At 32.9% G+C, this 144179-nt stretch overlaps 2 protein-coding genes and 6 long non-coding RNA genes across 26 annotated transcripts in view; 4 read left to right on the top strand and 4 right to left on the bottom strand.

The window, feature by feature from the left end:
• LOC105334868 (uncharacterized) overlaps positions 1-1277 on the bottom strand; it is an 82190-nt gene extending 80913 nt beyond the window's left edge. Inside the window, exons 1-2 of one of the 2 annotated variants that reach the window (XR_010708979.1) lie at positions 1104-1277; positions 1-3 (exon numbers count right to left, since the gene is read on the bottom strand). The exon at positions 1-3 is cut by the window's left edge and continues 76 nt beyond it. This is a non-coding gene — a long non-coding RNA (uncharacterized lncRNA). The remainder of the gene's footprint in view (positions 4-1103) is intronic. The other variant, XR_010708978.1, reaches the window with a different exon arrangement.
• Positions 1278-7469: 6192 nt separating this feature from the next.
• On the bottom strand, positions 7470-24382 carry LOC136269434 (uncharacterized). 4 transcript variants are annotated; one of them, XR_010708980.1, is made up of 7 exons: positions 23959-23973; positions 23721-23853; positions 23512-23590; positions 22169-22391; positions 21933-22049; positions 21558-21648; positions 20687-21458 (listed from the first exon to the last, which is right to left on the bottom strand). XR_010708980.1 is itself a non-coding variant. In XM_066070480.1 (6 exons), exons 2-6 carry the CDS (start codon positions 23566-23568, stop codon positions 7470-7472), a joined length of 648 nt encoding a protein of 215 aa, XP_065926552.1. In that variant the 5' UTR covers positions 23569-23590; positions 23959-24382. The 4 variants fall into 4 exon arrangements, 3 of the variants coding, with proteins under 3 accessions (XP_065926552.1, XP_034335307.2, XP_065926553.1); XM_066070480.1 differs by lacking the exons at positions 20687-21458; positions 23721-23853 and adding an exon at positions 7470-7629 and having other exon boundaries at positions 23959-24382; XM_034479416.2 differs by lacking the exons at positions 20687-21458; positions 23959-23973 and adding an exon at positions 7470-7629 and having other exon boundaries at positions 23721-23939.
• A 4436-nt stretch (positions 24383-28818) lies between these two features.
• Positions 28819-48340, bottom strand: LOC105337422 (uncharacterized). Of its 4 annotated transcripts, XM_066070476.1 has the most exons (17): positions 46401-46806; positions 46074-46241; positions 44564-44688; positions 44221-44372; positions 43704-43915; positions 43459-43551; positions 42635-42945; positions 42456-42465; positions 41105-41210; positions 40732-40867; positions 40342-40519; positions 39346-39432; positions 39085-39215; positions 38813-38933; positions 38509-38576; positions 38229-38315; positions 28819-31372 (listed from the first exon to the last, which is right to left on the bottom strand). In XM_066070476.1, coding segments are annotated over exons 9-14 (651 nt in total). In that variant the 5' UTR covers positions 41107-41210; positions 42456-42465; positions 42635-42945; positions 43459-43551; positions 43704-43915; positions 44221-44372; positions 44564-44688; positions 46074-46241; positions 46401-46806; the 3' UTR covers positions 28819-31372; positions 38229-38315; positions 38509-38576; positions 38813-38816. The 4 variants fall into 4 exon arrangements, with proteins under 4 accessions (XP_065926548.1, XP_065926549.1, XP_065926547.1 ...); XM_066070477.1 differs by lacking the exons at positions 44221-44372; positions 44564-44688 and adding an exon at positions 40143-40185 and having other exon boundaries at positions 46401-48339; XM_066070475.1 differs by lacking the exon at positions 38229-38315 and having other exon boundaries at positions 40732-41210; positions 46401-48340.
• A 6476-nt stretch (positions 48341-54816) lies between these two features.
• On the top strand, positions 54817-59002 carry LOC105318961 (uncharacterized). Of its 2 annotated transcripts, none has more exons than XR_898581.4 (4): positions 54817-55026; positions 55144-55196; positions 58411-58548; positions 58647-59002. It is a non-coding gene; the product is annotated as an uncharacterized lncRNA (long non-coding RNA). The 2 variants fall into 2 exon arrangements; XR_898580.4 differs by having other exon boundaries at positions 58650-59002.
• Positions 59003-67845: 8843 nt separating this feature from the next.
• On the top strand, positions 67846-69206 carry LOC136271187 (uncharacterized). The gene is made up of 3 exons (XR_010709047.1): positions 67846-67909; positions 68110-68250; positions 68878-69206. It is a non-coding gene; the product is annotated as an uncharacterized lncRNA (long non-coding RNA).
• Positions 69207-73375: 4169 nt separating this feature from the next.
• Positions 73376-77032, top strand: LOC105318960 (uncharacterized). The gene is made up of 4 exons (XR_010709263.1): positions 73376-75346; positions 75859-76019; positions 76216-76577; positions 76768-77032. It is a non-coding gene; the product is annotated as an uncharacterized lncRNA (long non-coding RNA).
• Positions 77033-81173: 4141 nt separating this feature from the next.
• Positions 81174-110045, bottom strand: LOC105318959 (uncharacterized). Of its 11 annotated transcripts, XR_010709265.1 has the most exons (9): positions 109956-109970; positions 108389-108458; positions 107819-107844; positions 98454-98582; positions 98080-98165; positions 83873-84113; positions 83630-83746; positions 83380-83464; positions 81174-82004 (listed from the first exon to the last, which is right to left on the bottom strand). It is a non-coding gene; the product is annotated as an uncharacterized lncRNA (long non-coding RNA). The 11 variants fall into 11 exon arrangements; XR_010709264.1 differs by lacking the exon at positions 108389-108458 and having other exon boundaries at positions 109956-110045; XR_010709267.1 differs by lacking the exons at positions 107819-107844; positions 108389-108458 and adding an exon at positions 105264-105330.
• A 14498-nt stretch (positions 110046-124543) lies between these two features.
• LOC105345587 (uncharacterized) lies at positions 124544-134658 on the top strand. The gene is made up of 3 exons (XR_004603050.2): positions 124544-124842; positions 125151-125339; positions 133202-134658. It is a non-coding gene; the product is annotated as an uncharacterized lncRNA (long non-coding RNA).
• The last annotated feature ends 9521 nt before the right edge of the window (positions 134659-144179 follow it).

Genomic DNA, 144179 nt, shown 5'->3' on the forward strand with positions numbered 1-144179 from the left:
AAACTACAAGGATAACAATTATATTAATTCAAATCTTTATGAATATATATACGTATATTCGTAAAGAACAGAACTTTTTTTTATTTAAAAAGTCTATATTTCCGATCAAGCTAAAATTAATATGCAAACAATTAGCTGCTTTCTGTTGTGCTTCATGCTGGTGTTTCAGGAACCATCACAGTACACTTTTTTCTGCGATGCTACCTACCTTTATCCCCCGAATGAAGCACCAAAGAATGCAATTTTTTATTTCTATTTACATGTAGAAATATAATTAAATTCTACGCCGAAAGCACAGGCATGCACCTTACGTTATTATATATTTATTTTTTTCTCAAAATAAATTAAAAATACATACGATCTATCTAATAATAATCAAAGGTGTATTATTAGGTAGACGGTATATATTTTTATAATGAGGGAAATGTAAATTCTATGTTGTAAAAATAAGTATAATTTACATTATTAACAAGATACAAAAACAGTCATTTTAGCAAATTTTTTTGTCATCGTAATTCCTAGTAACGTACTGAACCAAAAACTTCAATGAATTTTTCATTGTTAATTTCTGTCCTTTCCTTTCAATTTTTACATGCTCTCAGAAAAGTGGGAGAGAGGACTCCATCTTTATTCACTTTTATATGTGTAAATTTAAGAAAAAATATTTGCTGCGAGAAAAAGTGCCCCCGTCCCCCCCCCCCCCCCCCCCGAATCTACGTGGACTGTACACAGGCACGTAGCATCGGTTTTGAAAGTGGGGGAGGGGGCAGACTCATCCAAAAAAAAAAAAAAAGGGAATTTTTTGCATTTGCCAAAATCTTCATAAAAAAGGGGAGGGGGGGGGGGGGGGCTGGCGTACTATATCTATAACTTCAATTTCACTCTTAATTTCCTTATTTTCATACCAATTTTTTACATATACTCCAACTCCATGGTACTTCCAATTTTTATGTGTAAATTTAAGAAAATTAGTTGCTGCACGAAAAATGCCACGTGCCTAGTACACGCGAGCGTTAACATAATCATTGAATATCACGTTCATGTAACTTGTGTATTAATTTAACAATTTCACCAGTAATGAAACATTTAGACATACGACATACCGTAATTGAAGACCAGAGTCCTAAACAGCTGTTAGATAAATAACTTTCAAAACATAGAAGATAAGTCCAAACCCGAAAGAAGATTATGGCAATTTCCCGGCCTGGGGTTTTATTATCAAAATTCGTGTGGATATTGCAGGAGAATAGAGAACTTGTACAAGATATGTACATTTAATTGCTCAGAAAGAGTGATTAAAAAACCCCAAATAAAACCCCCAAAAAGCATTCAGGAAGTAATAACGAAGAACAATAACTCTGATATATCGAAACAGAAACGTGGACTAGTCAGCCGGGGATTACCGATTGAAACATATATGTCATGTACATGGTGTCCTTCTAATTTTGTAAATGACAAATTACATATGAATAGATATACTTATCATTCGTCATTTAACAAATTTAGATGGGCGTTTATGTGTACTCTAACTAATTAAATTATTATATTATATTTACATCTACCAAGTATTATTCCCTCTATTTCTTACGGAAACTTATAGTTAATTCATAGCTCTATAGAAACAGCCAGATTGAAATCTACACGCCCCGTTTATTGATTGGTCGAAATCTACAGCGGCTGAAACTAACAAGAAAGTGACAGGACAAACTTGACACGCCCAGTTTATCGATTGGTCGAGACCTACAAATACATGTACCTAGGAAAAATCACGGACTGCACGAAATAATCATGACGACGTCAGACTCAAAGTCTCACTGGAGACGATTTGGCTGTTTCTTTTAGTTAACGTACTTACGTACATTAACAGTAATTTAGTGAATTTTCCTTACTATTCATAATCAATTTATCGATTGCCTAAAAGAAAGATGTTAATATAAACAATAAAATGCTTTCTTTAATGATTAATTCGGGTAATGAAGGTAGCGATCATTGCAGAAAAAATTTACATAACCCGCTATATTTTTCTGCAATGTCGCTACCATCATATCCCGAATGAATCACCAAACAAAGCATTTTATTGTTTAAATAAATTACTTGTAAATCTGCGAAGTAATAATAATCAAATAATAAGAACATGAAATAAATGTATAAACAGGTTTATACATATTCATTATTTGATTAGTTTCTTAAAATGTTTAATTAAGATATTTTGAGTTGCCTATTTCGAAATTAAAACAAAATATATAAATATATAAATATATAAATAAATAAATAAATAAATAAATAAATAAATAAATAAATAAATAAATAAGTAAAATAACAAAATTAAAAAAAAAATACAAAAAACTCCCTCGATATTCTAATGTTTTGGTTTTTTTGTAATATAATGCACTTCGTACATGTATACGAGATGACCAGCCATGTGTACACGATGCTACGCTTTTAATTGCATGTTTATTGAAACATCAGCCATTTTCAATATTTAACAATGTTAAACAACATTGTCAAACTTTCAATAAGACTAAGTGTGTTTTACAAATCACTCGCATATACAGTGAAATAATTATAACTTAAAAATACAAGATTGGAAGTGTATAAATGGTATCGCACAGACATTTTTTTATTTGGGGTCATTAGTTTGTTTTCTTGAAGTTGCCAAAAATCCATTGAAAATTCTTTCGTCAGGGACCTTGATTAAATAAGTACATGTAGTTTACATTTTTAGCTCACCTGAACCGAAGGTTCAAGTAAGCTTTTCTGATCACCCGTTGCCCGTCCGTCCGTCCGTCCGTCTGTAAACTTTTCACATTTTCGACTTTTTCTTTAAAACCAATGGGCCAAATTTAAGTAAAATTAGTACAAAGCATCCTAATGGAAAGGGAATTATAAATTGTTTAAAGAAAGGGCACAGCCCTTTTAAAAAGGAAGATAGTTGCGAAACAGTGAGTATAGGGCTTGTGTCTTTAAAAATCTTCTTCTCAAGAACCACTGTACCAGAAAAGCCAATATTTTCATAAAAGCTTGTGTATATAGTGAAGATTCTTAATTGTAAAAATCGTGACCCTCGGACAAAAACTGGGGCTCTAGGCGGGGTTCAAAGTTTAACATAGAAATACCAAGAAAAAATGTTTTAAAATCTTCTCAAGAACCACTACACCAGAAACACCAATATTTACACAAAAGCTTGTATATATAGTTAAAATTCTAATTTGTAAAAATCGTGACCCTCGTACCAAAACTGGAGCCCCAGGTGGGGTTCAAAGTTTAACATAAAAATGCATAGGAAAAATATTGAATTTTTTTTTCTCAAGAACCACTGCACCAGAAATGCCAATATTTACACAACAGCTTGTATATATTGTAAAGATTCTAAATTGTAAAAGTTGTGACCCTCGAACAAAAAGGAGGGGTTTAAAGTTTAACATAGGAAAATGTTTAAAAAAAATCTTCTCCAGAACAATAATGCAACAGTTTGTGATATTACTATGCATACATCCTTAAATAATGTACAATCTAATTTGTAAAAACCGTGACTCCTGGACAAATACTGGGGCACCAAGAGGGGTTCAAAATTTAACATTTTAAAAAATATATAGGAAACGTTTAAAAAAGTTCTACTTGAGAATTACAATGTTACAGTTTGTGGAATTACTATGCATGCATCTCTAGCTTACCTAGATTCTTAATTGGTAAAATGTTGACCCCCGGACTTATACTGGGGCCCCAAGAGGTGTCAAAGTTTATTATAGAAATATATAGGTAACATGTTAAAAAATCTTCTTCTCGAGAAATACAATGCTACAATTTGTGAGATTACTATGCATACAACCTTGGATAATGTAGACTTGATAGTCTTAAAATAGTGACCCCTGGACTAATACTGAGGACCCGAGATGGGTTAAAAGTTTAATGTAGAAATATATGGAAAATGTTTAAACACCTTCTCGAGAACTACAATGCTTCAATTTGTAACTACATAAGCATCCTCAAATAATGTAGATTCGGAATTATAAAAGCCGTGACCCTCGATCTAATACTGGGGCCCCAAGAGGTGTTCAAAGATTAAAAAGAAATATAGAGGGAAAATGTTTAAAAACCTTTTTCTAGAGAACTACAATGTTTCAACTTGTGAAATTACTATGCAAGCATCCTTAAATGATGTAGATTCCAAATTAAGAAAGCTTTGGTACTGGACCTATACTGGGGCCCCAAGAGGGGTTCAAAGTTTAACATAGAAAGATATAATAAAAATGTTTTTAAAACGTTTTTCTCGAGAACTATATCATGCTACAGTTTGTGAGATTACTATGCAAGGCTCCTCAAATAGTGGATAGTAAAAGTAATGTAGTGGAACCAAGAGTTATCTTTCTTTATGTTGTTCTGTACAGTCTGAGAGTTATTCCTCTTTATGTGGAACTCTTCTTCGTTTTTTTTCACGCTGTGTACGTGTGGTCCCGCTGCAGTGCTACACATTTTCATTCCCATGTTACTATTTAATATGTTGTTAAAGCCAACAAAAACCTCGGACCAATAATGGAGCCCCAGAAAGGGGTTCAAAGTTTAAAAAAAAATAGCATTTTCTACGAAATAGAGTGTTACAAGGAACTGTTGTTCAGGTGAGCGATGTGGCCCATGGGCTTCTTATTTAGGTAATATATCGTTTATTTATTCTTGTATATTAACGAGATGTACACAATAGGAAAATACATCAATGACACTTCCCTCTTTTTCCACACCGGATGTTCTGTTCTTTCCTGAAAGTACTAACAAAGACTATCATATACCAAATACTAGCCATATTTTTTATTTCTTAACGCTAATTTCCTGGATCCTTAAATTGTTGAATAAACTGTTTAAGAATGAAAGATCCTCCCTGTTCAAACACAAATGGGGGAAAAACCTCTGGAAAGGTGTTTATTAATAAACATTTTTGTTACTTGATTCATTTACTTTTTTCCAAGTCCATGCTGGTATTCATTTTAACAATCCGTGTTTTCTTTTTTTCATCTTTTTAATAATTATTATATTTTGTACTGAAAAAAAAATACCGGATTTATTTATTTTTATATTCAGTACATTTAGATATAACTTCTTTCGCTATTTTTTAACCATTTAGTGGTTATACACTTTTCTTTCCAATCAAGTTTTGAACCGTCTACAATTATTAGTTAAAAACAATGGTTTCATCTTTGAAATCTATATAAAACATAAATGATGTATTCTAAAATGGTTTTCGGTTCCTTTAGTTATTTTGATAAATTATATTCTCCTATGAAAAATCAATAATCGATAGAGTAGTTATTAAACAAGTTGTTAAACTTTAAACTTGATAATAAAAACAAAGTATGTAATAGTATATTCTACATGTAAATAAGTAAGTGTTAAAAGTATATAATAGAAAAATCAGGATACAAATAAACCGAACAAATACACGAAATCCCAATTATTTTGACTTGGTTTCTAATAAAACTAAAAATGTATGAGAAGTGGGAAGTAATACATGAACGAGTTCATCATATTAGCACTACAGGGAAGTGATACTGTTTGAAAGACTCTCGCGTATTGTTTGCTTATCTATGTGGTGTTCAATAAGGCATTGGTCTTTAAATATTTTGCTAACGATTCCCATACTTAATATCGGATATATGTAAGATATTAATACATAACAGATACTCAAACTAACACACAGTCTGGCTCTTGTTATGGAAGAGATACTTGCGGTTTTTATTTTTATTCATACATGTATGTATGGATATTTGCAATCTCATGGTACCAAATTTTTACCATGCGACGAAAGAAGGTATATATATTTTTTTAATTTTAATTTTATTTATTTCATCCTTATACTTTTTCTTCGTATTTCTGTTTTAATGAATCATTTAGGATGTAATACTTGTACAAATTAAATTGTTAATGCATATTAGATTGAAATGCTGCTCGGGTTACGTGCTGGAGGAAAACAAGGGCAGATGTGTTAGTAAGTACAAATTAACGCTGTGCCGGATAATTATGCCAGTGCCAAGGTGGCATTTTTGCACCCGCTTAAGATGCAGTTTCGGAAAAATCCATGTATACCAAATGATAGACCATTGTCTAGAGAGTATATAACTACTTTTGTTTTTAGTGTGTTTCACCTGACAGGTGAGATATTTACCTTTAAAAATTAATATCCTATCGGAAAATGATAATTCCCATAGGAGAATTGACTCTCCTACAGGAAATATTGACAATCCTATAGGATTTTTTAAAAGTCCTGTAGGAATTATATTTCCTATAGGAGAATGGTAATTCCTGTAGGAATTTGATTCAGACATGTAGTTTTCCTATAGGATATCAAGTTTTCCTATCGGATTTTATCAAATCCTATCGGAATTGAAATTCCTATAGGAAGTTCTTGTATTCCGATAGGAAATTTCAAATTACCTATAGGAATATTGATTTTCCTATGGGAAAAATTATTTTCCTATAGGAATTTATTTTTGAAAGGTAAATATCTTACCTGACAGGTGAGATACAGTGATAACAAAGGTGGCTGTTAACTCTTTAAGCAGTGGTCTATCATATGGCATATTTGAATTTTTCGATATATGCAGCTTAAGCGGGTGCAAAAATGCCACCTTGGCACTGGCATAATTATCCGGCACAGTGTTAGTCAAGTACACACACTCGTATATAGTTCCCCTTATGCTTACTTTACAAATGATATTGATATCAAATTTGAATCACGATGTGTCCAGTGAGCATATATCAAGAGAAAATAATTGCTATTAGGGAGGGGGGGGGGGGGCTAAGTGTGATAGTTTGTTACCTCAATAACCAAATTTTGTTAGATATTCATGGTTATTTTATTTAAAGAGTGTCCCGTCGGATTTGTTGGTCCTCTGTGCCAGACACCGTGTCCGTTTCCATTCTATGGACAGTTCTGTCAGACACAATGTACTTGTGAGCGTAGTGAATGTAGCCACATAGAAGGATGCTATCTCGCAAACAGCACTGGTGAGATATGCTAATTATTTTAATTGAGATGATACATCTTGTACTAAATAATTTTTAATGTTTTTTGATTATTCTGTCCTGAGGAAGGGGCTGGTTGTCCAGAAAATTTTACAATTTTTAGTGTTCCCGTGCTTGACAATTTCTTAAATTGTGCTTTATCTTACCATTACTTTTTAGATGTACATGTATAGCTTCTATGCATGATGATTATCTTTCTAAATGAATTCAATCTTGCGCCCTTGACTTGTAACCGCCCATTTACCATCCTAAAGGTTATCCAATAAAGTCACCAAACGCAATGAATGTCATTAAGCATCATCAATATCTTTTATATTCTTTATTCCAGCAGCTTTCGTTACACAAATGTCTGCAGTTCCAAAAGAGGAAGCCATTGTTAATCTTAACCAAGACTTGGGTTCAAGATCTAGTAAACATGTTTCAATTGTGGAAGGCAGATCCATACAAAACTGTGATTACCCACCATCGCCGAGTACATACATCTCTACGCCAACTATTGATGACATGCCGACTATTGATGACAGCTGGGCGTCATCAATTCGAATATCGATAATTATATTGGTAGGGCTGTGTATTCTCCTGATGATATTATATGCCGCCTCCTTTGGTATCAAACTAAGAGAAACGGAACATGAACCACAATTAATTCAACTCGAAGCAAGAGATAATTATTATAGTATCTGAAGTGGTATTGAGGAAATTGTAAGTGCTAATGTTGATATACATGCATATTGTCAGACATATATATCGAATTTTTTACTTCCTTATTATATAAATTCCTTCCTTATTTGTTATAAATTCGAATCATATATGTTTGGAGTTATGTTCTGATATATGAAATGCCTAAAACTTTTCAACATTTTAGAATGAATCCTTTTTGAGTTACGTAGTATGCTTATTTCGGCTTTTTCCTACACATGGAATGATAAATCCTGAGGTTTCCGATGAGGTGGAATATGATATTTACTCCCCAGGATTCACGACGTTTTGTTCGCCCTTTCACGCGACTTTCTAAACCAATCAGATGACGCGGTATATAGAATAATCATGTTGAGGTATAATAATATCTTTTTTAATACTTTGCAGTAAATTTCTTTTGCAAAAAAAATAAATAAAATAAAATAATAAAACCCAGAAAATAAAGAAAGAATTAAAAAATGAAATAAAAGATACTTGAAATGCCTCACTTAAACACCGTACTTGCGACATTCGATATCATTATTACGTATCAACAATAAATGTGTATATGGCATAAAAGATATGTAAAGACAATGGTTACACTAAACGTTACCTAATAATCAAATTCAAATTTCAAATGTGCCCAGTTTACACGGATACCTTAATAAGTTTTCTAGGAACAGACTTGTTTAAAATTGTCAATCTTTCAATTATATTTACTTTCATAAAATGTGATGCAGTAAATAATTCACATTACACTATGTTAGATAATTTGCCTGATTACTGTGAAAGTTGGAATATTGATGTAAATTCCAAAAAGGAACACAATTATCTAAATGTTACAAATGGTCTTATAATGGGCAACTGGTCGAGCTATCTATTTAGGCATGACCTTGAGTAAAAAGGTAAATTTAATCTAACACAAAAATTACGGTCTCAAAAAGGTAGCAAATGCATGTTTGGTATACTTAGAACAACATAATAAATCACCAGGGTTAGACGGATTACCAGTTGAATTCTATCAATGTTTCTGGGATAAAATATCAATACTCTTTCATAATATGCTTAAAGAAATATTCAGTTTAGACGAAATGACATTTTCACAACGACTTGCTGTATTATCTTTAATTCACAAAAAAGGAGAACGGTCACAGCTTACAAACTATAGACCAATTAGTCTCACTAATACTGATTACAAAATAATTGCCTTTATATTTGCTCGCCGTCTGCAAAAGGTTATTGATAACTATATAGGAAATGAACAAACAGCATATATAAAAGGAAGATATATTGGAAGCAACGCAAGGTTTATTCTTGATATTTTCGAATATTGTGAAAATAATAATCAAAACGGTATATTACTATTCCTAGACTTTGAAAAAGCTTTCGACTCAGTTGAATGGAATTTTCTTTTTAAAACTTTGAAAAAATTTAATTTTGGACCAGATTTTATAAAATGGATAAAAATCCTTTATAAAAACCCCGTTTTCCGTTTAAAAAATAATGGATGGATTTCAAAAACATGCGCAATGAATAGAGGTATAAGACAAGGGTGTCCGATTTCTGCTATATTATATTTATTTGTTGCGGAAATTTTATCAAGTAAAATTAAAGAAAATAATTTAATACATGGATTTACCTCGAAAAATTTACAAGATGAAATAAAAAATGTACAGCACGCGGACGATATGACGGTTACTTTAGGAGATATAGAATCCATGAAACATGCTATTGGCACCATAGATAAATTTTGCAAATTAGCTGGATCAAAGATAAACCTATCAAAAACTGAATGCATATTGTTAGGAAATTTAAAAGACCAGTTCGAAAATCTAGAAGGTATTAAAGTAGCTAAACAAGCTGTAAAATGCTTAGGTATTTTTGTAGGACACGACAAAATCGAGTGTTATAATAAAAACTGGATGAAGATTTACCACGATATTGAAATTTTGTTTGAATCATGGAAAAAGAGAAAATTAACATTATTCGGTAAAGTTACTGTAGTTAATTCTCTTGCCTTACCTAAACTTATATATGTTTCTAGTATTTTAGAACTTCCCGGAAGAAATTATGTGAATGATATAAATAGAGTAATATACAATTTCATATGGAATAAAACAGACAGAATCAAACGAAATACGATGATAGGTGATATTATGGATGGCGGTATAGGCATTACCGACATAGACTCTAAATTAAAGGCTATAAAGGCAACGTGGATTGCCCGCCTAATTACAACTAATCATGTTGTAAAAAAATATATAGATAGTCTCTGTAAAGCGCTGAATATCAATATAAACTATTTAATGAGCACAACAGAAATATCGACTGAAAATTATGGTATACTAAAAAACTTTCCAGAATTTTATAAGCAAGTTTTTACCTGTTTTAATCTATGTAAAGATTTTAAGCAAAATAATGACAGATCAATAAATACCGAATCGTTTTTATTACAACCAATTTGGTCGAATACTTCATTTACTTTTAAAGGTAAAACGATATGTTTTGATGAATGGATTAAAAGCGGAATACTGTATGTTAAAGATATCTTTGAAGAAAATGGTAAATTAAAAAGTACAAGAGATATATTTGATAGGTTAAACAAAAAAAGAAATTGGATCTGCGAGTATAAAATAATACAAAAAGTGTTTAAGAAATTTGAATTCATGTATGATTTTTCTAAAATCCCCTATATTAAAATGCAACATAAAGACGAAGAATACAAAACTAAATGTTTTTATTCGAAGCTTGTAAAGCTCAAATTTCAAAGTCCAATTTCACAAGGAAAGCTTGGTAGGGATTTCCAGATCCAAGATAAGGAAATTTGGAAATCAATATATTTCAACAAAATTAAAAATGTCAAAGATAAAAGTATTGCGGAATTTAATTATAAACTTCTAAACAATTTACTAAGTAATAATCTGTTAATCAGTAAGTGGAATAAAGGGGTAAATAACAAATGCAAAATATGTAGAACCGAGATAGAAAATGCACAGCATCTAATTTTTGATTGTGTAAATGTAAAACATGTTTGGCATATGGCAAGCCAATGCTTAAATTTTACTATTGTTTGGAAAAATGTCATTGTTGGCTTTTTTGTTGATGATAACGAAACAACAAAGCTTTATAATATCTTCCTCTCATTTATTGCATTCAGAATTTACAAATATAAAATGTTCTGTAGAGTCGAAAACTTAGAAGAAACAAGCCAATCGTTAAGAATGTATATTAAAGAGAATACTTTATCTTATTGTTCTGTTCTATCTTTTTTACATCAAATGAAAGAAAAGAAACTTTTTCAAAATTTTGCATTTTTACTATGAATATTCATTTATGCTATGAATATGTACTTATGCTTATATCTATTATGTATGTATATATATATTTATATACGCCCACCCTCCGAGGGAGACAGTCCCTCTGTTGTATACAAGGGTTTCTAACATGGACACAGACTTTGACTGATGGTAGGGAAACCCTTTGTTATGTGTGGGCCAAAATATAAAAAAAAAATCACATGTAAATTATCAATGCAAGGATTTATCTCTCTCACTTTTTTTTGATTAACACATACATGTTTAAATGTACGTACGGTGTACATGTAACATTTTTTTCCCCATAAAACTTGATATATATCGTATACGTTTTTTCAACATATATTGATTTTTTTCCCCTTTTTTTCTGATTATCTCATATATATATACAGTGTACATTTTTAGTTTATAAAAACCTGATATATATTGTAACTCTGTTTTCACCATATGCTATTTTCTGATATGTACTTGTTTATAAGGAATCAATAAATGGTATTAAAAAAAAAAAAAAAAAAAAAAAAAAAAATACTTAGAACATGTAAGAATATTTTTTCTAACTATTGAGTCGAAACTAAAAGTATTTGATACATATGTCGCCAGTGTCCTTAATTACGGTGCCGAGGTGTGGGGTTTTCATATAGGAAAGGACGTTGAACGTGTCCATACTCGATTCTGTAAACTCATACTTAGAGTGTTCAGGTCCACACCCAATTTTATGATATAAACAGAACTTGGTCGTTTGCCTTTAATTATTTTCAGAAATTAAAAATCATTGAAAAATTGGATGCAAATTCTAAATACGCAAAATTGTATATTTAAAAACATATATGAGGAAATGTATTCCACCCAATGTGAAAACTCTTGGATTTTTATAGCTTTAAAGAAATGTTATGCTCCGTTAGTTTTTATTAGTAATGTTTGGTATGCACAAACTGTTCAAAAACAAAGTAAAACTTTTTTTAGAAAATTATCAAAGACTATTTGATGTTTTTGTCCAGGAAAGAGACACATTTTTTGAATGTTGCTCTAAATGTTACGTATACAAGCATGTATATCTGAAAAATAATGTTCACTTTCTGAAAAAATATATATTGTCTGCACATAGACTTGCAATTGAACAAGGTCGTTGTAACTAACCTGCATGCACGTTCACATCGCATTTGCGTTTTTTGTGCTCTTAAAAGGATTAAATATGAATTCCACTTCATCCTAGAATGCCCAAAATACAGTATTATTTACATTGTATCAATATTTATTTAAAAAGTATCACTGGTCGAAGCCTTCTTGTTTCAAGCTTGTCCAGTTGCTTAGTTTGAGAAATAAGAAGCAATTAAATAAACTATGTATTTTTCTTCAGAAAGCCACAGAGTATATAGAAATAATTTCTCTTAATTAATATATATACTTTCTTCGACCTAATGTGATAATATATGTATTATATATACATGTGTCTTAATTTTGATTATTACATCGTACAGTTATGGTAATATCTTAATTATCATGACAGATAATTATGTCTGTGTACTGGCAAATTTGTTCACATTGATTATGTATTTACATTTATTCATAAAATGCCTATAAACCATGTGGTTTTGAGCTAATAAACTATACTATACCATTTGATCAAAGCGATGTGTACGTGCATATAACTGGGGGGGGGGGGGGGAGGGGGGGGGGGCGGAAACACAACTCTTCGGTAGTGAGCTTAATGTTATCGCTCTGCCACCTATTTAAAGTTTACAGTTAATTAAGATAATATTCATGCACTTACACGCATACGAAAGTAAATTGATTCTGTGGGTTCAAATATTATAATAATAATAAATAGAAATATAAATGTTGCCAAGTTTGATTTTAAATACACATTGAAATACAGGCTCCATAGGCAGAGGAGGAGACTTTCCAGTACATGAATAAACTTTGGCAAGGTACACACCAAGTGTTATAAGTTCAGAAAATTTGATTCAAGGGTTTGACTTAGATATTATCATACAAAGTATGTGTGATTGATTAAAAAATACTGTTGTACTTTTTTTTTGTTGACGAATATCAAAGTTAAGGTCATATTCTCTTCAAAATATCACACGGACGACCTCCTCGTTGCTCGCAACAAGATCGTGTCTAGTTAAATTCTACTTTTCTAATATATTCTGAAAAGTGCTGCTACTTTGTATAAAGTTCTTCTTTTATTAAAATAAATATTAAAGAAATGAGCCCCGGTTAGAATTTATATGACATTCGCTTGATATTTTACTTGACATTTTATTGATTTCATCAAAGCAGCAGCACTTTTTAATGAATTCAATATTTCCTTGATTTATATCCAAAAGATCGCAATAATCCGTTTAGTGTATGCCCTAGGCTTGTAAAAAGCGGATTTAGGTGGGCTTTCCTATGTAAAACACATTGAACATGTATAGTTTACACTCAAGAAAAGAAATAATACACGCTCTAAAAAATAATAACATGCCGAAAGAAGCATAATAGATAAGATTTAATGGTAATGATAATTGTTTTAAGATTGTGCTCCGTTCATTTGTAAAATGCGTTTTTCCATGTTTAAAAATTGCTTGACCCGCCTCTCTCTACACAAAATATGCGTCAAAATTTACAGTATGACGTCACATCGACAAGTGCACCGCCATCAGTTTGTTGTTTATATTTATTGCTGTTGGACTTATTTGACTACAAAGTTGCACGCATAGGTAATTTTGAATGTAGTTTGAAGAGACAGTACAGCGCATCTTATCAAAAAACCGACTTGAAAAAATTTTCCGATCGGGTTCGGTATTTTTGTACCACCCATGAATGTATAAACTTTCAGAAAATTACAAAGTTCTCCATGCAATAAATCTAATTATTTCATTAAAATTAATAATTACGTATAACCTATCATATAAATACATCGCAACGTGTTCGGGGTTCAGCCTTCTATACTATTACGCATGCGTATTTACTGTAAACAAAACACATGCAGGGCTAACGAAGAATCTCTTGGACATGTTTGTTGATAAAAATATGTCTCTTTTACTTCTCATAGGTAATAACTGTTCAAAGTTTTTAAAATAACCACAACTATTATTTTGTAAGCATGTATTTTTCGTGTTTATCATAGGAGTTGCTACAACCTAAATCTATTTTTATAAATGAGGCCCCTTGAGGGGTTATTTGACATATTTATGTCTATTCACTTTAAAATGAACCTAAATTAGTAAACCATTTGTAAATTATCGAGTAAGAAAGGATATGTTTCATTTAGAGAATCGCTTTAACCTCGTTTTCCATGATGACCTTAGTCGAACGAAGATCTTGTAGTTTTCAGCACGTGTCAATTACTGTCATTCAAAGTCCACGTGGTACAAATAAACGATATAAAATTATTCAGGTTTGTACGACCCTTGAATTTCCGGAAGCTCATAATTACGTTAATTAAATATGTGAAAGGGATTTTCGTGTATTTCAACTATTACAATAAACGTTATTTCTTATTTCCTAACTATACAATAGGTAAATCTAATGTTATTCACACATGTGTTTTCAGCTGTACTGTCTCTTTAATGTTTTCGTACCCATAACAATCGGTAATTTCTTTGTTTATTGGCATTTTTGAGGATTTGTTGTTTTGTGTGATGTCATAGTTAACATTTCCTGTAATTTCTGGTCAAAGTAAACCTTAACCAGTGCTGCGGGTTCATATCCCATATAAAACAATTGTTTAGAATTTTTTTGAGATCTGCAATGCTCAACATGTGATATGACTATAAAATCATCCTGTTAGAAAAGGGACTTGATTATAAACATAAAAATATTCAGGGGGAAATGAATTTTTATTCATTCAGGATCGCCACGTATTATACAACACTGTTCAGATATTAATGTTGTATTATGACTCCATTAAGGATGGAGTCTTTTAATTATCAAACAAACTTCTTATAATAAGATATGCATGGAATTTTGACACAGTCAAACTGATCATATTACTTAATGATTCTATCAGTTTAATTAAATTTGACCTTTTTGTTTTCCTATAAAGGTCAGGTCAAGGTCACTACCTTTTTCGTCAACTTAAAGAGTGATAAAAATTAGTGTAGCTCTTTATAGTTCTGTAGACATTTGTTTAAGATTTGAAGATTCAAATCTTCAATGAAATCATAGACCATGAGAGTGTCTATCAGCTTTTACTACTAAATTGGAATAAATATTTATACTTAAATTGATATTGCTTAGCCCGCATTTCCTCTAATTTTCTTAAATTTTGAAGAAATTTTGATTATTTTTTTAATGCTTCCAATAATAAAATATTTCTAATTTTTATGTTTTATGAAGACTTTATATAAAGATTTAAATTGACAGAAAAGCTAATATATTGACACTTTCATAAGAGAGAACAAGAGGCCCATGGGCCACATCGCTCACCTGAGGAACAATAGGTATGGTAAAATCAGCTTAATGGAGTCATAATACAAACTATCTGGACAATGTACAATAATACATGTAGATCCTGTATAAATAAAATCCATTTTCCCCTGGATATTCTTATGTTTATAATCATTGGTCCCTTTTCTAACAGGATGATTTTATAGTCATATCATATGTTGAGTATTGCAGTTCTCAAAAAGATCCTTAACAATAGTTTATATATGGGATATAAACGTACATCAACCTCTGAACCTTCTCGTGAGGCCAAAGAATTGTTCTGGGGCCAAAGTCTTAACAATTATAAAGAATCATCTGGCTGATTAGTTTCTGAGAAGATTTTTAAAGATTTACCCTATATATTCCTTTGTTAAACTTTGACCCCCATTGTGGCCCCACCCTACCCCTGGGGATCATGATTTTCACAACTTTGAATCTACACTACCTGAGGATGCTTTCACACAAGTTTCAGCTTTCCTGACTGATTAGTTTCTGAGAGGAAGATTTTTAAAGATTAACTCTGTTTATTCCTATGTAAAACATCGACCTCCCATTGTGGCCCAAACCTACCCCCAGGGTTATGATTTTCACAAATTTGAATTTACACTACCTGAGGATGCTTCTACACAAGTTTCAGCTTTCCTGGCTAATTAGTTTCTGAGAAGAAGATTTTTAAAGATTTACTCTATATAATCATATGTTAAAATTCGACCCCCATTGTGACCCCACCCTATCCCCAGGGGTTATTATTTTCACAACTTTGAATCTACACTACCTGAGGATGCTTCCACACAAGTTTCAGCTTTCATGGCCGATTAGTTTCTGAGAAGATTTTTAAAGATTTACTCTATATATTCCTATGTTAAACTTCAATCTCCCATTGTGGCCCCACCCTACCCCCGGGGGTCATGATTTTTTTACAAATTTGAATCTACATTACCTGATGATGCTTTCACACAAGTTTTAGCTTTCCTGGCTGATTAGTTTCTGAGAAGAAGATTTTTAAAGATTTACTCTATATATTCATTTGTTAAACTTCGACCCCCCATTGTGGCCCCACCCTCAGGTGAGCTAAAAAGGTTAAGTTTACAATACGTTGGTTTCTGGAAGAACAGACTTTGAAAATTTTCTTAATAAATATTGACAAATTTTTTACTTTTTTAATCTTTAGTTTTTAAGATATGTGTACAAACATAGAATTGTGAGCAAATCTTTGTATCTTGCTTATAATTCGAAGCTTAACACTCAAATATGGTTAGTAAATAGAAACTGTAAACAATTAAACACAAGAAACATGCACTACATGTATAACAAATAAAGAACACAATTTATTTTTTCGAAATTATTCATATATATATTACATGTATATACCTACATATTTCCGTCAGCGATATCAAACTCTATTTAAACTGAATAAACTCGAGAAAATGCCGAGCATCTCAACAAAACCTATTGCATTAATCTGCCATTACGCAAAAGATAATGCCGAATTACCGATAGAATAAATTGTATTTCAGTAGGCACCTACCCCTACATCAGATTTTGCTTAATTTGCGCAGGTAAACAGTTAACTGTTTGATTTAACGAATTCTCTGTTTGATTTAATACGTAAAAATCACGAAATACAGACGATAGTTTCCAGGTAACAAAGCATAAATAATGAAAACGAAACGAAAATTAGAACAAGCTAGCACCAACGTCATGTGTGAAAACTGTCAACGCATTGAAATATCTAGCCTCAATTTATTTCACAAAATCGGCACCAATATATTTTGCATGTTTCAAAATTTCCCTTCATACGCGAACTGTTGCACAACAAGCAAATTCATCATAGTCAGATCGAACCTTTTTCGTATAATGTCATGGCTGCTTTAAACAAAGAACCTCGTTTTAGAAGTATGGAATACGAGTCTTGGTAAAATGGGTATGCAAACCCGGGCCGTGGCAAAATAAAAGCCGGGGCAGATCGGCAATCGTCAATTCCAAATACGCATTATTTTGCAGCAATATTTACAGCGAATACAAATATACTAGTCCATCAAATATCCTGAAATTTTAATGAGATTGGCAGATTAATAACTGCTAATATTTTGTTTTACCCAGGCCAAGTCTTGTCTACCCATTTTATTGTATGCCGAACCCGAACCTATTAAACTGATTGAAACACGCCTTTCCTTTATTATTATTTTCGTAATAACTCAGATTTGAAACAGAATTACCACTTAATTTTTGCAATTTATATTTTCCTTCCCATAAGGATAATTTATGCTGAACTACGTTGAATTTGCCTCGGTAGTTCTTGAGAAGAAGATTTTTAAAAATGCACCCCCCTTTTTCTACAATTTCAAGGTTTTCTCCGCTTTGAATACAGATCGGACTTTTATTTCTGCAATTTATATTCGCCCTCCCATAAGGATGCTTTGTGCCAAATTTGGTTGAAATTAGATAAGTGGTTTTAGAGAAGAAGTTTAAAATGTAAAAAGTTTACAGACGGACAGACGGACAGACGGACGGACGGACAGACGGACAGACGGACGACGGACAAAAGGTGATCAGAAAAGCTCACTTGAGCTTTCAGCTCAGGTGAGCTAAAAACTGATTTTAGTGATTTTTTCACAAATATCAATGTATAGAATGGGCGCTTTAAAAAGCTTATAAAAATGTTATTTGATAGGCAAATCATATTTTAAAAACATATTCTGAAACCCAAGTATCATATTATTAGTTCACATTAGTAAAAAAAAATCCAACATTATTGTTATTGTTTTTAAAATGCTAAAACACTCATTATATATATATATATAATCTGCAGCAATTCTGAATTGCGCAACATGTGATATTTTCCTACGCCAATATTACGCCAAAAATATAGTCCTTGTTCCATTCTAAACATTGATTACATTTTTCTATGCCAAGTTGTATGATAGTAAAAAAGAAAGAAAAATACACTATTTTAATTTCCTTTCATCTTGATTTAATGAACAATTAATCAAATTTACGTTTGACAAGTCGAAAACCAGAAAAGACTCCTTCCTTAAGCTGATTTTATCATGCCTAATGTTGCTCAGTTGAGCGATGTGGCCCATGTGCCTCTTGTTGTAAATTGTTGACTACATTAGCTTGTGAGAATACATTTTCATTCTGAAACTTCTTGATATAATGAAAATCCTTGGTTTATCTAATGAGGTAAATTGGGTTAAAATACTTATACTCTTTCCCAAGATATCCTCGATTCACATTCTGCTTAATGTGCTCGATATTTATGAATACCTCAGGGTTCAAACGATGTTCAAAAGTATGAACAATTTGCAAGATTTCTCAGTCGAAACGCCCCTGTTACTTAATCAGGTTTCAATACAATGCTAGAATTTGACCGAAATCGTGATCATGCCCTTCTAAACTATTTCAATTGCACTTCTTTCACAAGTATGTGTATTTTTATTAAAAATCGTCCAAATGTGCAGCATAAATAACCTAAAACAGACTATAGCTATCATTTTTCAAGGACTTTTGAGAATATCGAGCAAACCCTGCAGATTCTTTTTCAAAATGCGTTAAAATTTGAACGCACTGTGAAAAAAAAATCAAAATGCGTGGACTTCTTTCAAAATTTGTTGTACTTTGAATTTTTAGGTCAAAAAAAAAAATTTATTCCTGTTTCCTGTCACCCGACCGACCCTATCTTTTACCTTCCGACCCTAAAAGTTTTTTTTTGTGATCATGGTGGTGATCGGTAACTTCGCCAGAATTTCCTCATAAAGAGAATTGAAAGTGTCCAGTCTTCAAAGTTCACAATCATGTACATTAACCTTACTGGCTAAAGAATGATAGAAAACTAATCTACAGACATTTTTACTGCATAAATTAACCTTGTGGTTATTAACTTGCGACTATCTATCTTCAGGGGTTATAAATACGGGTGATGCAACAACATACTGTGTATTGGAAATTACAAAAACGATGTTTATTACTTTAAATCCTGATATTACAGTTAGTTAATAACCTGTAATTAGTTAATAACTGCAATAAATGTTAAAATTATCATAAAAACTGCTTTCTGTATCATCTTGAGAATAAAACAGATCCTCTACATAACGTACGGAAGAAAGTGGGTCAAAGGGTTGGACTAATACCCCCAAGAACATGAAAGTACAGAGACTGATTTAATTAATATTGACATTAAGCTAATACAATACAGAAATATTTATCCAGAAAAGGATACATTCATACACATGGAGATTAAATTTTGCAAATAATATTAGTTTTTATTTTTAATTTAAAAAAAATAATCTATTTTTTTTCTTTGCTTGCTTGTTGTTTCCTATACATAACATGCACCAATAGTACAAAGATCTTTGGAAATTTTAAGTTATCATTAATGTACTGTATACTGTGAATATCCTTCTTTGTCATTTTAACAAACATGCACCAAGTTTTTAAAAATAAAATATTTTTTAAAAATATTTTTTTTCCCTACCTACCTACCCTAATTTTTTTGGTCAGGTGACAGGAAACAAGAATATATTTTTTTGGCCTTATTTTAAGTGCATAGTTTTCTAAAGTGCGTTGTATCAAAAGTTTACGATCGACGTGTTTGACCTTTGTGTCAGTAACTTTTTGGCAATGCTAAAAAAAAACAAGTTGATTAGTTTGATAATTTATTCGAATAAAAATGTAACTTTTAACGATAAATTAACAAACATCTCTGCTGGAAAGCGAAACAAATTCATCAAACAATATTATTTAATTAATACAATCCAAATTTAATTTAAATTAGACTTCTTTTATACAAAATCTTGTGTAGCGTGTCGTAGAATTGAGAAAAAAAATAATTATATATATATATATATATATATATATATATATATATATATATATATATATATATATATTACAAGGAAATTCACTATATTGGAACTCCTGCCTTGTACTCACGACCTGTGGAACCTTCTCTCCTAGCAGTGAGCGGACACTGTGGAATCCACTCCACCATCTAGACTAGACAAAAAAGACAAAAATCTTGCTTTCGATGACGAATCGAACTGAACCTAGCGCGCTGGTCGATCACTACACGGTCGTTTGAGATACAGATGGAATACAGTTAATTAAACGACAATTTGAGAGGATCGAAACGATTCACATCGCATAGATATTGTACAATATAGTACGTATAAAGTGAGCCAAAGTTCGTAAATTAACGATTCCACAAATTGGCGTTCCTAAAAGTACAACTGATTGAATGCTCATGTTTTTAATATAGTAATAAAAAACACACCAAACGAATAAACGTAACGATCAATTACTGAACAATTAAAGTATCGAAAACCTCAAAAGTATTAGATATTGCCCAAATAAAAATATACCATCTCGCGCGCGCACGCGCGTGTGTGTGTGTATTCCACCACATAAAAAATAGGCTGCCATTATTAATTCTTTTGTCCCCTTTTGGCAGGACTTGAAAAAATACCCAACTCAAATTATTCTTATTAACAATCTGATCGATTTTTGAGAAACCCAGTTAACGTTATCAACAGAGCTAAATTTTCAAATAAAAACTAAAACAACTCTTAAAAATGAATTATTTACCGGTTTAGTAAGTAAAAAAAAAAACAATGACGAGCCTGGAGAAGGCAAACATACTTCAAAGTTAACAATGTACATGTAAATAAGGTATAGTTATATTCAATTATCACATGCAGTAAATACAATGCTCGTTAAATACCGGTACACATTTTGCAATAATTATACAATGAATAATCATCTAATTGTGTATAAATTTATGCAAAAAAAAAATAATTTTGCATGTTCATATTACAAAAAAAAATATTAATTCCTTCTACACACTTCTTTAGTATTGTAAATAAATTAAATTATTAATATAATATTGAAACAAATAAAGAAAGTCGTGTTATCGTACAGTGGTGTAGTTATTACAGAAGGGCATCTAAGAAAAGTTATTATTGTTTGTTGATCTTGATTTGAAACGCGAGAAGGAGGATTGTTTTAAATCCCATCATCAGTTTATTCCCACGCAAGCTGGAAAAGACAACAGCATCAGTGTACTTTCATATATTAAGATATACAATCCAGTCTTCGATTGAGCATTCCACCACAATATAAAGAAATAAAGTTTACCTATTCGAAGAAGCACTGGATCCTATAAGAGCAGCAGGCTTGATGACATCGGCTTGGGACCTTCTTTGAACCAATGCATAACAGGATTGGTCTAGATAAAGCAAAATAGTCAAATGTTAGAACGTATAAAAGGAGAGAAAAAGGATTTTTCAGTTTAGTTTAAAAATTTAATGTGACAGTATCTCAAATTTAATTTCGAGGGAATTTGGTATCGTTGTTTGCATGATATGATTATTTAGCAAATAAAAAAATTTGCCCTGCCGTAACCATTAACTATATAAAAAATAATAATTGATTTAAATTAGAAATGGAATAATTGAACAATTTTCAAATTAGAATAAGAAAAATTTGATAAAATTAAAGGAGTTGACTTGCATTTGTAAGCTTCCGATGAGTCATAATATTCCGGGCAGGAAGGATCGTGTGTTTTGCAGTCTGCATTATAGTTTTCTTGTACCACTGCCGCGTTTATATCGAATTCCGCACAGTAACCTAGTTCGTAAAAAATAAAAAAAAAGATCCAAACATCAAATATTACACAATTTAGGCGATTTATTAAATTGACGTTTTGTCATTATATATTTAACTATGTATCAACGAAGGTACTGTACCAAAAATGGTTCGACTAAGTGCGCAAACTTCAACAGTCGCATTCATATGGAAACTCATGAGACAATGATACTGAAATTTGTGACTTTTTGATGCACAGTTTTGTGTTACTGATCCACAGTTCATTTTCCTCGCTGCCTCTTTCCAAGACACTTCGTTTTTAGGACAACTGGGCACATATCTTACTGTCAGAATTGATTTTTGGCATCCGGTAAACGCTGAAACCTAGTATGTAAAAATAGGAAGAGCTAGGAATGTTAACAATATTTAAAAGGACTATGTGCGGTATGGTCTAATACCTGCCCCCAATTTTAACCAATTTTTAAATAGTGTCGTATAAAAATAAAATCTTCATAAATCATTGTACAGTGGACGCCTATCACTTTAATCTTGATTTTAACCACCATTGCTCATTGGCTATTTATCTATGACGTCAACTTTATGACCTTATTCCCGCACATTTGCAAACGGATGAGAATATATTCTCATTTTTGCTTTAAATTTTGCATTTGGAAGTATAGAGGGCAGGTCTGCTCAAGTAAGATTTTAACATATGTTTTTCTTCCAATAATTATACACATTATACTAAAAAGTGGTACTTGAGCAAGCCTGCGCTCAATGTTTCCCAATCGAAAAACCATCGGAAAATACCCATATTTTGCTTCAAAACATCAATTTATCAAAATTAAGTAATATTTATGACGTCATTTCTACATTATGACGTCATTGTGGTGATAACCTTTCGCACCCTTATTTTTAATATGATTCTAACTATCTTCACACTTAATTTTAAAGCGCTTTTAAAAACTTTAATTTTGGGGGCAAAAAATGCATAAAACCGCACATAGTCCTTTAAATTATATTGAGACTTAACAAAAAATCTAGTCTTAGAGTGCGCTTGGTACATGATATTGTGTTTGACTTGTAATTAACCCTTTACTTCATAAACGTTTTATAGACTAAAGAGCCATGCACTTTTAATTGTTTTGAAAAAGTCAGGCAGCTCCAACAATTAAAATGCATTTTAATTATCCATAGTTTAAATACCAGGTATCTTGTTTTCACATGAACATGTAAAAAATCGTTAGAATGCAGATAGGTCACCCACCCCCCTACACACACAAACTAAACACACAATCTCACATTATACCGTACTCGTAATAAAATTATTGATTATTTATTAATTATTAAATGTTTATTATTTTATACTAAGCGTAATCATATCGATTAAAATCGAAAACATAAGAATAGAAATGAATACCCTGTATGTATTTAATTAGTCACACATAGTATTATTAAATCGGTAACACGTTATATCCCTAATGAAGCTAATTTTAAAATGTACCTCTCCGTTTAACGACAGCAAGCTCACAAGGCAAAGCAGTTGTAAAGTATGATTCATTTTTGCCCATTTGGGATGTAAACTGCAAATAGAACTACTCCATTAATTTTGAATTTGTGTTAGAACAATATAAATTATATACATATAGAGAAAGAGAGAGAGAGAGAGAGAGAGAGAGAGAGAGAGAGAGAGAGAGAGAGAGAGCACCTTACCAGTAGTATATTTTGGAGCCTTGATCTAATATATACAGCAAAAATTCAAAAATTTAAATAGGTCGCCGTTCGGAATGCCCTCGATTTTCTAATTTCATTCGGGTTCGGAGTGCAGCTCATTGGTACAAATTGACTCAAAAGAACACAGACCACAATTATATTTCCCTCTTATTTCTTTATACAAAAATAAATCATATAAAAAATTTCACCGGCTCAAATGAGTTCAAATACAGCATACCTATAGAATGTCACTAGTCCAACAACATATCCAAACTACAGGAAAATCAATCGAGAGGGGACTGAGATATGGCCCCTAAAATAGCCCCTACTCTCACTTTGGAATTTGTGTAAACATTGGCCTCTTTACACCCTTTCTATTGCGCCTATAAAAATAATTTTTCTAAATTTTCCCTGCCTGTATTTTTTTCAAACCTTCTTCTTTTAATGGCATGGATGTCATAAAAGGAACCAAGTTCGACCATTTAGTACCCCTTGGAATTTTTGAAATAATACATAAATTAATTTTTTAGAATGGAATTATGAGCACCGGTTAAAAATAGTGGTATGTGACCACAACAGTATAGAAAGTAGCGAAGAAAAAGGAAGAAATAGTGTTGACTTGTATTAAGCTAAAAGTATTTAATAAAAGATATCAGGCGCGGATCCAGACATTTTTCCAAGGGGGGGGGGTGGGGTCCGACAGAGCCTACAAACATATTGATGCATTGTAAAAAGATACAACCTTATTTCAAGGAAATTTTTGGCAGATTTCACTGGCATTGATAGTTCTTGCACGATGTAAGTGCATGAGGGCCAGTGACGACAATCTGTCACCATTCATTGTACTTCGCATAAAGCTTTTAATGCAACGAAGCCCAGAAGCCCAGAAAATAAGCGCTCGGCCTCACAAGAGGTGACAGGTAAGGTGCAACCAATGTGAAGAAGTGTTTTGATATCTGGAAAAATGTCTCCGTATGCAATTCTGTATGTATCTAGGAGATTGTCTGCTGTGGTGCCATTTTCACCGAGTTTCCCACAAGCCCTCTTCCGTTCCAACAAATGCCCTAGTAGATCTTGTAAAGATGAAGATGTAAGTCCGATTCCCAGAAGAAAAATTCAGAAGAAAGCTTTTGTATTTCTGAATCTGACAGGGTCACCATTTGCTTTGGAACAACACAGCCAAAAGCATATGCAACACTGTCATCTTTGTTTAACCTGTCATTGAGCTCAGTTGATAAATGATCCAGAAATGGAACAGCTACCGTGCCTTTGTAATATTGTTGCGGAGTGGAGCTACCGATATCTGTTCTCTGTGTTTGCCTACCACATGTTCTCGGGACCTTCTCTTCTATTTGAAGTTCATCAACGATTCGTTTGCAATCTTCATACCACGTTTCAAACTCAGCATCTACTCCTTCTCTCATCTCTTTCACCCTCTCAACACGATCGGTTATCAATGTACGGGCTTCATAAATGTTCAGATCATGTTTCTGCAGTTTTGATGAAAGGGGCTTCACTGTCTGCAGAACAGCCCTGACACAGATGAACGTCACCAAATAGTGGTACGACATCATAGTGGCCAACAATCCCTGTGCTGTTATTTTAGTTTGGGCGTCCCACGACCACTCATCTTGGGTATTTTTGTCAATCCCAGGGTTTACGATGGACTGGAGACATTCAACGACGGCAGTATACATGCCATAGAATACATCATAGCAGGTATGACGTTCTATCCATCTTGTTTTACACAACCCCAACAACTTTTTACGCTTTGGTTCTAACCCATGATGTCGAAAGACATGTTCAAAGAAGAGCTGCCTTTTGGGAGAGACGTCATAGAAATCGAATGTGGCATTTACCCCATCTATCATATTTCTCACAAGAGGTATTTTGCACGCATGGGCTATGCTCAAGTTCAGGACATGACTGTTGCAGTGTGTGTAAGAGGAAGTAGATTGATAGAATTTATTCGAGCTTGACAACCTACCTTTTCTGACGACATTGCTGCTGCCCCATCGTACGCCTGGCCCCTTATTTTGTTAACTGGAATATTGTTCTCTGTTAAAACCACTACTATTTTATTTGCAATTGCTTCCCCAGTAGTACGTTTCAGATGGAGAAAATCAATGAATTCTATACGAATATATGGCTCACTTTGACTTTCATTTAAAAATGGCATACACAAAGCCAGAACCTTTTGGTTTGAAAACGTATCGGTCACTTCATCAGCTATGGTAGAGTAAACCCCCCCCCCCCTTTTCAGGCCCTCCAATATTTGATTTCTGATGTGCGACCCAATGGTGTCTATGATTTCATTCTGTATGGTCTTGCTGGTATAAGTTGCATTTTTTGGTGCATTTTTTAAATGATCAGCCGGCTCTTTGTCATGACTAGCTAGTAAATTTAGAATGGCCCAGAAATTGCCCTTGTTGGATGATGTACCTGTGGAGTATCTGTGTCCCCTCAGGGGAATGTTCTGTTTTCCACAGAGAATTACTGATTCAACTATCATTCTCAAGAGCCTCAAGTTTTTGTCATACATGTCCTTGTTTTGTGAGCTAATCTTGTACTGGACTGTGGTTTCTGGGGAAGTGAGGCTAAATGCTTTCAGAGTCTGATATTCAATGCATGCACTTTTGTGGTATGCAGACTGTTCGTGTCTTAGAATTGAACAATCTTTTCCGCCAACTTTCTTGAAATTTTTGAATGGTTTACTTACAAAGGTGACGTAACATCTTACATCTGACTGAGGAAACAGCATACAAATTTTGCAAATATCCCATTGAAGTGCGCTACTGTGTGTCAACCATTTATATTTATCCAACCAACTTGCCTGAAGGTACAACTTTTTCTCCTTACCAGCGACGCATTTTGTTACAAAGGGCAAATTTTTCAGGGTTTCTTCGTGGATCGTGACGTCATACTTTCCCGACTTGTTCAAATAATTACATCACATTTTTAACTGAATTGGCATTAAGAAATGACCCAGTGGGCACGCAACGTTGTTTCAACGTTGAGAAATGGTTGAAATCAAGTTGCAACGTTGATCAACCATTATTTAACGTTGAATCAACGTTGAGGTTTAAACGTTGAAACCCAAACCATAACTCAACGTTGATTCCACGTTGAAGACCCAACTTGTTTTCAATGTTGAAGACATCAACCACTTTTCAACGTTGAAACAACGTTTTAATATATTAATGAAACTGAACACATATTTTCAAATTTAAACTTCCTTATCATTTGTTTAATTTAGGTTTTACTTATATTTTGTAAAGTGGAAGCATTAAATGACGTGTTTTTAAAAATATTAAATATTAATTTGAATACAATTTTATCTTATATATATTCCAATAAAATTAATATATTATTGTCTTATCCAAATAAAATATCAATTTTCTTTTAAATGAAAAGTCAAACTAATATTTCACATTACATTTTTATAAAAAAGATTGTTTTCATACAAGAAATTTGAGATTGAGCTGTGTGTACAGCAAGTGGCTAATTGCATTTTAACTGGGTCAGTGAGAAGGGGATGCGCGGACCTATCACTACTGCAAGCATTGCTGATCAAGGGAGTTATGCAATTTACCAGGCTGCTCTATGTCAGCTTGACCGCTAAAGACGCTATTTGTGAACAAAGAAAGTCAGTTCTTAGGTACACCTCGTGCAGTCACTACACAGATTTTATGTACAGTAAAATGCCGGGATTTTAGCTTTTGGACGATTAATTTGTGACTATTTTATATTTTACACTGGAGTATCTTGGGAGTTATTTTTTAAATCAGTCTGCAGAATGCAAATGATGAACTGACTATTGTGGAATTTACGTTATTGTGTTGACATCCTTTGTTTCATGTCATGGAAAACAAGCATGGCTACCATTTGGCGGAATGTACGTGGTTTCTCCTACAGCCTTATTTAAAACATTTTGAAATGCCAAGTTCAACTTTTTAACGAGGACTTAATACACAAGTTGTTTAGCAAAGGATATACTCAAATACTACTAGGATTAAATAAAGTCTGACTTTATACATTTGGATTTTTTAATAAAGTGTCAAAACACATAAAACAGTACAACGTAATAAAAGACGATATGTTTATAAACAACATTTTACAAAAATCACTTAATTTTAACTTTTTTTTCATTGTCATATCTATATATTTTAAACCAGATTTCAACACAATTTCTACGTTGAATCAACGTTGAATTTTGACGTTGAAACAACGTTACATTTTCAACGTAGCCTCAACTTTCATATGCAACCTTATTTCAACGTTGATGCCTGACGTTGAAACAACGTTGTTTCAACGTTGAAATGCCCGCTGGGGACAAGCCTAATAGGCATCTTGTCAGATCTATAATGGATAGTGGTGGTTTTTCAATTTTGTTTATTCAATCGAATCTGATAACCCCTTTTTGGCAAAATTCGAGGGGGGGGGGGAGGGGGGGGGGGAGGTCCGGACCCCCCCCCCCCCCCCCCCCCGGGATCCGCGCATGATATCGCTATGCGTAATTAAAAATTGCACACTTGGAGAGAGAGAGTTGAAATCGAAAAACTTATTCTTATGAATTATTTACTGGAGAAAATCACCTTTTAAAAGTTTATGCAGTAAGTATCGATTAAATTATTATTCAAGCGTTATGCTAACAAAGACATAAATTATGTAGGAAACTAAAACAGAGTATTTCTAGTATTTATTGAGGAAAATAGAATGACACCAATTGATATATCTTGCAAAAATCGCATCTTTAACACGTAAAATTCTCTATGACTAATAGTAAGTAACCAACTGAGTGAGAATTAAACGTCTTTTCATGAACATTTAAAATAATTTCGCGCGTGCAGTGCCAACTAACGTTTATAATGATACCCCATAAATGATCATGTTTTTCTGATGTGTCGTTTCTCTTTAGATTCCGAGTTCAATTTTTTGTCAACAAATTCTTGCGTGCTACCAAATAACAGATACAAAATAATAAATTTAATCATCACGATCTTAAATACAGCGTTTTGTTAAATAAATTATTTGTTATACATGTACATATAACTAATATATTATTTTGGATGACGTACAGGGAGGTCTGCCTTTGTAACATATCACACACAGGGAGGTCTGTCCTTATAGATGTGTGTTAAATTTGTTATACTAACAATCTACTTATTTCAGATCCCGTACAGGAAGGTCTGCCTTTGTTAAATGTCTTTTATATGTTATGCATAAAATCCTCTTATTTCAGATCACGTACAGGAAGGTTTGTCTTTCTAATGTTTCTACGATATGTAATACATAAACTCCACTTATTTCAGATCACGTACAAGGAGGTCTGCCTATATATTGTGTTAACTATATGTTATATATAAAATCAACTTGTTTCAGATCACGTACAAGGAGGTCTGCCATTGTAACATGTCTTTTATATGTTATACATAAAATCCACTTATTTCAGATCACGAACAGGGAGGTCTGCCTATATATTGTGTTAACTATATGTTATACATAAAATCCACTTATTTCAGATTACGTACAAGGAGGTCTGCCTTTGTAACATGTCTTTTATATGTTATACATAAAATCCACTTATTTCACATCATTGACGGAGAGGTCTCTCTGTAATGTGGCTTGTAGTAACTATAACTGCTGAAACATTAGTTCTGCCAGCAATCTATTTTTGCCCTCCTGATGCTGGATTATTTTAATTGAAATTAATAAAGTGGCTTGTTAAAATCATCAGAATAAAAATATGGTAACAATAGTGACTATTTCATTTTATGTGTATCAAGTTAATATTTGGGTGATGTCGAATTTTCAACTGCAATAATGCCATTTTAAATAAATATGTCTTATTTACATCTGGATTGTAGATATCAAGAACATCATTTACACTGCAATTGATTATTTTGCGAATCATGTTGGTAAAATGTTGAATCTAAATAAAACAAGTGAAAAGCTGTCAATGTGACACCAAACCGGGTTTTCTTTTATGTGAACTTTATCCATAATCCATGTCAACCCATATCCAGTGAAATGGTGTACCCCTATATGCAATATTTTGCCAAAAAGTGACAAAGTTCAAAAGCTGGTATTTTTTTCATAAATTATCAGAAATCAAAATCCTAGCAATATGCACACCTCTGATATACCCTATGTACAATTGATCTGCAAAAGAACAACTTCCTATCTTGAAATCTGTAGGAGGAGTTATACATACAATGAGGGTACCCTATATGCAATATTTTGCCAAAAGTGACTAAGTTCAAAAGCTGGTATTTTTTTCATAAATTATCAGAAATCAAAATCCTAGCAATATGCACACCTCTGATATACCCTATGTACAATTGATCTGCAAAAGAACAACTTCCTATCTTGAAATCTGTAGGAGGAGTTATACATGCAATGAGGGTACCCTATATGCAATATTTTGCCAAAAGTGACTAAGTTCAAATGCTAGTATTTTTTTCATAAATTATCGGAAATCAAAATCCTAGCAATATGCACACCTCTGATATATGTACAATTGATCTGCAAAACAATTACTTCCTATCTTGAAAACTTTAGGAGGGTTATCCGTACAATGAGGGTACCCTATATGCAATATTTTGCCAAAAAGTGACTAAATTCAAAAGCTGGTATTTTTTTTCATAAATTATCAGAAATCAACATCCTAGCAATATGCACACCTCTGATATAGGTACAATTATTCTGCAAAAGAACAACTTCCTATCTTGAAATCTGTAGGAGTAGTTATCCGTACAATGAGGGTACCCTATATGCAATATTTTGCCAAAAAATGACTAAGTTCAAAAGCTGGTAATTTTTTCATAAATTATCAGAAATCAAAATCCTAGCAATATGCACACCTCTGATATATATACAATTAATCTGCAAAACAACAACTTCCTATATTGAAAACTGTAGGAGGAGTTATCCGTACAATGAGGGTACCCTTTTGGCAGCCGCCCGCCCGTCCGCCCGACCGCCCGCCATTTTCACCATTTTAATAACCGGATTTTTCCTTCGGAAAACCCGGTTAAAAAACATTATGTTTGTAAATTTTACTTCACAAATGACCTAACATTTATTTCACCAAATGCAATATCCAATATCCAGGTAGCGTAGTGGACAATGCACTCGCTTTTCACCGCTGCGACCCGAGTTCGATCCCCGTGATCGACAGAGGTTGTATGTGATAGGGTATGGCGGTCGCCCGCTTGGACACGTGGGTTCTCTCCGGGTACTCCGGCTTCTTCCCACACCAATTACCCACTCGCGCTAACATCCGTGCCAAAGAGAGATATTAATATAAGTTGTAAAATTTGTTTATCAATCGTTGTAAAATAAATAAAGTTCAGTTCAATATCCAGGAAAGCAAATATTTTTCAAAATAACATAACATGGAATAAAAATCATAATAAAGAAAAATCCATCCAAGTTAAATTTGCTTCATGCAATTAATTATGTTGATCACGCAGAAAATTTAATATACATTTATGTATCATACAGAAATTAGGACAAACCATTTCCTCTGAAAGAACCATAATAGACTTCTGCCTCTCCATTTGTTTTCTTTTATGTCCACTATTTTTTCCTCCAAATATATTCAATCGTAAAGAGGGTTTTTTCCGACTTGCCACTGATCTGAGTAGCTCCTTATCAACATATAAAAATAAAGTGCGCACATCAGCGAACACAAAATATGCAACTAGAAGTACTGTGAGCAAGCTCACAAAGAAAGTATATTAATAACTTGGAAAGTAATGGAAGTACCATGGTATTTTTCTTAATGTGACCTTGAACTTGCACATTAAAGAACCAAAACTTAAGGTCATGACATATTTACATGAACAGGGCTGCGTTCAAGATCGTAGCTGCTAGCCTAGCCGCTAGGTCGTAGATATCTACATGTAGGTCTATTGAACGGACCGCTAGGTTAGCTGCTAGGTCTCAGATTTGAAGTTGGAAATATTCAACTAAAGACTAATTACATTGACATTATTTGTTAATTTCAAGCGGAAATATATATGTAAAAATTCATTATAACTTAAAGAATGAACAAAATATCACTAAGTATATAGATTTCAAGTTTATTACAAAGTGGTTACCAAGGTTGCCATCTTGAATTTGATACTTACATGTAGCATAAAATATTTAGGCTAGGAATATCTACGTAGCGGCTAGGCTAGCTTACTGTTCAACTACGTAGCCCTAGGTAGCAGCTACGATCTTGAACGCAGCCGTGCAGTCACTTTCCTTTTATAAGAGATATGGCTTACTCATGTAAACAGGAATTATGCATTTTTTAACATTGACCTTGAACTTGCATAACTGACCCTGAGTCATGATCATGACAACTCATTAGGTCATAAGCAATCTTTATGTGTAATATGAACTTCCAATGTTCTCCATAAGAAAGGTATAAATCAGAACATTTTCTTTAAATGACCTTGAACTTGACCAAATGAGTTTATCAAGTTATAAGCAATTTTTGTGTGAAGTAAGAAATTCCAATGTTTCTTTTTAAGAAAGATATTGACTGGACATGATTGTACTGACAGATGGACAGATGGATGGATGGACAAAGAGACAGACGGACAAAGTGATTCCTATATACCCCCTCAAACCTTGTTTGCAGAGGTATAATTATATCTAAAGAGCTGATTAAATTACCGGTACATACAAAAATGACATTCACATGCAGAGCTCAATATGTAACATGTGCAAACAAGAGGCCCATGGGCTACATCGCTCACCTGAGGAACAATAGGTATGATAAAATCAGCTTAATGGAGTCATAATACTACAAACAATCTGGACAATGTACAATAATACATGTAGATCCTGTATAAATAAAATCCATTTTTCCCCCTGGATATTCTTATGTTTATAATCATTAGTCCCTTTTCTAACAGGATGATTTTTTAGTCATATCACATGTTGAGTATTGCAGTCCTCAAAAAGATCCCTTACAATTGTTTATATATGGGATATTAAGCTACTTAAACACTGAACCTTCTTGTGAGGCCAAAAAATTGTCCTGGAGCCAAAGTCTTAACAATTATAAAGAATCATCCGGCTGATTAGTTTCTGAGAAGAAGATTTTCAAAGATTTACTCTATATATTCCTATGTAAAACTTCGACCCTCCATTGTGCCCCATCCTACCCCCAGGGATCATGATTTTCACAACTTTGAATCTGCACTACCTGAGGATGCTTCCACACAAGTTTCAGCTTTCCTGGCTGATTAGTTTCTGAGAAGAAGATTTTTAAAGATTTACTATATATTCCAATGTAAAACGTTAACATCCCCCAATGTGGCCTCACCCTACCCCCAGGGGTCATGATTTTCACAACTTTGCATCTACACTGCCTGAGGATACTTCCACACAAGTTTCAGCTTTCCTGGCTGATTAGTTTCTGAGAAGAAGATTTTTAAACATTTACTCTATATATTCCTATGTAAAACTTCGATCCTCCATTGTGCCCCACCCTACCCCCAGGGATCATGATTTTCAAAACTTTGAATCTACACTACCTGAGGATGCTTCCACACAAGTTTCAGCTTTTCTGGCTGATTAGTTTCTGAGAAGAAGATTTTTAAAGATGTACTCTTTATATTCCTATGTAAAACTTCGACCCCCCATTGTGGCCCCACACTACCCCCGGGGGTCATCATTTTCACAACTTTGAATCTACATTACCTGAGGATACTTCCACACAAGTTTCAGCTTTCCTGGCTGATTAGTTTCTGAGAAGAAGATTTTTAAAGATTTACTCTATATATTCCTATGTAAAACATCGACCCCCCATTTTGGCCCCACCCTACATCCAGGGGTCATGAATTTCACAACTTTAAATCTACACTACCTGAGGATGCTTCCACACAAGTTTCAGCTTTCCTGGCTGATTAGTTTCTGAGAAGAAGATTTTTAAAGATTTACTCTATATATTCCTATGTAAAACTTCGACCCCCAATTGTGGCCCCACCCTACCCCCGGGGGTCATGATTTTCACAACTTGAGTCTACACTACCTGAGGATGCTTCCACACAAGTTTCAGCTTTCCTGGCTTTCTGGTTCTTGAGAAGAAGATTTTTGAAAATTTCTCAAAATGTTTCATTAATTTCTAATTATCTCCCCTTGAATGAGTGTGGCCCTTAATTTTCACAACTTTGAATCCCCTTTGCCTAAGGATGATTTGTGCCAAGTTTGGGTGAAATTGGCCTACTAGTTCTTGAGAAGATATTGAAAATGTGAAAAGTTTTAGGACAGACGGACAGACAGACAGACGGACACACGGACGACAGACAAAATGTGATCAGAATAGCTCACTTGAGATTTCAGCTCAGGTGAGCTAAAAACCCACGGGATCCTAACATCCAGACATGTCTTAAACTTGTTAAAACCCGACACTCTTAATGAAGCATTTGGTCAATTGCTTATATGTCATAGTTAGACAAGAGTGTTTCGGCGGTATTACTAGCACATGTCATTTTTGAATTGTAATAAGGCCCGCCTCGTCAGGAGTTCACCTTATGCATAAACCAATTAATGTCTTTGAACTTCATTTGGTTTTAATTTGAATCTAATAATTAGATTACCTATATGTTTGTGTTTACTGTATGCAACCATAGGAGGTGTTGTGAATAATTTTTTGCATACTTCGTCATGTTGTATGTTATCCAAATATTTCATAAGTCATATCCTTAACCTTTTAATACATGGGTTTAATTTGTTCACCAAAACGTTCGGCACAGTCTTTTTAGTGTTTTTCTTCTTTTGTTTATTGAAAAGATCCATTCTATTTGCAGAAAGAGTTTCTTGCCTAATAGGTTCAATTTCTGATTGTTTATAACCTCTTTTTTTCGAGATGGGTTTTGAAATCTTTGAAAATATTTAGTAATACAGCTTGATCGCCAGTCTTTCTCAGAATCTAAACCAGTTGCAATTCTTTGATTGAAGAAATTACTAAAACATACCTGGCAGAGTTAATTATCGAGAAAGAGCATGTTTACATGTAACATGGAATCAAATATCTACAGGGTTTATATACATTCTCATTATACTAAGTTGCATTAGTTTTTATCCCCCAAAATGATGAACAAGTATATAATGTAGTCATAAACAAGAGGCCCATGGGGCCACATCGCTCACCTGAGTAACAATGGGCGTTCAAAAGATATTGTGCCATATGGTCCCTCGGTAGTAGAATAACAAATCAAAGTACTGAAGTACTGAGGGGAGTTGATTTTATCGATTATCATTTATTTTAAAATCAACTTTTTTTGCATGGCAATTAGTTTCTAGTCTGTACTTGAATAACTCACTTTCTTATATAAGAATTTTTAGACGTTTACGACAAGAATTTCGAGAAACCCCATATGAATCATGATGTGTAATATTTAAAGATAGATTTCAAACTATGTATTGTATAAGTTATCGAAACAATTCTTAAAATCGTATGGATCCAAGCACTATTGATATTGAACTCTAGTCTCGTTCAACCAGACGCTCGGCTGTCTCCGTTAATCGCCGATAAGCAAGAGAGACTCTCTCCGGTGCCGAGCGTCTGGTTGAACGAGACTTTATTACACTCTGGCGTAGGAACACACGAGACTACAAAAATATCTAAATTGTTCGTATTATATAAAATCTGACTATTTTCAAAGTGTTTATAGATAAGTTTCCTTGAAAAACAATGCTTCAGCAAACGTTACATCGAATTTTTCTCTTATTTTCAAGAACTAAGTCTTGTCAGCGGCGATGATTTGAGCTTAGGTTCAAACACTGTTTCACTTTCGGTTTGCTAGAGTAACTGCATAGGAGAGTTGATTAAAATCAACTCCCAAAAATAAATATTGTAAAGTATTCGAATTTTACACTTATTTTAGCATACACGAAATCTCTGACATTGTACCTTCATAAAATACTATATTTTACCAGAATAAGAAAATCATACGCAAGATATGAAACTAAACATTTGGTAGGGGTACACTGTTAAGTTGTTAACTTCCAATTCCCTATATTTTCGTTCTGCCCCCCCCCCCCCCCCACACACACTTTGTAAAGCGATCAAAATATACGAGAGCATAAAGGTACATTTTTTTTCATCAACTACTTACTAGTTATTGTATTAAAAAATATATATAGTTATTGTATTTTATTTAAAAAATCCTACATGTATAGATGTGAAGGAGAAAATTGTACCTCAATGTGCTCAATTCCTCAAATTAAAAACGTTTGAAAATTTAATTTGTCTTCTCCATTATAATTTTATGACTGTTATTTACCTCGCGTACAAACCACGATAATTTTCCGCTGTGATATTTTCTTAGGAATAGCGATAATCACTTTATTCCCGCAACAGAAATGTGTCAGAACTATGGAAACTGTTTTAAAGATGTCGTTTTTATTTACTCGTGTCTGAAAAACCATCAAAATTGATGTAGATTTCACATTATTTATTGTATAAAGAGGGGGCCCCAGAGAGTAGGTATATACAGAATATCATTGTTTTGTTTTGTTTGTACAAGTATTTAACATACTCTAATTCATATAGAATTTCTAATGTTCAACCAAAATTTCAGCGTCAATCGTAGAATTATAAGCAAGATACAGAGCTCACAGTTCGCCTAGGTTTGAGTCATATTTTGTTCACATGAGTTTATTACATTCAGCTTAAGATTTTTAACTTGGTATATCCTATTCAGCATTTAAAATGGAAAAAAAGAATGGCCTAAGATTTTCAATTCTTTTATTCATTGAAGACCAGTTCACTGGTATTTGAGGTTCAAAATCAGTTCATACAAATGTACACAAACACAGTCAAAGATCACATGTAGAGTAAGACTAAAAAGGACGAAAAAAGGTTAAGTTTACAATACAATAAGTTGTTAAAGTTGGTTTCTGGAAGAACATACTTTGAAAATTTTCTTAATAAATATTGACAATTTTTTTACTTTTTAATCTTTAGTTTTTAAGATAGAATTTTGAGCAAATCTCTGTATCTTGCTTATAATTCGAAGCTGAACACTCAAATATGGTTAGTAAATAGAAATTGTAAACAATTAAACACACGAAACATGCACTATGACAAATAAAGAACACAATCTATTTTTTCGAAATGAATCTTATATATATACATGTATATACCTACATATTTCCGTCAGTGATATCAAACTCTATTTAAACTGAATAAACTCGAGAAAATGCCGAGCATCTCAACAAAACCTATTACATTAATCTACCATTATGCAAAAGATAATGCCGAATTACCGATAGAATGAATTGTATTTCAGTACTTTTTTGATACATCATATTTTGCTTAATTTGCGCAGGTAAACAGTTAACTGTTTGATTTACCGAAGTTTCTGTTTGATTTGATACGTAAAAATCACGAAATACAGACGATAGGTTACAAAGCATAAATAATGAAAACGAAACGAAAATCAGAACAAGCTAACACCAACGTCATGTGTGAAAACCGTCAACGCATTGAAATATTTAGCCTCAATTTACTTCACAAAATCGGCACCAATATATTTTGCATGTTTCAAAATTTTCCCTTCATACACGAACTGTTGCACAACAAGCAAATTCATCATAGTCAGATCGACCCTTTTTCGTATAATGTCATGGCTGCTTTAAACAAAGAACCTCGTTTTAGAAGTATGGAATACGAGTCATGGTAAAATGGGTATGCAAACCCGGGCCGTGGCAAAATAAAAGCCGGGGCAGATCAACAATCGTCAATTCCAAATTTGCATTATTTTGCAGCAATATTTACAGCGAAAGAAATATACTGGTCCATCTAATATCCTGAAATTTTAATGAGATTGGTAGATTAATTACTGCCAATCTTTTGTTTTGCCCATGCCAAGTCTTGCCTACCTATTTTACCAGATGCCGAACCCGAAGCTATTAAACTGATTGAAACACGCCTTTCTTTTATTATTATTTTCGTAATAACTCAGATTTGAAACAGAATTAGCCCTTAATTTTTGCAATTTATATTTTCCTTCCCATAAGGATAATTTATGCTTAACTACGTTGAATTGGACTCAGTAGTTCTTGAGAAGATTTAAAAAAATGCACCCCCCTTTTTCTACAGTTTCAAGGTTTTCTCCGCTTTGAATACAGATCGGACTTTTATTTCTGCAATTTATATTCGCCCTCCCATAAGGATGCTTTGTGCCAAGTTTGGTTGAAATTGGATAAGCGGTTTTAGAGAAGAAGTTCAAAATGTAAAAAGTTTACAGACGGACGGACAGACAGACGGACGACGGACAAAATGTGATCAGAATAGCTCACCTGAGCTTTCAGCTCAGGTGAGCTAAAAATTATTAAAACAGTGGTGACTACTCTGAAAATCAATCTTAATTAAATATTGCAAAAACAAAACACTCTAAAAAATACCACATAAAATGCATACTGTATGTGGTGTATATTCCAGTATAAAATAGCTTACATGAAATCATATAATAAAGATTTTGTTCATAGATATTGTACCTCCAGTTCTCATGAATCATCGTCTTTTGTAGAAGGGTTTCACCAAGTGAATTGAAATTTTTTTTTGCTTGCCTTGGGTTTAACTAACTGGAGGTAATTAAAAGAAAACATGCCACAAACATAAATAATGTCATAATACTGAACTAAAAAAAAATTACCTTGTCTTTATTCTCGCTTAAATATTATATATTAAGTCTTTACAGCTGAAATTGTTAAACTATCAAAAATAGTAAAAACAATCATAGTATTGTTACAGTACATATTATTTATGTATACATACCACAAGATTCAAGTGCCCATCTGCTGGAGATAGGCTCCAATAATTACATCATATTCATCCAACTGGATCTAGTAATAAGTTTCAACAACATGCGAGTTAAGTGCATAAAATATTAAACAGCTAGGGCTATTCTAACACCATCCTGAAAAGTTAAGCAACACTGAGGGGTGCCAGTTCATTAATATTCAAAATGGCTGTTTCCAATTAATTTATCAATCAAGGACTTTACCGATTTAAGAGCAACATTAACCTCATTATTGTTTTGTGAAAAATCCTTTTTTATTCTTGATTTTTTTATGCTCACATTTTTAAGTCATATTTTGAAGGCAGCTGCCTTCAACAATTGCTGTCATAGTTGATGTTGGTATCCTCATGACTTTGTCTGTCTCTGCCTCTGCTATAGCTCCTATGTAGGAGTCCATCACCTAAAACAAAATTGTCATAAAGTGAAATCATAATTGCAATTCATCTTAAGTTATTATAAGGAATTGTTACAATTTCAATTTATTTTCTGTTTGTTAAATATAGTCATTATATCAGTAATCCATATTTAAAAGTACCGGTACATATATTTACCTGATCAGTCAACCAGTTCTTTCCCTTCAAAGAAATAATATCCTCATCAGTAAGGTTAATGTCTGCGCATATCGCAATTATATATCTTGTTTTTTCAGACTGGCTCCAGATTCTTTTGAGTTCTGTCTCCACTAAAATAAAATATTTGCATTTTATTTCAATTTGTTTTTAACAGCTTTATAACATTTCCTCCATATTAAATTAAACCTAATTTTTCTCTATAATGTAAATATCTGATCCCATAATCTGAAGTAAGACTACCTTGAATGTCATCTTTCACGACAGTAGTTAATTCTGACTTTTCTTCTACTTCAAATGTATCATGTATTTGAAGATTTGTCATTTTCCCTGCAAATATAAAAAAAACTAAGATCATTGCAGAAAGAAATTACATGACCCGCTACTGTTGGTTACTGTAGATTTCTAATTAAATGTGAGGAGTTAATATCTGCGTAAAATCGCGGGAAGCACATCTCACTGATTTTAAAATATCACTTTAAAAATTTATTTTACAGACAGTTGTAACTAGAAAAATGACCAGTCAGGAAGGGCCCCGCTATGACCATTAATATAGAAAAGTGAAAAAAAAACTTGGTAAATAAAATATGAAAATTATAAGTAACAACTGTATTTTTAAAATTTCAAGATAATTCCTGAATGTCCAAAAACTCTCTAAATAGTAACCTTGTACCTGCATAAAACAGGGATAACCTCATGTCTTATAAAATAACTAAATTAAATGTGTATTTAAAAAAGATTTAAACAGGTGTTTTATAAAATGCAAGCCTTCAGTGAATGCAAATACATTGTATCACCCAGGGTTGACCTCAACTTCAAAACAAACATCAGTTGCAGACAAAGGTGTTCATTAATCTTCATATAACAGATAGAGATAAGCCTCTAAATTTTCTGCAGCAGGCAAGATAATTAATCTCAGGGGATTAATTCTTCTGCTCTCTCATCCTTTTCTTCTAAATTTACAATAAGATTTTTTTTTCAAAAATGACAGAATGGGGTTATTATCTGATTACCTGTTAAAATTAACAGCATTAACTTACTTGGTTTGTTCTTCAGAAACCTTGGGATTTTTGAAGAATAAGCCTTGAAACAATCAATATTTCTTGTATTATATTCTATGTACATAAGAAAACAAAAACAAAACAGGTTTATAATACTAGTATTTATAAATTTCAAAGTTATCATACGTCTTTTTGAGAGAGAGAGAGAGAGAGAGAGAGAGAGAGAGAGATTTCTGACCTGGTTTAATGGCTGTCCGGGAAGACTTGAGTAAATAACACATTAATAAGATTGGACAATGATTTGTCACTTGTGTTTGCAAGATAATCTTGCTTAAGCTTAGAAGTTGTCTTTCAAGACCATTTGATGTTGTTACTCTTATGTTGAACATGTTCAACCTGAACAAGGACACCCATCGCTAAAGGAAAAATATATTATTGTAATTAATACATATACCGGTACAAATTAAATATTGTATTGTTTGTAATTGACATATATATAAGTTAAAATTTGAAAATTTTGAAATCTTTATCTCTTTTTAATATAGTATATTCCTCAGCATAATGTAATTAAGTAATTCAACTTAATCAGCAATATATTGAGTATGTAATTCAGCATATTCATCGAAACCTTGTGATGAGCCAACCACACACGATCAAACCACTGCTGCAACTTGAGTTTGTTTTTCCAAATAGTTCTGCATTTCAGTGCATCTACACGCTTCTGAAACTGGCTTTCAGTTTTTGCTTTAGCAATTTCTCTTAACCTACATATCATATACAAATATGTAAACCATGATAGTTAGATTAACAATTAACAATATGTTTAATGTATTGTTCAATGCTATCAGTATTAAACTAGTTATTTAAGATTGTATATTCATTTCCATCAAATTGAGAATGATCAGAACAGACTCTTAGCATTATTATGTAGATCAAGTTACTTAGGCTTGTTTTTATTATTAATTTTTTTTTACTTCAGGTGTACACAAATATGTATTTACATAGAAAGAATTTCATCCTTGTACTCAGCACAGCCATTGGATTGTGTTTTCAGCTACCTATCCCAGGCTTGTTCTCTGTAAAAGTCACAGAGGTAAACATGACATCCTGAAAAATTAAAAGATACAACATGTAATTTGATTTTTTTCAACCTTTGGTCTAAATTAAATGCTACATCAATATGATGATGTCAGGATTGAGAAGCTTTGAAGTCACAAAATTATTTCAAATAAAACATAAGAAAATCAAACAAATGCAACAGTACATATATATGTGTACATACAACAATCAAAAATATACAGGTACAGACACATTTATCCATATTGTATGATATTTGGCACAAGTATATTTGGATTATAACATATATATATTCATCTCGACGTGTAAATTCCATGAAAATAAGAAACAATAAATGGATAATAATTTAAGAGAAATTGTACTTTTACCTTAGGAAACAAATGCTCTTATAATCGGTAATTTGGATCAAAATTATTATGATTGTATAGCATTGAAATTAACTTGCAATGTCGTAACGAATAAACCTACATGAAAACTATATTTCCTTAAAATTATAAGCTTTAGATCTGACTATTCAATTGAGACATTCAAAAAAAATTATTTCATTATTTATACAAATTTATCCAACACCAATTTTTAAACAAACCTTTACATGTAATACACAGTGTAAGTAGTGAAATGATGAATTGGGATAACAAAGTGAAAACAATTCAATGCTAAATTTAAGCAGCCTGAGTTTTAACTGCAGACGATAGAGGTTAAAATCATGAGGAATTAGAATATACAATATATGTATTTATTTTCATAATAATGAAGTCTGAATAATGATTTATGCTGCACTGTAATCATAACATGAATATGAGAGCACACACAACAGAAATACCATGAAATGATGGTGGCCTATTTAAAGCAACTTACCAATACTTTTGTTTGCAACTTAAACTGTAGAAATATGGATAACTATGACAGACACACACTCATAACTATTTTTACTAGACACTCATGTTTAGATATTATTGTACATAATACATGTATATCACAAAATGACGTTCGTGGTATATTGGAGAATAATGTCCGCGGCATCTCTTTGATCTCGGCAATAACTGTAGTAGAATGTAAAATAAATTCTATATACTGATAATAATGCTAATGATATATAGGTAAATATAAAAATTTCATGTTTGATGAAATCTGATTAATACACCTAGTAGCTTTATACAGGTGATTTGAAATGAAACTGAAAATGTGGTGAAACAGTGAATGAGGAAATCATAGCACCAACAGCACCAATGTATGGGTAAAGGAGCACACAAAAAAGCCCACACTCTTACTTACCAAAATTGTGCTGTAATAAATAATGTTTTTGTTCAAAATATGCATGCAATACATGTATATCATTCAATTTGATTAAAAAAGAATTTAACATGTACATAATGAAAATCATTAAGAATATGTTAAACATATTTTTCTTTACTTGGGATTTTAACTTCATGAAATTCATTTAATGTTGATACCTGTGAAAGTTTCCTCTAAAGCACCTATCTCTGACTGATCAAAATCAGTCATGAAAACTTGTGGATTCCAGTTTCTGTTCCACTTCTTCAAATACTAAAGACCCCTCTTGATTGAAGCTTTTGTTTCATCTGCAGTTATGAAGCATCCCACAGTAGAGTAGCCAACATTAGTGTTAACGCACACAAAAAAGCCTGGCAAGTTAAACTTTGTTGTTTTGTATGTGGCATCCAGCAGACATATTTCTTGGCCATACATTTTCAGAATTCTTTTTTGACTTTCTGTTTGTCCAACAAATAGAAATTCTTTTGTTCTGCAATATTTCAATTTAGAAATAGTTTAAGGAGTCTATATCTTATTATTAAAATAAACAAAATACTAATTTGCAAATATAGAATCCCATGGTAATAAATTTCTATTAATTTATCATAGGTACTAGAACACATGTTATATGTTTTAGTTTGATATATTTAAACATTTAGCCATTGGCTACTATTTATAGCGTATAACCTGTAGAACAGGTATTTAAGTTAAGCATGATTTTCACTCACTCGAAGGCTTTTCTTTGCCACATTTACACAATTCCCACCCACCCACTTATCTAGTGACATTTAAAAATCGAAGGACTGTGCACTATAAAATGTAAATTGTTTTATTTCAGAAAGAAGTTTGAAGAATCTTTATATGTACATTGTATTAGTACATGTAAATAAATGTAGCAAATAAGCGCTTCCTTCACTAATCATGTGTTTTGTTATTATTGTAAATAATTTATGTTCGGTTGAGTGGAACGAATAAGAACATAAACAGCATATATGTAGCATACCCTGATATGTCAAGATGAAAGCTGTCTTTTTCATTTGATGCTTTAAGATTGTCAATAATTATTTTCAAATTCTCCTTATCATTATTGGAAAACCTGAAATGTAAAATACATTATACACAAGGACATGTAAACCAATATACAATGTATACTCACTGAAAAATTATCACCAATATCAGTTTGGTTGATTTTGATATATATCTTTAGTAATTCTACATAAAAAATAATTATTCAACTTTAAAAGATACCGTGTCTGTCCCTTGTTATACTCCATAATATTCCTTATATATTTATCCAAAGGAAAGAAGTGCCGGTTTTCTTCATCAGTCATTTTCAGTTCCTTCCTGCTGAATGACTTGATGTGTCGCTTCATTTCAGAAATTTTTGTCACACCTTCATTCATCAGACACAAGATTTTTTCTTTGACAGTATTATCAACTGGCAAACAAATGCCTGCAAGCTATCAAAAGAAAACATACCATATTTAATTTTTTATGTGCACATAATATTTATATTTAATACAGTGATATAAATCTCATCAGTTAGACATTGTGTTTTTATCACCCTTATATTATTTGTAGTTCAAGCACTGATGCCTTATGACCTAAATCAGAAGTTTTTTTACTTATTTTCATAAACTTGAGAATGAATAACCAATTTAGAAAATGTTAGTCGATGATCAGTTTGACTAAGTGATAACAGGGTAGCATATCCCTATTTATAGGGTCATTTTTAACTATAATTTGGTATTCATTTTATATCAACCTGTCCTGTCAAATGATTTCTGTGGCTCTCCTTTTCTGGATAAAGTAGATGAAATTCAATTTATCCCTGCTCACTTCATTGTTTTCTGATAGAGCCCGTTTTAATTTTTTGCCTGATTTTTTTCTTTTCCATGAAGAATCATTACCAAGAATCTGTTTAAGTGAAGGAAAACATATGCATATTTTCATATCTTAAAAGTAATAACTATTATACATATAACCCAACCCATAACCCATAATTGTACAGTGAATGTAAGTTAGGTTCTAATAATTGTTTACTTTTTTAAAAATTATATTTGTATAATGATTAATCAACGACATTGTTTACACTATTAGAACTCTACCTTATAATCAGGAAATTTACAAATCTTTTTCATGTAAATTCTTCCTGGACAATTCATTTTTTTGTGTTTTCAACATGTGTCCTTGTTTTTTGGGTGTACTGATGATCTTGATCAGTTTCTAGATTCTTTTAAAAGAAATACAATGTATATAATTTAAATACATGTGTAACAAGGGTATTTGTTGAGTGTCAAAGAATCAAACAAACGCCTGTTCAGGTTCTGGGCATCTCTAGTATTTATTGGTATAAAAAGTAAAAAAATAAATAGCCCTACAATAAATCACAACAATACAAATATACGGCATAAAAATAGTACTATATAAACAAGTTGCGTTAAAGGGGAATATAGAGCTAAAACGAATACCATAAATCAGTATTCGAATATTCGTGAGTGCTATTCGATTCATATTCGAATATTCGTAGACGTCATAGACAATGTATTAAGCATATATGATAGTTTGTATTACTAAGTGGGTGTATGTGTTGACGGCTTAAACATGTCAGTTCGAAGTTGACACTTAATGCATGCATGAGTATCCATTGAATTGGGTGCGCATTTAATATTTATGCAAATAATAATATACTGATTTTTTTTTTAAAATTTCCATCAACTACAATCAAAAGATTTATTACTTCTTTAATAATATACTGCAGTCCTGACTCCTGTATGAGAGCGATACGTAACTTCGTAAGTCAGTCCAAATATTTCCGCCATGTTTTATATATAGTATTAAAAAGAAAACTGATAAGTTGAACGCTCATAACTCCGGAAATGTTCTGTTAATTTAAAAAAAAAAAACAAATTATATCGAGGTATCTTTTAAAAAAAAAATTCGATATTAACTCTCCGTAGCCAAGACTCGTTCAAACAGTTAAGTAATTTTTTTCTTCAGCGTCTGACATGAATTGAAAAATCCAGAATGTTTGTCTCCGTTCGATGTAAACCCTGCTTTTACTTTCAAGGTAAACAAGCATCGCGGAAGAGTCTATTACTGGGTTAAGTAATAGACTCTACCAAGCATGGCAGTCATAGATGGCTTTATCTTTACTTTCGTTCCGAGTAAAATGAAATAACACGATCTGCATAGTTTACAGTACTTGATATGGGTGTTTAACATGTGATCGAATATTCGAATCCTAAATATACATTCGAATATTAGAAATTATCTATTCATTCGCGAATATTCGAACATTCGTTTCAGCTCTAGGGGAATAACTCTTTACATCAATCCTCCTTTATATATGAATTATGTTATGCATTCATATCTTAAAATAGGTTTACAATGACATTGATTTATTAATTTAACAATTAATAAATCTGTAACTCCTACACATGTAATATGTAACAAGAGGAAGGCAACATTAGGGATCAGCTGACCTTGATTTGTACCTGGAACCCAGTAAATGGGAGTAATGCTGTAAAATTTCATGCATAAAGAATATAATTCAACATAACACTAAATTATTTCAATTCAGTCAAAATAGTATGCCTAAGTGAAAAATTGTGATACCTTTTCCATTTATTCTCTTCTTTATTGCCGCATTCCTACCAGTGCCAAAATGGCACTCCCTCACATCATATCCAAGTAAAATACTAGTAAATGGCATGCCACTGTAGGGTATTTGGATACCCTCTTCCCGCTTCATATCCTCCCAGTGCACTTTGTGATTTATATTGCCTAAAGACAGAAGTAAATAAGAGCTATGATCAGGTGATATTAATCGACTCAGCATTTCAAAATTATTTTTCATAGTGGCCATTAAGCATCGTAGTAAGTTATTTGTATAAATACAAGATAATTACAACAAGTGACAGTTTTGACATTCATTATACTTACCACCGTGATCAGAACTAAATCCTTATTGTGAATTTTGTGACTGATTGGATCTCGAATTCGGTTACAAGTCTTTCGGCCTCCTCCACTGTGTTTCAGGTAATAAATACTTATTGTTTTGTTGGTACACGCCGTATCAAATGCGGAAATGTTTATCTCTTTTTATTCAAAACTCCGAACAACTTTTGACAAAGTTTTGGAAAACCGAGCATGAAAAATCCGATTATCGAACCCGATGTATATAAAAAGAGGCATTCCGAACGACGACCTTGAACTAGCAATCGACCGATTTTAACTTGTTTACCGCTCTATCTTATTTGTGTTGCTAAAACGCGGAACGGAAAACGGAACGGAAAGTGGAACGGAATTTAACGGAAATTCATCGCTTAAATGTGGTATAGATTGGACACAAACTTTCACTTTGTAACATTTATTCATATCTTATGAATGATTATAATAATTACATGTATCAAAAGGTTGCTTAATTATTTGATATCATTCCTGCGAATGTATATCAACTAAATCATTGCTTATTTTGAATGATTATTATCAAAAGGTTGCTTAATTTTTAGACGGGGGCTCTTTGAGCCTCCTTTATTGCTACCGGTCAGCATCTTTGATATCATTCCTGCGAATGTCTATCAAGTATCAACTAAATCATTGTTTAAGGACACACAAGATGTTCCTCAATTTTATAAGGACACACAAGACGTTCCTCAATTTCATATAATTTTCCTTGATTATTATTCCTTATTCATTAACATTTAAACCTCTTAATTCCCAAAAATTCAGGGTACATTACCAGGCTATTTTCAGAGCTAAAATATGTAGAAATTTCCTTAATATAGCAGACAAAATGCATTTGAATACTTATAAATAAAGTCATAGTATAAATTTTCAATTGAACACTTCATATCTAAATAAAGAAAGTATCATATGACATGAAAGTATGATTATGGAATTACTTAGGTGAAATATTCACCGGCATTGCGGGGATAGGAAAAATAGAAAAAAATGGAAGATGAATGGTCGCGTCTGACCTTAATAAAGTACGAAACGGAGAAATGAAATGTACATACATTGTGATTAAATAAGCTATTAAGATAACTTTTTGATAATTTTCTTTTTTTAATATTATTGGAAAAATAGTGTAGGGCAGTTGGTTGAAGCGTTTGGCTGTGTTTTTCATGACTTTGAAACTTATTTCGGATTTTATACTTATTTTTTTAAAAATTCAAACATGATGTACCCTCATCCACATTGAATTTTTAGTGATCCATACTATTTAAAAAATGTATTAATAGCATTATTGATATCAATAACATGACCGACGAACAACATCCACTATCATTGTTACGAGGTTTTGCTGCAACATCTGTTTGCTCACGTTTTCGTCTCGCTATTTTATAGATTAGTAATCGAAAATAGAATCAATTCATGGATCACTAACGCTCTAGATGTACTGCAAAGTCTCCTTAAAATTCTTTTAACATCGGCGTTCGTTTACCTAAGTGATTGTAAATTCCTGCAACTTAATCGGGTGCCTGTAAAGTGCGAAACGAAATCGAAACGAAACGAAACGAAATCGAACGAAATGAAACGAAACCAATCGAAACGAAACGAAACCAAGTTTTAAGGCATCTCTCTCTCTCTCTCTCTCTCTCTCTCTCTCTCTCTCTCTCTCTCTCTCTAAACGTCTGAATATCACTTAATGAAACAAATTAGAAACATTAAATGGTATAGTAATGTACATCAGTTATTTACATAATTATATAATTTTTGCAAATTTCGGATAATCGGCTCAAAAATTTACAGCGGCAATCTGAAACATACATGTAGTTATATTTTATGGTTCAAAAATGTATTTCAATGAATTTATTTTCACTTTTATTTAGTCAAAATTGATATTAGTTTTGTTTAAATTCAATTTCGTTTCGTTTCGATTTTTGGTTTCGTTTCGTTTGGTTTCGTTTGGTTTCGATTGGTTTCGTTTCGTGTCGATTGGATTCGTTTCGTTTCGTTCGATTTCGTTTCGTTTCGTTTCGATTTCGTTTCGCACTTTACAGGCGCCCAACTTTAATCCAAATAAAGAGCTGGATATGTTGTTAAGTTTGATAAACTGGAACTATAGTCTCTCCCAAGATATCCTGAATTCAGATTTTGCTTAATTGTTTGATATTTAGAAATACTTCAGGGTTCAAAAGAGGTTCATTCGAAAGTATGAAAAATTTTCTGTTAGCTTATCAGGTTTTAATACAATGCTAAAAATGTGTTCTCCTTTCAATCCATTCATTACTTTCCAAATGGAAGCTGAATACTATGATACTAGTAAATGTAAATAACAACAAACTGTGTGGAATTAGCAACGACACACTGCAGCTATTTAATATTTGGCATATTTTACAAATACAGGGGGCGTTTCAAAACAGATGATCTGGACTCGGGACAGAGTATATCAAACGCCATACTTTATTGTCATACCGATCTAATTTTAAGCTCATTTTGCATGCATGTTCAGTAAATATAAGCAGTAAGTCAAAAATAGGTCATTTCTGAGCTAAAAAAAAAAGAACAAAGAGAAAAAAATAAACACTTAAAAAATCTATACAGATATTGCATATTGTCAAATCATTCAATTGGAAAATGGGAAATTACACACCTAAAAACAGGGACCAGGGGCACGGATACAACGTATGTAATTAGAATGCAAAAAGAAAATTAAGAAAATTATGAACCAGGAAAAAAAATGAAATTCAGATATTAACAAGGTACCAAAAGATCAATGTATTTTGACCAAATCAAACATAAATTACGTTTTGACAGCTAGACAGATCAATTCTCAACAAACGTTAAGAACGGTTTAAGGTGGAAGCAAATCTAAGTATTTTGTAAGAATTTCTTAAAATCTAGAAATCTTATAATTCTCTCTCTCTCTCTCCCTCCCTCCCTCTCTCTCTCTCTCTCTCTCTCTCTCTCTCTCTCTCTCTCTCTCTCTCTCTCTCTCTTTCTCTTTCAAATTCTTGTTATAGTTGATAACTTAATAACATGACAATGATGCAAGGCATGTGTAATTTTTGCTAGCTGCGCTCGCCACAACGGTAGCACCGTAAAACATATTACCAAGTAGAAATTTATTTCTGTCTAATTCGTCCCTCAAACGAAAGAAATCATATATGTCTATGTGGATTTTGTATTGCAGCAAGCCCGGATGATAACGTTGAAAAATTGCGCGATGTATTCCGAGTGTATTCCGAATGGAGAAAAGATGTAATTAAAATATTCCCTACTGTAAATCACCGTAAGGAATCTGTTTCTGTTCCTGTGAAATTTTCCGAGTGAAAGATGATAATGTGTCAATAAAATTATCTTGGAAATTACCCCTTTCAACTATTTCAATTGCACTTCTTTCACAGGTATGTGTATTTTTTATTAAAAATCGTCCAAATGTGCAGCAAAATAATTGTAAATAAATTTCTGAGAAAATAAACTTGAATATGGATAACAGTTTTAACAATATTAAAAATACATAGAGTATATCGTTTAAGCTTGTTTAACACATCTATCAAGTTAATAACATTATATAATAATTACCGTATTCCATTCCGTTCCGTTTTCCTTTCCGCGTTTTAGCAACACCCTACTTTCTGTGCCACTTTTTGACATTTTTTAAACTTGTTGCAAACAACGGAGTAACAACAATGCAAAGTTTCCTGCAATGCTCCTGCGAGCATATTTAGTTTCTGCTGCAAATTTGCAGAAATTAACGCTACATTTTGTGTGGCAACATCGTAGCTATAGCTATCAGCAGCCAGCAGGAATGTTTTGCAGTTTACTTGCTGCGCATGATAAAGTCTAAAGGCACTAAATGTTGTCTTGGTGTCAAAATAACTGACTCCTTAAGCTACGTTATTCGACATTTCTAGGTTACCTTACAGTTCCACAGTATATATAGTTATAACAAATGTAGGACATACCTTTTAACCGAAAGTCGAAAATTTCCTGGTTGCCTTAAATCACGGGCCCTGGAAGTTATTGTAAATATATTGCATGTGCATGTATAAAAAATAACTTCCAGGGCCCGTGCCTTAAATGACCTATTCGGGATACATTCATAACCTTAGTAGTTATCGTTCGTAACACTAGTTTGAGCAGGTATAGCGTAACCAGTATAAACAAATGGTTGATATAAACGGGGTTTTTTTGTCTTGTTTAATCGGTTATTAATGTAAATTGTGCAATTCAAGGATTCTGTTATACTAAAATACAAAAAAAAAAAAACAACAAAAAACAACCCTAAACAGTAGGGAGATTAGACGAGCGCGCTTTAAGTAACTGTACCATATTCCAAGCACATACCATGGGTTTGGAAAGTGAATTGGGAGGGGGACTAATAAAAAAACTCGACAAACCAAAATATTTAAAAAAAAAAAAGAAAAATTTTTTTTTACAACTTCTCAAATCGTGAAAATTCTAACCCGTGTGTGTGGGTGGGGGTGGGGGTTGGGGGTGTAGTGTACTTTACTGTACTGCATACCGTAAATCATAACATCATTTTCTTCTTTTCACGAATTCACAATTTATTTACTTGCTCCGAAAAAGATTGGGGGGGGGGGGGGGTACTTCATGTTTAATCACTATTCTATATGTAAATTTAGTAAAAAAATATTTGGTGCAAGAAGAAGTTGGGAGGGTAGCCCCTCTCATTAATGCCACGCGCCTGCCATGCATCTACCAATAAATAATGCAGTTGCTGGCGGTGAAGTGCGTGGTTTCAGAAGAGCGCTGCTGATACATGTACATTGTATTAAACAGGTCTAGGCAACCTCCGTTTTTGGAGGATAGATTTTATCCTCCAAAATTGGAGGATAGATGTTTGCGCCCCCTGGTGGATCTTTTCAGATGAAGGGCAATTAACTTTGTTTTTACAAAGGGAGTTAACTATGAATAAAATATAATTATTATACAATAAAAATATCACCTTATTTAGCTATTAATAATTGTATTTATTGATAATATTTAAGTTTAAATAATTGCAGGGCTGATTTTAAAGAAAAATATCATATGTGAAGACTCTCACATTTTTTTCAATATTCAGGATAATTGATATCTATAAATGGTATCATTTTGATTCATAAAATTTAACAATATCTTTTTGTGTGAAGGGATTAAATTTAAATGATACTTAATAACCTGTGAATTAATTAGAATAAGAGCTACAAAGTTCCTGAGGTATATACAAACATATACTTTGTACATGTAGAATATAGCAGATCAAGATATCTATTATGTGTCTCTAAACGTGAAGGAACTCATTAATGTTTTAATGAGGAATAAACATCACTTTTTTGTGGTTTTTATTAAATGAAACAGATGTAAATAGTCTATGTCATTTGTTTAACTGAACACAGGAAGTACAAACTTTCAAAGCATATCATGAAAATACTATACATTGAATTTCAAATCGCCGCATACAATCATTAGTTTATTACCTTAACTTTAATTCCCATATGGTCTGGTGCTTGCATTTTCTCATTAAAGATATGCACGAAGCCTTTGAAATATACCCATGCTATCCTCCAAAAATGGAGGATAATTTCACCCACAATGCAAAGTGACTTTCCATATACTGTATGGTAAAAATCAGCAGCTATCTTGAAATTGAGCTATCCTCCAAAAACGGAGGTTGCCTTGACCTGTTAAACAGAGAAGTGGACATGCAAAGCAATCCTAAAGTTGTCTGTCCACCTCTCAAAAGAGAATATTTCAATCTATCAGTAGGTCGAAGTACAAAGATAGGCATTATACCTACGTATGAATGTATCTGCACTGATCATTGGCGGACCTTACTATACTTCATCTTGGTGGATTTCATTTGAATAAATGAATGACTATAATTTCAATTTCATCATCATGGGAATTTAAGAGATAACGGATAAAAACATCTGCAAACTAGCCTTCGCAAATTTTTTCGCATACACCGCTTGCAATCATGTTTTCATTTAAAGTTGCGTTCATATTTTGATCGACAACTTTCTCGTTTATATCTATATATAGAGTTAATTACATTCTTAATTTTCCATGAATGGTTTATTCCCTAAATTGGTGTTTGCTATAGATGGTACGTGAATAAAGTACAATCTGTTATACAATGGACACTGAGATGAATGATACAAGTAATAAAGGTACTAACATTATATAAGTAAAACAAACAAACTACAAAAAATGTGTTTAAGCTGTCTCCTCAAAGACTTACAAGAAAAAGGATCTCTTATTTTAAACCAAAGACAAATTCAAATTTCGATGAAATCTATATTTTATAGCACTGAGCTCTATTTTCAATGCTATCATTCCTCTTAACCCTATAATACCGGTATCTATTTTATACAACAAATCTGTTTTGTTGAGAAATTCAAATAATTGTCATCGATTAAACATCCTGCATGGCAGGTACAGCTGCCTGAATTGATGGCCGTCGGTGCCTGGTAAGTTATAATACCCACTGCGTACATATACATACATTTTTTTTTCATGAGAGCATGGCATTTTGAACGAATGCATCTCAACAGGCTAGCGCAAACATACATTTTGAAAGAGTGTGCGGGAGGGGGTGGAAGAGCAGACTGAGCAAAAATCAAGACGAAAAACAACTAACAAATTTAATTAATCACTGCACAATTATCAAAATCCCAGTCTTTGAAGTTAGCGGGAGGGGGGGGGGGGTCTCGTATATATGTATCTTTGAATTTAGTTTTTTTTTTTAAACGCATAATTATATATATATTTAATTCCCTTAAGCCTACACTGTTTTTGTGCTGTCCTCAGAAAAATAATAGGGACAGTTCGTTAAGAATTTATATTTCTATATTTGATTTCCATAGAAAAAAGTTGATTTTCAACTCCAGCCCTTTCTAATACATATACATGTATTTATAACATCTTTCATTTTTGCGTTCAAGTGGGTTCATTTTATCAGAGAAATATAAATATGATAAATAATAATAAAAACATGTACAAGTTGAATTAAAATTCTGTATAGGTTTGTTTAAAAATCTAGGATAAAAAAGATAAGGAGTGCAATTTCCTAGCGACAGAGTTTGGAGTCATCCAGTCCGGTTAGGAACGATCACTCCGCCCATCATCAAATATAACCTTAGACTAGTCGTTCAAACTATGATATTTACATTTACCAAATATGATTCCCTCTATTTCTTACGGAAACTTAATTATTGCTCATTATTAGCTCTCATCATAGTAGCGTTGATACATGTAGTAGAAGAAAACTACAGGGCCCGCTAATGCGGGTTTTGTATTTTTTTTCAGCAATGTCGCCACCTTCATAACCCGCACGAATCACCAAAGAAAGCATTTTATTGTGTGAAAATATAAACATGTCATGTATATCAAGATATATATATATATATATATATATATATATATATATATATATATATATATATATATATATATATATATATATATATATATATATATATATATATTCTGTAATAATTATTTATCATTTAAACTATATTCATGTACTATATTTATTATCAATAACCCGATGCTAATAATCGAAGTTTTATTATGATTTAAAATGTGAGTTACATTTAGAACATGACTGGTTCATTTAGATAATGAATATCGAATATCTGGACCTTGATAAGAAAAGAAAATAGGACCTTGGTAAGGAAAGAAAATTGATAAAATTAAATATATATAATAATCACAATGCGTTTAAAAAAAAACTAAATCAACGTGTTATTTCCCCTTGTATAGTTACGAGACGAACAATCATTCAAAATAAAGTCACATATTTCAGATGTCCTCCACACCCAGTCTACACCGGATGTACTTTATTTTCTGAAAGTTATCACATATATTAATTAACTATATAAACTAGAGTCTCTCCATTCTGGTTTCCTGAATCTCTCACAACTTAATTGTCATAGATCAGTATTGATGTTAACAAAATTGAAATAGAGCAACAATTTTTTTGTCCCTTCCCTTTTGTTCTTCTTTATAGATTTCTTATCATTATTTTTTATTCAATTTGAAGTCGTTTATCATTTACTTTCTAATGAAAACGTTAGACAATTACAAATACAGATTTTTTTCTCTGAATAAATATTGATTTTAAGTAAAAACTATCATTGCTAATTTAAAATTCATTTGCGGGTCTTCTGGTCTTTATTTTCGATGGATTATACATGTATTTAATATATTTTAGTATTGAAATATTGGTGTTTTTTCTTGCTTTTTTTTATACTGTTTTTAGTATTGTTTCCCTTTTAATTAGAGTCTATTCAAAAATGTTGTGTTGAAAATGTTCAAATGTTCAAATCAATGTTGTGCGGAGAATTTAAGGAAATTAATATTGTATTACTAGAATTGATCGAATCCAATGCATGGACACCATAAGGAAGTAATACTCTCTTAAAAATCATTTTTATATTTGTGTTATTGTTTGATTAACATAATTTCCCATACTTATTATCGAATGTATGTTAAACAAGTACATTGTTACACAACTCCTTATTTCTATTATGGAAAGTTTGGTAGTGATATTTATTTTCATTCATGGATCCTTGCAAACTCTTGGTACCACATTTACACCATGCGACAAAAGAGGGTAACTTTAAGAAAAAATTATCATGTTTTTTAACGTATTTTAAATTTATAATAAAGTAAATCACATTTGTATATAAAACAAATTTATGCAATAATGTATGTAGTTCTACTACTTCAGATTGAATTGCTGCGCGGGTTACATGTTTGAGAAAAACGAAAGCATATGTATTAGTAAGTATATACAAATAAACGCACTGCAATTTACGTCTGCTTTAAACTTATGTTAGTACATGAATTCCTATGAGTTGTGTGAGCAAATATAACTGAAAATTACGATGAAAATATCTTTTGTTCTATCATATGGTATTTATGTTTTCTTTTTAAAGTGATTGCTACCTTTAAAATCTTAAATTTACCTTAATTTTTTAAGTTAAATATATAAACAACTGTATCTTCTGATGGTATCTGCGTCATCTGTTTCATATTTGGATATTTTACTGGAAATGGACATTGACGGTAACCCAACAAAGCTTTATGATAAACGGGATGATTTCAATTTTTCTATCGTCAATTTTCCTTACATCTTTATATAGCAATATGCCTTCATCACAATCGTATGGTGCTTTTGTCTCTCAGTTAATTTGATACGCAAGGGCATGTTCTTCGTATGAACGGTTTCTAAGGTGAGGCAAGCTACTGACATACTAGTTGATAAAACAGGACTATCAGCAGTCTCGTTTCAAATCAACTTTTCGTAAGCTCTATTGTCGATACAACGACCTTTTTAACAAAAATAATCTTCCACTGGGTCGCACGCTGACTAACGTGCTTCATACTAATTGTTATACCATAAATAATCAATTCCGTAATGACTTTTCCGTTTTTAGCTCACCTGAGCTGAAAGCTCAAGTGAGCTTTTCTGATCACCACTTGCCCGTCGTCCGTCTGTTCGTCCGTCCGTCTGTAAACTTTTCACATTTTAAACTTCTTCTCTAAAACCACTTGGCCAATTTCAACCAAATTTGGCACAACGCATCCCTATTAAATAGTGTTAATAAATTGTAGAAATGAAAGACCGATCTTTATTTAAAACGGAGAAAACAGCTAAAATGTAGAAAAAAGGAGTGCATTTTAAAACATCTCCTTCTCAAGAACTATTGTATCTAATTGAATGTTATTTTGCATAAATAATCCTCATAGAAAGGAAAATATAAATTGCAAAAATTATTGGCGAATTCTGTTTCAAATTTGAGTTATTTACGAAAATAAGAATAACGAGATAATCGCCGTAAAGCAGTTTATGACTTCGGGTTCGGTATTCTATATCGAAAACGAACGTTCTTGTAGAAGGCAGCCATGTTTGAATGTTGACGCATGGCAAATTGACAAAGATGACATTTGTACTCGTGACGGTGGTTTTACGTTGTTTTAAATTTCGTTTATGCTTTTTAACTTTAGGGAAAACATCGCCTGTATTTTGGAATGTTTACGTATCGAATCTAAAATAGACTTCGGTAAATCAGACAGTTAATTGTTTACCTGTGCAAAATGAGCAAAATCTGATGACTAACAACATATTATATTATAAATAATAAGCATTCAATTGAAAATTCGGCACGATCTCTACGTAATGGTTGATTATAATGCAACGTGTTTTGTTAAGATGCTCTGCATTTTCAGTCTTTAGAAACGGAGATTGTTGTTGCTGCTAGAAATATAAAGGTATATATTAATTATGAAAAATAAATTGTGCTCTTTCTTTGTTTTAGTGCATGTTTTTTCTGTGTAAATTGTTTACAATTCTCCCTTTACTTACCATATTCAGCTGTTTCAAGTTTCGAATTATAAGCAAGAAACAGAGCTTTGCTTTCAGAACTGAGGCCATGCTTTTGTTCATTCTGAATAGGAAATACCAAGTTTAAAAATCTTACGTTAAATGTAATTAACTCTTGTGAACAAAAAATTAATTCAAACCAAACAGAATTGTGAGTTCTGTATCTTGCTTATAATTCTACGATTGGCGCTGAAATTTTGATTTATCACAAGTTGTCTCACTAAACATTAAATACTTGTACAGAAAAATTAAAAGGATGAAATGCTGTAACAACTTTTTGGGACCCCCGCCTCATACGATGAATCTACATCAACTTTGTTAATTTTCAGACACAATTAAATAATAACGGCCTCTTTAAAACAGTTTAAAACATTACTGTTACGGGGATAGATGTATTATTGCTATTCTTAAGAAAAAATTGCAGCGGAAAACCATCTTGATTTGTAGCCAATTGTTAACGTTGATTTAGAATAAAGATGAAAATAAAGGGTGGGCCTTAGTAAAATTGAGCGATATGCCTGTCAATACATTGCAGTCTGAGGCTCATTGAGAGGGAGGGGGGGGGGGCTAGACCTTTTGAGAAATCTTCACAAGCAAAAAAAAAAAAAAAAGATTTTGAGTACGGCTATGTCAAAATTTGAAAACAAATGGGGGGGGGGGGGATCCTGCTCCACCCAGTTCCGATGCCTATGCATTGATTATACATGTAATAGCTCTTTAACATATCAAAAGACAACATTTTTATTCGAGTGAATTCATCGATCAAGTGAGTAAAGTTAAAAAACGTCGCACGAGTTCACTCCTGGTAAACAACAATCGTTTATAATGCGGAAGTCCAATTAAATTTTTAAATGCTTTTAATTTGAGTGCATTGAGGTATACTTTTCTTCTTTCAAATATAGGAATTTTAAAAATAAAATAACTAGCTAGTACAATGTAGTTGAAGATGAATATGTACCTATATGCATATTCTCATTTATAATTTGATCGTTTTATAAAGTTAAGGGGCAGAACTAAAATCAAGGGAACTGGAAGTTAACAGTGTACCCCTACCAAATATTTAGTTTTATATCTCGCATCGGATCTTATTTTTGGTAAAAATGATATTTCTTAAGGGTACAAAGTCAAAGATTAAGTGTAGGAAAATAAGTGTAAAATTTAGATACAGTTTATTTTATGGTATTCTTGTTTTGTTTCTCTACCGAGGGGCCATATTGCACAATATCCTTTGAACAACCATATAAAGCCATTGTTGCTCAAGTGAGCGATGTGGCCCCATGGGCCTCTTGTTACCGATTACGACAAAGAGCAAAAGGCGGGTGTGACCGGCCAGCAGAGGAATCCCACTCCTCCATGGCACCCGATCCTACCTAAGAGGTTACCGTAGAGTTCGCTCTGCTCCTGTTTTGTAATTTTTCTCTAGGCTTTTTAATTGAAACACTGTTTGTAATCACCACATGTCACACGGAAAACAATTCAGTTAAAGGCTTTGAAAGACTATTTTCCAATATCTATGTACAACTCACATTTTCTAAAGGAGAGTGGAATAGTCTAAAAATCACCACCCTTTCAGCAAATATTATTAATATTCTTAAACATATATATTTGAAGAATGTCCCGTCGGATTTATTGGTCCTCTATGCCAAACACCGTGTCCATTTCCATTTTATGGACAGTTCTGTCAGACACGATGTTCTTGTGAACGAAGTGAATGCAGCAACATAGAAGGATGCTTCCTCAAGAGAAATGGTGAGATACATGAAACGATTTTGATAAATAAAAGTTCTCCTTTTTGTTCAATACATGTATATAGATTTCTATTGGGTATATGTACTTTTTTATACCAGCAGCTTTCGTTACACCGACGTCTGTTGTTTCAAAGGAGGAAATCATTGTTTATCAAAATCAGGACCTGGATTCAAAAACTAGCATTTATGTTTCAACATTAGTAAACAGAGTCCAACAGAATCAGCCACCGTCAAGTACATACATTTATATGCCGACTATTGATGACAGCGCTAGCGGGATGTCATCAGTTCGAATATCAATAATTATATTGTTAGGTCTGTGCATTCTTTTGATGATATTATATGCTGCTTCTTTTGTAAGTAAGCTTCAAAAAACGGAACATGAACCAAGTTTAGTTCAAATCGAAGTAAGAGATAATTATAGTATCTGAAATGCTATTGAGGAAATTGTTTGTTTTGTTTTTTTTTTTTTTGGGGGGGGGGGGGGGGGGAGGGGTTTGTGAGTGTTTTTGTGTGGTTTTTTTGGCGAAAAGCTTTAGGTTATTATTGTGTGATTTTTTTGTTTATTGAAAAAGTGATTTGTCTAGACAAATGTCTCTCCGCCCCCCTCATCCCCCGCTATCTCCTCCTCTATTGCTTATAGATTTGGCAGGTTTGTTAGCTTTCATTGATTTCAACATTTTCATGTCTTAACTACAATTATAAAATTTTGTAGTTTAATTTAATAAGGATATGAATATACGTCCATTTGGTTACAACTGACGTATAATTTTTTTTCAAATACTTTTTTTCTAAAGCTTTATGAAAGTATATCTTATTTATATTTAACATTGATTTTAAAGGAAATTGAGAAGAAAATAATAGTTGATTTCGGTTCATTTCTCTATAAATATAGTCAAATATACTTGAGAAACATTATGCTGTCATAAAATGTAGTTTTCTAAATGAAATCAAATTAACATAAAAGTTTGTTTAAGATAATATATATATATATATATATATATATATATATATATATATATATATATATATATATGTGTGTGTGTGTGTGTGTGTGTGTGTGTGTGTGTGTGTTTAGATCTGATATATTATTTCAAGGAATTACATGCTATGCTTCTTTTTATAATTAATGCTTATGTGCGGGTTTTCTTTCGGTAAATGGTTTGGAATTCACGATTCTTCACAGTTTAGGAATATGTGTTCTATATTAATGAGATTTGTGAAATGAAATAAATATTGATATAGTCACAACGAGTTCCATAGTTTTTTTTTTTTGTTTTGCTTTTTAGTGCAAACAGCTGAATTTTAGTTCCAGTTCTTATTATGTATAGTTATTGAAAAAAAAAGTTTCACAGTCGTTGTCCGAGCAGCATTAGTATGGACGCTTTTTTAACTTTATTATCTTAAATTTTATTTTCAGTTTACCTTCTATATAACGATACATGCACTTTATATGCGTTTAATTACAACCAGGGATATATTAGCAACTATCGAAAGTCTCGCGTGACGCGATTTCAGGGGCTTTTTGCATCAAGTATCCTTTTATTCCTAGACTATAGAAAACATAGGCACACTTGTCTATCTATACTTATAAATGAAGATTTTTTGCAAATAAACTAAAACATGCCTGCACCAGCGTAACTGCTTACACCTTTGATATTTCAACACGTGTTATATAATGTCCGTATGCTAAAGTTCAATTTTACCCGATAAGCAATTATTGTAAGATTAATTAAAAATTTACTTTCATTTTCGATAAACCAACTGGAAATAGCAAAAATGAGAGTAAGGTGATGGGCACGTTCTGGTGGATGTATGTCAGTGGGAGTTAGCATGAAAATATATTCTTGCATGATATGATAATGTACAATTATATCTATGCGATGTAAATCTTTTTTCTCCTCACATATTGTCGTTTAATTGTATTCCATCTGTATTTCAAAAGACCGTGTAGTGAGCGACCAGCGCGCTATGTTCAGTTCGTCATCGAAAGCAAGTTTTTTGTCTTTTTGTCTTGCTTAGATGGCGGATTGGTTTGCACAGTGGCCGCTCACTGCTAGGCGAAAGGGTTCCACAGGTCGTGAGTACAAGCCCCGGCCGGAGTTCCAATATATATATATATATATATATATATATATATATATATATATATATATATATATAAATATATATATATATATATATATATATATATATATATATATATATATATATATATATATATATATATATATATATATATATTTTTTTTTTTTTTTTTTTTTTTGGTTTCATCCTTATATTGATTTTTTATTGAACCAAACCCTTCTAAGATTTATTACACATTATTGTACTTTAGATTGGGTTGTTGCTCGGGATACATGTTGGAGGTAGAAGTGTTAATAAAGACAAGTTAAGGTCCATACAAATATTACTCGTAATGATTAGTGTCAAAGTGATGAATAAGTATCGATTTGGATGAAACTAATGAGCATGTACAGTCATGTAGGTGTATCAAGAAAATATTATAAAAGTAAGGTATTGCAATGTTAATTTGTTTGTTTCCGAAGAAGTTATTCGACGAATGCCCTGTCGGATACCGGACACCGTGTCTATTTTCACTCTTTGGACAATTCTGTCAGACACTTTTTAATTGTGTTCGAAGTGAATGCAGCAACATACAGGGATGCTATTTTACGAAAAGTACAGATGAGAAAGTAAAGTTTAAAGCAATGCTAGATTTGAATATTTTGTGTTTATTTCTTGAATTGTTGACAATAACGTGAAAATAATTGTACAATGTTTAAGCCAGTCAATGTTAGAATGTTAGTGCCTGGTCCTAGTCCCTAGAGAGAACTAAGGTGTTCAAGCAAGAAAATGACGACTCAGATTGCAATAATGAGTGTGATCGCAATATTGTACAAACTTTTAGATATATGCATGCAAGATATTCAGGTTGTGTAGGAATTTTCAGCACGATTATTTAAGTATTACGTTAAAAAAATAAAAGTTTTACAGTTTACCTTTTAGTGAATTTTTAGTTTACTCTAAAGCAGGGTTAGAAATTCACCAAAAATAGCAGCCAGCCACAGGGCTGGCTATTTTAAAACGTTACCAGCCCTGCCCAAAATCTGCCAGTCCTGATAAAAAAGTTCATTATAATGAAAGAACTATACATAAAGCTTAATATTTACATCTGTAACACAGGCCCCTCGAAATCTTTAACTTTTACAAGTATTTGAAACCATATCTAAACATAACCCAAAGAATGCTTATTATTAAGTTTAACATGCTTACAAAAATTAAACTATTCATCTACATGTACTATATAATTATAAACCCTCTTTTAGAAGCTAGCAAACAATGTCATGATCATGAACTTTCTAAACAATTTCAAAGATTGACAATAATATGATATCAAATATTGAAAGGGATTAAATTAAAACAACTGTAAATAAATGTGATAAAAATTTATTTATTTGGTCAGATGCACTCCTTTTAACTTCTAATTGTGTTTTGGTCTTACAACACTATTTTTCTGTAGGTTCAAAATATCATGGTCAAAGCAAAATAATTCCTGATTTCTATTTTGTTTTGAGGGGTTTTCTGCCAGTGACAGGGCTCTATTTTCAATGAGATAAAAACGGTTAAAACGCATATTTTTTCCGCTTTTGTAAAAATACGAGGTAACTTGATATTCTTATGCCAATTACTTGCACAGGGGATGAAAATGCTTGTACTTGATTTTCAACCACATGAGTAACTTCGATGTCTCCGAGTAAACTCGTGTCATTATGTTTATTTGCTACTAAATGTTTATGAATTATTGTTTTAACAGTTGTAAAGGGAGATTTCGCCAGAAGATTGTTTAAAATCAACTACCCACATCTAAATATGCGTAATTTTGGTCAGAATATATCGTAAAAGATAATAGTGGTGAACAACCTATCCACCCTCGACATTGTTTACAATAGAGCTTCCCATGTGTTTCAACTGTACATCGGCGTCTTTTGTTTTGGTTGTATACTTTTTTCCCCTTAGCGTCAATCAAGGAACGCTTTTTGGGAATCAACAAACTCAACAACTTGCGCATCATCTAGCATGTTGCTTCTATTGCAATAGTGCCGAACAAAATTGTATTGCGAACACTGGTTGGCTATAACAATCATTCAGACCAATGAGTGAATAGATTACAACTTGTAGAGCTTACCTAATTCTCAACAAAACCTAACAACCGACATTGTCTGTACTCTTTGTGAATGAGGTAAATAACTTAAAAATAGAAATTGTCGGTTTTAAACTAGGAACTGGCTATTAAAATTAGCCCGACCGCCGGGCTGTCTTTTGTAGTTTCGCCCCCCGCCCGCCTAAGAAACAGACCGTCTCGGGCGGTCGGGCGGGCTCTTATTTCCAATCCTGTCTAAAGAGCATGTAGCGCGATATACACTGGATAAATAAAGAGTCCACTTAAGCCTAGATGTTATACAATCTAAAGACAATACTGTTTATTATATGATTGATTTATGCCTAGCGTCTGATTGGATCATATCAAACAATGTAGAACGTGACCTAAGAGGTCAATATTACATTTGATTTTTTCTACAGTGTCCTAAAAGATATCGTGATTTTCCAAAATGCTATGATTGGTTATCATTATTCCTGTCGTCCAAAGAAATATCACATGTCTTAATGTGTTTTGCTATGGCTTCAAACTATAAGGTGGTAAGGTTTTTCTAGCTTGATAACATTTCAAGTTGCACCCTCGGAGTACAATTTTAACCCCTCCTTCGGCTAGGTGAATATTGTACCTCTCGGGTAGCTGATTCATCGTATTATAAACAGCAATAAACTTATAACATTCTATATTTTAAACCACTGTTAGCAATTTATTTATATATAATCAGCGAGTTTAAAAATGTTCAATGACTGTTTTTTATCAAAAGTTGAGCCCCGAAAAATTCATCCTGTTCTTTATTTATATTAAGGTACGGTGATTCCTTCAGATGAAAGCAAGCGCTTTGTTTTACGACAAAACAGAAGTTATAATATGAACAAACTTACAACGTCTAATGGAGATGCAAAGTTAATGTCTAAATATCTAAAAAAAAATCTTCGTTATGCAACATTTCGTCATGCATACAGAATGACGAAATATTAACAACTATCTACATATCTTCCCTTATGATAGCATTTGAAATCTGTGAAGTTCAATTTTCAATTACAAACTCAGCATATGAGCACAAGTGAATGTCATTAGGCATTTCGAATAGATTAATTATTGTACGATTAAATGAAACTGACAAAACCATTTTGAAATGTACAATTAAAAAAAATAATCATAAAATCATATCTTTTCGATCTCAAAAAAGAGTTTTTCCAGCAAAGTTTCTGTTGTGCACTGTTTATTGCGGAACAAAAAAACACTTTTTTACGGCTGCTATCATTCATATCCTTGACAAATCCCGTATGTATAATGGCTCAAAGCGATGATACCAAATATTTGACTTCATAAAAATATAACAAATAGAATGTAGAACAGTTTGCGTATTGCGTAAAACTGCCTTTCTCCTCCTTCTCGTTTTGTACAGATTGGGATACATGGTGCTCCCTATTGAGGTAGTATTCTAGTGCAAACAACAGACAAGTTTAACGCCAGTCCGTTCAATTCATAATTTCGATCCAAGGGTTTAAATATACTTGTTAGCGAACTGAATAAAACAACTTAGAAGGATATTGTTTTCAAGAGAACTTGTTAGATATATGAAAAATATGAATTTGATAAATAAAACAGTTTATTATTTTATTTTTAATGCCATTAGCTTTCGTTAAACAAGCGTCGGTTGATCCAAACGAGAAAGCCAGTGGTAATCAGAACCAGGACTTGGGTTCAAGTACAGACATATACTAGAATGTATCAAATTTAAAAATCAGCCACCTTCAAGTACATATGTGCAGACCGTTGTTGAAAGCTTGACGTCATCAATTCGAATGACGATAATGATGTTGGCATGTCTGTGTAGTCTCCTGGTGATATTATACGCCGCTTCCTTTGGTATCAAACTGAGAAAGCTGGAACAAAACCCACATTTAGTTTAAATCCAAGCAAAATATAATTATAGTATCTGAAGTGTTATTGGGGAAATTGTTTGATTTGATAATAAAAATAATGCTCAGTGGTTTATTGTCTAGCTTATTAAGTATATTTATAATAAAAAAAACCACACACACAACAAGAAAGTGATTTTATATAGACAAATGCTCTTTTTATGATTTATCTTCTCCTTTCTTTCTCTTATAGCTCCGGTAAGTTTGTTAGTTTTCAATAATATAAGCTATCAATCCTGATTTATTTGATAACTTAAAAAGAATTACAAGGAGCTAGTTAATAAATGTTTTACTGGGCGTCAACTGACGTAAAAATTGATTTTGGTCAAAAATTATTTCTTCGATTTTAATGTTTAACATGCTTCAGTGAGGAATTTTTAATGGGCAACCAAAATTTGGGTGTCATTTGTTGAGTTATAAGCGAGTTACAGAGCTTAAAATCACTCGCTAAGTAAACAAAGCTTTTGTTTACATTTTGAATATTGAAGTGAAAATTTCAGTTTTAGACCTAAAATGTATGTGTTAATCGTTAGAAACTGTTTATTTATGCTTCAAATGAATACAAATATAGACCAATCATTTTTCACTGGTGTATTGAACCTATGTAAACAAAAACAGGGCAAGAGCCTTGTTTACATGACGAAGAATTGTGAGCCATGTATCTTGCTTAAAACTCATCGACGGGCACCCCAATTTCATTTGATCATTAGAAATGCATTCTTAAAGCATTGTAAATAATAAAAACAGAAAAATAAAATATGACCAAAATCGTGACCAAGCCCCTTTAAGAAGAAATGTGCAATTTGATACATCTTTTTTTTTTTTGCATATAGAGCATAACCCAGTTATTCAGCGCATCATATGTTCTCAATTTTCGCAAAGAATTCATTCTTTGTGGTGTATAATTTTTCATTTAAAAAAGTGTTTTTCTTGAACATTATCAATAGTTTTCAATTGGTGGAAACTTTGAAAAAGGTAGTTTTGGAATTCTTCATTGCGTGTCTTTGTCTATAACCCCTTACCAACACCACCAGAGGAAACTTTTCCGTGAGAGACACATTTTTAAATCACAATGAATTCGAGCAAGATTCACACTGTTTGTTCTTTACATTAAAATTCCACATATTTTTATTCACTTTTATTTAACCAGGTGACGTTAACACTTTAACACCATCTCAATATCCCATTTAATTAAAACCAATACCCTTTAATTGATATACATTATGCCTTCATGCTGTGTCTTTCTCAAATACAATCAAATTGAAATAAAAATTGTGCGTAGATATTTATCGCAATCTAATTAAAACTAGGTTTTTAATTCACTTCTCTGCGATACAACATACAAGTATTGCGTATTCTAGAGGAGCGGTCTTACAAGTCTAAGATTTAATTAGATTGGTAATTATATATTTTTTTTAATGTAATAGATTTGATTTTCTTAGTTGTTAGATACTTCTTTTTTTAAAAAAAATACTCTTGTGCATATTTTCCCCCGGTAAATGATAGGAGGTCACGATTCCTCACTTTGCTTTGTAGTGCAGTAAGCTACATTTCAAACTTTGGGACATTTTAGATATAAATAAGCAAAGGCAGTGCTTGAGAAAAAAGTAGTCAAGGGTTCTAATGCATGCGTGGGAAGTAATCTATCCTGTTGGTTGTTTTATATATGATGTTTTACGTGGATGTTACTCCTCTGGGCATTTCGGCCTCCTCAAATATGATCACACAGAAACTAGAACCAACGCAATATTAATATACTATATATACATTTCTTAAAATCAAATGATGTAAAAAATAATTATAATATGGTATAGCTAATTCAGTTCAATTTAGTCATTATACACTTCACCTTCCATGAAAACACATAGACTGTGGTTATCTTTTTCAAATACTAGTATAATTATGAGTGAACTCTTTTACTAATTACAATATAAAAAAATGAAATCTAAGTGTTAATTATGTGAGATATGAAACTTGCATGAGTTCTCAGGATGAACATAATAAGGAAGTTGTTGAACTCTTTGCAATATTATTGCCATTTGTTTTCCTATACTAAGTTAAATATGCTCTTATGTTTAAATATGAGTTTCCATATTTATCATAAGGTGTATGTATTGAATATACTTCAAAGATAATACACCCTTGTTCATATAATGGATAGGTTAATTGTATTTTTTGTTTTCATTCGTGGATGCTTACATTCTCATGGAACCACGTTTATACCCTGCGGCAAAAGAAGGTATATATAAATATATATATATATATATTTACATGCATATGTTGGAGGAAAATGAAGGCAGATGTGTTAGTAAGGACATGTTCACGTCTATACAAATATTACTTGTAATAATTAGTGTCAAACTGATGAATAAGTATTTATTGCGATAAATCTAATGAGCATGTACGTGTAAGTGTATAAAAAATACTAATATAAGGTATTGCAATTATAGATATTTTGTTACCTGTATAAAACAAATTAAAGATATAAATACGTTAATTATTCGAAGGGTGTCCTGTCGGATATTTTGGTTCTCAGTGCCAGACACCTTGTCCGTTCCCACTCTATGGACAGTTCTGTCAGACATGTTGTAATTGTGAACGTAGTAAATGCAACAACATATATGGATGTTTGTTAATGAAAAGTACAGGTGAGAGAATCAAGTTTAAAGTGGTGTCAAATTTGAATTTTGTGTATTTTTTCTTGATTTGTTGAAATTGACGTGGTTAACATTGTTAAATGTTCAAGACAGACAATGTTTAAATTCAATGTGTATGGTCCTAGTCCCTAAAGAAAAGGGTGTCCCAGTAAGAAAAGCACGACTCATATAATTGCATCAATGAGTTTGATCGCAAAATTGTACAACCTTTCGGATATTACAATACAAACTATTCATGTTCTTTAGGAATGTTCAGTATAATCACTTAGCATTACGTTAAAAATTTAAGAGCTTTTCAGTTTACATACTTTGTTTTTTTTCCGGGGAGGGGGGGGGAGGGGTTGGGGGTTGGGGGTTAGGTGGTATAATGTTCAATTTGCCTAATTCACCACGCAGGGAAATTTGAGTTTCTTTTAATGTATATGTAGTGCGATATACATTGGATAAATATATATATATATATATATATATATATATATATATATATATATATTTCCATCTTTGTATTGATTTTAATTCAGTCAAACCGTTCTAAGATATAGCACACATTAATGTACTTTAGACTGAATTGCTGCTCGGGTTACATGCATATGTTGGAGGAAAATGAAGGCAGATGTGTTAGTAAGGACATGTTCACGTCTATACAAATATTACTTGTAATAATTAGTGTCAAACTGATGAATAAGTATTTATTGCGATAAATCTAATGAGCATGTACGTGTAAGTGTATAAAAAAATACTAATATAAGGTATTGCAATTATAGATATTTTGTTACCCGTATAAAACAAATTAAAGATATAAATACGTTAATTATTCGAAGGGTGTCCTGTCGGATATTTTGGTTCTCAGTGCCAGACACCTTGTCCGTTCCCACTCTATGGACAGTTCTGTCAGACACGTTGTAATTGTGAACGTAGTAAATGCAACAACATATATGGATGTTTGTTAATGAAAAGTACAGGTGAGAGAATCAAGTTTAAAGTGATGTCAAATTTGAATTTTGTGTATTTTTTTCTTGATTTGTTGAAATTGACGTGGTTAACATTGTTAAATGTTCAAGACAGACAATGTTTAAATTCAATGTGTATGGTCCTAGTCCCTAAAGAAAAGGTGTCCCAGTAAGAAAAGCACGACTCATATAATTGCATCAATGAGTTTGATCGCAATATTGTACAACCTTTCGGATATTACAATACACACTATTCATGTTCTTTAGGAATGTTCAGTATAATCACTTAGCATTACGTTAAAAATTTAAGAGCTTTTCAGTTTACATACTTTGTTTTTTTTCCGGGGAGGGGGGGGGGGGGTTGGGGGTTAGGTGGTATAATGTTCAATTTGCCTAATTCACCACGCAGGGAAATTTGAGTTTCTTTTAATGTATATGTAGTGCGATATACATTGGATAAATAAAGACACAGATATTATAGAATATCAAGACAATCAAGTCTATTATATGATTGATTTAATACCTAGCTTTCTGATTAGATCAGACCAACAGTGTAAAAAAAAGTGATATTCTCCTGCGTGTGGCCTTTTTTATAATTGGTCTGAATGTTAAATCATCCTGTTCTTGGATTATTTTTAGGTACGATGACTCCCTCAGGTGAAAACACGCGCTTTGTTTTACGACAAAACAGCAGTTCTAGTAAGAGCAAACGTACAACGTCTACAGGAGATGCAAAGTTAATGTCCGATAAAACAATATCTCAAGGTAAACAAAAATTCGTTATGCAACATTTCGTCATCCATACAGCATCACGAAATCTTAACAACTATATGCTAATTTTTACATTCTGTGTATATTTCCCTTTATGCTAGCACTGTAAATTTGTGACATTCAATTTTCAACTACACACTCAACATTTGAGCAAAATTAAGTTAACCTCATCACGCATTTTGGGTTGATTCATTATTGTCCGATTGAATGAAACTTATATTACATTTTGATATATTCTTCTGAAAAATAATCATTTAATCATATATTTTCGATCTTAAAAAAGAGGTTTTACAGTTTCAACTGCAGAACGAAATGATAATTACTCATATTCCGGACAAAGAGCATAATCATCACTATGTACAATAGCTTTAAAACGATTATATCAAATATTTCATGCATCAGAATAAATAAAATATAATTTACATTAAATGCTTATTTGTGGGGTCCGCCGGTCCCTTAACATACATGTACTAGGCCGTGCCGACAAATCATCATACCGTGCTAACGTGTGGAATTCAATTTGTCTGCACGGCCTGGTGTGTTATAGGGCCGACGATATCCAAAAATTAGCATCCATTGCCTAATTATAGAACAATTTTCCACAAACCTCTAAGTACCATCTGTCATTGTTTTGCTAGTACATGGAACTTTTAAATTGATTGTTGTGCACATTTTGACATGTTTATCATTATATCAATAACGACAAGAACGTTAGTGTTAAAGTTTTTCTTTCAAGAATAAATTTACACGGACCAAAAAACCCCATGCATATTTACATATTATTTGTGGGGTTACTATATCAGTACTAAAATATTTATATTTTCATCACGCATTTGTTATTACATGTAGTTTTAATTGGGTCGTTTGAAAAAAAAACATTGTTCACATCAAATTTGATTAAATCTATCATAAATTATCGTACATTTGTTATGTATCAAAACGAAAATTCTACATAACATTACATACGAAAAACAGATAGCGTGTGTTCATGGATACATGTAAAATATGATCATAAACCTGTCTGCATTGGGCCAGGATAGCTGTACGAATAAACAATACCTACTAAAAACTACCAGTGACGGTTCGTGTAATTATTATGAAGTCAGTTGCGTTTAACACATAAGGTTTGGAAAACCGTAGCGCATTGTCCCTGAATACACATGGAGTGTGCAGAAAACATAGCACTGCTGTCTTTGTGTCTCTTATTTCTTTTCAGGTAAAATTGTAGAAATACACTAGCATGCAGTAAAAATTAAAAATTAAAACTGATATTTTTTTCTAATATTTTTTGTATTAGATATTCACGATTGCTAAGGTTGTTTACAATTCATAATGATATTAGTTGATATATTCTAAATTTATAAAACTATAATAATTAGAATGTTGAATGATTTGGATATTGGGTGAAACTGCATTGTGCCTTTGCCTCCTCGTTTTGATTAGATTGGAATACATGCTGCTCCCTATTGACAATGAAGCATTCCAGTACATACAACTTAGCAAGGTCAACAACAGTCATAAAGTTCAGCCCTTAATTTCGATCCAAGGGCTGAAATGATTTATTGTCATACAATGTTATGAATTAAATTCCGGGATTTAAATATCAATTGTTGCTTATTGTCAAAATAAAACACATTCAAAATAATATGCGGACGCAAATGTTTTCATTTCTTTTTAATTGTACACATAATCAATTATATGTACTAAGCATATTTAAATTAAACTATATAAAAAACTGAATTGTCAAAATAGTGAAATTGTCAAGCGTAATTTCACTTCACAGTAAAATATGAAGCAAAATGTTATTTTTATCAAATCATTTAATATATAAATATAACATATGTTTTACGATATATAGCTTCATAGTATCATACTATAACTTTTTGATTTTGAATGGAATGACAATATAAATTGTATTGCATGATTATAAAAAAGAAACAAAAAATACGTACATGTATGGTAAACCAGAATGTTTATTGATATAAAGAGGCATACATACACTATGCCTGAAAGTATCAATATCAAACTATTTCCAATTTAGCTTGGGAAGAAAAACAAATAGATATCTATTTATGCCTTTACCAAACAAATATTATGTAAAATTATTTACTTCTTTCAATCGAAAGGGAGGAACATTTTTCTTTTAACTCATAAAGAGTCTACATATACATTATCCGAGTGCTTTGTTGTACCTCAGAATCTGTAAAATACTGATTCGAAGAGTATGGTTTGACTATAATAATTATAATTTGAACGCATTTTCATTCATTGGAAACATGAAAGGACATGGGTAGAACAGTGAATCCTTTCTGAATCTCATTTCGCCGGGAGGAAAAAAGTTTCTATATCACAGAATTATCAGTTCTTTCAGAATCATGAATCTGTTTAGCATCATTGATTTTTTCAGCATTATCATTTTCATTAACTTTCCATTGTTTTTTTTTTTAATTTGATGCTGTTTGTACATCATTTTAGAAGTGATCTAAACAAAAACCAAACTTTAAAATGAAAAAAAATATTAATAAGATTTAATGATAAAAATAGTGGAATAACTCATTAGTTTGCTTAAATCTAAGTTTGTTCCGTTCGGTTTTCAATATTTGTATTGATAAATATCAACCAAATTTTGTGCTTTTATCATTACTGATGCTAAATATTTGTATTACCTTACCCAGAAACGGTTTTTGAGGAGATGTTTAAATCACGTCTGAAATAACTATAAATACTTCATAATTAGGTAGCTAGCTGAAACGTCAAACACAAATGTCGAAAAAATCATAAATGAGTTCATGTAATATTAACGTTATATTTTAATTTATTTTAGGACTTGCGGAGAAGTTTACTCTAAGAGAGATCACTAGATTTAAATGAACGACGTGTAATCTAATACCAATATAACATAAACGTTGGAATAAGCAACTGTTTTGCCAAATAATACTTCCAGAAAATGTTACCTCTAAAAATCTTGACTTCCCCTTTCAATCTATTTCCTTCTTCTCGTAAATATTTTAAGAACCTATTCTGAAGAAAAAGGATACAAATCGGGTATGATAGTTATTTTAAGATATGTTTTAGGTTTCATATCTGGTACAAGTAGATTTTTTATTTGCTGAATAATGAAATAATTTTTTTTTTTTTTTATTCATTTTCAATACAAATACATCTATACCATCATTCACACCACACCACTCCCACACAGATTGGGAAAGTAAATATAAAAATAATAATACAATAATGAAAGGGTCTTACTACACATTATGCCACGTCAAAGAGGCATACCCATCTTGACCATTTATTTTGGTAAAATCTATTTTCCAACATTAGTTTCTCTAAAGAATAGTAATTTTGTAAATATTTCACAATATTCTCAAATGCAATATTAGCAGATTTTCTGGATTGACTAAAGACATGTCTCTTAACTAACATGATAATTAGGTTTATAGCTAAGTATTTCTTTTCTGGAACACCAAAAATAACAGTTTTGGCATCAAATACAATTCTTTCACCAGACTTTCTAAAAATCCAATCAGACATTAATAACCATATCCGAAAAATAGATGGACAGTAAAAGAAGAGATGTGTAATTGTTTCTGGTTCTAAAAAACACATTGAACATAGTGGGGAATTTTTAATTTTACACATGTGTAGTATTTTGTAAGTACCTAATATTCTGTGGATAATTCTATAGTTAAACCATATCAGTCCTGAATCTTTTGTGGCAGATCTAGGGTTTGAATAAGCCTGTTTCCAGTTAAAATCTAGAGGTAAATTTATATTGAAGGCCCATTTGTTTTCACAAATAGGTTTATGATTAGATTTTACCATCAAGTGATCATAGATATTCCGTGCTCCTTTTTTACACAAGCAAAGTATTTTGATAGATTCAGGTTGGTATGGTTTGATTATTACTTGATGTGAAAACTGCTTAACATTTGGCCAAGCACAAATAATTGCACGTTTCAAACCTTCATAAGTAGTAAATGGAATCTTAACTGGATATTCATTAGTGATTCTCTCATAACTAATGAATTCACATTGACTATCAAATAAATCATGAACAATATGAAATCCTTTCTCATAAAGAGCCTTACAAAATACATATTTATTTTGAATCTTTACTTTATTATTGTACCATAGTGGCTCAAGCATGATATTGATATTATCAGTGAAATAATGAAATAATACTCAATAAAAAAGTGTATTTCGCTGAAAACATATACCCCCTAATCCTCCTGCCGTAAGGACACACACATATTTGTACACAATACGATAAATTTACTGGTAAAAAATGTTTAAATGTGAAATCAAATTGCATAATCGCTTTTATTCCAGGTTAATACTATACAAATATTGACTGGGGTTGATCATATTACCCCCCCCCCCCCCTTTGGGACGAAATATTGCTAGCCGCGAAGCGGAGGGCACTATTTCCGTCCCAAGGGGGCAAATATAATCAATGTTAATCAGTTAATAATTGTTTTGTTATATGGAAAACACTACAAAAGTAAAGCCAAATAAAACAATTAATAGTTTATTCCGTACATTTTTTAAGAGTTTGGTCACACATACATTGTAGCAATTTGCAATTAAAACACATTTTGTATGCAAATCAATTCTTGTAAAATTATAAGGTTGCCCTTATACAGTGATTAGTGTACATTTTGCTGAGATTGGCCTCCTGACTGATTTTTTGCATCATGTTCCCAAGTGTGTTTTTGCCGACCGGTACGTTACAAAACCATACGCTGTCTTCCTCCTCAAAACCCTCGCGTGGTTTCTGCCAGAGCCACTTATTAACGGGATGTAATTTGGCCAAGTATTTTTCAAAACTATTGACAGGACACCTCTCATTTCCCGGCTCTTCATACATTCTCGGCGACTTATCATCGCTGTCGGCCGTGTCACCTCTGTGGTTTTTAGTAAGTCTCGAAATGTTTTGCTTGACAAAACGTTTACCCTGAAAAGCAACATTCAAAATTGGTAGGTTGCACAAATAAATATCAAAATTTAAGTAGCAGCATACATTTAGATGTCAATAAGTATCTTTATATGGGCATCAATGCAGATCTGGAAGTCCTTTTTCTCCATTTTTCGTACATTTTCACGGCCTCGGTTGCAGAAAAAAAGCAAGAATTCCAAAAAAAATCCGTTGTTTTGTAGAGTTGAAGGATCGCTTGTAGACAAAACTCCAGTGGAATACATTTTTCCCGGTCTTCCTCAGATATCACATCCTTATGTTTTGTTTCTCCTCTTTGTTCCCGTTTAACGTTCACTAAACACGCCTTAAAAATGTCGTTAGCTGATTTAAATTCCTGATTATATATGATATCAACATCTTTTAATTTTAGAAAATGTCTCTGCATGCAGCCCATATCTGATTGACATTAGGGAAGATTTCGAATATAATTCTCCGTTTTTCTTCCTTAGCTCGGCGTAGAATTTCCTCAAAACTGAATTCAGTTTTTCGTTTGAATCATTTTCCAAATCTTCCACTGAAATGTTAATAGCCTTGTCCTCAAGGTAGTCCCTGATGATTTTCACTGCCATAGAAATGACATTGGACCTGTTTTTGCTGTTTCTTCCCTCTAAAAGTTCCTCAATCTCAGCATGCGACGGATTTACGGATCGTGTCATTGTCTGTCCGTTGCAGGTTTGACTTAACGGCTAATCTATTATGACGTCATCTTGCTTTGGAGTCGCGTAGGTTTAATTACGTCACATCAAACGAATCTACTTATCAGAAGCGATTAATTAAAATAGAGGGAATATTCTCTTGATATTATTCCTAGCCAGTCAATATCAAAAAAATATTGACCGGTCAATATTTTTCGGACGAGTTTATGTTACAATTACATGTATTGACTATTCGTCTATATAGAGTTATATGGTGAGAATATTCTACTGAATATAACAATTTATTATATCTGTATCCATACCGTTTATCATGGCTTTTAATTTAAATTACTTTTAATTGCTGCATTTCCTTGTGTTTGATACATGTATTCATAACCTTTGTCTTGGCGTAACGGAATTCTAACAGGAATTGTTCAATGTATTTCTTTGCTTGTGTTTTGATGTAATTAAATGATTCAAACTACACCCTGCTTGCTTTCTATAATAATCATCAAATATACATGTCTTCGTTTGAATGTTGACAAGCTAACCTTTGACTTTTTGATTCATACTTATTTGAAAGCCAACATTAATAACATTCAATTAAGAACTGCAGACGTACCAGGAGTAGTACCAGGATCTTCGATGTGAAAATGATGGCAGATTGTGTCGTGCTATTAAGCCTTGTGACGTTTGTTGGAGCATACAATTTCAGATTTCTTTAGTAAGTTGTAAATCTATCAATGTGGCATATGTATGTATTTTAAATTATAATACTATTTAAACACCTTTGGTATACGTAAAATTAGAACTTTTGTTGTTTCCTAATTTATGCTAGTCTTTAATTTGTTTTCGATTTATACCTAAAATAAGATTATTCTTTTTTAAAAGTAAAATTAGTTGTGGGAACAATAATGAATACAAATATGAAAACATATGAAGACAGTAGTTAATTTTGCCTGCTAAACTTTACCTAAAAAGACGAAAAACCCACAAAGACAGATACATCATTGAAAAGAATTCAAAAAGATGTGAGATTAAAAAAAACCGAACATGATATTTTTCACATTTTTTTTCCTGTAAAAGTCTGAAAATGACACTGTTTACACATTCTTACACTCAGTTAACATTTAGCCTTTACATATTTAATACTCATATTTTGAGATTGCTTTGTACATTATGCTAATTTTTCATTATTTTAATTTGATATAAAATTCAATTATTATTTTTCCCCAGTGATATTAAGTACAATGCCGCAACAAAGAGGTGTTTAAATGGATATACTGGGAGCTATTGTAGACAAAAATGCCCGTATCCTCATTATGGTGCCAGATGCCAAAAGAGATGTCAATGCAGTAGACATATATGTAGTCATATAAACGGATGTGCACATCAAAGTAAAAATATGTTCAGATAAAACAAAAAATCGAGTTAAAACACAAACATATTTGAATCTATTATGTAATTTTTGTCACATATCTTCTATATATTGACATTTGGATTTGTATATCTATAAAACTTATCACAAAAATTGCAGAGCAACTGAAGTATTGTTTATCACATTTTGACAATGACACTTGTTTGATATTGTAGCACAAAATCAGAAACAAAAAAATTACCCAATTTTAAACAATTTGACCAGCCTACGTACTTCTACGTCTTTCAAAATAACAACTAATATATTTCAACCTACTACAAGTGACTATATGAATCCGTTACCTGATTTGCGGACAGATTTAAAGGGCAAGTATATCTTTTAAAGCATTATGAAGTATGATTTTAATTATCACGTCAGTTGCATCACTATTCAAGAGTCGCATAATAAAGACAATTTTGGGGAAACAATCTGATTGAAAAAATATTTAGTTAATTCTTGTATCTAGTTATCAGCAGCACCCTCCTTACAACATCTCCAATTCAACAAACTGACCTAGATAAAGAAACCACACGAACAGGTTGTCATTTTCAGTGATTTAGTAAAATGATATAAATGATTTTATAATAATGTTTAGATGATCATTTTATTTCATTTTAAATTGAAGAAAAACTTATTAAGTAATTGTTATATAGATTAACTTTGTATGTGTATCTATGTTCTCAATTATATGTTTGATTAAAAAAAACATGTTTTTTTTCTTTGTACAGATATAAAACAAATGGCATTAGAAGATTTTCCAAACATCTCAAAAAACAAGTTTTTGATCAAAGGTAAATTGAATTATGTATAAGGTCAAACAGTTTAAATACGGACTTACATGCAACAGCAAGGCTTAAAATACGAGGGATAAAATATATAACTTGCAGCATGGCTATTACAGCACAATGTTATCGCCATTGAAAATATTTCTAAAAAACTTTTTTTTGTAGATAAAGATACTTTTAAAAATATCTATCTATCTATCTATCTATCTATCTATCTATCTATCTATCTATCTATCTATCTATCTATCTATCTATCTATCTATCTAATTTTGGCTTTTTTAAATTCCATATTCATCCATGTTTTGAAAAATAAAAGACTGTAACAATGTAAATGGTTAACAAAATGAATAGAATGACTGCTTTGTGTGCAAATCAACATGATAGATTGAAACTACTTTTCGATGACCAAATTTTCTAAACATTTTTGTTTTATCTAAAAAAGGTTGATAAAGTGTTAATATATATTCACCAAACCTGATCAGTATAACTTAATTTATACAATATGTCAGTGATACAACGTGACTGTAAATAGCCGAATAGAACTTTTTAATATTAAAGTTTTATCCAAATTTCAATCATCAATTTTATTTTACGACAAAAGAAACCACAAGGTGTGTAGATCGATTCGTCCTGCTTCATGAGGCAAGTTTTAGTTTTTTTTAAACATTAAAATACTATTTAATATTTTTTTAATTTAATTGACATGGGGTAAATTCATGCTTTACAAACTGTACATCTTTATCTGTGGAAGAAAAGCACTATTTTACAGTGTGATTGTTTCGGAGGAACTTCACAAAACACATTACACACAATTATTGCGTCATACTATAGTCAGTACTGTTCATTAAAGTCTCCCTCTGCAGAACTGTTCTTTCACATCACAAACATAGCTGCACATTATCATTGTCAACCTTTTATTATCAAAACTTGTAATAATTATAGGCACACACCAATGGTTAACTATAACTTGGCAAAGACCATATGATGTTTCAACCAGTAGAGTTAATATAAGCACATTGTTGACGATTAAGTCGGACAGTTTCGTGTGTTCGGTTGATGTATAATTTATTAATTCGGTATTGAATAAGTATAAATTAGAATAGATCGGTCGTGAAACTACGCTATAAAACATAAGGACTATTAATTAATCTCTAAGCATATGTGCTCTTAATGAATCTGGAATGAAGAACTTAATTAAATTTCTTTCATATCGACAGTACAGCCTAATGCACTTATAAACTAAATAAAAATTGGTCCTTATCGCCTAAAGTACATCGTCGTAAATACTTTTCAAAATCTGTTTTAGAAAGCTCCGGAAACTTATTAAAATCATTGAAAATGACTCTTGAGAGCAAATTAGAAGATTGATTTCCTCTTTGGGTTTGAAGAACAATTTCCTGGTACTTCAAACAAATTTAAAAAAAACTAAAAGAAGGAAACGCCTTCAACGAAATATTATCTTTAATATATATATATATATATATATATATATATATATATATATATATATATATATATATATATATATATATATATATATATATATATATATATATATTTCGATTGTAAAACAAATTTTTTAATCGACAAGACAAGCTTTGTTTTTAAAGTGCAAATTTTATGAACTGTTACTTTAGTTTCCAACGACCAAATAAAGTTTGTTTAACATGCTTGTCTCGGTAATGATAGAAAAAAATGTGGTAAATTATATTCATATTTAATAATCATGTCCCTGTTTGTCTAGACACCTATTTTCTACATTTCCTTTGCTACGAAATATTCGTTTATCGGTACATTGGATTGCTTGATCTCATGTGTGTTCAACAAATTTAAGCATGTGTTCTCGAGCGTTCGCAAAAATATTTCAATGTCTTTAATGCAAATTTTGGCGAGCGCTCATGAGAATTTGCTCTGCTGAGAGGCCACAATTATTGGTTCTTTTTAATAAAATTGTATGAATGATAACGCTATTTTATTGATATCAGTTAAATATCATTTAAACAGGCCTAACAAGGTAAAGAAAATTACAACATTATGAGAACCAAAAGAGATTATAAAAGTTTCTTACGGTTTATCGATATTGGTCATGTGATATTTCGGAATTGTTTCTATTTCGCATTCATTACATACTCTTTATTCTGTTTTATTTGATAACATTTCAAAAACTAAAGTTCTAATCATTGTTTGTTCCTTTCAATCTTTTCATACTATCTGTCAAATAATATAGTTTTTCTTTGGTTTGGAAAATCAACTTTTGCCAGGAGAGTAAAAAAAAAAAAACCCTTCAATTAGGATAATGACAAATGATATAGGATGATGTGAAATTTGGTGAACAGTTTGTATAAAACGCTCTTAGAAAAAACACTAATTAATTTCATGAATAATTCACTGCCTGCAGAATCATCAGGCAACTCTTTGGAAATATTGGGGAAAAAATGATAATATATCAAAAACCTTCAGTAACACAAAACATAAGGGGGACCCGAGTCCATCTTGGGTATTTGATAATAAAACAAATGTAAACAACTCTTGAACTGGCTTGTTTCTGCCCAATACTGACAAACACAGATTCCAAAAGATAAAAAAGCAATAAATATGATGTTTTACATGTCATTTTGTATGCAGATTACGCAAACAAATGCAGAAACAGAGCCTTTTAAATCAATAAGAACAGCCGTAGAACTGTTTCTAAGAATATGTTTGTAGAGATGAGAACAAAAATCCCCCCCTTTTTTTTTTAGACATTTAAATCTTTAAAATAAATCTGCAGTTACGCAGTTCTACAGCTGTTCTAAGTAATTAGAAAGGCTTTGTTATGTTCTTAAATCTACAAGATGGTTGTACATCCCGATTAAAACATGTAAATGTAACGTACCAGAACACGTACACGTTCCAGCCGTTATCATACAAAAACATTTTAGTTACACGCTATACCGGATCTGTGTGTAGCAGGCGTCAAATAGGAAGGAATTTGGAATTTAAGGTAAACAAGATAACAATGTTACTTAAAAGAAATGATAAAAGAGAATAACAAACCTGCATCTGATTGCTTATGAAAAGTTGAGGGTGATGAATGCATGCAACTAAGATTTCTAAAGAAGTTTGAACAATGTATCTTCTTCTAAATCATATTTTTAGAATACGTTGACCACAATAACCATTTCAGCACAGAAGTTCCACTTTACTTGCTGGATGAATGGCAATCGAATTTGTATGAATTCCTCATCTTAGAATCCACAAAACACACACACGTTTGTCAGCTGGTGCCAGACGGACCAATTTTGAGGGTTTTTTTCAGCACTGAGCGATGACCAGTGTATAGTATACAATTATTGCTGTTTTTGAGGACAATACGATGGTTTAGCTACCCAAGATCTAGAAGAACACTATTCACCGAGCCGGATGTGAATATACAACAATAATTATTATTTTCATATTATGATCAGCGACGAATTGACGCAGACATATCAAAGAAAGTGTTATCAAGCGAAAATCGTAGTTTGAAGTCAATACCGAACAACAATTGAGAAAGAGGATATTTCATTGGGCGATATATTTTAGTCCAATGTGGAAAAAATCAAATGTTATATTGGCCTTCTGGGTCACGTGCAGGTGAATATAACGTTCTGTTTTTCTGGATAATTGGATATAAGCCAATCAGAGAGTTAGGAATGAACCAATCATATAACAAGAAGAACTATTTGAATGCTTGTGTAAGACAACGAGCATTTAAAAATAATTAAATAATTGTTACTTTCATTATCGCAGAAATAAGAGTTCCTGTTTAAAAAAAAACCCAAATTGTTTCTTTGAATTTTTATGAAATGTGATATTCAACGTATGGTTCATACGATTTGCTTACCCAAGAAGACAAGCAGATTTAGTTTCTGTATTTGACAGGATCAAACCTGAACTCATTATCCATAGTGATCATTCACGAGACGCTTTGAAAACCAGTGAGTGTATTCACGTTATAATTTTAATTAGATTAATGTAGATATATATGTACATCATGCTTTTGTATGTACTTATCTTGGTGTTGCGATATCATTAAATTTGTCTGAAATGCGTGAACATACAACAATATTTAATTGATTAAAAAAGTTTTTGAACGTTTTTCATAAATACTCTTTTCCCATATGTATCAATTGTTTTCGGTCTTATTCTTATGAATGGACGATGAAAACATACTGACTTTCAAAACTTTCAACTGTAAGATAAGGACATCTCTACTATTTTAAAGAAAATATAATTATTATTATCAATTATTTCATTAACAGTTTTACATGTGAAAAAAAAACACAAATTAGTTCAGCATGCATATCAAATGACAAGACACATACTCATGGTTGAGTTCTCATAATTTTATTTGAAACAATATAAATATTAAAACCATTCTAATCGTAAAACATTTGAATAAAAGTAGTACAACAAACATCTTCTTGCTCTTGACTTTAATTTTCATATTAAAAGACAGAATTAAAACTGTTGACTCACTTGTACATATTATACAGTTGCAAAAGCCTGGCTCCTATTGCCATTGCCACAAAAGCTATATAATTAATTTTGCAAATTATTTCCGTCAGAGTTTGAGGGCATTCAATGAAGTAATGGACCACGGGCTTACGTTAATATAAGAGTTTTTTGGTTTCAACTATATTGATTTTTTCATATGAACATCTTTATGTATCTCCCACTGTCTCTAGTATAAAATCCAGGTCAACACCATACGTTGAGATACTTGGAACATGCAATAATGCAAAACGTCGATGCAAACGTCAAATGTATTTGTTATCAAAACCACACGATAAACGTAAAGATAACAACAATAAACCTTATTACATGTATAGGTAAGCAAAAACCTGCATGTTTTGATGTTTCTTAACATTACAGAAGTATATTACATACTTTTTCATCAGCCGGTACATACACAATACTGTTCTTTTTTCTCCCCTTTAAGCGCAGAGATAGTTTATTGATTTGAAAAGCACGTTACGCGCATCTGTGACATCTACGCAGGTGCTGGCTATGCATAAGTTTACTTGTTAAATACAACAAAGCTATACAACATATTAGTGATTGACTTGTATACTTTTTTAATATATAGAATATATTATCCATATGGTTTACGAAATGCCAGAGCAATTGATAGCAGATTCGGCAGACAACTGCCGGAAAATCTGGAATAGAAAAGAGGAATAATCAATTGACAATCTTGTTATATTTTGATAGAGTACATGTATATCAAAAGAAATATATCATCAAAATTGGCAATATAGGTTATCGTGTTGGATATCTGTTTGATACATTTTTATAAGGAAAACTTAGAAAATACATATTTGTAAAATGAAATGAATATTGCGTGCAATCAGCATCAACGGGGTGTGGTGTGGGGATGTGTGTAAATCACACAGTCGTACGAGTTTCTTTTTTCGAATCAGACATAATCATATAGAATAACAGAAGAAGAAAAATCTTTAACTCTAAAACAAATACAAGCTTTCCCCATTCTACATGAAAAATCGATCTCTTCATATTAATTTACTATGACTTGGCTAGTAGTCTTCTATATTTTCTAATAATCTCTTATCATTTTAATAATAAAATCAAAGTACTGAAGTACTGAAAGCCGGGCTCTTTTGGTGTGTCTTTATGCATATTGTGTGGTAAAGACTGAAAATCAATCTCTTTCTTTCTTTCTCTCTCTCTCTGTCCCTCTCTCTCTCTCTCTGTCTCTCTCTCAAATGCTTTTAATGTCGGCAAAGCGTCAGAAAGCGACCAAATTTTGTAAGCGGCTATAAACAAAAATATGTCCGTCTAGTAGAAAAAAGTTCAAGTGTAATATATTCAATCCCCATTTCTTCAACGCGCAGCAAAGTAGTTCGTGAAAATTCATGCGCATTATATGTATCCAAAATGCATAGTCTTGTTTCTAAAACAAAATATTAATAAGAAAACTAAAAAAAAAGATAGACAATTCTCTCGAAATTAAAATAAAAGAAACAAAATGCCAACACTTTTAACAAAACATGGCTCTTTGTGTAACTATTTGGTATATCGGAAGCTTTTACTTTGACGCTGTTTGGTTTTTTGTTTACTTTTGAAGTTGTGCTATTTATAGTAACATTGGCGATTTGCCTGCCTACAGCCAGGACTTTGCTTTCAGCAGAGCCAGGCTAAAAATGGTGGGCTTTGGCCAATGGTTACTTTTTTAAATTTAATTTAATAAGGATTTAATTATAACTTTAAAAAACTTAATATTTGAAGATAACAACTTTATTCTTTTTTTTTTATGGTTTTTGTACAATTTTCTGTAAAGTGGCAAATCAGAGTGTTCATAATGTTCAGATCATATTGGTTATATGATATATTTTGGTGTTAACATTAGCAGTCCTGGAAATTTATACTCAATAAAACGTATCATAATAAGCAAGTAAGAAAAATTATGCAAAATAATAACAAGCTCTGAGGACAAGCAAGTCTACTATTTAAAACTATTGCAATGTATAGCTTGTACATCAGGTCTCATTATATTGATTGCCAAAAAAATTATACCGTCCAGATGATGATGATGATCCCTTTGGACCAGCTGTGATTTTGTTTGCACGTTTTCTGTATACTAAATCGTAGCAGGATTGATCTGTCGAAACAAAAATAAAATAAGAAATCCATACAGAAAAAATGTATTAGTTTTTTTTTTCTTTTCCAATCACCTGCCATGTTCCTTAAAACGATATTTTGAATAATTATTTATACTTTCAAATTATTTGAATAAAATTTAAAAAATTAAGGAATCACAATTTACACAGATAAGCTTCGGCTGAATTATACAAAGCTGGGCACGGTGGATGACGTTGTTGACAATCTAGATCGTAGTTGTCTTGTACCAATCCCCCCGCAGCATCGTATTCTGCACAATAACCTAGCATTCAAAATTAATTGTAAATATTTATCAAATAAAACGATAATCAGTTTTGTATGGTTATTTAAAAATATTAGGAAGGCATCTGTATTTATTTTTATTTGATAACAAAGTACTTGTTATTACCAAAGATCGAGCGATTCAGTGCACAAACTTCGATAGTGGCATTTCCCCAAGAGTTTATAAGACAGTGGTATTGGAATATATATTGTTGATTATTTAATCCAATTAACTGTGAACACTCCTGTTCAATTGATTCGCAGTTCTTTTGCTTTGCCGCCATTTTCCATGATTCCGCGTCCAAAGGGCACTGATCAACGTACTTTTCTGTGAGTGTTGAAATTTGACATCCTGTGAATGGGCATACCTAAATTAAAAGATATATTAAATAGTATATTATATACTAACTACAAAATATTTCAAAATAAGTGAAATGAATTTTTCATTATGAGTTTGTAGCTTTTAATATACAAACAAATCATAAAAACAGAGCTGCTGCTGCAATAATAAGTTGATTATGTCAAGTATTAGAAATGTTGCCCATTTTAGAAGGAAATTTAGTTCTGCAGAGGACGGTTCGATTCCAAATCTTGACAAAATCTACTTCAACGTATTTCAAGAAAAGTCTACAAAGAAAGACGAAACCACTTAATTGCACGGTATGTCCTTAGAGGACCACTGCTAAAATACACGATATACTATAAACAGGGAAATATCGGCCATATTTTATTTTTCGCGTATTTTGCTTTCATTGTCAGCGTAAGCAAGTGTAGAATTGCGAAAATAACCCGTAGTCTTATAGGAATCACTACAGGATGGCATGGGATTAGATGTAGAAAATAAACAGTATTTAGAACTTCTCTGAAATACACTGTATACATGCATGTGCCATAATTGATTACAAATTAACACGGATTATTAATAACATCATAAGAGGACTGGATTATCATGGTCATTTTGGGCTATGTTGGCTAGATAGACGAAGAACTCTATATAAATATATAGGTTAGTGATCAAATATTTAGATTGATTTCGATTTTTTTTTACACAATAATACTTTATGACCTAAATCATATTGTATTACTTACAATTTTATGGCAAATCTGATATTTAAAAAAAATGGTTTACCATTTAGCAACCTTATCATGTTTAGTAATAATCAAAGTACGTAACAGAAAATTTTAAATTAATATCATTGAAAAATGGCAAGATCATTGTAAAGCATTGTGGTTTGACACTGCTTTATTTTTTGTTATGAATACACATAGTATATGTATATATTACTAATTAGAAAATGAAAAATGAAAATAAACATACATTTAGAGAGCTGACAATGTATATGATGTATACAATAAACATGCTCACTTCAATCCAATGTAAACTATTTGACAACTGTTCATTTTATAAGTATTATTTATTTATGAGTTCATTCTAGCATGATGTTGACTATATTTTTTTGCCGTATAACCTTACTGAAAATATTGCTATACAAAGGCTGCAACATGTACATGTATGAGTATACAGAAATTGACTAGATAATTGTTACATAAGTGAGATGATAATACCGACAACAAGTCGTACATAAAATATTCGATTGACTACGTAAGACGCGGGTAACAATGCGGACCCTAACTCTGTTGCTAACATCCGTTACTAAATTTATACTATGGTACAAATCAATGAAATCACGTTATGCATAATTAAACACATTTAAGAAATGGCTACACCATTATGACACTCGGAATATAACACAGATCAAAGAAAAAACAGTATTAATGCAAGACTTACTCTATCTGTGACTATAATGGCACAAAAAATATGATAATTAAAGTAGGCCCATGCCGTGTAAGTACACTACATATTCCGGAAATGCTACTAAAATGCAAAATGGTAACGGATTCAATCAAGAATTGAAATTTCAGATATATAAAGGGGAACAACTCTACGTTGTAACAATACACTCCCCGTCTCATTTTATCACCCTAAAAAACCTTACATTGCAAAAAAACACAAAAAAACAAGAGGCCCATGGGCCACATCGCTCACCTGAGGAACATAGTCATATCACATGTTGAGTATTGCAGTTCTCAAAAAGATCCTTAACAATTGTTTATATATGGGATATAAAGCTACATCAAACTCTGAACCTTCTTGTGAGGCCGAAGAATTTTACTGGAGCCAAAGTCTTAACAATTATAAAGAATCATCTGGCTGATTAGATTCAAAGAGAAGAAGATTTTTAAAGATTTACTCTATTTTACAATCCTATGTAAAACTTCGACCCCCTATTGTGGCCCCACCCTACCCTCGGGGGTCATGATTTTCACAACTTTGAATCTACACTACCTGAAGATGCTTCCACACAAGTTTCAGCTTTCCTGGCTGATTAGTTTCTAAGTCGAAGATTTTTAAAGATTTACTCTATATATTCCTATGTAAAACTTTGACCCCCTATTGTGGCCCCATCCTACCCTCGGGGGTCATGATTTTCACAACTTTGAATCTACACTACCTTAAGATGCTTCCACACAAGTTTCGGCTTTCCTGGCTGATTAGTTTCTGAGAAGAAGATTTTTAAAGATTTACTCTATATATTCCTATGTAAAACTTCGACCCCCCTATTGTGGCCCCACCCTACCACCGGGTGTCATGAATTTCACATTTTTGAATCTACACTACCTGAGGATGCTTCAACACAAGTTTCAGCTTTGCTGGCTGATTAGTTTCTGAGAAGATTTTAAAAGATTTACTCTATATATTCCTATGTAAAACTTCGACCCCCTATTGTGGCCCCACCCTACCCCCGGGGGTCATTAATTTCACAACTTTGAATATACACTACCTGAGGATGCTTCCACACAAGTTTCAGCTTTCCTGGATTTCTGCTTCTTGAGAAGAAGATTTTTGAAAATTTCTCGAAATTTTTCTTTAATTTCTAATTATCTCCCCTTGAAAACGGGTGTGGCCCTTAATTTTCACAACGTTGAATTCTCTTTGCCTAAGGATGATTTGTGCCAAGTTTGGTTGAAATTGGCCCCGTAGTTCTTGAGAAGATGTTGAAAATGTGAAAAGTTTACGGACAGACGGACAGACGCACGACAGACAAAATGTGATCAGAATAGCTCACTTGAGCTTTCAGCTCAGGTGAGCTAAAAAAACAACCCACAGTAAACACTACTTGTATGTAGCAAACACATGTATGAACTGAACATTATTTCACACACAAAAAAAAAACAAGTTCATGTTATATATGTTCACAATGTCAGCGATGAAATCACTTCCGTGCCCGGTCTGATGAAAAAATGACAATAACTAACCGTTAACCATCTCAAAAATCCATAAAACGAAATACAAGGCAATTCAGACGTGGTTGCAAGGTAGAAAAGTACTCACTTTTCCAGCGCTTCAAGAAAGTATTCGCCGTGACCTGGACAATTTTTAATTGACTGCGGTATATGCCTTTCTCAACAAGTTCTTTAAATTCAGTAGGTACTTCCTGAGTCTTAAATGTCAACATCATCTGCGATGATAGGATGAATAGTGCTTCAACATCACTGGATACAGGTACTAATTGTCTTGAATTCATTATAGCCATGACTTCTGTCATAAAAGTCGTCAACACCTCATTTGTCAGCTTTCCATGTTTTGTATTCGTAAGTATTGCGTCAAGAATACGACGCGCAATGCCAATCATCCTTTTCAAGCCGCTAAAATTTGATGCATGCGCAGGATTAAACTTCCAGATAATGCGCTTGTCCTCCAGAAATGCCTTCATTCTGCTGTCTTCAACATTCGCTCTGTTAATGTTTAACTCTGAGGCAGCCCCTACAAAGTTTGTCCTTCTATCTGATCTAAATTCCGAAGCTGCACCACATATTGCAACGAACCGTCTTATAGAGTTAACGAATGAGGAAGAGGTCATTCTTTCAATGACCACGATGTGGACCACTCTACTGAACAGACAAGTGAATAACACAGCCCAGCGATTCGAATTTGCACTGCCCCTCTTGTGCGTCTTGTGATGATAGTCCAGGGTCCAAACACAGGTTTACAAAGGTAAAGGGTGGTGACTTTGGGAGCCGGTCTTTGGGAAGATCTGCGCCATCTTATGAATAATTGGCATTCTTCTTATCTTGCATGTAACAATGATGAATGATAGATGACACTAAGCGTTTCCCTCCAGTTATCCATAGTCCTTCACCTTCACCTCTTATAGCACCTTTGATAAGATAACGTCCTTGACGGTTAATTTTCTCATGACGATGGCGAACTAAAGGCCGAGCGATATGACTCTGGCCAGGTATCAGGGTAGGTGTCCTTTCGCAGACAGGTAAGTAACACAAATTGATACGACCGCAAACTCACAGCAAGCCATCATTTAGGTATTGAGACAGAGCCACAACTGTGCTGTCACTTGGCAGTGGTCTACCGGCATGTAATACATTTATTTCTTACTAATAAAATTGTTGTTGAACCTCTTTGATTAACAACAATTCTGAATCTAGACGAGATATTTCATCTCCTTTCTTTCAGTACCTTCTCTTGATCAGTGTTATGGCACGCACTAGACTCAACCAACTCCCAAAGCAAGCGATTGAAGCCTAAAGTTTACATGGTTTATATGGTCTTTAAAGTCACACTCTCCGGTCGTATCTCTGTATCTTGCTCTGGATATACCAATGATAACTTCTCATTATTGGGATTTTTTAAACTTTCTCTGAGGAAGTCTGGTCCATTTAATTATAAGCTATCGCAAAGTTGTTGGCAAAAGTCCACGAGTTCCCTAGTCAGCAGGGTTTTCTTCTGTAGCTAAATAATTCCACTGAAGTGGAGAGGAACTCTTCCGTATCCTGGATACACGGTTGCAAACATAAACATAAAACCGTCTGCGTTCATTTTATAAATACCCCAGTACCACTTTGATGTCAGAGTAATACTTGATGTCCTTTAAAGGAAGGTCGAGATCCTTAAATAGCATCTCCCCAAGCTGCGCTAGGACTGCCACACAAAGCTCAAATTTTGAATCTTATGTCCACTTTTTGGCGCAACTTTATATTTTCCAAATACAAAACCTACAGATATCTTCTCCAAAGTCACAACCCTTAGGAAGACACAGGTTAGGCACTCACTGCCTTTTCAGAGGGATCGAACAAGTTGTGAGTGTCTTGTGGACGTACATTTGATATGATACGGAGAGTAGCCACCGATGAATATGTACACCATCAAGCAGTGTTTTAAACATGTCAAAAAAGTGTCAGCCCTGTTTAAATTCAACCAAATCAAAGAATAAAGTTGTCATTTGTTTATTTTTTTTTCCATTTGCAAGTAAAACATTCAAAAATCTGTTTTTCGATTTTGTTTTGTCATAAACTTGTTGTTTCGGTTGTTCTGCTATCGTCCACCAATCTCAACGAGATTCGTCGAGACTAAGAATTTTCACGGACGTCTCCTACGAATCTCTGCATGTGGAAATGAATTGGAATATAAATAAGTTCATATTTTGTGGGATTAAAACCATTTAATGGAATCTTTTTGTGCTGTGTTTACAGCTGTTTTCTTACCTGAACATTGAGTTTGTAAACAGAGTCTTTACGTCAAAAACCGATCAAAAAGTTAGAACAATTTGAACAGTTAGTACTGGTTTTGCACGCTCCTTGGTAATCAAAACTAGGATCACACCGGATACGGCTCATTTCACAAATTATACAAGGTAGGTAAACGGTGGATATGTCACTCCTTTTTGAAAATTTAATTGGTTGCACGTGTCAATTTCTCCTGCAAGTTAATTTGGAACAATTGGGCGCATGCCAGTGGACAAATCTAGATATGCAAATGATCTGTTGAGGGTAAGATCCTACATCTGCAGTTCACTTAATAAGTATGCCAAATCGAATAGTTGCTTACTGTCATTACAGGTCAATTTTGGTTATTCTGACAATCTTGCTTTTATAGCTTTTATCTGGGCTTCCACACCGGTCATCAAAGCGACTCCTCCAACTTCTCCAATGCTTTCAGTTGGTTGTTGAGATTAGCAGTACGTATGCCCACGGCATGTTTTCTAGAGTAAGGTCCCAGGTAGTGGATCAGTAAATTCAGTTCCTCTCTTAAATTTGGGTTCAGTTCTTGAGTAACAACCTTAAAGCTATCCTTCCTTGACTGATGCGTCTCAAAACGTTTATCAAAAGTGACCAATGTAGAAGATTTTTCTGATTCATGCTGTTGGCAAATTCACTGGGTATTGCAGGTTGTGATGCTTCCGGCTGTGAAGTTTTTGATGGTATAGGTTGTGATGGTTGCAATGATACCAGTTGTGATGATTTCACTTGTGATAGTTTTGGCTGTGCAGGACTACTATGGTTTGCTGGCTGAAAAGTTGGAACATATGCATTTAACGAGCTTGTGATCAATAGTCGAGTTGTCTCTGTGGATAGAATAACTTGATCTTCACGCTTTGTATATACCCTAGTAGTTGCGCCGATCTTGGTGTCAGTACACTGTTGTACATTGACTACAGCATGAACACTTCCTGTTTGTGTGTCAGTATTGTCAGTGCGCCGTTGTACATTGAGAACAGGCGGAACACTTCCTGTTTGTGTGTCAGTATTGTTAGTGCGCCGTTGTACATTGACCACAGGAGGAACACCTCCTGTTTGTGTGTTAGTATTGTTAGTGCGCCGTTGTACATTTACCACAGGAGGAACACTTCCTGTTTGTGTGTTAGTATTGTCAGTGCGCCGTTGTACATTGACCACAGGAGGAATACTTCCTGTCTGTGTGTCAGTATTGTCAGTGCGCCGTTGTACATTGACCACAGGAGGAACACTTCCTATCTGTGTGTCAGTATTGTCAGTGCGCCGTTGAACATTGACCACAGAAGGAACACTTCCTGTCTGTGTGTCAATATTGTCAGTGCGCCGTTGTACATTGACCACAGGAGGAACACTTCATGTCTGTGTGTCAGTATTGTCAGTGCGCCGTTGTACATTGACCACAGGGGGAACACTTCATGTCTGTGTGTCATTATTGTCAGTGCGCCGTTGCACATTGACCACAGGATGAACACTTCCTGTTTGTGTGTCAGTATTGTCAGTGCGCCGTTGTACATTGACCATAGGATGAACACTTCCTGTTTGTGTGTCAGTATTGTCAGTGCACTGTTGTACATTGACCACAGAGGGAACACTTCATGTCTGTGTGTCAGTATTGTCAGTGCGCCGTTGTCCATTGACCACAGGGGGAACACTTCATGTCTGTGTGTCAGTATTGTCAGTGCGCCGTTGCACATTGACCACAGGATGAACACTTCCTGTTTGTGTGTCAGTATTGTCAGTGCACTGTTGTACATTGACCACAGGGGGAACACTTCATGTCTGTGTGTCAGTATTGTCAGTGCGCCGTTGTACATTGACCACAGGAGGAACATTTCCTGTTTGTGTGTCAGTATTGTCAAGGCTCTCTTGTATATTTAACGCCGGAGGAACACTTCCTGTTTGTGTGTCAGTATTTTCCTTATTTTCTATATGTTGAGAACAAAAGTATTTAGTGAGAATATCATTGTTGTTGTTATCATCACAAACGGAGTCTTCATCCTTGAGATCTAATTTCTCTTTCAATACAAGGTACTTGGCGTCAGCTACGGCAGTTTTTTTCTGACTGAAAGACGTCCAACTTTGCCTTTAACATAGCTTGTTATTGGTTTATCATAGCTTCCTGTTCTGCAAACACAAGTGTCACTTTGGTTTACTTCGCGCTTAGCTCGTTGTCTTCCGAGGAGAGATGTCACACTCGATGACGTGATTAAAGATCTTGCAGATTTAAAGTTGTTGGATTTAGTTTTTAGTTCTCGAAATCTGTGAACACTATCCATTTTCTTAACGAATCGTTCTACACGCTGAGCATATGTGGCTTAAATGAGCGTAAGACTAGCCGTCGTCTTTCTTGTGTCCGATGAGAGAGTTCAGGAAATCGGAACTTAAATTATCATACGTCTTATAGACTTCAAATAAACGTTTTGATAGTAGTTCAATATTTGTTTCCTCACACATAGTTGTGTTAGGTAAACTGTCAAGATCTTTTCCAACTCTTGTTTGCTGACAGATGGTCTACTCGAGACTGATGATACATCAATACATCAATCCTTTTTCGGACAAGGTTCTGTGTTCTCTCGTTGTCACCCCTTCACGTGTCTGTAAGCGCTTGCTGTAACTCCATATTCTCAGGCTGTGGAGCGGACACGGTAGGTGTTAAGTCGTCCTATGTTGACTGTGGCATTATGCTAGCTAAATTACACCAGACGTCTTACTGTGAAGCCTTGTGGTATGACAATACTCATAGGTTTTTTTTTTTATAAACTAGTAGTAAGAATCTGAAAAAGAAAAACAACATACTTTTAGAGAGCTGACAATGTATATGATGTATACAATAAACATGCTTACTTCAATCCAATGTAATCTATTTTTCAACTGTTCATTTTATAAGTATTAATTATTTATGAGATATATTGAGCATGAGGTTGACAATATTGCTTGCTGTACAACCTTACTGAAAATATTGTTATACAAAGGCTGTAATTGTTACATGATTTAGATGATACCGGCATATGATACTGACAATATGTCGTACATAAAATATTCGCAGGAAAACAATGTGAACTCCTACTCTGTTGCTAACATCTGTTACTAAATTTAGACTATGGTAGAAATTAACGAAATCACGTTATGCATAATTAAACACATTTAAGAAATGGCTACACCATTATGACACTCGGGATATAACACAGATCAAAAAAGTACAGTATCAATGCAAGACTTACTCTATGCGGGACTATAACAGCACAAAAAATATGATAATTACAGACCCTGAAACGTACTACTACACCACACGCTCGCTGCACGCTCGCTAAACGGTTCACACGAAACGCTGAACGGTTTACACGAAACGCTGCACGCTTTGCCCGAAACGCTAAACGATTTACACGAAACGCTGAACGGTTTACACGAAACGATTCTCGCACGAAACGATTTGCTCGCTTTTCACACGCTTTGGACACGATTTTATTCTGATCGATTCGGGTCCTCTCGGATTTTTACCCTGACTCTGTTAGTAAGAATTAATTTTAAGAAAACACGAAATAATATAAATACTAATATTAGAAACATATATGTACCTATGTATTGAATTGATTAATTAAATTAATTTGGTACTTATATTTAAAGCAAAAAATTATTTATTCACAGAATTAGCCAAAAATATTACTTCTCTAAATATATTTATTGCTTAAAAGAAATATCCATGATTCTTATTAGTCCCGTAAATAATAAAAATTCCAGAGAAAAAATTTACCGTAACACAATATTCAATACCAAAAATAAAATCCGTATGATTACAAACTGAAATCGGTTTTTCAGTATTCGGCGGGATTTGTTTTTTCTTCTCACATTGGTTTCAGAGAATACGATGTAAAAATACTAACTGTAAATAAACCTGTAATTATTTACATTGATAATTTATTTAAAATGAAATTAGTCACATAAGGATAAAACAACCGATTAATTTTTTTTTTATGTCGAATCATTCGCGTAAATAAATGTTCCGACAATAATATCACAGAGAAAAATCAATGGATTAAACAATAAAGAAAGTTGTCATTACTATTTTGGATTTCGGAAAGAACAAAAAATAAAAAAATGATTTAGATTTTTGTCTCAAAATTCGTATACATAACCGCGCCCCGCATAACGGCGTACAATATATCTATCATAATCTATTTGAATTAAGTACCATGCATATAGATTCCCATAATAATTAATTGCATGTGTACATTTTAGGAAAATTTCAGTGTGTTAATTACTTGTTGTTTTCCATTATCAGTGTTTAAATAATTAAAATAATAACTTGTAGAAATATTTTTAATCGGGATTCAGAAGAATTTACTTCCCGCATTTCATAGAAATGAACAGTATATTTTCTTTCTTTGTTTACATTTAATTTTGTTCAAATTAATGTTAAATAATCTATCATTGAAATTGTGTGCATCATCAAATACTGATTCCGACTACCTTGAGGTCTTTGATTTCTATTGGCTATTGACATAAAAAGAGACGCGTGACCATCCAATGAAAACGAATACACAGAGTTTGATTGACAGGTTCAGCCAGGTGCAGGTCTTACCCGATGTCCGAGATTATGTGTACTGGCTGTACACAGCCGAATAGTCTCAGTAACTAGTCTTCTTTCAATACGCGTACTCTTCTTTTCTTTTTTTTTGTTAGAAATTAATTCAAATTTGTAAAAAGATAAGTATATCATTTCTTATAGATTTTTTTTCACGAGAATATCTCAAAGGAATTTTGCCAATCAGTTTAAAGTAATGTTTAACACGAGCGCTTTTTTGAAACAATTAGATGCTTTGCCCGAAACGATTTACACGCTTTGCCCGAAACGCTGCACGCTTTGCCCGAAACGCTAAACGGTTTACACGAAACGCTTCACGATTCACACGAAACGCCAAACGGTTTACACGAAACGTTTCTCGCATGAAAGTCGCACGCTTTTTTGGTGTAGTAGTACGTTTCAGGGTCTGTAAAGTAGGCCCATGCCATGAAAGTACACTAAATATTCCGGAAATACTATTAAAATGCAAAAAGGTAACGGATTCAATCCGAAATTGAAATTTCTGAAAAATAAAAACAACTGTATGTAGTAAGAATACAGTCATTGAGTTTGTTTTCTACGCGGGTACGTGCCAAAGTGGTTTTGCGTTATTTGTCTTAAAGTTCTCAAATTAAAACCACGCGTAACCTCTAAGAAAACGTGTTTTGTACATCATTTTGAGGTTTAATTACAAAATAATAAAAAACAAAATTAAAACAGTGTAATTAAACATTTCTTCTAGTTAAAAAAATTAAAAAAATCCTTCAAAAAATACGCACATAGACGTTTTTCTTACTTTTAAAACGATAATTAAAGCGGATTGGAATGGTACGTTTTCTACATGTAGCTCCAACTTTTTTTAAAGTCTACCCTAAGTAGGTGGTTAAAAATAACTTGAGCCTATACACCACACACTATATAACTGTGACGTCATTTCAAGAAATATGTGCACGTTAAATAATGATGAATAACGTCTTTTAACATGCTATCTTATGTCAAGGTCCGCTACTACATGTACATGCACTTAGTCTACATAAAGTATGTATTAATGACGTATGTGAGACTCTATTAGATTTAGTGATTGTGACGTGATATTGAGAATTTAATTGAAAATATCTCTAACAATCGTTTATGATAAACGCCGTTTAAAAGATACTTATCATTAAAGAATACAATTACATGTACAATGTCTAATGTTGTACATAATTGCATTTAAACAGTGGACGAATCTACATATGATTAAAAGCGGTTGCAGAGGCCAACTTTTGTAGCATTAAGTGCTGTATTCAAAACTCTTAATGATCTTTATGCAGCGTTGGGTTACATGTTTCTTTTAAGATATGAAAGTAGAGGAAAAAAGGCAGAAAAGAGCATAATGTTTGGTGATGAACATAAAGCTAAAATAGAAACAAAAATAAACATGATCACAGGGGTAAACAGACCATTTAATTTTCTTACACCCAATTGTACACTTGACACTCGTTGCTGACTTGATGTATTCATAACGTTTGTCATGAATTTGCACTTTTATTCAATAGGTTTTGTGCATTTTCTTTTGATATATATAATATTTCGGCCTTTATACAGTCATTCCATGCATATCTTTTACAATTGTATGCTATGAGATTTAAATAATATGAAATTTCAATGCAATGTTATGAGATTTGTATGATATACTGTGAGAAATTGAAATGAAGAGCATAATGATATGATAGGCTACACTATGGCGTGTTAAGATTTGAACAAAAAGCTTCCATACGCAGAAGAGTTTTATACATTTCAAAGAAAAAAAGATTACCACTACTCTGAAATGTGAACATTTTTTTTAATAAAAGCATTTCAAACCGAGTTAAATCATGTTGTATGCTATGCTATGGTATGATATGACAAATGAGAATCTATGAGATTGTATGCTATGGTATGATATTCCAGTGCTCTGGTTTATGGAGGGTAATCGTGTTCAAAAATCCAGAATTGTAAACTTGTAAATCCAAATATGCAATCGTTTTAATTTGTGAGCCTAAGTATGAATGAGTGTAATTTTGATCGTATAACCTAAGACACTCCGGGATAAAAAATTTAGAGTTGACCCCACAGGCCTTTAATCTAATTTTCCCAACAGAAGCTTAATTGCAGCTGTAAAATGCTGTTTGTTATTTACATGTAACCTGCTACTATATTACACACTTTCCATCTGTAATCTCTGCATTTGTAATTTCCGTTTTCTGAAACATCACGGCTGACATGTTACAAATTGACAAATATAAAGTCTACAAGTTTGTCGAATTTTGACATGACCATATATGGAAACAGTGACGTCACTGATGGAAAAAAAGCTAGCTGCAGGTAAAGGCATGCCGTAATCGCCGGAATAGGGACGGAATAAATGAAAAAAATATTAGATAGGCCTATAATCATATTATCTCTGGATAAAAACATTTCATAGAAAGTATTATTTTATCATTTTTATCTCCAAAAGTATCCTTATCGCTACCACAAAGTTTGGACAAGAACCCCCCCCCCACACACACACACACAACCTGCGAAAAAGTAAACGGGGTCGGCCAGCTGAGTTGCAAAGTTATCGATAAGAAAAACAAACTATTTAAAGACAGTGGTCTCTATATCAATAATATGCAATGTTTTTGCCCAAAAATGACTAAGTTCAACAGATGATATTTTTTCATTAATTATCAGAAATCAAAATCCTAGCAATTTGCATATCTCTGATATATGTATAATTGATCTGCCTATCTTGAAAACTGTTCAAGGAGTAATCGGTACAATGAAGGTACCTCTTTGACAGCCAAGAGAAAAGAGTACGCATTAACTTATATTCAAGTTTAAATTACATGTCAACTACAGTAACTACAGTAACTACAGTAACCATCGAGAAATAAGATATAGGGTATTTCCATTTATAATACCATGAGAATTATATTACGGAAATTAGCGCATTCGTCACATCGGCAACGATTTTTTTTATACATGAATCTCTTCCTGTTTGGTCCAGTTTCAATCATACCTGAATTTTTTTAATAAAAATAATACCGGTATTTTCGATAGAAATGGTGTCGTTCATTGCAAGCTTATTGCAACAGTTTAGCTGAATATTATGTTTATTTTTCGTCCATTCCGGCGATTACGGCATGCCTTTTCCCGCAGCAAGGCAATTGCCATATAAGGTCATGTAAAAATTCGACAAACTTGTAGAATTTTCATTTGTCAATTTGTATCATGTCAGATGTGCTATTGCCGAGCCTAAGTAACAAATGCAGAAAATACGGATTGAAAGGGTGCACAGTTGAAGGTTTAATCAACTAATGTAAACAATAAAGTTGCAAAATGTGCATCATGCGAAGGAACTATGTCAAATCTTACACGTGTTTATGCCCGAGTTTTATAGGTTACACGATCAGAATTATACATATTCATACTCGGGCTCATACATCAACACGATTGCTTCTTATTCGGATTTACAAGTTTACATGTCTGGATTTTTTAACACGATTACCCTCCACTCTGGTATATGCAATTCTAATGCTTTGCAATGGTTTAGTTTGTAAAAGATATGCTTAAACTTACTGTATCTCCGGCTTCTGGCTTGGAATAAGTGCGTAAATCATAGTTTCATCGCTATCAAGAATAAACGGCAATGTACGATGTCTCTTTACACATGTTATGTTTACACATGTTATGTACACGTATGTACAGCAAAATCGTTGAACTGTTAACACGGCTACAAATTATTTTGACAAGTCTTGTTATCTTTAACGACGTTTAAAGTAGCAAAAATTATGATTTTAGATGTATAAGTTATGAGTACTTAGTACATACAAAACAAACTAACATACACCCGGACATTAAACAAAGTTACATAGTATAAATAATGATGAATTTTTTTTAAAACAAAGCAACCAATGGCAGTATGACAAATCATCAGGTAGTTAGATGTGCATATATTGATTTTTGTAAATATAGGCGAGACAATAAAATAAGCTAACCGCTACATATACTATAATCTTTTTAATAATTTATATAAAAAAGGACTGTAATTATTATTTTTTTTTTAACCAATACAGCTTCAATGTACTGCGTATTGGTTGCGCATTTGGGTAGCTCTGCAAATGACTAATGGGAAACAACCCATGTCAAATCCAATGTTCATATATATAAAGTACCTGTTTGTAAAACACCATCAGGGTCAGCAAAACAAACATATGTATCCAGCAGTAGATCATAGTACCTGCGTGTTCCTAATTCAATGCTGCAAGTATAAATTTATTCACTCTTATATTCAACAATTTTGTCATGTAAAAAAGAAACTTACTTTTTTAATCACAAACTAGGATTACAAGCACACCTTGAAAAAGTAACGATCGATAAAATACGATGCATTTCAGAAAGAAAGTGAAAATATATATATCATAAGGGGCGGATCATCGAACTGTTAAAAGACAATATATTCCGTGCATAATCGAGTTATTAACAAGTAAGAAAACACTACCAAGGATGAATTCATTTAAACAAGAAACAACAATGTTCATTTATTTACTTGTGGTATGGAATAAGGGTCGAGCCAGCTTAAGACAAACAAGACTTGTAGTCGGTTTTGCGTAAGGTTCAGTTTCCGTTCATCATTCTTTCTCTTTCACATACGCCCTGTATCTAGGTCATCCATCAACTACAGTAACCATCGTTAAAAATATGTTGTGCTTTATTGTGATATATAATGATAATTGTGCCTCAAACATCCCGTCCCCACAATCTAGAAGTCTAGGCGACATAATCTTACTAGAAGTTACCCGCGTAATGTACCTGATGGTAGAGTTGAAGATGGTCAATTTTCTAATAAAAACAAAATATCTAAACTAACCACTATTGATAAGTAGACAATTTTAACTATACCTTATATTGCCGACGTCTACATTTTTGCCATATCCGACAAATACCACAGATGCTTGAGGATAGGTCCGACAACCCCCCTTTCCATCTCCTGTCCCAAAGTATCTAGACCCCTCGGGCTTTACTCTTTTTTTTTAAATATCCTTTTATGACATGTTTATAATCTAATGTATCCATTCATTGCACAAAATTACTTAAAACAAACATTTAAGTAACAATTAAGTACATCGAAACGTTATTTACCTATACATGATAATTCTTTACTCTTCAATTAGAGACTTGAAGGGACAAGAAGTAAAAAAGAATTTATTTTAAATTTTTCAAATTTGAAAAAAAGATGGAAAAGCAGTATTGGACAAAATATACTAAAAATAATGAGCTTTTATGTTCCCTAAAATGAGTTATATTGTCAGCCCTAAAAACAATCTTTCCGACTTGCCCGATTTGAAGACCATTTACACCCCCCACCACCACCATTTCCAGATACGTTTCGTTGATGAAGATAAAAGGCCAGGTCATTTCATTTTGAAACAATTGGACAGAAGACCCCTTCGTTGCTAGCAACGAGATCATGTATAGTTATATTCATTGATACGCTTAGTCGTCCAGTTGTTCCGTATCACCGTTTGTTACCCGCGGGATAAGGTTTGAAAGAATAAATCCAAGCGCTTCAAAGACTGATATCAAATTTACATATTTTACACATAATTTACACGTTAGCCCAAATCATTTACATTTCGGCCTACAAAAAACAAAAAAATGTGCATCAGATTCTTTTTCTTTGAGAAAATCAATTTTTTGGCAAGGGGGGGGGGGGGGGGGGGGTGAGGGGCGTTGATCTATGAATAACTTTTTTCTCAACATAGAAAAGTCAAAGATACCTAAAGAAACTAATCTGAGACCTGAATGCTAAAATATACAACGCTTAAAAGTGTCTAGCGGGGAGGAACACGAGCTAAGACATTTGTTGAGGAAGCTAATAACGGATAAAAAGATATTTGAAGGGTAAGAAAAAAAAAGTCAAATTAGATACGATGAGGCATTTTTTATAGAAAGTATACAAACATTATCAAGTAATGTGTTTACAAGTGAGTCGTTTGCTAATGTAGCGCCGTCGAGCGGTAAACGGCTCTATTCTACGAAATCCACAGGTAGATAACTCACATTTTAGTAATTCCCAGTTAAATCCTTGATATTATAATGCTTCAACCTTTAAAGCATACGCTTTAGTTTAATATAAATACAAAGTAAAATCATTTACAGTTTATTCACATCACGATAACAATCCAAAGTTTAACAAATAAAATATCAAAACATCACTGGCTGAACTGCACTGCACATGTATCTCCCGCTATAGAAAAATAATTTTTTACCCGTCCTATATATACATAATATGCATTGCTCGCAAGGAGCAATCTTTCTAAACGGGGTCAATTATGTAATGCCATTGCTCGCGGAGAGCAATGATAAATAAACTTACGTAATAATTAAAACAGAAGAATAATATAATTTTAAAATACCGTTATACTAGCCACCCAAGTCATTCACGACATTCGAGAACGCTTAATGTCAATGGGTGATGATACCGATGGTTTTAATATATGTTTGTCAGGCGGAGACAAACACCAAGGCAAATAAATAGGTAGAATTCCGAGGGAATACATTTCATTCTTCTGTAAGATAGCGAAGTCCATATTTAAAGGACAGTGGGTGTACATACAATGGATTATCAGATTTTGTAAGCTCTTAGTAATAGAGAGGCACGCAAAGTATTGGAAGATTACAAGGTGTTTTTTTCTGAAGATTATGAAAGAAATTAGTCAAAAATATTTGATATTTTGCAGGCTTTTTTAACGATTTTGATATTTCACATGCCGGGTTTTCCTGGCATGTAAAATATCAAAAAACCTTAAAGAAAAAACCAGGAAAACTAAGATATTCCGACTGGAAAGAGTCATTCTGATGAACTCGAATCAGAATCAGATGATAATTTTATATAACAATATTCCAACACTAGTTGCATTCAGATTCTGCTGAATAAGAACACACCTCTAACCAAAGAAGTTAACAGCATAAAAATGAATACCAACTATTCCTGTACACACGAATTGATAACACTTTCTCCACGAACCAAAAAGAGATACTATTCTAAAACCAATACTGCGATTAAAAGCATTGATACAATGCTAGTAAAGATTGGGGTAAAAATAACCTTTAAACAGCATTTAAAATTTTTCGCGTTTTTGAAATTAATATATTGGTGATTAGAGTAACAAATCAAAGTACTGAAGTACTGACGGGAGTTGATTTTATCGATTATCATTTATTTGAAAATCAACATACCTTGCGTAGCAATTAGTTTCTAGTCTGTATCTAAATTACGCACTTTTTTATAATATAAATTTTAATTAGACTTTTCAGACAAGAATTTAGAGAAACCCCATATGAATCATGTTGTGTAATATTTATAGATAGATTTCAAACTATGTATTAGTAATCGAAACAATTCTAAAAATTGTATGGATCCAAGCACTATTGATATTGAACTCCAGTCTCGTTCAACCAAACGCTCAGCTGTATCCGTTAATCTCCGACAAGCACTAGACTTTGACACGTGCGTGCAAGGGTTGACATTGTATATGATATCGGACATTTACGAAATAGATAGTTACATAGACACACCGTATTGTTGCCATTTACATAATAAAGCTTTAAGCCTACAATAATCTATAAATTTCACTACACTCTGCTTAGTTGGAATATTCTGTGTATCGTGACAGGCCTATACTACAGTTAGAATGCCTCCCATATACCCGTAATGTAGCAAAAAATTGCAGAATCGCTCCGAAACGATTTTGGAGAAAATTAATGAAGCTGCATTGAAAATAACAGTCAAATTATTCATAATAAACAATTTTGAGTCTGTAAATTCATTTTATCTAAAAATTTAATTCATGTTAATGAAGAATTCAACACTTTCTCCAGCAACGTTTTTCACTTGCTTCGAGTTGACATTCGGAACTATCGGGATTGTTCATATTAAATGCACCGAGTTAGAGTTACCTCCCGTATATCCTTTGATGAAAAGAAAATATATATATATGACAAATTTTCAATGAAAATTTACACGTATTTGTAATATCGTTCTGAGTTTATCCATGCAAATGTGATATTGTTGAAACAAAAAACTAAGGAGTCTCCCGTGATTTAGCATGAATGTAATGCGCAAGATTGTAAAATCCGAAAAATCAATATGATCTCGGGATTTTTTAAAGAAAATTTCGTTGATTATTAATTAGCGAAGCTTGATTGAGAAAAAATAAAAGCATATTGGTAATCTTCAAGTGCTAATAATGTTTAAAATATGCAAAACAAATGACAGTACTCTTCCGACTTCTCGGTATTAAAGCCCCAAAATTCGAGTCTGTTATTTTAATATAGTAGTATAGATTTACAGAGACAGCTGAACGTCTGGTTGAACGAGACTATATTAAACTTTGGCGTAGGAATACATGAGACTACATAAATATCTAAATTGTTCATATTATATAAAATCTTACTATTTTCAAAGTGTTTATAGATAAGTTTCCATGAAAAAACATTGCTTCAGCATACATTACATCGAATTTTTCTATTATATTCAAGAACTAAGACTTGTCAGCGGTAATGATTTGTGCTTAGGCCCAAACATTTTTTCATTTTCGGTTTGCCAGAGTGACTGCATAATAGAGTTGACTAAAATCAACTCCCAAAAGCACTACATACTAGAGATGATTTTATTGGCGATGATGACAATGACTGCTACAAGTATAAACAAATAAATACAGATATGACCTTCAAGATAAATTGCTATGAGTACAATTGACAGACGTACACTTCTTTGCGGCAAATCTTTGAACTTAGACCTACTCAAATTAAAATGTTCATATATTAAATACTGGTAAGCCAAAGTCCACTTTGATATTATGCGACAGCATAGTCTGTGCCACCAGTTGGGCAGTATTTGGGAGTTTACTTAGATAGATAAAACAAAGGCAGTATGCCTGTTGAAAAAAAAATAATGAGAATAATAAAATCGACAAAAATATAAAAGAAAAACAGATAATGGCATCATTCATCTACCTGGGGAGGCAACTGCAAACAAAAAGGACTATAGTTGTCGATCTTACTATTATTGCAGACTAGTGTTAGAAATGCCTTAATAAAATGAGGGAACCCAAATTGGCATCTTTTAAAAAAAAGGGAGCAATACATACATGAGCGTACTGTAATATGCCTTAACAATTTAGCATCCCCAAGAAAAAAACATTTAAAATGAGGCTGTATAAATTGGTCTTCCCTGTTAGATAAAGGGGTGAGAGTCAGACATTAATGCCTTATGGTTGGACATCCCTAAAATGCAAATTCAACAAATCCAGGGAGCTTATATTGGTATCCCTAAATCAAAACGGGGATACGGGAGTGCATGTAATCTTAAAAACTTGGCACCTCCGAACAATGAATGTAAAAGCAATGGCATCTAAATCAGATACTTATATCAAATTAAAATTTTGAATATAATGATTTAGGTAAACTTGATTCTAAATCAAGCTTCACTTATCCTTCTGATAGGACTGGCCATGCAGACAATGTATTGCTTTAAGAAAAGCAAGTGCAAAATTTAGCCTCATCAAATTCAAAAGGGGTGTCCTTTCTTCTAAATTTGATATTTGCTTGATGTCCACATGCAGTCAGATAGCCTGCTGAGCGGCTGAAAAATTATACACAATGTCATTTGCTGCCAAAAAATGGAGGTGGGGTTAAGGGGGTTGTGGAGATGGTTAGGGTTGCATGGAGAAAAGCCGTTGTGTTATGTGCCGAAAACAATATCGTGCCTGGCAAAGGAACAGCAAACGAATACCCATCATGTAAGGCGCGACTGCGTCCTCATATTTAAACAGGGCCGTTATATGGCGGATTAACAGTGATCTCATTTCCAATTCTTTGTCACAAAACTAATGCATTGTTTCGCTAAAGCTGAAGGTTACTTTCAATGTGAACTGAACCAATTTACACAATAATATCAGTTGTAATAGGCATTAGGTTATCTTTAATGAGCTAACATCACATAATGACCTAATCTAAGCGACTCAAGTCAACCATAGCTTCCTTTAACATGGATGACTGAATGGTGTCAACAAATTGTTTATACGAAAATGAAATGTTTTTGCTGCAATAAAGGACCTAACTGAGCCGGGAAAGAAAACAGTCTTAATGAAAAGTATGACACAAATTGTACAATGTGATATGTTGGGGGCCAAGGTTTTAATCTACGAAATGTGCGGAATCAGTGAAATGTTTGCAGTACTATTGCTGTTGTTTGTGTTTCTTAGTGTTCTTAAGTAATTAGTGGTTTAGAAGCTGCCATAATCTTTGCTGAAGATAACTAGAGGAAATGACTGTAGAAGGTGTGATGTTCTTGAGTCGGCATCCGGGGGAAGGAAATTTGAAATTTCCTCCATTGCTGTTGAGGGATAGAATCAGCTATTCAATTCTAAAATCTGTATTGATCAACCCCTTACATTGAATGTTGTTGATCAAACTCTGAAAGTTTAGAAGTCTAAGTAGATACTGGACAATATCGATGTGTTGGTGTGAAAGTTAATGATTAAGGCTTGATTGTATGTGTATAGAATGACTTTTCCCCATGCTGCAAAAGCCATATATATTGGTACAAGGCCAGAAAACCAAAACAGTAATGTCTGAAAAAATGTTAAATCGCCTTTATATGGAGAATTGTACAAAGAAATCCCAGGAAATCGAGATCGTAGAACTATAAAGAGAGAATCTACTACTAAAACACAAGGACACATTCTCCGTAACGGACAAAGAAACTTTGTTTTTGACATTCTTTGATTACAGAGAAAGTGTATTCTACGGCTTACCCAAAATTCACATGTCAAAAACTATTGGAGAGGCAATTTAAATTCAAAATTCAGATTTTATAAACTGTCTAAAACCAGGTGATCTAACATTCAGACCAATTGTAGTTCTAGGACCCAAATCACCAACTCAAAGTCTCATTCAATTATTGGACATTCTGTTGAAACCTCTATGTACAGAGGATAACAGTTTTGTAAAAGACGATTTGAGATAATTGCCAGATAGAGTAACACCAAGTGACAAATAAATTACAATGGACGTAACCGACTTGTATACTAATATTCAAGAACGCTAGAACTTAAAGCATTGAGTTAATTGATTAACATATTTCCAGAAAAAATAAATAACCGTTTTGAAAAGAATTTCATCATAGTAGCAACGGAAATAGTGTTAAACAACATTACACTACATTCGTATTCAATAATACACATTATGAAAACATCAACGTAACTGCAATGGGAACAAAAATGGCCCCCAAGTATGTCACCCTTACTTTAGGATTTTAGAAGGAAATTTTTATGATAAGATAGCAACATACTTTTGTTCAAATTGGCTGAAAACATCAAGAACACGTGGAAGAGATATTTGGACGACTGCTTCATTATCTGGAATCAAGAAATCGTCGATATAGAATGAACTTTTCAATGAACTTTTAAATAATATAGACCCTGACATCAAATTTACGATTGAAGAATGTGAACATGATATTTCATTTTTGGATATTTGTATAACCCACGAGGGAGAGAGTTTATCTACCGACATCTACATAATGTACTACAGACCAACGGATACGCACCAAAACCTCCATTTATGCCACCCAAGGCACACAAAACGTGCGATTCCATACAACTTAGCTCGGAGGATATGCACCATAGTGAGCAATGAAAAGAAAAGAAACCAACATCTGGAAGAATGAAAAAAATATCTTCGTAATCAGTGATGCCTATGAAATTATTCGAAGATGGAATTATAAAAGTTAAAAATCTCGACAAAAAAAATTTAATAAATCCTCCATCCCCTAATTTAACAACACAAGAAATATTTCTATTTGTTACCACCTCCAATCCGAAAAATAAGAACATCAAACCGTTTGTTAACACATAAACGACATACTAAAAACATATGATAGGATGTCTAAAGTTCTCGAACCTTTTCGTGAAATAGAAAGTAAAAGACAACCTAAAAATCTGAAACGCATACTTTGCAAATCAAACTTACGTAATATTTATTTGCATACAGTAAGAAAATGTCCAGATCAACGATGTGGAACCTGTCCATATTTAAAAGAAGGCTTTTTGAAGCCAAACGATGCATCATCCTATCCCAATGTTAATGCTTGGACAGCAGAAATAGTCCTGACACAAATGAGAGAGACATATTATCATTTGCGATTGATGTTTAGTGACATTCGGTTAAAATTGCAACATTCTGCAACTGGTATTTTAAAGAAGTAAGCTTTCCCTGCATTATCTTGACATTCATATTTTGTGTATTAATTTCAAAGCCCAAATTAAACGAATTATAGGGCCAATAGTTTTATTTTTCAGTGGCTAATGGGACACCTTAATAAGTACAAAGAACTACTGTGGTTTCATTAATTTTCGTGGGTATCAATTTTTGTGAACTTTCTGAAAACCACAGTTTCAAGGATACGTAATGTCGTGGCCAATGATCCTATCAATACAAAATATTAGTTGAAATTGAACTTCAATGAACTTTAAATTTCGTGAATTAAATTAAAGATCACAACATTAGTGCTTTGACATTTTTTTCTTTAAGACCCAAATGTTACGAACATTTCGAAATATGACCACTTACAAAGCAATAAATAGGGGCATTTATCAACAAAAATACTGTCTTGAACCTTATTTCCAAGTAAATTTAAATTTGAGGTATGAATAAGTAATAACCCAAAAGCGCTTTTGTTATTTAAATGAGAGCGCAATGCCCCTGTCTTAAACTGGCAAGATGACCTTGTGCTTCACCAAATGATGTGTACTCAACAGAACGAAATGACTGGTCTTTGAAATCATTCATTAAATACATCCTTTTCAGTATGATATATGTTGGATAAACCGTTATTTGTCGTAAGTATGGACCTTCCAACTTACTTGAAAAAAGTCCTTATTACATGTAATAAACTTCCTTGCTTCATGGTAAGACCATTCAGAGTTTTGAGATCATGACCAGAATTAGCACTTCTAATACCCTCTTGCATGTAACACTTTGATATACCCATGTGCAACTGATGTATCGGGATATGTTAGTAAAATTTAACGTAATCTAATAAAATCAGTTTGGGATGAGGTAATATAAATGTTATCTGAATGGCTTGCACAGGATGAACCTAGCCATCCAGTGAACTGAATGTTGACCGAAAGGTATGGAAAGGTGACTGATTGGCATAGCCACGCCATTCGGTAACTTTTCATTTATCTTGAAGTTGCCGCATTTCAGTTAAATGAATGACACGGTTTCATCCTGTGTTAGTGGTTATGGTTGACATGCAACTAAGGACAGTTGGTGCTTGTAATTTAAAAGGTTAACGACTTTTGGGATTAAAACATTTGTAGCAGGGGGATACTTGTCACAATGAAGGCGCTGGTGCTTGTTAGGGCAATAACTACTTCTCTGACATATACCCTTGTAATTGAAATCGTAGCCCTTCAAAATAAGGTTCTCTTTCGTTTCACTAATCCGAACATAAAGTATTATCATTCTAAGTATTTTATAAAAAAAAAGAAAAAAAAAAGAAAGAAACACAAAACGACTATACTGTTAGTGCTATCAAGCAATTTATTCGCAGTGATGTACAATTAACATGTGACTTTTTAAGTGATGAACTGGAAGTAGACCAAATATATGAAGCTTTTCAAAATACAATCTTTGTAGCATTTCTTGAAATCTAAAAAATAAAACCCAAATGTTTATTCTTATTTCATATATTCCATCAAGATATATGTGTTTTAATGGTTGATTGCTTTTGATGACATCTCTATGCCTGAACGGTTCTTTATATATTATAACCGAACTCCTACTTGTAAACAGGTAGCTACGCATAATAAAGTAGTTTGTAAATAAAATACAACTTGCCTGAACTTTGTAGCATTTCATAAAATCTACAAAATAGAATGCAAATTTTAAATGCGTATTTAATATATTTCAACAAGATATCAAAACGAACAAAATTGTATTCGAATGGTTGATTGCTTTCGATGAACTCTCTATGCATGAACGATTCTTTATATACTATAACCGATCTATTACTATTGTTGTCTAGTTTCAAATATACGAGAGAGGTATTGGACTGACTGATGCATGTAAAAAGCCATTATGATGGTTCATTGTCCACTGAAGCAAATGATATAGAAGGAGTTCGTTCCTTCTTAAATTACCGTTATATAGTATCATTTCAAACAAAATGCCTAATCTTTTTTTTTAATGTAGCATGCCAAAATTTCAGAGTATGAGTGGGGTGATTAAACAGAATAATTGTGTTAAAATAAGATTATAATTTCAGTGTTGGTTGCAGTTATGTAGGCATATCTGATTAAGTTCTGACCTGACATTTTCTGGAGATTACTACAATATCACATTGTAGCAATAATGGTCAAATTACTTATATTTTGGGAGTTGATTTTAATAAATCTCCCATGTACTTACTCGGGCAAACCGAAAGTGAAACAGTGTCTGGACATAAGCACAAATCAATACCGCTGACAACACTTAGTTCCTGAAAATAATCGATGAATTCAGATACAATGTACTCTGAAGCATTGTTTTTCAAGAAAACCTATATATTAATACCATGAAAATGGTAAGATTTTAAATGGTACAAACAGTTTAGCTATTTTTTGAAGTCGTATGTATTCATAAGCTAGACTTCAATGTACTAGTCTCATTCAACCAGGATGTCACCGTTAATAACCGACAAAACAGAGAGTCTCTCTTCCTTGTCGGAGATAAACGGAGAAAGTCGAGCGTTTGGTAGAACAAAACTAGAGTTCAATCTTGCCTGGATCCATAACATTTCTCAGAAATATTTCGATTACTGATACTACTTGCGATGCAAAATTACATATCGCTGATTTTAAAATAAATGAAAATCAATAAAATCAACTCCCGTCAGTACTTCAGTACTACGGTATGGCTATCTTTGGGCTAAAAGGGTCGCTTGTAAGGTAGTAGTGACACCTGCCGATAATACTGTTAATGAAATTACATTATATTTGAAAGCGTTTTACCGGTTAAGAATTTCAAAATTTTTCAAAGTATTTGACTAAAAATATGTTTTAACAAATTTTTGAAACATGAAAAATCTTAAAAGTCCCAGGGGGATTTGAACTCATTACTTACATATTTGAAGTTAACCCATTGCGACGCACTTTTAGATAACAATTTCGGGGGAAAATGTTTTAAAAACATACATTATTTTATTTGTTTAGGAAGTACCTTACCATATGGAGGTGTTCCACAACAACGTAAGCTTCTTTTTCAGATTTAATGAGTGTTTAAACTCAAAATGAGCAGATTAAAATACACTGGCTATTTTGTTGATACCGATCGCATTTCTAATTGGACCTCCGTACGTTTGTAGTTTTAATTGGCTTGATAAAATAAATTAGTCTAATTAAAATTAGAATTGTACAACCGCTTATCTAGGATACGCTTTGCACGGCCTAATACAACCTCCTATCTGAGTTCATCTAAAACTGACCTTTCAACTATGACTAAATATAAATATATTGGCAAATCAGATTTAAGTTCCAATAAACAAGTCATTTTTTTATAGAGTCATATTTTATTCCTAGTCAGGTTTTTCATGCCATTTGTGTGTGTGTGTGTGTGTGTGTGTGTGTGTGTGTGTGGGGTGGTTTTATTTTGGCTTGATCTGTTATTCTTTCATGAATCAAGCAACTTGTTCAATTTGTTAATCATTCATGGATAAAGCAATCAAAAATAATACTTTAAAAATCACCTCAGGGATTCATGCAGGTTCATCGGTGATAAAGAAGTACCTATCAGAACTATATAAATATATATTATATATATCGTTTTACAAATAGAACATTAACAATAACATAATTTATGCTAACATCGTACGATATAAGCAAAAATCAATAGACTGATTTAAAATTATGAATTAGGGTTAAAATCCAATTTAAAATGTTTTTCCATTAGGCCTATGAGTTTTGTCCTGATAATATAGCGTACGTAACATATTACTTACCTTCAGTACTCAATGTGAAGAATAGCTTTACATCCAAGACAATAATAGAATGGAACGTGAAATACCAATCTATGGAACGTCATGGCTGCCTTATGTTAGGTGATTTTATTATATGCTGTGAACTGTTTCTATTAAGAAAGAGGATTTTCTATTCGTGTCCTCTTTTTTTCAGCGCAAAATGAAAAATGAACACAATGCAATAACAGAAATGAACATGAATTTTATTCATTTTGGTCGTTGAACACAACATAAATTGGTGATCCCACCATCTTTTTTACACAAAACCCATTTTACAGTATCTTTAAACCTTCATATTCCACAATAACAGTCAAAATATTGGTGATTCCACCAATCTCATTCATCGATTATTTCACTTACGAATAAACTTGGTGGGTCCACCAATAATAATATATTGGCGATTCTATTATTTTGAACAGCATAAAATATCTCATTCACAGAGGACCCTGGTGGTTCCACCAATTTTATTCATCGAATATCTCACTTACGAATAAACTTGGTGGCTCCACCAATAATAAGATACTGCCGAATTTAATATTTTGAACAGCATTAAATATCTCATTCACAGAAGACCATGGTGGTTCTACCAAAAATCAAGTGTGAAATTGTCTGTATACAGTTTTGTATTTCATTCAAAGAATTGGTGAACCCACCAACAAAGCAATAATAGAACATATGACAAATACAAAAACCTTTCGAATCCCTAAAAATCAACAATTCTGCAAACATTGTTTGGTCATTCCACCAATAGTCAAAAAGGTAAAATTTTCTAATATGTCAAAATATCAAAAACTTCTACACTGAACAAATTTTAAGAACATGCCCAAAATGAAAAATGCTGTCGCTATTTCAATACTTGGTGGATCCACCAATAAAAAACTGTGAAAAATGTAAAATGAAACTAGAGTTCCAAATTGGTGGACCCACCAAGAATTTTAAAAGTTTAAAAGCTGTTTATAAATCGCTGTGTTAAATATAGCATTGGTTGGGCAACCAACAAACATGAAAATTTTAGCTTCTATACAAGACAAGAAAGTTGGTGAATCCACCAGAAATATCACATTAACATATTTTTAGTTTTCGCTGATGCAGACTAGTGGAATAAATTTACCTTGTTAGACTCACTAAAACAAGCACTTTAACTTTAAATTTACATATACTTTGTGGAACTACGAAGACTTGTTAACCAATATAGATTACAAACCTGTGCATGCACACACACAAAAAAATCCAACAAAAGCACTTTTTTTCACTGTCAAATAAAAATATAGATTTTTCGGAGTCTGCTCTTCCTGTTAGTCAAAAGTTTTCCTTTTTAACGGGATTATCAATGACAGAAAAGAATTATATTATAAAAGATAAAAGCAAATATTCTCATCATTAACTCCTAGGAGCAACTTATAAGGATTTCCACCGAAGGTAGGTGTTGTAAATAAACTAGTCACCGTCACTATTCATCATTTCAATAATTCGTTGATTATTCTCGTAGAAAATCACCGATACTTCTCTCTGGTCATATTTTAAAGAGTTCTCGATTTATCGACATACGCATAATTTGTCTATCCTCCTCAGGCTTCTATATGGAGGTGGTGCCACAGGGATTTTATGTGTAAACCAACACAGCGATCTGTAAAAGAAGTTCAAAACTAATTACTTTACTGGATAGTTATAAGAAAAGGAAAGCATCAACTTTCTTTTTGATATGATAAACTTGCACAAAGATGATTTTACTTGATTTTGTCAGCTCAAGTACAGAGAAAATGAAAGAAAATAATGACACATTAAATCAATGTTGAGGTCATACGTAGAAATTTAGAATAATCAATAAAATGTTGATATCACGAACAAAATTGCAAAAAGAAAACTAAGTACCCAGTTTCAGTTTAGTATGGAAATGATGACGCAATAATCAATATGTAATCAATGAAATATGAAAAAAGTACAAGTCTCTTATGATAATAAATAATATTTCTTAATTTCATTGCTGCCAAGATAGTTTTACTTATGTATTGTTTCATAAAGATGGCTATAAATTAATTACATGTTTTAACTAAACAACCCCTCAATTACCCAGGGGCCGGAAAGCAATAATAACGGATTAAATGAAAAATAAAAATAAAAATTTGTAAACAAAACTCGAGCCTTGATATTATTTACATGTGTGTTATATTGATATAAATTTCAATCTAACGTTACTTTTTGTTGTTGATAAAATTATTTATGAGCACATTGAATGAGTTGATCTTGTTTTCACACGTTATTTTGTCAAAGAAATTGTAATTTCTTTACTTTACAAAAATTACATTATTTGTAAGCAATAATAAGATTCGAGTTTTGTTTATACATAACAACGATTTCTTTCATCTGTATCTCGCTTGTAACATGACTTCTACATTGTAACATTCAAATCTGGGTAAATCGTTCAAAGTAGACAAAAAAAAACTATTTTATACAACAAATCAAAAATAAAACTTTCATCTGAAATCGTGTCTAAGTCCCTTTTAAGTCCTCTGTACTTACATTGGCGTGATCTAATTGTTGAAACCATATTAAATAGTATACTTGTACCTTATAGAATAGAGAGGGTTATGGTGAAAGAGTGATCTATGTTTGATCAAGGGCAGATAAGCGAAAAATCTCCTTTTTTCGAAAGTTGTTAGGATAAAAAAATAGTTACAGTAAAGTATCACAGTCTAAAATCAGAATTCATGTTGGAAATAGACAAGATTCCTTAAAAATTTTAACAAAAGTGATACTACGTTAAGAAATAATCGAAAGAGAAGCGACCAAAAAGGGCCAAAAACCAGACGCTAAGTACAGTCATCTTTTATTGCAATTTATAGCTATGTAGACCTACAGTGACCTAGAAAAATTACAAACTGCACGAAATAATCATGTACATATACATCTTGCTGATGTATACATATGCGTTGTAATTTAGATAATTTTCAATTACTTATGGCAATCCATTTATCAATTTGTTAAAAGAAAGATGTAAATATAAACGAGGGTATGCTTTATTTGATGATGCATACAGGTTATAAGAAGGTAGCGAAAATTGCAACATAACCCGAAAACGCGGATTCTGGCAACACCCTGTGATAAGAACCCCTACCCTGTGGTTGTTGAATGAATAATTTTCGACTTTATAGTCTTTCTTAAAATTCATTCAGTTTCAGTAGAGATAAATAAGAAGAGTTTCAACCATTGTACGTGTATATTAACACTGCATGACCATATTGGCCTACTGACTGCATCAGGTGACAAAACAAAATCATATTTGCTCGTATGTTAATTTTAAATCTGTTAAAGAAAGTGTGCGCTGAAGATGTACATTAGACGGGAATCTGGGCGCACATGGAGAATGAAAATTCCATCGATCAATTTTGCACATTTTCCGAATTATAACGGTTATTTGGTTTTTGTTTGACGTGAAATGGGTAGAAACATGTTTGTAATGCAAAGGTTTTATCATAATATGGGCCTACATGTTAATATAGGAACACAATTCAATTCATGCAAAATCCTACTTATTTATTGCTGTATTTGAATGATTTTGTCGTCTCTGGGTCTTCTCTTTTAGTAGTAATAGTTATAGTTGTTTACGTGCTGAAAAGTTGCAATTCACGTGGCTTAATAGCTAAAGCTAATTTTTGAACTCATTAATCTTACTTTCACAAGGTCTGTGGATATGATTAGTACCATCGATATCTCTAGACAAGTTTTTGTTTTAAAAGCCTCGTAATATCTCTAAAAACCGTTAACCGACCTCTGAAAAAAGTAAGCTAAATTCACGTGCAGATCAAGTATCGTCATTTATACGTGTGATCAAACTACAATATAATTTATTTTGGCTAAGCAACCATAGTGGTTAAAATATAATGATTTAGTTTGATTGATTCCTGTCTCCTTTTGTATTTTCCCATCATTTTCCTGATTATTTTTGTTTCAAAGTATAGTAAATGAGAAAATATTTTTTAGGCATAATATATTTAAATTTTACTGCACTGAAACTATAGAAAAAATAGCTATGTATACAGGTGGTTTTGAAACATTATTATGTGCTGTATAGGTCTAGTATTTATTTCGCGCGTGTTAAAGACTTACATTTAGAAAAAATAAAATCAAAAACACTTAGTATTTTTAAAAAAACATTTTGACAGCAGTTACAGGCACGTATCATCGTTATTGAAAGTGTGGGGCAAACTCATCCAAAAACTCTTGACAAGCAAAAAAAAAGGAACTTTCAAAATCATAAAAATCCTAATCCGTGGGAAAGGGGGGGGGGGGGGGTCAGAACATAGCATATCTATAATTTCATATAACATCAACTTCCTTTCAATTATTTTTTTTACATTCTCCCAAAAAGGGGGGGGGACAACTCCATTTTAATTTCCCTCTTTATATGTAGATTTAAAAAAAATGTTTACTGCGCAAAAAAGCAAAAAATCGGGGGGGGGGGGGGGTGCTGCCACCCTCATCCCTACTCCACCCCTACCCCCGAAGCTACTTGCCTTAGCTACAAGGTACTTGTATAAAGGCCAGGTCAATGATACAGATATAGCTGTTGCATTTGTAATGTTTATACTTCCATAACTTTAGCAATCGTCATAACTTCGCATTTTTTTCTGCAGTTAATTGTGTACACGGTTAAGTAACATATTCACAATAAATCCAAGTATTCATGTTGATGTAGTGTATTACTTACCATAACTAGGCCGACTTCATTTGTTGTCTCTTTTTCTTTTTTTCTTTCTTCATTTATCCAACCATCGGCATCCATATATATAATTCTTTTCTTCTCTTTCACACACAATATCCAATATTTCGGTCATTATTCAAACAGATGAATCATTATATTTCGTGGTAATTCAAAATTCCGTTGTTGTTAATCCGTATGTCCTATTTTAGTATGTAGATCATTCGTACTGTAAACTGTTCTGTGCATGCCCCATTCACCCAGCCTTCCATTGGTTGATGGTATAATGTTTCAGGGGAAGGCACAGCAGGAAGTCTTTATGCAACCGTTATTTGTTGACTGTGCCGTGCATTTCAAATTCAAAATAAATAAAATACTATATCTAGCTACATTTAACTGTATTTATTTGTTGAATAGTGCTAAAAATAAGCGCAATATTTTTCAATTATGCGATCACTTTGTTCCTGTTTTACAAGTTTTTCCGACCCACTGTTTTCAACCACGTTAGTCCATAATACATCATTCTATTCATAATGATAAACTACATGTAACCTTAAAGGGAAACTTGTTAATCTTAATCTAGGATTAAATCGTTACAAACAAATAATTGTCATAAATTTTCTATACACTTCTCCTAGAATAAACAGAAATTTGATTAGATCAATACTCTCTCTCTCTCTCTCTCTCTCTCTCTCTCTCTCTCTCTCTCTCTCTCTCTCTCTCTCTCTCTCTCCGTGAAAATTATCTATGTACTTTTTTTCTATCTTTATCTCTCTCGCCGATCTTGCTGACTTTGACATGTGTCTATGTGGGAATTTTACGACATCCAAGAGCAGTGAAGAATTCTCTCTCTCTCTCTCTCTCTCTCTCTCTCTCTCTCTCTCTCTCTCTCTCTCTCTCTCTGGGGAGGGGTAACTATTACCATGACCTTACAAACAGACTCAGGGAAGCCGCCCCTGTCTAATGTTGGCCGCCCCGATTACGACATTACGGAGAAAATCATCGGATAAAGTTCGATTTCTCCGCTTCACAGGCGGGCCCGAAGACTTGTCAAATAGAAAGAATTGAATGCATCAAAGAGGAAAAAAACCTGAGGATGGGGGTGTCGGAATTTTACTTATTGTTTGATGATGAAGAGTTTGGGGGACAAAGTCATCATAGCGTACATAAATTGCTTTAAAAGCTTATCATGAATTAAGTGTCTGGTAACTGGAATGGGTTTTTTCATATCAATCGGATTGTTCATCTATTTTGAGTACAAAGTATCATAACAAAGAGACATGTTTTGAAGGGCATTGTTTAAATCAACATTTATGTTTAAGCGTTCCTTCGCTTTTTGTTGAGACACTCATATCACATTAATTGCTGAAAAATGCCACAAAGAAAATATATGCATGTATATAACCAAAATATATACTTAGTATTCTTAGCACTTTCTTCAAATATCATTAAAAAAAACTTCAAGGTGGATTTAGGTCATATAACATTTTTCAAATTGTAAACTCACAAGAAAAGGTCGCTAGGATATAGAGGATATTTTGAATTGAGATAAGGAGACACAAAACGCGGTTCCTCTTGTCCTGCACAAGGTCAGCAATGTTTATCCTCCCGCTGGTGTGAAGACCAAGCGAATTCTACAGAATGTAGCCTCCCGCTGTGCCGACCAAGAAAGTGATCTTTCAGGTGTTTGTAATTATTTAATCAGAGACCTCCCTCTTTGCTGAGCTTCTAGCACGGATTTATTCTGAAATTCTCAGATATTGCTGAATTTTACGTAATTTACATTACGTTGCAATGATCGATGTTCTAATGAAACATACTCCTGGAAAGTGACTTATAACTCAATGAATATAAATAAATATCTTTTCAGTTGAATAATTGTCAAAAGTTAGAAGCAATTACTAAAAAGTCTTTACGTAAAAAAAGTATGTACCTTACAAAAATACGATTGAGATGAACTGACTGAGCACCCACAGGAATGTTTAAGAAGCTATATCTTATTAATAAGAAACTTTCGAGAGGCGGGTATGACGCATCTTACATGGAGGTCCATGTGCTGCTGAATATTTGTCTATTCTTAGGACAACTTCTGATACTTTATGTACATGAATGATGTACTCATTTCTTTTTTATTTATTTGCCGTCGCCACAAATCCAACAGTTTGAGTAAAAATATCAAATTTGAGAATAAATCATTGGATTAATTTTTATTCAATTAATGAAAATGATGTTTATTTAAGATATGCATTAAACAGATGCATAATCTTTTCCCCCCGCAAAAAACAGAATTGTTTCTGATGCTTTAAATACAAATTCGCACACATGAACCATTCTGTCCGCCGCCACTGTATTTTTCAGAGTTACATGTATACATGAACGTATGTACGCCGGTGGACATAACGTGACGATTTTTTTTAGAAAAAAAGGCAACGGCGAACATTATGTGGCGGCGAACAAAACGTGACTGACCCACCTCATATGTAATAAGAAATCTGCAAGTACGTGATAAGTTTATAATACAGAATACACTGCATTAAAAAGTGCAGTCTGCCTCCAAAAGACAATGCGGTTTTTAGAATAATATAGAGGGTCGTTATAGTGGTATATCCCTCCCCCTCCCAACTCATCCGAGCTTGCAGAGATATAAGGAGTACATACATGAACAGTATGTAGTATTGAATTAGACCCCCCCCCCCCCAACCATCCTCGGGAATATAGGAATATACCAGTATAGTATACAACGCTTTCTCCTACCGTTGCCACCCCAAATGTTTAGTTCTATAAACATGCACATTTTTCACATACATGTACATAAAGTCCTGCATTCGCGCCTGAATATTGAGAGAGAGAGAAAGAGAGAGAGAGAGAGAGAGAGAGAGAGAGAGAGAGAGAGAGAGAGAGAGAGAGAGAGAGAGAGAGAGAGTTCACATGATTTTGTTTATTTCGCTGCTAGTTAACTACTGTATGACGTGCTGATCATTTATCTATACTTATTAATTTAGACATTTTGCCAATAACAAAAAAAAAAAAAAAAAAAACACCAGTGGCAATGTTCATGAAAGTATCTTAAAATTTTATACCACGACATGTCCTAGATGTAGGATGTCTTAAGACATATCTTATGTCCACTCTAAGACGAATCATAAGAAGTAAACCGAAGCTGTTTTATGAAATCAATACTAAATCCATTATTCTTTAATTGACCAAATCTCCCATTAAACAATGAAATATCAACAAAATATAATATGAAAAATATGTGAGTATTGTGAATGTTTATCATAAGAATACTTGAATATTAAGCAATTCCATTTTCAAAGATTTCTAATGTGTTATTTTATTCACCAATGACGATTAGAACCATTTTAACAACAGCTTGGACTTTTGGTAGCTGTGTCAAACGATAATGTGACGTAGGCCTGTTTATTTCAATGTAGGGCTCTTTGAAATTGACAAGATTTGTCTGGCTTTTCAGCTAAGACTACGCGATCGGTGTGTATTTCGCATGAAACCAGCGTCATTTTTTACTTTTTTGACGCAAGAAATAGATAGTTTCGTCCTACTGAAAGTCCAAGGCCTTAATAAAATGGTTCTGTTTACTTTTGATCACCAATTACATTTACCATTTAACGTTTATACGTTTAGTAAAATACGTATATTTTTATTATCGCTAATTTTAAAATATCAGCGAGCCATGGTCACCTTACTTAGAATCAAATTCTCCGACAGAGAGTTTCAAACATCATAAAAGGTAATGGTACAAAATCGAACTCATGTAACTCCAGCGTGGGGATGGGAGGGGATATATAGGGGTTTTCAAAGCAGAAAAATAGGAATGGTCTCTGCATAGTGTATAAACTTTCAATTCTTCATTTTAAAATTATACTTGTTTCTCGCATTTCTTAACCAGGTAAATGTAGACAATGGTGTGTACGAGCATATACATGTACATGTATATATGAATACATGTCATGATACTTATCATGTTTATATCAAATTTGAATTGCGTGTAGTTTTCTCACACCATAAGATTATTTGGATTTATAAATGTTATTTTCGATCAGATACATGTATAATTTGCCGCATATTAGTTTTTTTTTAATAAAATGGAAATTGCAAAAGGCTTACTTAGATCTACATGTAAATATTAGACGGGGAATCTTTTTAAAATTTAGAAAACGGATTTTGTACTCAATCTATGTAACACAAGTCATGCGTGGATTGGGAAGAATGAATTTAATTTGAATAAAATCACATAGTAAAGTTACTGAAACTAGCGCTCGGAACCTCCACCAACCTTTTGCAGACATGCAAATTTAGATATGATCAAAAAAATGTCCTTGTTACAAACCCTGAAACGTTCTACTTTCCCATTTTTTTCGTGTGTTCACCGTGCGCTCATAGTGCGCTCAATGTGCGTTCACTTGCGCTCTCCGCTCCGCCCCGTTCGGGCTCACCGTCCACAAAGCTCTCATAGTGCTTTCACTGTGCGTTCACAAAGCGTTCACCGTTCGTTCAGCATTCACTTATCGTTCAGTCAGTTTCATTCGGAACTCCAAAGTGAAAGAATCGGTCTTTGCATGCCAGACACAGCAAAATGAGAAAATGCAGAGGTTGTTTAAAATAAATTCTAAAAAGTTCGTCTTCTGCCTCAGATGACATTTTATACAGCTAAAATTGTCTTCATACGATAGAGAGCTCCACAATTATAAAAAGGCGAGGGCAAAAGTGCGAAGACGCGAAGGCGGGAGTGCGAAGTTGCGAAGGCGAAGAGCGATAGTAGTATCGCTCCTTCGCCATCGCAACTTCGCACTTTCGCCTTCGCACCTTCGCGCTTCGCCATTGCATCTTCACACTTTCGCTCCTTCGCCATCGCACCTTCGCACTTTCGCGTACGCAACTTTGCACTCTCGCATCTTCGCCATATAGGCGAAAGTGCGAAGGTCGATGTGGCCCCATCAGAACACCATAACTTTGTCCTTATTAACGACGAAAAACAATGTAAAGAAAATCTCCGAGGCACTCCAAATATATCGTTTCTCTTGCGTTCACAAAGCGTTCACATAATTATCGTTCACCGTGCGTTTACCGCTCACTTTCCGCTTCGTTTGTGCTCTGCGTTAGCTCATCGTTCATTAGCGTTCACCAAATTCCGTTCAGTGTGCGCTTACCGTTCAAGTGGGAAAGTAGAAAGTTTCAGGGACTGTACCCCCCTATCCACCCTCCACCCCCGCTATGGAAATATATACCGGGCGACGGATTGGTTGTCCACCTTATGCATAATTTGTAAACAATAAACAAATGGTGTAGATACGTCTTTATGCATATGGATAAATTATTATATATATTATATAAACGGGGAAGATGAAGGGGAGGTGGTGACCCCCTATCCTAATTTTTTTTTTCAAAACAGTATTTTATCTGAAAGTCTTATTTGGGTGAATGATAAAAATAAATGGGACCTAAATCATTAAATTTTGTAATACAATGCACAAAATATATACCCACTTACTAGTTTGATATGAATTTTTTTTTTCAGTCAGCTGCATAAAAAGAATTATGGCCACGTACATTACATAAATCATGAGTTTAGATTTGTCAACCCTATCCTCTCCTATAACTTTTCATTTTGCAATTGTGTTAATTCTATTTTAATTTTAAGGAATATGTTAAGAAACTTATTTTTAAAAATTGGACACGATATGTACAAAATTAACTAAATATTCAAGAAATTAAGATATTAAGCATTTTATCATATCAATGTATAAGTGATACTTGTAATATTCGAGATTGTGCGGGATATCATCTAGTTTTAATGCAGGGACTTAGTATCGGGGGAGGGGGGGGAGCGTTTTTGTCCCATCAATGATTTTTCTTAAATTTACATATAAAAAATCGAATTTCGGGACCATGTTAAAAATAGAATTGAAAATAAGGAAATGAACAGTAAAATCCACGGATTGGGATTTTAATGATTATGTAAAGGTGTCTTTTTTTCTTTTTTCCTTCAGTTTTTTTTTTGGCGGGGGGGGGTGGGGGTGGGGGGGGGGGGCTTGTCAAGATTTTTTATACGATTCTGTCCCCCCACCCCACACTTTTAAAAAATATGCTACGTCCCTGTTAATGATGGAGACGGGGCCTCTTAATCATAAATTCCTCTTCTCTTTTGTAAATTGCTGAGAATCATATCCTTGGCACTCTTTGCTGCTGTGGAAACATTCACTTTTTTAATAGGTTCTGTTTGTGGATACTGTCCTTTACAAAGAATAGGTCATTGGGAATGAATTCAAGTGCAAGATTTTCATTATCAGGATTAGGATTATATCTCGAAACTTCTTTACAATTGCTTTTAAATCTGGCATACATGTCAAAAGGATTTCAGGAAGTCGCTGGAAATCTCAGTGTCATTTGATTTCATTTTTACATAAAGCACAGTATCCATTTTTTCTGCCAAAATGTCCCTCTTTTCCATAAAAAAGTTGCGTGCGCTGTAATGCCGTCAATTACATTTGCATCTACATTTAGCGACCTAGAGCACACCGGCGCTGAAAACTACCATGCATTGTAATTGTGGTTGGAACTGCATGTTAGTCTAAGTCCTGATACATGTACAAGTAAGTTGAAGTTAAGGGAAATCGCTTGACCGGAATGGGCGTGAATCGTATACCCGGTAACATATCTGCACCAATAATTCGTTCGGAATTCCTTTAACATTTGCTAGTAATGCCCAGTGCAGAAAGGACTTTTTTGGAACGATTATCGACATAAAATTACATGCAGCACCACCAATTAGGACCACTGTACAACTCGATCGATCCGGCTGTACTAAAACCCAGACTGACACTCGATCGAATTGTGGTCCTCCAAATGTTAATTCACCCAGTAAGATCCAATTAGCGCTGTATCATTTATCATAGACCTGAGATAAATTTTGATTCAGATCGGTGATATCAGGACGACTGTCCGATTCCAGCTGATGTTAAGAGTTTCAACAATTTTTCAAACAAACAACTACATGTGTATGTACGTGTAACGTTAAAAATGACAAATGGATAATAAATGTAGTACAGACTATAGAAGCAAAGTAAATCCCACTGTAAAATATATATATATACATGTACAGGCTTTGAACAAGATGCAATATAAAGATGACAAGTGAGAAAACCCATTTTTTTTTTCACCAGCTTGGTATATTTCCCGTTCGTTAAAATAGTTTCCTGTGCATCGTTGAACTTCCTCATATAGTATCAAAGTTGAGACATCTCTCTCTCTCTCTCTCTCTCTCTCTCTCTCTCTCTCTCTCTCTCTGAAATATAATTAAACATGATAAAGTTCGGTAAGTAATAAAACAAAATATCCACACAAAAAATCGTTGGATATATATTTCATCTGACTTCATGGCCTCATGTAAATGGGTAAATTGCAAACCCTTGTTGCATTTATTCACACCAAAGCCAGATACCCCATCCGCGCGCAGGTGTTACACGTGTGGATACATCAGTGTATACGCATGTACATGTATATGTGTTTTACTATGATAAAAATATTGGTTGTTGTTATCCTGTGTACAATAAATTGTAATTGAATGAAAAGAATTTAGCGAACGCGAATAGCTTAATGTAATTTTTTTAACCTGACCTTGAAAAAAAGTTATTCAGATTTAGCAAATCAATTTAACCCTCACCCTAAACCAGACTCTGGGGAAATTTGCTTCAGTCTGGACGGACCGGGAACACAAAGACAGTGCTGTTTTTGGGCCCGGCTCCGGGTGCGGTAGCCCGCCTCCGAAGCGAACACAGAACGTACCCGTTGACGCCCGACTCCGCATAGGCTCTGTGGTGATGTTCACGAGCTTGTCCGAGCCGGCGCTATGGATACGGCGGCAGACGGGGAAGAATGGCCTGTTCGCAAAGTCTTTGCGTCTATGGTCCGGTAAGTCTGCTCCGGTGCTCGAAGCGATGACTTACTTGCAGCACGGATCCACAGATCCTTCGGACGAAATGACAATACCCGGCGCTCGGTGGGAAGATACATGGGCCTTACCCGTAAAATGGAGAAATCGCACTTTCCCTGATGAAATTCTCCACTACAAAATTGGCACTCATCAAAATCGGGGGGGGGGGGGGGGGGGGGGGGGGCAAGCAGAAGACAGGAAGACAGAAGCGATTTCCCTGTGTCTGCATGGTCGGTATGGGTTAGGGTAAACCATCATCCAGACTCAGAGAGAGAGAGAGAGAGAGAGAGAGAGAGAGAGAGAGAGAGAGAGAGAGAGAGAGAGAGAGAGAGAGAGAGAGAATTCAAATGAGACATCTACATGTCGTAAGATCCTTATATATAGACATATCAAAATCTGTAAGTTTTGGGTGATATAAAAAAAAGAAAAAAACAAACAGGTAGATATTTGTCTGGTAAGTAAAGCTTTATAATTCAGAAAGAGTGGACAATAAGGGGCGTCTTCAAATTCAAGTATCTTGACATCCTTTTGATACGGAAATTGTTTCTTTTTTAATCATTCATCAAATTTAGGAGATTGCAATAATTATTGCTGTTCAATTAAGAAATACAATTGTGACAATGTAGAAAATGGTTTGCGCTCACGCGATAACCATTGAGACTTAAAAAAAAAGATTTCTTAGCCTACGTATTTGTTCTTTTGTAGCTTGAATTAAGGGAAATGAAATACATTTACAAATATTTATACTTTCATATAATTAATGATTTTACATTGTTCATCCGTTCACAATTGTGTGTATGTAAAATAAATGAGATGGAGATAAGTGAATATTTCCGGAATCAATAAAAATGTTTTCTATAAAATCACGGACTGTGTTGACTCTATTAACAAATGACGTCGACAGACTTCCAATCAAAATCGGTCAAAAATTGACATTTTTCCTATATTTTCACGAATGTGAAAAATAGAGCGCATGCTTGAACAAGGGAAACAATTTTTGTCACTTATAAGTCTTGACTAGACACATCTCTGATTAAAATATTTTGTTTGTTCAAGCATGCGCTCTTTGTTTTCTAAAAGAAAAACTGCTTGAAAACAAGCCAAAATGGCGGGAAAAGGTTGTCTTTACGATGTCATATTTCTAAATAGTAGGCAGTTGAATCAAAATGAACATTATGTAAAAAACATCACACATTTATATCTGTACAAAGAAAATAAAGAATTACAGTAAAAGGACCAAGTTCATTTTATGGGGCCATTTTAGGCCCATATCATATATGGGCCTTTCATTTCTAAGCAACTATGTAAATTTTATATACTTTTATAACGCCTTAAGATCTGTTTAAAGATCATTACAAAAGTTGATAGCATCGTTGATATCATTGCGTCGCCTCAAACGCTGACGTCGCTATTTTACTACGAAATGAAAATTTTTTATTGGTGAAAAAAAATGAGCATGAACAAGTTTTATCCTCTTTTTGATTTCTTTATTATTCAATTTGAAAAGTACTTTTCGTCACGATATGCATTTCTTTATGCTAATTTAACTTTTCATTTTTTATTTTCATTATTGAGTGAATAACGCTACTTATCTACGCAATTTTGGGACAATCCTCGTATAACATTGTGAGTTAGTTTTTGATATTAATAAGAAATATTATGTGAACAACCCTGGTAGCCTTGCAAAGTTTTACAAACCCGTGAGTCAAATTTCATGACTTATCTTATGGCTGTATGCTTACAAATTACAAACAGTGTCTATTTGTTCGTTTGTTTGCCTATGTAAATGTACATGTCCGTCCGTCTCTCTCTCTTTCTCTCTTTCTCTCTCTCTCTCTCAGACATAAAAGTGTGTGACATAAATAAACATCTCTTCCGTTTACCAAAACACTTGAATAAAATGTGAGAGAGAGAGAGAGAGAGAGAGAGAGAGACACTTGGATAGATCGTAGAGCATGTTACATATCGAAAGAAGACATGTCTTTTGTTCATTGGGAAATAAATCTAGAGTGAGTGAGTGGTCTAAGGTGCGGCCTAATTAGTGTAGAACGGTTGCCGTGGAGCCATGCTGTGTCGTTTTTGTATTAGCATAAACAGGTCGGTCCGCGCTATAGAACTGTTTCAGATGTTTACAAGCTTTGCATTTCGAGGGTACAAACAACGTATTTGATTACTGCATGTAAATCATGGATGAAGAGGAGAAAAACCCTAAGTCAAAGGTACGTTTTTTAATTGTTGTAGTTCAAGTTCAAGGAACAGACGATTGTGAAGATTAATCTTGACGTTTCTCTTTTGAATAGCGGGTCATGCCGAGAACAATCTACATGTAATTGCCTATCATGCCTGTCCGCAAATAAAGCTGTAGTTAAATTTGGAATTTCTATTTCATGCAGTGCATTTTTAGGAAAAATATCTCAATAACATTGGTGATAATCTCGGCATTTCTCTCGGCGATGTGTCAAATACGTCTGCATTGACCATGTTAAGACACTGCCAAATTATTCTAATGTTCCTTTTTTCTGTTTAGAAGACTCTTACAAAGACTCCTCCGTTATGTGCCGTGATTTTCTCGAACACCACGTAAAAGGCTACACGCTCGGACTCGGAAGTTGCTGTGATAATCCTACGTTTGAATCAGATGTAACAATACTAATATTCAAGCACCTGTTAATGAATCTACTGGCTGAAAGGATCCATTCAAAAGCATTACCCGAAGGTAGGTTGTCGACTTGTCATACACTAAACGTTTATAAAATATATCATTTTATATAGTAAAGATTATGTTTATAGTCTTAATCACAATATTGCATCAATATTGGGACATGAAGCTACAGAACTTCGAGTTAGATAAATTCGTCGTAGTCTTCAAAGGTCTGTCAAAGAAACACAAGTACGTGTAGAACGGTTTGATTTTCATAAACTAAGAAACACGTTTAGTACAGGCTACATGAAAATTCAGAACATTTTTGCAAATTCGAAAAGAGCACACGTTTATTTTAATATGATGCATATCGGTATTTATAAGGATATATTTGCCTCTAAGATTATAACACATGTTTTGATGTTGGTGTCTTTTACGGTGGATTGCTTTGTCTACATTTATGAAAGAAATGAATTGCAAATATTATTTGCAAAATTTGTTTTTCATATTTTGATTCATAAAACATGGATCTCGAATCAAACTTTAAAATCCCTCCCCCTTGTTTATATAACAAAAACATGTACATGTAGTTGGGATATAGATAAAACTGTTATATGGATTAAGTGAACATAGCTCTGTCTGTTTACTACGAAAGCCGAGAAGGATCATTCGAGATTCGAGATTCGAAATACGAGATTCGAAATACGAGATTCGAGATTCGAAATTCGAGATTCAATATCTAAATTAACCAATCAAATCATGGATCTGAAACCTGTATCCTAGCAACATCAAACTGTTCTAAATAAAGATCATTCGTACATGCTCTTTCCTACAAATAAATGTCTTAATAGCTCTTATATAGTGGTTATAAAATGGTTAAATAAACATTGATGAATTAACCCCACACAGTATAAACAATTAAATTAGAAATAACACTGTTGGCTTTGCGAAACTAAGTGGTTTTGTTTGCCCTGTATGTATTTCCCCCCGAACAATTTTAACCCGAAGTGTATTCGCCCCAACTGTGTAAAAATCGACTCGCGAAGAAAAATCTGTTTAATCTAAATGTTTAAGCTATGAAACGAAACTCAAAAAAATAATCGACATGTCAAAATATAGGTTATGATAAAGTTTTAAACCATAGAAGATATAATGATTTACAACCTCAAAGACAAAAATCCAGATAAGAATAGTGTATTGTAGGGTATGGCAATGCCATTGTCGATATGAGAGAGAGAGAGAGAGAGAGAGAGAGAGAGAGAGACAGACAGACAGACAGACAGACAGACAGACACAGAGAGAGTTTTGTAGTGTCAAATTCAGTTTGATTTAGAATTTGAAATTGATTTGATTTGTTACAAGCATATATAGACAATAATTAAGCCTCTAAAACGAGAAAAGAGAGGAGGTAGCTAGGGTAGGGCAGATCAACTAGCAAGCTTTAATTTTAACGGTGTTAGCGCACCTGTGATTTACATCGACTCTCTCTCTCTCTCTCTCTCTCTCGCTCGCTCTCTCTCTCTCTCTCGCTCTCTCTCTCTCTCTCTCTCTCTCTCTCTCTCTCTCTCTCTCTCTCTCTCTCTCTCTCTCTCTCTCTCCCATCAGCTAGCATTTCCTTTTCCGTGAGGGGGCTTGGGGTATTTGTGATGTCTTACGTTAGCTAGCGAAAATGATAAAAAAAAAAACATGAAATTTTCTTTAAACTGTGTGTGAATGTTGTACGCCAATAATCTGTTTTCAGTATATACATTTCAAGAGGGGTGGGGGGGGGGGGGCGGCTATATAGTCCTAATTAATCTTTCAGTTATTCTGTCCCCACTTTGTTTTCTCTTCGTTTTCCAGGGGTTTTTTTTATTTGGCTCGGCAAATTAATATAAAACTTTCTGTGTAGCTCCATAACGATGCACTGTAGATAAATTATGAGAAGTTTTACTTTTGATAAACAGGTACATATCCGTACTTGATTTTTAATTTGACTCTTATAATCGGATTGAATATTCCAATAATTATAGGGTAGGAAAGAGTAGACGGGACTTTTTTGCGCATATCCTACTGTACCATTCATTCAACACAGGTATTAGCACTCATCGAGTTCGATTTGCTTTCCTTTTCTTTCATCCACTGGATTTAAAGCTATTAATTTTTGAAAATATTTTGAATTTATGGCCTGATTAATAAATTAGAGCTGCGCTGGTGCATATATTTACTCAAATGGACCAAAATATAACCAAATGAATCTAAAAGTTTTGACAAAATTAGTTTTAAACGTACATGTACGACTCTTTTTTTCAATTCTAATCGGGTATGTCCTTTAGAAAAATCTTGAACCACACACATTTTAGCAAATAAAACGACAATTGTTTCATTTTTTATGGGGAGGGAGGTGGTGCCGGTAAAGGACATGTATTGCTTGTCGCAGTTGTGCTATACTCTCATTTGTTATAATAGGTACATGTAATACTACATATTGATATAAAATGAAAGTTTTCAATCACACTGTACATAGCTTCTATCACGCATTTTGACCCGTGCGATAGTTTAAAACAATTTTCAAAGCATTTAATGTAATTCAACCGATCATTTTTGAAATTTAATTTTCTGGATCCCCGCCTGATACGTCCGCCTTCTTGTATATTAGAATTACATGTACGTTGACCATATGTACACATTAACTTAATCGGCTATGTTATGGGACGATACCATTTTATATCAATGTTTTTGCAGGATATGTAACAAATAACAGCCTATTTGTGGATTTTTGCACTGACTATTTGAGATAATTTGCCGCCATCTTATATGCATTCCACACACCACTCACAGCTTCTTTATTTGGTGTTCTGTGTGTATGGCGACAAATTGGTAAATTTGCACCACTCACCCCTTGTAGCTTCATCCTGATTACATTTTATCTGGCTAAGTGTAATGTAGTAGTATATTAAATACACACATCTTTGTTTGCAGTGCTTATTTACATCTTTAGAGATTTACTTACAAAAAAAGTAAAAATTTGTATGACTTATATGTAATTATTGTCAATTTTGGTGCGGTGGGGGGTAGGGGGATAGAAAACGACAGAGAAACTTAACTTGGCTATGAAACATATGCTTTTATTCTTTCTTGTTGATATGTCAATGAATGAATTATAACAAAATATATGTACAACAATTAATTTTGAAATATTCATGCACAATCAGATAAAGGGTTTTACTGTTCTCTGCACAAGAAATCGGCAATGTGAACAAATTGGCACCCTATCATCCCTACCTTTAATTGTAGAGAGTAGGTATCCTTTTATATTGAAAACAATTCCAAAAGTAAGACTCATAATAAGTTGTTTACTGAGGAAAAGGAAAAAAAAATGTATTTATTAATAATTCCGTATGATGTGATAATATCTCAATGATTTGTTTATCATCATAGTACTAGTGTATCACTGCATACATAAATACGATAAGTAATGCTTATATTTATTAGTGAAACAGGACAGATTATTTATATTTAGATTATTTAGATACATGTACTAATCTTCATGCGGGGATCTAGAAAGGAGGGGGTCAGGGGATCTGGACCCCCTCCTCGGGAAAATTGGAGCTTATTAAATTTACATACTAAAATTTTTTAAATTTGGCCTAGGACCCCCTACAGAAAAAATTAGCTACTCTTATGAAGTTTTCTACCATAACCGCATTTTTACACAAAAGGAGTGAATAAACCCGGGTTTTAAACTATTACTGGTGGTGAAATACCTTAGGGTTCAAATGCATCAGGTGGAAATGCACCAGAATCACTTAGATCCGCGAAGCACACTGCATTATTACTAGTCTACTTAGATATTCTGTGTAAAAGTAAATACAAATAATTATTTAGTTAGGTAGGGAGAAGTGAACATAGCATTCATTTGTATATAAGAGCATGTACGTATGATTTTTATTTAGAACAGTTTGATGTCGCTAGGATACATATTTTCAGATCCTTGATTTGATTGGTTAATTTAGATATTGAATCTCGAATTTCGAATCTCGAATCTCGTATTTCGAATCTCGTATTTCGAATCTCGAATCTCGAATGATCCTTCTCGGCTTTCGTAGTTTACGTATGACCACTGTTCTCTATCATTTAAATTGTATTGCCATACAGAGAAAATGTTATTTATGTAAAGTTTATATACAAAAACCTGTATTTATGTATAAAACTCAACGTCACTGAGGATCCCATATTCAACAATAATGTATGACAGATAATGATCACATGTTAAGTAATTCAAAGTCACTTGAAGTATTAATGAAATTTGGAATTGAACAACATGAATTTACAATCTTCCAGAGCTCTGATGCAAAACAGAATACTGATTTTGTATGCATCAGGCAGATCAAGTTTTGTGTGCAGCGATATTCATTTTTTTGTCTGTAAAAATACCAAATATACAAGGAAAATCCCTGTTGAAAATCAAATAAATGAAAAAACATATTTTCAATTATATAAAAGTTGCAATAAAAAATATTTTAGAACTTGTAGTATACAATGTCCTTATAGTAAGTGAGTAAAAAAAATCACTAAAATAACTACTTGTCTATTAACTAAATTAATAATCTGTCGAAATGAAAAATTAATTTTTGTAATCCAAACGAATATCGGAATTTTATCTTATCCTTATTCGTGTTATTTAAGTGCCTTGCCAAGCTCAGCCGAGACACACACTGCGCATTATCTCATTATTTCATCTAAATTCAATTGCCTAGTTAATGCTTTAGTTTCAGATATTTAAGAGGTCAGATAGTGTGGTCAATACTAAATAATTTTGCTGTATCAGTAATTTTCGTATGCTTTGTTTTTAAAGTTCCGAGTTCTAATTAAGCATTGCTGAGAAGCCACTAAACCTTTTTGTTTTCTCATTTATTCTATGTAATTTGGAAAGATTTAATGTTGATGTTAAACACTGATTTAGATACTTCCTAATATTAACTTAAGTCACAAACTTAAATTAAAATAATTAAGATTAGCTGGATAAGAAAAGAAGTAATATTATTTATGCAGACGACCAACTTGAACTTCATAACGATTGTTAATTGTTAAAATTTGTGCTGGGGGATAATAATGACAGTAATGTATATATGGTCATTTTTGCGATGATCAAATACTCGCTTTTTCGCAACAATTATATTCAAATTTGATTGCTACTGCCTAGTTTTTTTTAATCGCAGAAAATGGCTAATGATAATAAAAGAAGTTACAAAATTTTCACATTTTTGCAAATTTTGTGACATACGAAAGGTATAAACACCAGTTGCTATGAAGTTGCTATTAAAAAAAGGTTGGGATATAAGGTATAAATATAGCTTCGAAAAAATCTCCAATTTAACAGCATGGCTAAAGTTACCGATATAATCGTTTAGGTGTGTGGCCTCATGTAAATAAAAACGTTGTTTCCCCAGCTTAGTTATTTTATAACAGAAAATAAATATGACGTGTACACAAAACAATGAAATTTCATTTCAAATTGCTTTTTATGAATCAAACTTTGCGACATTTTGACGTATAAGGTAAACGCTAAATTTAAATAATGCATCAGCTGTTTGTAAAAGTTTTTACATTATAAAATTGTGTCCTATTCAAGATTGGATTTTCATCGTAAAATTGATAACAACTGATAAAGAATCTGTTTGTTCTATATTAATTAGGTTTATGCTGATTTGCGTTAGTTAATGAAAAAAAAAATATTCTTGACAGTCTCTATGTATTCTGATTATTAAAGTCATCTGTATCCAAATTGACCGCAGTTGAATTGAAATTCAGATTTTAATGATTTACCCAAAATATCTTAATCATTCAATTCACAACAACTTCTGTTATAAATAGTCAAATGAATTCACAGGCAGTTTACATGTAAATTATGGGATGGAAATAGTAAAATAAAATCCATGTTTAACAAATGATACGTATTTGATATACTAGATGATAAACATTAAGGGGCTTTGCATTTTCATCAAGATTTTTTTGTACGTTATACTGTGTCCGAATTTTTCCTTATTTGTTTTCCTTGACTTATGGTTTAAAAATGAAATGAAGTAGCAACTGGTTTGATATTCTGAGGAGGTGACAATGCTAAAAAAACTTAACTGAAATTGATCATACATAAATGTATTCAGTTGATGTACATATATGTTGATTAGATTTTTTTTGTTGCATCTGACGGGAAAAAATACACACTTTTACGGCTTTCCACTGTTCAATATGCAGTTTAATGATGCAGCTGGAAATATTACCGTTTTTGCAATATCTATTGTATTAAATATGAACCCTTAATCGCATAAATATAGCTGTATATGCATTAGGACATTAATTACAGAAGGGGAAGGGGATGATAAGTGGGACGTATCTCTATTAGATTTTGTTCTTTAGGTTAAATGTCACTATTAAGTTTTATCAACGTCCCAATTTAAATGTATCAGATAAAAGACTGTTTTCGAGAAGAAGAAAAAATCCCCCACACTCCAGGTGCCCGTTTCACAAAGATTTCCAAAGATGATTCATTAGATAGAACTTAAGATATGCCTAATTTATAACTTATATATAATTAGGAATTTACTGAGGTTTATCATAGCTGTTTCACAGAACTTTCTTAGCGTTGCACAATTGACTTATCTTAATTAAGATACATTGTAAATCACTTTCATATCATATTGTTAATTCTATATAAGTACCGATCATGTGTAAATTCTTTTCAATATGACATTTTCATGGATGATGAAATTTTCCATTTACATGTATAATCAAGCAGATAAAAATTACGTAATAAACCCGTATGTTCTTTGTAAACGGTATTTCTTTTTAATTTAATGCATTGCTCAAAGTATCTTTCTTATTTTTTGCCACATGTACATATATTTCTTAGTTTTAATTATTATATGGATATGACCGCATAAATCAACTGAAATTGGTCACTGCTGAAATTTTTACGATCGAATGTATTTTTTGTCTATAGTTGGTCCATTATAAAGAGCCCGTGTTAATATATACAGATATGCCTACTACAAAATTAAAAATTCTGGTGTGACCAGATAATCTACAAAATGTAAAAATCTTAAATCTAAACCAAAGAAATTAATTGACGATATATATTATGTATATTTTTACTTCTAAAATTTTAGTTTAGTCTAGTAAAGTGAAAAAGGTTTTAATGATGCGTGTAATTTGTTATTTTTGTTTCACTTTAATGTGCTTTAATTTGCGTATAATTCATTTCAGTAGAACATAAACAGTCGTCATGGTTAGTTTGTTAAGACATCGATTTACCTGTCTTAAAGTGAAGATATAACTTAGGAATTACCTAAGACAAGACTTGAATAGTGAAACGGATAAGTAATAGACTTCAGAAAAAGTTTTTTTTTTCACAAAAGATGCATGTAACTAAGTTAAAATCATGCTATGTAAAACGGGCCCCTGGGGATAGATTTTGAACCTAAGTTGTCCGATCCAATGTATTTGCCCGAAACTTGATGAACTCGCCCTACACTATCTTCTATGATTTCTTGTTAGTTAATCCACGTAAAAAGTTCTCGCTAAATAATTCAATATTTTTTTCATTTCATGTAAATATTTTTTATGGTAACTCCCACTGATATGGATCCGCCAAAGCGTGACCACTACCTCACTTTCATTTATACAATTGCAAAAATGATAGTAGGGTGTTTTTTTTTTTATTAATTTTACAATAATTACATGTATTGATCAAGCAAAAATGAAATTATAGCTTAAGGACATTTTCTTACACGACTTAAAATACAGAAGGTGTAAGCAGTTACTTCATTATTTTATTGGCAAAATGTATTCATTTATAAGGATAGAAATGCATTATCATTTTTGATATAGGAAACATAGATTTGTTGCCTTTATCGAAGATCTAATTAAAAAGATTGAAAAAAATTATGTATTTTCAGGTGCACATTTTCTTATGCACATGAGGATGTCAATGCACGATTCAGCAACGAGCCTAAAAAACTGAGGAGAAAATGATGCCGAAACGCTCGATGATCCCATTGAGCTACTTCTTAACGTCAACATGATTATTAATTTAATTACGACATTAACATCCTGATGCAAAATAGTATGTGTGAATTGAGAAAATTTACTCGTCCACTTCACTACAAGATTACAAACAACGATTAGATAGTGAAAACGTTCTACATAGGGATGGATGACTCTCCTACATGTAACAAGAAAGCCAAAGGAGGTAAACAAACATGGTTTAAGTGTCGCAAAATTCGTAGTATAAGAGGAATACCAAAACTTTTCCCATTTATCTTTAACGGCATTTTTGAAGAAAGAAGTTTAATCCACTTGACTGATTGGAAATAATCAATAAGTTGTCATATTGATTACTACTGTGAAAAAAACTAAGCTATATAAGAACAGTAAGAAACAATGCTGTGAATAGATAGAGACATTTTTTCGCACATGCGCAGGAAATATGTCACATGTTTTCTATATAGTCAACTCTTCATGAAAAATGAAAAAGAGATAATACGTGCAGCCACAATACAAAACATGATCATGGATGATGAAAAAGTTACATGTACACCCCTTGTTTAAAGCAAGTAATAAAATGTTTCACTATTGTAATTTAAAAATCCTTCATGATATTTCAATATTCTTTAAAATTTCTTTCTACACATTTTTCTCTTTTTTTGATGGCATTGTAAATCGAAAGGCAATTATGAGTTATGATGATATGTTGATCTTTTTGGTGGATTCACAACTTTCTGATCTTTTATGTAAACTGAACATAGCATTCATATTGGTGGGCCCACTAATTATGTATTCAATAGCAGCGATAAACTAATTGTTACCGGCCTAGAGTTTCTTTGGTGAATCCACCAACTTTGTAATCTGTTCTATTTATTAATTCGTATAACTTGATATCTGGTGGATCCACTAAGTAGGGGTATTTTGAATTTTGTCAATCATTTTGGTGGCTTCACCAACTTTCTTGTTTTGTATATAAACTGACATGTGTTGCGGTGTTTCTGTTTATTTAGTGCCATCGATGAATGTTTAGAAACTTTTGGTGAATGCACCAACTTTGTACTCTATGTTTGTATAATTTCATTTTGGTGGATCCACCAAATATTTGGATAATGAAAGTCTGAGTTCACCAAATTTAATCAGTAAAGTATAAGACAAAACGATTATTGCATATTTGTATTTAGGTGGAATCGCCAATTAAGGTTTCTTTAAAACTGAAATGTTTGATAACAGGTGTTGCTATTATTGCTTTGTTGGTGGGTTCACCAAATCTTTGAATGAAATAAAAAATTGAATGCGGACAAATTCACAAATGAATTTTGGTGGAACCACCAGGGCCCTGTGTGAATGAGATAATTGATGCTGTGTAAAAAAATAGAATCGCCAATATTTTATTATTGGTGGACCCACCAAGTTTATTTGTAAGTGAGATATTCGATGAAATAAGTTGATGGAGTCACCAATATGTTGACTGTTATTGTAGAATATGAAGGTTTAAAGGTACTGTAAAATGTGCTTTTGTGTGAAAAAGATGGCGGGTTCACGAATTTATGTTGTGTTCAACAACAAAAATGAATAAAATTCATGTTCATTTCTGTTATTGCATTCCGTTCATTTTTCATTTTGCACTGAAAAAAAGAGGACACGAATAGAAAATCCTCTTTCTTAATAGAAACAGTTTGTGGGTCTATTATTATATGCTGTGGTTCTATATTTATATGCTGTGGTTCTATAATTATATGCTGTCGGTCTATTATTATATGCTGTGGTTCTATAATTATATGCCGTGGGTCTATTAATATATGCTGTGGGTCTATTATTATATACTGTGGTTCTATAATTATATGCTGTGGGTTTATAATTAAATGCTGTGGGTCTATTATTATATGCTGTGGTTCTATAATGATATGCTTTGGGTCTATTATTATATGCTGTGGTTTCATTATTATATGCCGAGGTTCCATTATTATATGCTGTGGGTTCATAATTATATGCTGTGGTTTCATTATTATATGCTGTGGTTTCATAACTATATGTTGTGGGTTCATAATTATATTCTGTGGGTTCATAATTATATGCTGTGGTTTCATTATTATATGCTGTTGGTTCATAATAAATGCTGTGGGTTCATAATTATATACTGTGGTTTAATTATTATATGCGGTGGGTTCATTATTATATGCTGGTATACTTAGATTTTACACAGGCGCTCTTATTGTAAACGTTCCTAAACAAAATGGCGGCAGATTCCACAGGGTTGATAGAAAAGGTATTTGAGGATTTAAACTTACATCTGTTTCACAACAGGTTCAGGGCTGACAAAATAACCACAGATATTGTATGTAAATTATCTGCACACGAATTCCAAAATTTCGGGATCTCAAATACAAGGGATATGATGAGATTAAGAAATGAGTGTGTGAAATATGGAACTGAAATGCCAAAAAAGGTACGGCCTCAGTGTGGTCCTCCGATGTATGATATTCCAAAAACAGTATTAGAAATGTTCATTGAACATGGATGCACAATTACTTACATTTCAAACCTTCTCTCAGTGTCAAAAAGAACGATTTACAGAAGAATGGCACAGTATGGACTTAGTAAAATGAACTTTACAGAAATATCCGACAATGACCTTGATTTAAAACTCGGGGAAATTTAAAAAGATTTCCCCTTCTGTGGAGAAAATCTCTTAAGACAGATGATAACTTTAAAAGGAATAAGGGTTCCTAGGTGGAGACTAAGAAAAAGCATACATCGAATGGATGAAATTGGTGTTTGTTAGAGACAAGCTGGCAGACTACACAGACGTGTTTATAATGTAACGGGCCCAAACCATTTATGGCACATAGACACTAATCATAAACTTGTGCGTTGGCGATTCATAATTGTTGGCGGAATAGATGGTTTTAGCAGACTGGTGATGTCCTTAAGATGCACAGACAATAATACAGCTGAAACAGTATTGCAGTGTTTTTTGTCAGGCGTTGAACAATATGGTTACCAAATCGGGTTAGATCAGATAAAGGTATGGACAATATTTCTGTGGCTGACTACATGTTGTCCAAAAAAGGTCATGGGAGTTTGCTTATTGGAAAACGCACACACAATCAGCACATTTAGAGACTTCGGAGAGACGTGTACGATGGGGTTCTTGTATATTTTTATAACTTATTTTATCATATGGAGGACCTTGGTACAGTGGTAACAACGCTATTGTTGACAAACGACACGCACGTTTCTGATACACGAACGATCACGCACGATACACGAACGATCACGCACGATACACGGACGATCACTAACTTACTGAATGTTCACGATACAGGAACAAAAACGATAAAACACGCAACCGAACGATTCTACCCCATTAAACAAGCAAAATCAAAATTTATTTTTAAGATTAGAATTAAGAAAACGTATTGCTTTAATTTGTATTGCTTTATTTTTGTGTTTTATTGAAAAGCGGCATGTACAGTAGCAATGCACTGTTTTATATTTTATGAGTAAACAATTTACACATCCATACAAAAAAAAATGATTTATACGCAAATTATTTTTTTTTGTCTCCATAACGAATAATAACTTAAATGTAAATAAAATGAAGATAATGCATTAACTATACGAAATTATTTACATACGGGTTGACTGTTTATGTAATCCAGTTCCCTTACGTACGATTTGATTATGCGGGATAGAGGTAAATTTGTTACCTTGTTCCATAGAATTTCGAATATTTTCATCATTTACAGTACATAATTGATTTATTTCTATTTTTTTAAATTTTAAAGCGTCTATAATTTTTTTTTTCAAACAAATGTTTACACAATGTACCAGATAGGAATGCGTATCGTATTCTCATTTGAAAGAGAAACGTTGGGAACAATCGCTTAGTTTAAAACGGGGAGTGGGTAAGCTTGACCGCTTTCATTCAACGTGCCGCGCTTGCTAATATGATTAAAATTATGTGTCAAGACACAATGGATGCTTGATATAGGCTGACTATAACATTATGCAAAACTAACTCGACCGAACAAAGGATTGAATGAGCTGTGGAAATACTTGATAAATTTATTTAACCACGGAAGAGAGAATGAATGTTAACAAATGTCAATGATCTTCTATAGAAAAATTTTTAAAATTCACATTGTTTTACAAAAACTACTTGTCATTGTTTAAAGAATAAATCCTGACATTCCGTAAAAAAAGTTACAAAACGAAAAAACCGCACGATCACGCACGAACATGCACGATAAAAAACGCAAACTATTTTTCCTGATACACGCACGATCCCGGACGTTATACGAACGATCACCCACGTTACACGAACTATTTAATACGAGTGGCTTGTCAACAATAACGTTGTTACCACTGTATTCTGGACTCCCTCAACCCACTTCATTTAGCTGTTCTCCATTATTTCTTCTGTTCAGAAATCAACAGAAAGCTTGCATTTTGGAGTGATGCATGGGCTAGGCATAGACTGCGCACAGTAAAGTCAACCCCATTAATTTTATGGTCTTCAGGGCAGTTATAAAACCCAAATGGTCTGAATGAACATGAAATTATGCAGAACTATGGAGTTGATGGATTTGTTGATGAATTCATTGTTGAGGAAGGCAGGCCAATATTTGAATCCCTTTCCACAATGATCAGTCAAGAATGCCAACATTCTTTAGAACAAGAATTTCACAGGGATTGTCAAAGTAATGGAAATAGCTGATTTTCAAAGATGTTTGGATATTGTTGAAAGATACACTTAATAACTGTGACTGCTCAGATATATACATGCACAATTACAAGATATCAAACATACCTACCAGTGTTTCACATCATACATATATATATATATATATATATATATATATATATATATATATATATATATATATATATATATATATATATATATATATAATTTTAATCTTGTTACCTGTCTTTTGCGTTTGGGCAAAATTGCTAGAACAATTTTTTTTTAAAAATATTGTGTGGAACTAAGCTTCACATTTTGTAGTGCGTTACCTTTTCTATACATGTACGCAATGTTGAAAACACTATCTTTTATTTGTTTTAGGAACTGAAGTAGAGATGTGCATTCAGCCTCGCCAAATGCCCGGAAATCCAACACAGATTTAATTTTGCGGGTGGGGATCCTACTCAATGTAGTGGTAATAGAGTACGTGCAATATTCTTATGCAATAGCAATTTTATTTTATGCCACTGTCATCGAAGATTTGGGGGTACATAGTTTTTGCCCTTTCCGTCCATCGGTCTGTTATTTTGTCCGCAAAAACTTTAAAATTGCACATAACTTTTGAGTAGGTTGGGCTCTGGCTTTCATAATTTACAAAAGTATCCCTTATGACCAGGCCTTTTTTGCGGTAACACCAAATTTGACCTTTTGACCATGAAGTTTGATCAACTTTTACAAACATCTTCACACTTAAACCTTGGCCATAACTTTTGAAAATTGGTGCTAAGGCTTCCATACTTCACATATGTATTCATTCTGACAAGACCTTCCAATGGGTATACTTTTTACCTTGACCTAAGAGTTTGAACCTTGGTCATAACTTTTGAACATTTAGCACTTGGGCTTTCATATTTCATAGATGTATTCCTCGTCTCAAGGTCTTCCTTCGGATAACAACAAATTTTGTCTTTTGACCTTGACTTTTGGAGTTTGACTTGCATTAGAGAAACTCTCGCCATACGCTGCCATTCTGGGACATCAGTGTTTTACATACACATCTTGTATTAACTTTGGTTAACTTGGCTTTTTTCCCTTTGAAGAACTACTCATAATTTATCAAATGACATGAATTTAAGATCGGAATTTTCTCACTCTCTTTATAGAATTAAGATGGCGGATCCATAAAAGAAATACTGTAACGGTGCATTTAGAGGGCAAAGAAATAATCAAATTAAAATCAGATGCGTTTGTGAAACACTATGCGCCCGGCGGCAACAAATTTCGAAAAAGCATTTTTTTAGCATATAGGTCACAGTTAAGGTCACAAACTCATTGTCTTAGGTGTCATTTAAAAGCACCTAATTAGTGAAGTATACATACCAAATACGAAGTCTCTATCTCCTATGGTTCAAAAGTTATGGCGAAGGTTAAAGTTGACAACAGACAGACAAACAGGACAAAAACAATATACGATTCGGACGATAAAAATGTGTCCTGATAGAATTTGTGATCAAACACGTACGGCTGCGCTAGGAGAGATGCCGATACATAGAATTTGTTGATCTACTTTGGCTTTCAGTAACGTACTCTCAAATGACGGTATAGATTCTCAAGCTTGTACTTGATTTTTAATAGCACACTTCTTTTAAAGAATCTTGAACATCAACGATTAATAGTAAAGCTTAAATTATTATTGTTGATATAGTAAATAAAACAATAAATCAATTTTGCATACTCAGTATTTTAATAATTTTTATTGTAGTTAAAAAAAATAAAAGATTTAAAACACAAACACATTTTCTGCTTTGTCTGAAAGAATAATATTTATAAATTGAAAAAAGATGTGTTTGTGAAACACTATGCGCCCGGCGACAGCAAATTTTAACATATGGGTCTCAGTCAAGGTCACACGACCATTGTCCTTGGTGTCAGTTGAAAGTGCTTGTAAATGTAAAACGAGAAATCCGAATTCGAAAAGCTAGGTTGGAATAAACCGACAGCATATATAATTATGAACCCACAGCATATAATAATGAAACCCCAGCATATAAAAATGAACCCACAACATATAATTATGAACCCACAGCATATAAGAATGAAACCACAGCATATAATAATGAACCCACACCATATAATTATGAACCCACAGCATATAATTATTAAACCACAACATATAATTATGAACCCACAGCATATAATTATGAACCCACAGCATATAATAATGAAACCACAGCATATGATTATGAACCCACAGCATATAATTATGAACCCATAGCATATAATGATAGATCCACAGCATATAATAAAAGACCCACAGCATATAATTTAGAACCACCGCATATAATTTTAGAACCACAGCATATAATAATAGAACCACAGCATATAATTTTAAAACCACAGCATATAATTATAAAACCACAGCATATAATTAGGGAACCACAGCATATAATTACAAACCCACAACATATAATAATTGACCTACAGCATATAATAATAGACCCACAGCATATAATTATAGTACCACAGCATAAAATAATAGACCCACAGCATATAATAAAATCATCTAACATAAGGCAGCCATGGTGTTTCATATCAATCAGTGATAAATTATATTATACAATCACTTTCGGTTTCGTAATATCTCCTGATCTGAAAATTCGGATGGACGATCTGGGAACGCAGTTGCCATACATGTTAAAACGTTTCAGTTTACGGAGCACACATATTTTTGGTAGTTCATGACAAATAGTATAATGGCAATTAATAAAACAGAAGGGAGTGATTTTATCGAAATTTTAATACTTTCAGGGGCAACTGCTGAAAGGGAGCTTCCGATATTTTTTGTAAGAGCAGACTGAAGAACCCTAAAAATAAAGTAAAAAACAAAGGTAAAAGTTCCAACCCTCTATATTATATGGTTTTGGAGAAGAAGCGATATAAAACATTTCCTACTCAAAGGACAAACTCTCTGCAATTAGGAGTTTTCAGACAAAGGGTCATTTGGTGCCATAACTTTTATTGATCAATGCAGAACAATTTAATTGTTAAGATAAATCTAACAAAAAGGCACCTTGAGAGAAATAGTAATATAATGATAATAATAAACATAAAGAAATCAAAAGGTCTTTCACCAAAGTTAGAAAGACTTAACAATATATTAAAACACTATTTTAAAAGACTGACTTGATTGAAGGATCAATAAATTAATATCTTGAACATTTGTATACTGGTTCACGGCAGCATTTTTTTTTTCATGTTTTCAAAATGTACTTTAAAGGGTACTTTCATTTCAAAAAATCCAATTTCGTTAAGATACACATCTGATAATTTAATACACAGTCTTAAAAAAACCAAGTGTGTTGAATTTATGGTTTAAGTGGAATAAAAATGTCAAACCTTATTGAGAGTAACCTGACGTTAAAAAAATGGACTGCCTTATTTAGACTCAAGGGAATATGGCATACATGTAAATCTGTTCATTTGTTATACCTGGACTCTACTTTCTTTTTTAAATAAATATGATTCATTTATCAAATGGGATTTAATCAAATATTACTTTTAATACCATTCTACACAAAAGGTTGACTATATAAAAAGTCGGACTCATTTAAGTATACAATGGTGGACGGTTATAGTGGTCCAAAATAGTAAGGCAGAATGTGATATTTAATGAAATACCCTAGGTAGTGCCAAAGATTTCATTAAAAGAGAAATGGTATGGAGGGTTCTCATATAATTACTGGTATTACTTTAAGAACATTTGACGGAAAGAAATTCTGAGTCACTAGAACTCCTATCAATGCATGTTTAGGGGAACTTTAAGTTTTCCAGTAATCCCCTGAGAGAGAGAGAGAGAGAGAGAGAGAGAGAGAGAGAGAGAGAGAGAGAGAGAGAGAGAGATTTACTAATTAACCAACTTGCAAAATAGGTCTGTGTTTCGCGGGGCTGTGAGGTGTTTAATTACCAATGTTTAACATTGACTGTATGACGTAAACATCGTTATTGTTTTTATTGTCTTGCTGATTCTCGTGAGAGTGTGAAGTGATAAAAATTGCCATTATTACAGGGAACTACTGGGACAATTAAAACAATGCATTACTGGTCCGATTTACTGACGCCCAAAAAATCCGTTGAATGAATATGCAACTATTCCAAATTTTCTTTTCACACACGCCTTGCCGGTAGAGCTCGCTTCGCCCCGGCGTTGCTCGCCGGCGAGCTGCGCTCGCTTTAAATAATTACATGTACTATATAAAAAAAGAACAAAGGGAATCATGGGAAAGGGTTCGGAGCACTATCCTTACCTACCCACAACAGAAAGACGAACAAATTTATAGTATGCTATTAGGTGGGTTTTTTTTTTTATAACAAATATGGGATTTAAGCACATTAAATTGTGAGTGAGTGATTACTACACGTGTATTGATCTAATCTGATGAGGCCAACATTATGGATTTTCAACATATTTACATTTGCAAATATGCTTCCTTATATGAACCTATAGAAGAGCGAAAACGTTCAATTCTGTATGCACGTTTTCGTGATGTCAGAATGATAACCGCACGCGCTTATCGCCTGCAATATTTTAAACGTAAAAACAAGATATAAATACGGGTTGGTCACGTGATCACGTACCAACCCGTATTTATATCCCGATATACATCCAAAAATGATACCTTATTTCTTATATTTACATTTGTCGCTAACAATAACAATGCTTCATACGTTCTCTTTTGTAATGAACTAGAAAGCCGTTTTGATTAAGATAATGTAACAAAAAAAGTATAACAATGTTGCCAGCATTTGATTATCATGATAAATAATTATGGCACTACTTTTGACAAGACAACACCTCTATGTTATAATAAAAGGACGCAGAAAAGATAAATCACTTTTACAATTGAAAAAAAAAAACACGATTAAAGCTTGGCGGAATAGTACTACTTCTGTTGAAGTCGCAGAGCAGTTAGCAGTTTGAAAACAAAGCTATTGAAAGTTGAGTTAGAGTCTACTTACTAGGCATATTCAGGGGAAACTCTATCGCAGAATCAGATTAAAGAGAATAATTATTTCCTCCGACATAATAGAGGACATCAATTTTAACTTCGAAGTTCTTTATATGTAACAAAACGGACAGAAAATCATAAAGAGTTAAATTTGACCGTAATCCGTGAATGGACCAAACCTGAAAGGTCTGTGAAATTGCTTTTGCAATTTTGATCAAGGCTTGTAATAGAGTCAGAAATGAATTTTAACTGAATTAACTCCTTTGACAAATTGCAATTGTAATTTTCAAGAACGCCTCGTTACGAAGTCGATCCATAAACAATATTCTGTTTACAGGGCTAACGTGTTATCTAACATGAATCATTTATCCCAGCCAATTAATGTTTTTAATTATGTTCTAAGAAAATGAATGAAAAAAAACTGTATAACAAAATACAGATATATGTTTATTTTTTATGCCTAAATTATGTTTTCATTACGATATCTAATAGGTGTGTTTCAGCACGAGTTGGTTAGTTTGATCTGAGCACATAGAAAAAGTAGTGACCTACATTATTCATGCGCTGCTTTGACCTCTTAACCAATAATGATGTTATGCAGGAATAACAGCGGATTGCGCAAACAGTGTAATATAAGGGAAAACATTTGCAAGTGTAAATGTTAAACGATTCTACACGGTTTACCATTCTCAAACGTAAATATATGTAATCAACAGCAATGTTAAAAAATTCACTGGGATATGAACTTGGTTGGTACGTGATCAAATCTTCTGAGAAGCACTTCGGACTTCACAGGATTTGATTACGCGACCAACCAAGTTCATTTCCTGGTGAACGTTTTAAATTGCTGCTTATTTCTTAATTAAATACATCTAATAGTTAGTAATATACCCTCTAACCATATAGAGTCTAAAATATGTTTAGCCCATAATATCAATGAGGGTGTTGGGTAAAGTGAATTGTTACACATGTGGGATGCTACTTTCATTGTTATTTGCATCCTATAGGCTGAATGTACATCGGTACTTAAATCATCTTCAATGATTTGTAAAATATACCAGTATTTCGAACGAAATTCCATATTTTGGTTTTTACACTTCAATTTCCTTTGAATGTGAATCGAAGCTATTATGCTGGTGGACACATTTGTTGCTTACTCTGCTTAATCAGTGCAGATAAATGTATCAGGGTGCG

The sequence above is a fragment of the Magallana gigas genome, chromosome 9, assembly GCF_963853765.1.
Source record: "Magallana gigas chromosome 9, xbMagGiga1.1, whole genome shotgun sequence".
NCBI classification, from domain to species: domain Eukaryota; kingdom Metazoa; phylum Mollusca; class Bivalvia; order Ostreida; family Ostreidae; genus Magallana; species Magallana gigas.

What these genes read in the sequence shown, in the direction of transcription:
- LOC136269434 (XM_066070480.1), bottom strand. Translation starts at nt 23,568, where the DNA reads ATGAATCATACTTTACAACTGCTTTGCCTTGTGAGCTTGCTGTCGTTA. An exon ending in ACTTAGTCGAACCATTTTTG is followed by an intron (nt 22,050 to 22,168) that starts GTACAGTACCTT and finishes TTTACGAACTAG; the next exon opens with GTTACTGTGCGGAATTCGAT. An exon ending in TCCAGTGCTTCTTCGAATAG is followed by an intron (nt 7,630 to 21,557) that starts GTAAACTTTATT and finishes CGTTTCTCTTAG; the next exon opens with TTTGATACCAAAGGAGGCGG.
- LOC105337422 (XM_066070475.1), bottom strand. Translation starts at nt 40,878, where the DNA reads ATGATATGTAGGTTAAGAGAAATTGCTAAAGCAAAAACTGAAAGCCAG. An exon ending in CCGGACAGCCATTAAACCAG is followed by an intron (nt 39,433 to 40,341) that starts GTCAGAAATCTC and finishes TTATATTTGCAG; the next exon opens with GGAAAATGACAAATCTTCAA. An exon ending in CGTGAAAGATGACATTCAAG is followed by an intron (nt 39,216 to 39,345) that starts GTAGTCTTACTT and finishes ATTTTATTTTAG; the next exon opens with TGGAGACAGAACTCAAAAGA.